At 31.8% G+C, this 133,620-nt stretch overlaps 3 protein-coding genes across 3 annotated transcripts in view; 2 read left to right on the top strand and 1 right to left on the bottom strand.

Moving 5' to 3' along the window:
* Nucleotides 1-12,778: 12,778 nt before the first annotated feature.
* Nucleotides 12,779-106,625, bottom strand: LOC106111926 (glutamate receptor 1-like). The gene is made up of 18 exons (XM_013294134.1): nt 106,386-106,625; nt 62,346-62,495; nt 47,454-47,581; nt 43,687-43,816; nt 23,455-23,708; nt 22,739-22,870; nt 21,780-21,980; nt 18,592-18,699; nt 17,966-18,179; nt 17,651-17,745; nt 16,551-16,715; nt 16,175-16,309; nt 15,982-16,070; nt 15,677-15,827; nt 14,868-15,088; nt 14,614-14,716; nt 14,128-14,394; nt 12,779-13,748 (listed from the first exon to the last, which is right to left on the bottom strand). The coding sequence occupies exons 1-18, from the start codon at nt 106,498-106,500 to the stop codon at nt 13,680-13,682; spliced, it is 2,727 nt and encodes a 908-aa protein (XP_013149588.1). The 5' UTR covers nt 106,501-106,625; the 3' UTR covers nt 12,779-13,679.
* LOC106111934 lies at nt 77,697-78,174 on the top strand. Its single transcript, XM_013294146.1, has 2 exons — nt 77,697-77,789; nt 77,944-78,174. Exons 1-2 carry the CDS (start codon nt 77,733-77,735, stop codon nt 78,172-78,174), a joined length of 288 nt encoding a protein of 95 aa, XP_013149600.1. The 5' UTR covers nt 77,697-77,732.
* Nucleotides 106,626-128,323: 21,698 nt separating the features above from the next.
* Nucleotides 128,324-133,620, top strand: part of LOC106111955 (glutamate receptor 1-like) — a 53,661-nt gene continuing 48,364 nt past the window's right edge. The window contains exon 1 of the mRNA XM_013294168.1: nt 128,324-128,551. Within this exon, the coding sequence (XP_013149622.1) occupies nt 128,452-128,551 (100 nt within the window). The 5' untranslated portion in view covers nt 128,324-128,451. The remainder of the gene's footprint in view (nt 128,552-133,620) is intronic.

Below are 133,620 nucleotides of genomic sequence, written 5' to 3'. Positions count from 1 at the left end.
CCGCGGACAAACCAATTATATGGTTTTTGCGGGGCCATATTTGTGCATATTTTTTAATTTGTGTCATGTAATGTTTTCAATAAATAAATAATAAATAAATAATCTTAAACGCAAATTAAAGCTGTAAGTAGTAGGGCTCTGTTGTTTGATCTTTTTTTTTAATTGTCACAAAAAGGCTGAAGTTTTCTATTGTATAGTAAAACTCTCACTCAATCAATGTAATGTTTAAGAGATTAACTTACCATACGATAACTATAGCTGAATTGTTACGTCAACTAGTCCAGTCCAAGTCAGACTAATCGTAGTCAAAGTTTTGAAACTTCAACGTCTGAAATCCTCACGACTGTCTCCTATATAGTAAAAGTAAATGGTAATATAGCTACCACTTAGAAACTATCTATTTGTAAAGCATAGTTCCCAAAGACAGCTGTTAACTTTAAACACATGAGAAACTAGACAGAGAACTGTCGAAGATAATCCAAATCGGCTAATGATGTTCGTATGTGTCTTGTACAGTCCCCTATTAGCACTGTACTGAATTATCTGTAAAATTTACAATTTGGTCTTAATTTCTCTCAACGTTTAATTGAATTATTTTTTATGTCGTCAAAGCGATTTTCGAATCGCAAATATAAATGACCTGTAAGTTACAGCATAAGCCATATTTATAAAGGCTCAAGCTGAGTTGGTTTAAAACTCTATTCTTACTTAAAACGCTAACTGCGTAACAGGCGGATTTAAGCCTGTCGTTGTACTTAAACGGCTGCGGACAAAAAAAACTATGTCCCACTCGCTAGTCCGAAACGATTATCTCCCGTGTATACATTACATTACATAAAATGTATACATTATGCTTCTGCAAAGTTAGCAATTTAATCTATCCTGGTGCTGGTAGGTCTAGAAAGACCTGCCACGCACTGCCGGAAATATCATTGGGGGCGCATTTTGGCCAGCCGCCGCGCCAGTACTTCATCTTCAATTCTTCAATTATGATTTTTCTTGCCGCAGTAAACGTGTTAACTGGAAAATGAAATACCAAAGCAAATACTCCCTATTGTTCTGAGGTTATTGACGTGTGCCTTTTTAAAGAATCGAATTCGTATATTTTAGACTTAAATTATTCTATTTCAGCGATGTTTTGAACACATCAATGGACGGTATCATGTTTTTTATTTGAAATCAAACGTCAAAGTTTTCACTTCAGAATTTTTCCCTCGAAAAGAGTATAGTTTTTTTCCAAGCTTTTGATATTGCACAGTTTTGATGTCAAAAGATTTAAATCGTTTTAAAAAAGGAATCGCACGTCGCTACCGATGAAAACGAGGGACTTTTTATATTTCCTCGGACGCGGAACGATTTATGTATGTGTGTAGAACTTTATGTTGCAGTGTCTCTTGTAATGATGAAAGTTGTTCGAACTTTATAATGAATAAAAATTTAAAGGAATATCAAATACATGCATGCATCTATGTGAAGTGTGAATCGTTTTAATTTTGTGTAATTTAACAAGATTGTAATTTTTTTCATATAATTGTATTTATAAAAATAATGATATTGAAATGTCTTTTATTAACTGTAGGCATATTTTCAAATAAACATAGCTTTACATTAAATGAGGAATTAAATTTTTCACGTTTTTATGTACTGAGCTCTATAAAAAATTTACCATGTTCTTGTTTTACTAGGTAGAAATATTAGTGTGTGGGCAGCCTAAAGTCTATCCGTGTCACCGGTTCCGCAAAAGTTATTAATTGAAATTTTAAGTCTCGCTGCGAACTATAACCTAAAATCCTCTTACAGATAAGCCTTGTCCATAACATATATTTATAATCCGACACTTCTTTTCGCATATAAAACTATATCTACCCCGTATAGTTAGAAAATATTTAAAAAAAATAATTTTAATATTCTCTCTCTCTCCGGATAGTTTCCTCATTCCTCAGGGTCGCGACCACGCTCCTTGATAATCTCTCGAAGGTTGTTTCTCCACTCTGTGCGATTCTCTGTGACAAAAAATTTAATATTAATCAAAGTAAATATCAAATAAAAAAAGAATAACAAGATGTTCTAAATATGGTAATGCTTATCATTAAGCGATACATTTTAATAACAAACAAGAAATCGGAAGCAATAAAGGCAAGTTTTGTTGAAAGTTTGTGGACTCTATCGCTAGAAACGTCACGCCAACTCCAATCGCTGCGCCCTAATAAAAGGCAGATGCGACTTGAAACTTTATACAAAGAAACTAACTACATCACAAACAATTGTTACATTTCAAAAGTTGCTCTCTGATGTTTACGGCCGAGGGGAAAATTTAATTTCAAAGCACCATCAAGCGACAAGCTACAAGTTCTGCCTTTTTTCTTCGTATATTTTATTTATAGTTCATAACAAATTTTCCGAGACAATTTCCACTGATTCATAAGAAAATTCAAACGAGTACGATTCTTTGTATGAACGCAAATATTTCGTAGAAAGATTTTTTATCTATCTAAGAAAGCATTTAAAAAAAAGGTTTGAAGAAAAACTGTTTAAATTATTATTATTCTAAAAATTTGCACATTATAATTTTAAAACAATGAATTATGATAATTAGTTTTAATAGATTCTACGTTAAAATACATTCATACGAATAACATTTAAAACAAAAAGCTAACAGAGAAGGAAAAATTGTAAGACCAATTCAATACGAGAACGCAAATCTCTAAAACGACATTTGAAGTAAATGTTTTATTCATGAACATTATAATAATTTAAAAAATCGCTCAAATCAACAGGTAGGGAACGAACTTTTCATAGGTTAATCAAAATGTAAAAAAAAATCATTATCATTCAATCAATTTGTAAATATAACACTTTAATCACTGCTTTGATTCAAATAAAATGTAATTAACTACTTTGAATTCTTTAAAAATGTAAACCATAATGATTTAAAATTTAAATATTTCATACAGGTTAGCAAACAACTATAGTAAACAGTTTTTTACTTGTTTTAATGCCTTTATTTGACTGCGTTTTGATCCTATTTTCCAATAACTCGGGACGAGCGGTAACGGTGAGAAAGCTTTTTTAACTGGTAATCCATTTTGCCGGCGAGATATATGTGGTTATTGGATCGTTTTATCTAGCAGAGACATTTGCGTAATTGTTTAACAAACGCAAATTGGTTTAATTGTAAAATTTACTTTTAAATTCTACCGAGCAAAAAATAAAAAATTACTACTGTACAGAAAAATTGTGGCTGATGACCAACCCATGGAACGTTATGCGTCACGTAATTTTTTTTACTGTAATAAATATGTACTGACATCGTTTGAAGATAGTTGGAATAAAAAAAAAACATACAGACGAATTGAGTATCTCCTTCTTTTGGTAAGTCGGTCAAAAAGCAAGCTATACCAACCTTATTGCTGCGACTTCCTTTGTTACAACATCGAAGGAATTTAATAAAGGTAGATGGAATTATTGATAACACAGATCAATGACTCTGTATTCAAATATGAAGAAAATTCACTGAGCATTTATTATTGCTGTGTCTTATGTTTGAGTTCTTATAAACTAACAAATCGTATAAGATCTAAGTCTGTTTATTTTACCATTGGACTGGAGTAATAATCAAATATTTCAGTTTTTTATTAACCGAAATTATTAGTTTTATTTTTGGAGTAAAACGAACGAAAAGCATCACCTTTACAATGTTAAATGAGTTTCATCATCATCACCAGCTCACTATACGTCCCCACCGAGGGGCTCGGAGCCTACCCTAATATGGAGTGACTAGGCCATAGCCAACCACGCTGGCCAAGTGCGGGTTGGTTGACTTCACACATATCTTTGAATTCCTTCGCCGATATGTGCAGGTTGCATCACGATGTTTTCCTTCACCGTAAGAACGCCGGGTAAATTATGTACGTATGAAAATTCGAAAAATCGAAAATCACCTGTAGATTACAAGTCAAGTGTTCAAACTAATGAGCCACCGACGCTCTCGAAATGAGTTTATGAAACTCTTAAAATTAATTAAAAACCAGAATAATAATCGTAAATCAATGTCAATCAACATTAGTAATCGATACATTTTGTAGCCATTAAGTTTTAAGTGTAAAGGACACACATGACTTAATTAATTTAAAACAAATAAATCCTCTCGTAAAATTGATTAGGGTTGGATAACAATTCTATCTGACGAGGCGGCGTGCTCTTAATAATTTGTTCCGACTACAAAGATATTAGATTGGTGAGAATAAATCGGGGCCATGTCCCGGTTAAGCTTCTTAATTTTTGACTTTTAAGAGACAGGACATGTCAAGCACCTGCATTACTCACGGTCGAATAGAAACGAATAATAAATACTTGAGTTCACGTTTTGTGCAAGTGAATAAGTTTTTAAAAATCAGCATACAGTCTTAAAGACTTTAAATTTTACTTATCAGCATTATATTCACATATGTATCTTTACTTCCCGCTACAAAGTGCAACGGTGGCTTTGTCTAGTCCGTTTCTCTATAGTCAAATTTCTTAACCTATTGCAGGAGTAGTAAACAATTATATATGAACGTGATTTTTTTTTAAATAAATATTAAGTGAGGTTATAGACATCGAGCACTTTTGACTTTGTAATTGTTGTGAACATTTCGTTGTACTCAAAATATTGTGTCCCAAAAAAGTATTGTGCACATGTACCAATGATTTACCATCTCTGACCTAATGTCTGAAGCGTGGTGCACTGTCGCTTGGTGATATGAAACTAGTTCATATTTCTGTGGTTAGATGCATTCATTCAATGTCATTCCATAGCAATCCCACTATTCACATAACAAAGTATTTTAGTTTAAGATTACTTTATAAAGTTTCGTGTTTAGTATTTTTATATAAAATTTAAAACTACGTATGTCGTTTCCAAACGCTTGGAGATTTGATGATTATGCATATAGGATTATTGCGTATTTTGACGCTTAATCGTTAGAATTTACTTTTATCTACCAGTTAAGTATTTATAACTGTATAATTCATTGGCGGGTGAAATTTGGCATTTGTTATATTGTTTTTGTTTTAACTGTTATCATGGAGATCAATGGACCTTGAAATGTATAACTATTGTATTACGTAGAACGTCATACGGTGATTGAATATCTGAATCCATCATCATCATCATCTCCCCTGCCTTATCCTACTCCCGTAGGGTCGGCGCACGGGGTTTTCGCCCTCCAAATAACTATCATTATAAATATTTGAATCCATCTTATTGATATTATAAATGCGAAAGTTTAGATGGATGGATGTTTGTTAGAGTTGGTAGCCTAATCGGCAGAACGGATTTCGATGAAATTTGGCACAGATGTAGAGAATAGTCTGGAAGAACATACATGCTACTTGCATTTGTTTTTTTTTTAATTCCGCGCGGACGAAGTTACGGGCGAAAGCTAGTTGCTTATAATCTAGAAACAAGCGGTACGATCTGTTCTCCGGTCACGAACGTTAATTCAAATGTAATTACTATTTGAAGGGCAAGTGTAACGAAGTTCGGATGAGACCGGCTAATGTAAATAAGCTTAGCGTGACGAGTAACTGAGCGATACCATATCACAACCCAATAGATGTTTCTAAAATTACACATTTTGAAATTAAGCACTGAAAGAGCTTCTCAGTAACATTGTTCAGTTTAGGGATGCTTCTAATATGAAGCTATAATAATGCTTACAACTATGGAATGAAACTATACGTATGCGCTGGTAATAAATATATTTTTAAAATCATTGTAATAAATAATTTCAGTATGCAAAGTAGCAGATTTTTTTAATACAATTTTGGTATTAATTTTTGTTTTGTAAGGATGATTTAAAAAAAATAATCAAAAATGAATAAGGAGGGATATGGTCCGAAGTTAGTGAAAAAATGTATTGATAGCTATATTAAAAAAAGAATGAAGTTAATGGTTTCAATTACAATTGTCCTTGTTTAATTAATATTTAATTGCTTGCGGAGCAAAATGAGTCTTTAATGCCTACGGGGAATCTCTACGAGTGAACTGCACATTAAACAGAAACAGGTCAAGATGGTTCACGAGAGAAAAATATAGCAAGCAATTAGCCTTCAGTATAATAAGGGAGACCATTCACTTAATTATATTCCATAGGAGTCAAACGAAGAAGTGATGAAACGAAACGCCATACATGGAACGTAGTTTGACATTCATATTACTCAGATATTTTATTAATATCATCAACATCATCATCAACTTCCCCTTATCCCTTATGGAGGGTCGGCACAGTATGTGCTACTCTTCCATACATCTCTATCAGCTGTCATATCTCAATCCACTCCTTTCTTAAGCATATCCTCTTTAACACAATCCATCCATACTTTCTTCGGTCTTCCTCTTCCTTTGTAGCCATCATTCTTAACACTTTCAGGTTTATGTCCCCATCGTCTCATCATATTAATCAAAAAATTAATAACAAAGTTAGTTATTGAGCTTCGATCAACATCCAAAGAATCTCTCGCTAGTTGGATTAAGGGCCCGATTTAATAGACAGTTGTTTTATAAACCGCACGCATAGCGAATCGCTCACTAATAAAAAAACATACATACTTGTGATTAAAGTAAAAGTGTGGATGTATAGATAAAGAGAAACAATAAAAAGTTTTTTACATTATCTTACAACACTCTATGGAAGAACACAAATCGATAAAAACTAATCAAGTAGATACTTAATTAAAAAGATAGTTATAATTTAGTTATAGAAAAAATCGAAAATCGCGAGGAGAGTACAGCAGTGGACCATCTTAGGCTCACAATTATGATGAAAGAAATAATTTGTGTAGAACATGTTTCTATTTGTTATTTAAATAAATTAGCAATTAAAATTTACAATTGATAAATTTAAGTTAGAGTGGTAGGAGTAAGCGTAGGGCGCGGCATCAGATTATATAAATCACGGCCGCAAATGACCCACCCTTATCTTCGGACTCATCAACGCCTAATGCTGCCTCCCTCATCCCAATTGACTTCCATATATTATCCATTACTATGATTGAACAAATCCCCTTTACGTAATACTGTATGTTACAGTAACAATAACTTAATTTAATTGGCTAATGCTAGGTTTCTGAAGTCTCCATTTATTTTATCATTACTTACAGATTCATTAGTGTTCGGTAGACCTAAGTTATAACGGAGTTAAACGCAAGTTACATAGTTTGAAAAAATATTCCATTAATTTATTGAACCAAAAACATTAACGAATGGTAAAACGATGCTAGGAAACCGGCCATAAGAACCAACTTTGAACAAATTTAATTAAGATTATGAAGTTTAAGTAATATTACGCAATAAACACTGGTTGGAAATTAAAAAAACTAGAAATATTTAAAAATGAACTTATCCTTTATTTAGTTAGTTCACTAACAGCCAAATATTGAAACGACATTCTTAATGTGTCGAAGCGTTTTAAATAATAGGGCCACGGTCAAACACCTTTTAAATGTATCGTCTGACGAATAGTAAGTGGCGCTTGTGAAGCGAAGAGTTAAAGATTCGGTTCAGAATTCCTCCGTAAATTTAATAGCTTTTTAATAGCTCTCAAAATTAATAAGATGGATGTCAAAACTTTGCAGTAATACGTCTTGTAGATATTAAATGACAATAAACACTAACATGATAAAAAACAATAACATGATTTCAAACAACCCGTTCTTCAAAGTTAAATTTCATTACGTAACTGTCAAAGAATTATTTAAGAGCATCCGATAAAATAACTATGGAAATAAATCTTTTAGTTTGTCGTCTAATTTATAATAACTGATAACACGGATACAAATGTATTGAAGTTTATTTTTAGGGATACAACACGTAATGATTTATCAACTTATAGCAGAAATAAATCTGATTATGCTACTATTTACAGAAAATCGCTATCTCTTCTATGTAGCAAAAGCTTCGAAAGTTGTAATATATTCGGAAACAAAGATTCTTAGAGTACCCTACCATTTCATTACAATCTGTCCAGTGGTTGAGAAATAAAAATACAAACTTAGTTTAGACTAGCTGTAGCTCGTGGCTTCGTCTGCGTATAATTTAAAATAATGACATGGCCATATTACTGACAACGTAGCTTTTTAATGGTGAAAGAAATTCAAATCGCTCCAATAGTTTTTGAGTTATTCCAATATATACAAAAACACAAATCTTTCCTCTTTATATTATTAGTATAGATATAAAAGATAGATAATAATAGAATGTTTTCTTTGTTTCTATCAGGCCAAGAGAAGTTAATACATGTTGCTTTTAATTATTTAAGGTTGATCCTTAAGTTTACTTTACGAATTCATATATAACACCGATTTCAGTAAATTGACAAATAACCGGGTCAGGAACACTTAACCTCAGTATACGCGTTACCTACATTAAAGTAATGCAAAAAAACAGAACCAGAACCACTACGTTATACGTGATATTACGTAAATCCCACGCCACGCATTATATCACCTGAACTATTACTTTCAAACCGACTCTTTTCAACTGTTTATTTTTTTTTTAATCTTTTCATCTAACTTTTTATTTCGTAGGAAAAACTATGTAGAAAATCTTTAGAATGTTCCTTTTTCTGATAATATTTTAAAATTATGACTCTATTTAATGTTTTCGCTTAACAACTGCACCTTCGATACGTCTATTTTGTATGTGATTAATGGTCGGTTTTCCAGCAACGTTTAACCATTCGTTGGTATTTTTGGTTCAATTAATTCATGATATGAGTTTCTGAACCACTTAACTTGAGTTTTACTCCGTTGAAACTTAAGTAAACATGAAACTAATGAATCACTAGGTATGAGAAAATAAGTGCAAACTTCAGAAACCAGCATAACAGTTAATAATTCTTTACCTATTTATTATTATAGCAACAAATAACAATATTCTTGAACAAGATGTTATTTTGTTATACAAGTAGGATATAAATTCCATTATACTTTAGAATAAAGGGGTTGAGTGGGATATCGGCGTTCAACAATAAGTGCAAATCCGACAAAATTGTCCTTGCATCGTAAATGCAGTTCTGAGCCATGCTTCGTGCTGTTTCATAAATGTATAAAAATATCGCTTCGAATTTTCATAATAATTGTAACTTCAAATTTTTTTATCGTTAGAAATATGTACTCCAAATTACTAAGTTCTCCATGAAAGTATCTTTTTTCTTATTAAGTTATCACTGACTAGTCGAGGTAGATAGTCGTGAAAGTTTGAAGCAAATAACATCTTACTTATTTTCGGAATGTGTTTTGAGTGGAGCACGGACTTTTTATTAAGAAATATTTCTCGGGCTCTTTGTCTCAAGTTCAGGTCACAAAGCGACTATCGATAGCAAAAATTGTAAAGAATTATTATTTGAAAAGCCCAAGAGTAAAGGCAATAATAATTCTTAGCTAGAAACATGGCAATAATTGTGTAGGTCAACACCATCTGCCGCCATCTGATTTATGACATCTTGGGAAAAAAATCCTCGCTGACACTCGGCGCGGTTCGCTCTCCGCCTTCCAACAAATGACGAAAAAAGATTTCAGCATATTTCTGTTACATTTGCCGAATGATCTCATTTATCTTTTTTTGGTGTTTTTGCAGTGGTGTTATTCGTATTTTTAGTTCAAATTAGTAATCATGTTAGTTTAAGGTTTCTGTTTTAGGCTTTTCAGGATATCGAATAATCTTATTTTTTGATTATTAAAATATAAACATCTCTACTCTTAACTGAGAAAGAATTTGTTTGATTGAATTTTTCGAAATAATATTACAAAAAATATTAATTAAAGCTTATTTAGGTTGAAAATCTCCGGGTGGTTTGTTAGAATATGTATTGGAAATATTAATAAAAAAAACTATATATAAGGCCTAAGACCAAAAGTTTTTATAGCTAAAACTATTCGTTGATATCATAGAGAGAATAAATAAAATATCTTTTTCGCTATCAGGAGCCAGCGCTTGAAAACAATCTCAGTTATTGTTAAAGCGCAATCGCTTAGTAAATACCGATTCACTATTTTACCGAAGAGTACTTTTATTGCTTGGAAGAACGCAGCTTTCTCAGTTTCTTACTACAACTTTAGAAAAAAGAAGAAAAAGTACTCGTTCGTCTGTGTGAATTGATATTAAGCAATGACTTATAGTCATACTAAGTAACCTTCCTCCTTCACCAATACCAACTCAGTGTATCGATAACCAGAAGATAATGTTTACCCTACTTTTTACTTAATAATTAAGTATATGGATGGATGTATAGGTCTTTGTTACCACGTAACTCCGGAACGAGTTAACGAATTTGTATGAAATTTGGAACGGAGATGATTACAGTCTGGTATAACGCGTAGATTTTTAAATCAATTTGTTGTATTTTATGAGGATTAAGCCGCGAGCGACAGCTTAGTTACATGATAACACGAGCTGTCGCTCGCAAATTACGTTAGCGCGAATTTGGACCACCCGTTACGACATTTTGACAGCGAGGGATTTAAAAAAAGTAGCCTATAATATGCCTATCCATGTCAGCTACCCTCTGTTGAAAGTCTCATCGAAATCGGCCCAGCCGTTACCCGGAACAAAAGCGGCTTACGGACAGACAGACAGACAGAAAGATTTGTTAGCAACACAATTGCATTGAAAAACAAAAGAAAAACACCAGAAATTCCAGAAATCGGGATTTTTTCTTTTGATATTACAAACAATGAAAACATGATTTATTAAATATCTACATTGTAATGTGAAATAAAACGCACGATTTACATTTTTTCATTTATTTAACAAACATTTACCTTGACATTGGGATACATTTATCTTAATTGGTAAATACATTTAATTAAACACATCTATTATGGAATGAAATTGTTTATACAAGCCTGATTCACGATTATGCTACGAACAATATTGAGTATTATGTTCTAGAGGGAAAAGACATAAAATCCATTGCAACGTGGAACAGACTTGCGTTATTTTTACTAATTAAAATCTACGTTTTTTTATTTGAATTATTAAATCTTACCTCGACTAAGTAGTTAACATATAAAATATACGATGTCTTACATTTAAATATTATACTCAACGAAACGATTGTGTAAATCAGTCATTTGAAGAATAACTTTAAACTTAATTATAAATAGGTATTTTAAATATCTATAGTTATAGTGAACACAAAAAAAAAATAACAGTTTGAATACAGGAGTGGTTAATAAGTATAGCAGAAGTATAATATATGACTAATGTCAAGCGTTTTCATATTTTTCCAATTGATTTGTTAAAAAAAACAAACAACAGTCGCAATTTTTCCCTCTTACAATAGGTTTTACTGCCTAAAGTAGCAGAAAAATATTTTTAATCTGTGTTTTTATTATAAATGAGTGGCATGACAGAATGGCAGACAGATTTTATAAATGTTGACAGTGGAAAGTCCACGGTTACATATATTATTTTTCGCGAGAATTTTTCGACGTGAGTGAAAATAATTTAAACATATTTTCGAAATTTTATCGATTTAGCTCATCGTTTTCTGAAATATCCGATTAAGAGATAAAACGGGTGGTATTATATATGCTGATTGAGTATACACAGAAGTGCTAACGTCCACATTTTGTTTTTGAAAATACGAAAGTGAATTCAGCCTTTCGTTGATGGACGGATTAAACCGTACATCATACAATTTTATATTCAAATTAATATTATTTTGATCGCAATCAAAACCACCCACGTATTTATTTATATAATTTTGGCACTTTATCTATTTTAGACCTTTAGTACTTTGAATGGTCAATACTCGTAAAGCTCCAGATTACGTCATGGATAAAATTAGAAGAAAATTGATTAATAAAATTAAAGTGATTAAAATCTGTCAAACGTAAACGCGGTTACACCAAAATAACAATAACAAATGAAATATGTATATTTTATTCTAATTTATTACAATAGAAAGCTTTATAGGACGGCAGCTCAATCAATTAACAAGCAGTTTAAAAGATAAAGAAACATAGTTTAATTCTAATCGTGAATTGAAAGTAAATTATGTTTTCTTTAGTTAAGTTATTAATTTTATTGATATGATTCACTTACATACTGCCTTTGGCATTATAGTCTTAGTAAAGAACAATACCACAATAATATATTATTAGGAAAACTTATTTCAATTAGGCTCATACGAATTTTTAAATTATACTGTTTATTTTCAATTGAATATTTTGTGTGCAGTTCCTTGTTTACAGCTGTAATGCTAAAGGTTTTAGGATTATAGTTGGTTATTCTCACAAATTTTATCAGTGTTTTTAAAATGTACATATTTTGAAAGAACACTTGGTTATTTTTAGGTTTCTAGAAACGTTAGTAGAATTAAGATATATTGCAAAATATAGAAACTTCATTAAATGCTATGGCGTGTTTAAAAAAGTATAAAACGGTGGCAATAACACAAATTTTTAGACATCCAATCTGCTTTAATCCTTTTTGTTAATGCACGCGTTTGAAAGCAATAAACAAATGGTTGTTGTAACTTAAAATAATTCCTGCTGCATAATTCAAAACGATTGCTGTGCAATCGAAGCTAAAACGTTTTTACAAAATTGTCATCGACACTAAAATATTGCAGTTGTCGGCTGAGTACTCGAAATTTATTTCAATTGGAAGTGAGAACAATATCAGTACGTGAATACTAGATGTGAATTAAACCGAGATAAGTAAAACAAAACGAATACGGGTTTAAAATGTTTGATAATTTATTCAATATTTTTTTTTGATGCACTGTGTTTCAACTAAAATTTGGAATAGAATCTGAACAGTAAGATTTCAGGAACAGCAAAACAAAGCTAAAAAAATTCGCTACGTTATAGTAATCATTTAGGGTCATCCAGATTTCAATTTTTTCCAGGTCTTAAGCTACCTACCGTGTATTTTTTTTATTTACGGAAATTTTATTTATTTAGTCTAATTGAAAAAAGTTTTTTTTTTCACTAAACTCGTTATATAATACACGACCCTGATATTTATCTACTATATTAAGATTTCGCATAATACAAAAGAAATTTGTCGAGAGATGTTTGGTAATGTGGTAATTATTATGAGTTAAAAGTCTGCCTGAAATCTAACATTATTAGTCACATATTATAAAGTTAATGAAAGGGTTTCGAAGATGTAAGAAATATACAATGATCCTACGAACGTTATAAGAAAAACAAACATGAAGTAACTATTTCGCAGCTTCTATAATGATTAATATCTTATCAAATAACATCAATTTGAAGTAGGTCGACGAAACCCAACTACGTACATAGTGAATATTAGTTAAACCGTTACAGATTGATAATATCGCATCGGCGAATCAATGATACGCAATTATTCTACATTAAATAATTTAATTATTCCATGACTATCTATAGAATATCATAAGGAATGTATCCTTAGCGCTTACGACAATTATCCGTTAAGAGTAGATATGAAATTGCCCGTACATCGATATATATTTGGCACGTATGGCATATTTCACTAACATTAAAACGGAATTGTCTTCAAGATTGTTAGCGCTTGTTATAGATGTTCGCTAACCGAGATGTACGCTCCAGTGAACTTACAGTTGGTAGAGTTCAAAGGAGTCAGACAACTGGCGAGCGTGGGACGCACGACGGACGGTGCCCGCGTCCCGGGTTGAGCATCAGACTTGTGCAAAACTGGCTCGCAGGGCGGTCTCCTCCTGGGCAATGTGGCTGGCCGGCGTGTAGTACTATACAAGACAAAAGAACCAATATAAACACCAACTAAGTATATCAAAATATAGTACTGAAATCAAGCACGAAGTTATCTTTTTAGTTTTCCCCGATAACTTGCCAGAACTCCTCATAGTAGAAAATCTCACGTTTTCGTAATTTTTGTACAAAAAATATTTTTATTAAATGAGGTTCTAACCAAGAACTAAAGTTACTTTACCCGATTAGATAAAAAATAAAAATTAAGTTGATTTATGTTTAAATTTAAAAATAAAGTATGCAGTTAAATCTGCACTGTTTGTACAATAGACCTTAAATTCTGAAAGTTAAATAATAAATTAATTTGATTCTAATTTTGGATAGTTTATAAAGTAATGTAGTATTAAAACAGCTTACACCAGAGTACGGTCCGCTATTCCAGTCGATGCGTTCTTGTTCACGTTGCGGGGCAGGTCGCTGGGTGGTTTTAATTTCGGGAAGGTTTGGCAATCTCGATTTGGCTTTAAATGCTGCACGCAGTGGTATGTTAGCCTTCGCAGCTTGGACCCGACCGTATTGGAAGAATTCAAATAGTGCAACAGCTAATGCCAGCAGCAAGCCACCCATCAAAATGTAAAATAAGCCGGCAACTTGTCCCAATGTAAGTTCAAGTCCATTAAAACTCTAAAATGTGAAGATTAATATCATTAATTGTTGTTATGTGTACTGTAAATAAACGATATTGAGTGAAAAATGAAAAGGGTCGTTCAAAGAGTGTTACAATTCGTAAGTATGTGATGAAGTGAATTTTTAATTCATGTAATGTTAAGGGATGAATTAAGATTTTTTATGGCTATTAAGGATTGAATTATTAAGAAATCTATTAAGCGTTAATGAACGTACCTGCTCATGCGCCTCACATTCAGTCTTAATGAACCATTTACGAAGCAGAATTTGTAAATCGCCATCTTTTCTCAGTTTTTGTAAAACGATATTGACACCATCCCTAAAAAGTACTTAACTGTTTCATTCGGTGTTAAAAATAACGCCTTTATTGAATTAGTTAAATCGCTTGGCATAACAACGCAATTGCAGTGCATTATAATTTTCGCTTAGTAATTCGCAAGGCGTATTCATTAGCAAAACTATATACAAACCTAAGTTCGGATCCCTTTGGAAAAGCCACGGCAAAGTCTATCAGTCCTGGTTTGGTTGTGGTAACCACCATCTCGCACGGTCTTTCTATAGTGTTTTTTTTCCAACTCAAAGATGAACGATCTAATAAGAAAAATAGCCAACCATGTTCATCGACAACTTCCGATGATTCTGTTGTTGGTGGTTCAATGAGTTCAGGTTGTTGTTGTCCGTACAAAAGGTCCTAAAATATTTCAAAATTGTATTTTAAACCGAAAGGAAAGAGGAGGGCCTTAATTCGTCGCTATATTTTTATTTATTACTAGCTGTTCCCGTGCGACTTCATCCGCATGAAATTATGAAAATTTTGTTTTATTGTTTATTAATTTAATTTAATTACATTTGTCAAATTATCAATTACAAATGTCAAAATGACATGACATGATAACAACCTTACGTCCTTGATGTCAGCAGCAACTTATGGTCTCTTTCCCACATTAGGGTTTTTATCCAAAATATTTAACCCCTAAGTTTAATGGCGTTAAAATATATAGCCTAAAGCGTGACGCAAGTGTAGGGCTTTTAATTAAAAAAAGAATTATTCAGAAATATGCAGTAATAGCTGACATCTTAGGCAACAAAAAAGTGTATATTTACGCTTTATTATAATAGTATAGATTTAATTGTATAAATTGTTACACCATAATCATACAAATCTAGTATTGTTATTTAATTTAATACAAACATTGTAAGTTACGAACGTAATGATGTAACGTTTTAAAATAATCACACAACAAAAGGCTACTAATTATTATACATTACTAATATTTACCTCAGGGCAAGACGTTACTTTAATGTATAGCTGTGTCGGATCAGATATACGAGCCAATGTTAAATACGACGCAAGATTAGCAGTGTACGAACATATCACAACCAAAGTAAAAAACCACCAAACCGCTCCAACTATGCGCCCAGATAGAGACCTGCAAATAATATTTTACACTAAAACTTTTATCTGATATTGAATTCGAAAATACAAAATATCGTACACATATTCCCTTCTATTTGACAAACAAACGAATAGTCAGTAAATAAAACTGTATGTTTGTAAAATAGTATATAAAATCATTTACTAACCTCGGAGAAATATCACTGCCTTGTTGCATAAAGGATCCGATCGAGAACCATATAGAATTCCAGAAACTGAATTCGTTTATAACCGTCGTCTAGAATCAATAAATGTAATATGTGTTGTGGGAAAAGGATTACCCAAAGTTATATTAGTCATATCATACGATGTAATATATAAATGTGATTTTATAATAAATACCTTGGTCGTAGCGACTTCATTGTGTTCGTTTGATTGTGATTCTGTAACAGATACGAGGCGCCACTCGGATGGAGAGAATCTCGATACAAAAAACAGTACGATGCTTACGGCGAACATACTGAATAATATGCAAAGCTGGAAAGAGAACAAACATTAATAATACAATAATGTTGTAATTTTACACAAGCTATTTAATTAATTAATTGATGGTACTTAATTTAATTAAATAATAAATTAATAACATGTCTTTGTTATACCAAACAATAACGTTATATTTTTTATTGTTATCGAAAGGTATATTTAATCAGATGTATTAAGTTAGTAATTATTACTGTTATATTCTTAGCATTGATTTGATGAAATTTTTGATATTTACCCATATCTCTTTCGACAGCGGATGAAGAAAAGTAAATACTGTGCTTGCGTTCTCGAAATCAGGTTTCTCTGGTTTTGCATCGAATGATAGAAATGGTTTACTGAAGTCAACCACCCCCTCTCTTTCAGGGGTAACCGTTAGTGGAGCAATCGCTAGATCTGCCTCCTGTATAAAATTTTTTAAAACATTTTTTTTTATTCAAGAAAATACTATAGCCGTTCTAACTGAATGTAATAAAGTTGAAGTAAGAAATAAAATAAAACTACGTGATAATTTTTTATGATCTTATCGTCCGAAATATAATACAAGTAGATATTTGCGATAAAGGCTCACAAGATTTATGACTTCTGACCTACTACGAAAAGGGAAATCGTTTACGTGGGGTACGGGATGACTTGGTATTTACTATATTTAACACCCTGAATTATTTTGTACGTACCATGTATTAACTAAATCGAAATGTTTTTACGCCTTTTTATGATATCTATAAAAAAAAAATTATTCGACAATGTTTTGACATCATTATAATATAGCTTTCGCTCGCAACTTCGTCCGCGTGGATTTAAAAAATAGTAAGTAGCCTATGTATTCTTCCAGACTATCCCCTACATCTGTACCAAATTTCATCTAAATCCGTCTAGCTCTTTAGGTTATAGACTCTAACAAACATCCATCCATCCATCCAACCATCCATATAAACTTTCTCATTTAAATTATTAGTGAGAAGTAACATAATGATGTTTTGTAACAATTCTTGTTAAAATAGAATTCAAACCGGATAAAATGTGTCTGCAATTTTTATTCGCTAACATTATTAAATGGGTTATGTGGTTATTAGGTAACCGCAACACATATCAATCACATTATTGGATTATTTTCAATCTATATGATTTAAGATGTAGCTAAAAAACTTAATCGTGCGAAGTATTCAATAGTTTTTGTAAGTACAAGTGAATAAAATTATGTTTTTTTTTGTATCCCAAAAGTCTATCTTTTCCGAACTTTCACTTACAAAAGAATTAGGTTAGGATATGTATAGAGCGTGTTGTGCTCCATTGAAAACACTCAACGAAATTAGATATATACGAGTGGGCACGTACCTTTCTTATAAGTTCTCCGACCATTCCGTCCCAACCACCGGCCCGTCTTGTATTCTCTTTGCCGTATTTACCATCTTTAACTGTACGCAGTTCATCTATGAAACATAATTTTTCTTAATACATTTATAACAGATAAAAAGTCAACTAGATGTGAACCTTCCAGTTGAAAAATGTATTCCTTGCATTGTAATGAGGAAAATGTAACATTTACTCTGAATTTTACATTTATTTCAATATATTTTACCCTATTAAAATATTTCACAGCAAATTAATATAGTATTATAATTTTGTTGTTATTATTTCAAAGTAACTTACAGTTAATTTCCATTTTTTGAAAGATCAAGAATGCTAGATCTACACAGAAGCCTCTAAATGGGTAAGTTACAGCTGGTTCTTGGTCACGAATCACATAGGGAGGTTCTTCAATTGTAGACACAATGTATGTCTTGTTACGATTGTATTTACCGACAGCGTATTTTGGTCTTTTGATTCTGGTGATCAAGCCTTTGTGGTCGTACCACGTGCCGATCTGTTAAGTAATTATGAATTAAAATTTGTTACAAACGATTTACTAATCGAAATTGTGAAAGCAGTTAACAAAGAATTGATTTTTAAAATGTACAATACTGTGTCTCAAATCGTCTACGTTGGTACTCAACAACGTCATAATCTTTTTTCTTTTGTATTGTTAAACCGTGCGGTATTTTTATTAAGATAAAGCCAGTAACCTTCTTTACATACGGTTTGTCGAAACACCGGTAGACTTGTTTATTGTTAAAGTTAGTGTTGTAAAACTTTAAAATGAGAAACTGGAATAGTTATAAAAAGTTTTCTATTCGTCGGTGTATAGGTAAAATTCTGAAAATTCTATTGTGGTGAAAACTTGTACGGTAAAATATAAAGCTTTTGTACATCGAATATATGTTAAATTTATTTCATACCTTCACCAAGTCCCTATTAACCGTCATTTCCACTACCTGTAGGCTAAAATTGCATCGAGTGCCTTTCTCGTCAAACCTGAGAGGGCCGGTCAAGCCTTCTAAGTCCGTCTGAAGCAAACAATATTATAATAATATATGGACGTTATATCGTCTCTTCTTTAATTACTTTTTCCATACAATAAATATACAGAATAATAAACAAATACAGAATATAAATAGTGAAAGTATGTAAACATTTAATACAATGAAAACTTGAAACAAAATAATTATTTTATAATAATAAAATCAAGATTTAGTTATATAAGGAACTCATTTTATATTCAGGAATAATACATCAATAAACCATAAAAAAAATTAAATAAGGTGCTTATGAAAAAATAACATTTTAAACATACATTTCAATACAACCTCAGGTAAAGATCAACTTGTAAATACGTATTAATTGGAGAGTTAGTTGATAAAGCGCAAATTGTGATAAATGAACTGAACACAAAGAGTAAACAGTTACATTCAGTTGTGTGTTATAAAAAGGATTTGCAGCTTTCCGCGAAACTGGCAATTAGTAGGTACATGGCTCATACTAATTAGGCGTCAGGTAGCGAAACCTCATTAATCGCCAGAGGTTCTGCCACGACGCGGCCGCCCGCTCAATATAAAGGAACGTCTCATATTCAGCACCTGTGTACTCTACAATTTCGTTTAATTTGAATCCGCTAACTTATACTGACTGCCGACTGCAAATTGATTTTAACAGAAATCTAATAACATTGATTTTAACGTGTAAATGTTTTGCAATGGCTCATATATATTTTTTAATTAAAATTTATGTTATTATTTTTTAATGAAGAAGGGGGCAAACGAGCAGCCTAGTGTTATTTGATCCGACATCCGTAATGATAAGGGAACCGCAGATGCATTGTCGGCCTTTAATGTTGGTCACTATGTTATGTACTTAATCCGTTTCTGAGTATATATTTACTGTCAAATACACAACTCTTAAAAGGTAGTCAATATCTTTTTGATATTTTGCATAAACAAATAATTTTGATTCTCGTTATGATTTTAAAATTAGTTTTTGAAAATGAAATAGGAGAGTAGAAGTCGGACGAGAATGTACTTTTTTTTAATTCAGCCAACAATGTCGCACAATGGAATTAATTAATTTAAAATCGTACGTTAGCACAAACTGGAGGTTGTTCATTATCTGTTAGTATGGCCGCCGGCGCGGCGTTTTATACAACACGGTTATTGTATGTTACGATGGAGCAGTATCCTTAACCAATTAACGTGATTACAGTTTCTTTGTAAATGTATGATTTTATGGGGCAAAGCTTTTTATATATGTACGTAATATATTATTTTAAACAATAAAAAAATATTTGCCACGGCTGTGGTTTTCTGGTGATAAGATGTGAATCCGTGTTACTGGCTACGCGGCGCAGTGATTACGTAGCAAGTGAGCTACGATTACGGCCGCGTAGCATGTGTCGGCTACATATGCTACGGTACCGTAATCAATGTAGCTCTCGCGCTGTCATAGTAACACTTGTAAAATATAATAATATATTTGAAAAGTACTATTAAAGTGTTATCCATAATATTTATTACTATGTTTATGTATGTTTAAAAGACCGTAACCGACCGTGTATGTAGTTTCTTCAATTGCAATGGCAGAGAAGTGTAAAGAATCTCTAATTTATAAGCCATTTGCATTTTATCATTTATAATAAAACATAAAAAAGTATTCACAAGTACAGCTAATAAACTTAGCATATGAAATATAGTAAAATTCTGTGTTTTTCGCGTTATTTGTTGACACCTTATTCCTGGGATAAATAACACTCTAAAAGTTTATTTTGTTTTGATAAAACTATCACCTTTCTTAGTCACGTTGGTACTAAACGTTGAAACTTGAACCATCCCTTTACAACGTTTGCTTGCTTACTCAAAGGGAGAGGACACTTCTCATATACAAGACAGACATTATTCTGCTCGGCTTTTTGGCTTTGCCGACGTCGCCTTACAATATTCACAACAGGCGCTATTTTTATTTTATGAACAGACGTAATCTTATTTAAACTCTTTCTGTATCGATGAAACACGAAGGGAATTTTAATTAAGCAGAACTATTTTTGTATTCAAATAATCTACTTAATTAATTATTGTTCATTAAAGTAGGTTTATATAAGTTATTTTAAAGGCTGGAGAAGAGCATAAGAAGACCAATGCTTTAAGTAATCAAAGGTCAATTTAGGCTTCAGAAGAAGAATTTGACTTTACGGAATCGTATAGTAAAGTATGGAACCTGTTTTACTCGTTAAAACTTTTTTCATTAGCCGATGGTTCACAGTTGTCTATATTCTAAGATCTATAAATATTCACGATATAAATCGAAAGGCTTTTGTTGCCGGCAGTATTTTAATGTAAGTTTACTGGCGAATTCTGCAAGATCGCAATTCTTAGTGGATAAACGAGCGCATAGCTCCTGCAGGCAAGTGACCACTGCACTGTCTTAGATAAATTTTGGTTTGATTTATTTGCAACATAATGTTCGATGAGATTATTTGATATAAATATTCTAACGTGGTTAATATAGAAAAGGGTTTGAATAGTAGAATACATTACTTTAATAATATATCCAAGATGGCTGCCAGTATAATATGGCCGAGAATATCTTTGGTGTCCCTTATTAATGTTGTGACGTAAATGTGCTTTTACAATTTCACAATCAAAATTTGCTTCCTGAAATGTTCGTCAGCTATGGCATATTAGAAAGTAGTATCTCTTCCAAAATGGACCTCTATAATACGGTCGATGTTTCGTCACAATCAGTGTCAGCACTCTCTTTGCACGTTGCATACTGAGAATAACGTTCAATCGCCCGCATATTTATTTGAATGTTCAACAATCGCTCGCATGTGCTACAGGGATTTTAAATTACAACAAAGAGTTCGTTAGCGTTCAATATACTGAGATAGTCTTTCGCATTTAATCAACCTGAAGAGTAGAGATCGAGGAATTTATTTTTAATCCACAGTTTATAGTCTGCCGTACACGGATAGCTACAAGAAGTCTATCATGGCCTTTTCACTCAGCCGTGTACGGCAACCGTAACTTTAACAAATTGTGACATTATGTTTTCCTTGATCAATACTTAAAATACGCAAGCTATGTCTCTTATAACTTACCTTTTTTATCAATCTTGAAATCTTGTCTCCTATCTCGTAAGTCCCGGTTCCAATCTTGGGGAAACAGTCCAGAGTTTTGTTGGAACTACTGCGTGCACTTCGTCGTGTCAGTCCTCTTAAAATATCTGGTTTCTTTCGCAGCAAACGAAAGATAGCATCAATAAGCACTTGGACTCCGTCGTACATCAAAGCAGCTTGCGCCTGTACAAATTTACACATATATCGAAACCGAATAATTAAAACAAACTAAATATTAATGCTTTCGGATATAGTCTTTAAAAATATAGCGTATTAGAACTGCTTCTTTGGTTAGCGAATCAATAGTATTGTGTTGTCTAAAATTTTATACCGTTAATAAAAAAAATGTTTATATAAAATATGCACATAATTTAAAGAAAGGCGTTAGGATATCTTTAAAATATTTCTATTTATCGTCAAATTCAAACAAGAAATATTTCATTGTTCTACTAATTTATATTCAACAAGAAACAAAACATTTGATGCAATATTACAACCAAACGTTTGTTTTTAAAGAAGACAATATAATCAGTTCGCCGACTGAATGCATAATTACAAATTCATAATCATTGTAGTACGTGCTCCTTCTAGGAATTATGCTTTTACCGTCGGTTTATATTACTATCACGTAAATTTGTAATGATCTACAAACCTACTTTTTCTTAGCGTTGAATATTACCCTTTTTTATCTATTTCAAGTGGTTAAACGAGCTTCTACAAATATGGTCTTAGCTTTATCGTAAGCATAAAATAAATAAAAAATATCGTAAGCATATTTAAATAATATTATCAATATCCGAATGGAATACAACAAATATTAGACAACATTGTTAATGAAACAATCGCCTATATTAATGGGAATATCACCATATTTTCTTATTTGTATTGCAAACCTAGTAATTGTCATTAATCTTTATCTAATATAATGTAAAATATCTTACCGAGATAGTTTCCCTTTTCCACATTTCAGAAAAATTTCGTACAAATCTTCGAGTAAAATCAACGATACGGAATCCTGTAATATTTATGGCACCGAATTCAGTGATTTTTTTCTCCCAACGATCATCCATAACCTGTTTAAAACATGTAATTAGTATTATTACTAAATAAAATTAATTGTATGGCATTTCGAAAAAACCTTTAAACCAATTTGATTAAACACTGCCTCGTAAATGATTGTTTGTATTGTATTTTGCATGTTGAGCAATTTACGATAAATTCTGTGCATTTAGTTATAATAACGTATTCAAAAATGGAAACTGTTTAATTATTACCGAATTATTTGTAAGTCAAGTATACATTAAACTAATTATTTTGTGAGTATTGTTACTTATAAATTATTTAAACATCATATAATTGTAATATATATTAATAGTAATTGTTTAAAAAACCACCAATATTTTTTTTTATACCAAGTTTAATAAAAAGAACGGAAACGTATCTACTTTGGTCCAACTCAATTTAAATTCAAGAAAACTATAAAAAACGATTTGAGTCGAGTAACCTGATTCGATTGTGAAAATTTATATCTTAATTCTTATAGAGATATATCTGTAATTGGCATGGACGAGACTATAAATATTTTACGATGCTAATTTAAATAGTAAACTAGACTTTCCACCGCATTCGATAGCTTAAATGGAATTTGGATACTCACCAGGCCACTTAAAAAGTAATGGTAGTTCCTACGGCCAAGTTGCACGCTACGTACGTGCAAAATCAGTGCTTCTTTCGCTATTTGTGTAGAGGAGTCGAGCACAACGTATTTGTTGGTCCAACGGTCGAGCTTCTCCAGTGCGCCAAGAAATTCTATAACATCTGTAGCATTGGAGATGCGTTTTACATTCGTAATGCGGAATGTTGCATTAGAGGGATGCAGGCTTTGGTACAGCTGTTGGAGACGAAGCAGACCTGAAAAAAAATGATTGGTGAGATTTATTTGTAACTAGCTGTTTCCCGCGAAGTCGTCCACGCAATATCAAGATAAAAAGTAGCCTATAATATGCCTGTCTATGTTAGCTAGCCTTCAGTTAAAGTCCGGTCGAAATCGGCCTAGCTGTTTCGAAGATTACCCGGAACAAACTCGGCTTGTGAACAGACAGACAGACACAAAAATTTTTTTTGATTCGATTTCAGTAATGCAAATACATCATCTTCCCGAAATCTGGAATTTTTCTTTTGATATTACAAATAGACACTCCAACTTTATTATATTTATAGATTATATAACTCAATATGCTTACATAAATAACTCGAATTTAAGTATTTAGTTTACGTAGATAAAGAATGTTGATAGGTTAACAAAGTTGTTCGGAAAACAAAATAATGTTTCCTTTCGGTTATGTTAGGAAATTAGTTTCTGCCTAACGAATTTATTTTTATTTTAATCTCGTTGTCTCTCTTGAAGATACGTGTAAAGAATATAGTAAGTACTCCTAAGAATTTAAAGCTTATCTGTTTCAGACCAACACATGAAAACTTCCCTATTGAGTCCTTAGCTGAATACAGCTTGGATAACAGGTATTCAGTTTAAAATACAGTTGCGAAATATACTGATTTCTACTCGAAGCAATCTATTTAATTACATTTCATTGAATCAATTAAAATATTTAAAATGAGTTGTTTTAGGTACGTTATTTGGTTATTGGATGTGATTATTAATAGTTTATGTTTATAACCTAAAAGTAACCTAAATACTATTTTGTTAAGTTAGGTTGTCGAGTCGTACATTCAGTGAAAATGCAATGAAATTAATAAATTTCAAATGTTAGTTAATCTAATACTGATTTATGTTTTTAATTATGATTTAAAATAAGTACCATCCATGGGAGCTCAAAAATGCGACGAAAACTCCCAGTGATTCATGAGTTTGGAGTATTAAGTTTTGGATTTTGAAAAGGATAAGTAGAAACAAACTCTAAGGAATGTTATAAACCAGTTAAGTGGATATAGCATCCTGTCTTGGGTAAATATTGAATGCGTCTTTTTGCAGTGAACAATCACCTTTTCCGTGTAAGCAACAAAGGAAATAACGAGAACTGAAGTAGGTACTTCACATGTTCTACGTACCTGTTATATTGCGAACGAAAAACCCTTTGCTCGACTACAAATTATTTACCCTCCTGTTTGTGTACTATCCTTGTTTATATCACACGGTGTGGAAGTATTCTTGCCATTGAAAATTTGACTCTGCTGTGGTTAATGTAAATTACATTTTTGTACTTATTTTTGCTTTATGGCAACTTTTTTTATAATATGATGTACAAGCTACCGAGCGATATTCCAGTATTATAATAAAATGCAGATTAGTTAGTAATGTTTAATAAAAGTATTTTATTTTTTTAATTTCATAAATCAGCGATGTATATTTTCATTTACACCATTGTTTGTCTCCTACGTAAACTTGTCCAAAAATTGGACGACTCGACCAAAACGACAAAAGATCTTTACAACGCAACGACAATACCAAACCAACAAACGCAATGACAATGACAACCACCAAAGACACCGGCGAACCGCAGGAAGTATATGTGTAGCGAGACATGAGACTAAACATCGCGATACAGTAAAATAATGTCTCGCTACAGCGCCATCTGTTAGGGTGTGGCAGAAACGGCGCAAACAACCATAATATTGTTAAAACAACGTTGTCCGAAAATGTTATATCATAAATCACATGATATAGAGCCAATTTCAAGGTAATGAGTAATTGCACTACGATCTTGATGAATTAATTAGCTGTGATTAGACAATTTGCGTAGATTTATGGCCAATTTGTCTTAATTCTCTTGTATAATTATTTGATCGGTACATAGCTGTTAACACGTTAACGATTCAATTCTATTCCGATCATGTCAAAGAGGAATCATCTTCAGTAAGAAAGTCAATTATTTATCAAACAACATTTAATAAAAACATAGTTTTACCTTTTAATCTTGACCAAAAAAACAACATTAATGGAAGTAGAAGTGCCTCATTTATCATAGAGATTCATTATGCAGACCTCGATCTAGCACTTTTGTCATAATTTCAGTGTAATATCCGCGAAAAGATTGAAGGGGTGACGAAGACGTGTCTGGAAGAGGGTCGACGTGTGGGTAATGAAGGCGTTATCGTATTATTTGTTGGGCCGCGGCCATTTCCCTACGGCCCGGGAGAAGCTATTATCACAACGTTGTGCCATTCTCTTCTAAAATCTAGAAAAATCTCAAGAACTACACAAAAAGTAACATATTTCCAGTATACCTTTTTATAAAGATACTTTATTAAATAAATTTGTACTGCTTATAGTAATATTATGTAGGTAGTTTATATTTTTTGGAATTATGGATTTCGACTCCAGGCTTATTTTATATGTTTAATCTTAAGTCGAGAGCGTAATTACTTTTCTATTGTAAATGCATGATGAATATGAAAGCAGAAATTATGATTTAGATAAGTTTTTTGTAAAGTAATCCGTTAATCGATTCAATGCAGAAAGGACAGGTCCCTGCTCCTTGTTATCCCAACTTCAAGAGCGAAACGTAAGCAAAAGTCAGTAGCTTTTTGTAAAGGAAATTATCTACAACGATAGTGACGGTGGCAGGTCCAACGGAATTCCGGCGTTGTGGCTCGTTGAACGTGATTCCTCTCCGACATGATTACGCCTTTTCTTATATTGTTCGAGATGAATAGCCACCCCTGGACAAGAAGTCAGCTGAATTCGTAACTCAAGAAAAGAAGTTGTCGATCCCTCGGACACTACTTGAGTGCATTTTAAATTTGATGCGTTGTTCACAGCTTGTCAGGCATAGTAGTATACTAAGTCAATTTATGAAGAAGAAGCAAGAAAAATGCTTGTATTTGTCCTTGAGTTTTTCGAAGTGCTAACAAAACAAAAATAAGAATCTTCATTTTGAATGGCGCTTAGGATAATTATAAATCTATTTTAAAACCGAAGCATTAGTAAAAATGGTACTCTACATCTCTTAAGAGTCGTAACAACCTCCATCCAGCGTTTTCATTCTCATGACAGTTAGCCATTTTATTTGTCCTCGGCTATTTGTAAATTATCAAAAGGTCGAATTAAGCGCTGTCTCGTCATTGCAATTGATAAAAATATCGTTTTTTTCAATTTTCATAATTATTCTAGTAAACTATATAAAAAACATATTGCTGAAAATCTTTGAGACGTAGGAAACTAAATGCAAAGTATGCGTAGTCATTAGCAAATTGCTTTATTTATTATCTCTAATGTTTCTCTTGCTCTTTAGATGAGATATTTAGGTTTAAATTATTTAAAATGCGTGAAAGTATTTCATATGTTGAAACTTAATATTATAAATAGTAAAATTTATATAACTGTACCGTAGTTAACGTGATAACTAGTCTGGATTGATGATGAAAAAAATCTAGAATGGGCTTTGGAAGGTAAGATAGTGAATTTTAAGGTTTGTTATCGGTTGTTTCATTTTAATAAAACGTTTCATAAACAGTTATAATTTGTTTCATTTCAAATTCAGTGAAGTGTTTTACATTTCATGCGAATTAATAATGTGAAAACATTTGAACATCGATTTGCGTCAAGCATTTTACGAGAGTTTGAAATGTAATTTTCGATGAAAAGTAATAAAAAAGGGGATACAAAAATTTCAATCACGTTTTGAGTTAGATAGCGTAAAAACCGTTAAATGCGCCGCGAGGCGGATACAATCGGCATCGAACGTAATCCTGTCCTCGCCTCAGGCGAGCGTAAGATAAACCTCCGACAAGAATAGATTATAAATCACGAAATATCTCAATATCATGCTTTATTTGCTGAATTTATATGTGGTAATTAAAATACCATCTATTTGCCTAAATCTGACCTGAAACAAAAACCTTCATGTTCATAGCGAAAAGCATGTGTCAGATTTAATGTAAAGTATTTAGAGTTTTATGGCGAAACGTAGAAACTAATGATTAACAAAAAATCTTATTTACAAGCCATTTGTGCGCCGTCCAAAATGAAAAGTTATAAGAACGTATTTCTTAAAAAAATAACATATTCTATGAATCAAATAACATTTTACACACAAATGGAGTTGTAAATAAAATAGTATTATTCTCACATTTGTTTTTGAATGTTTCCGAATACATTCGCAAAACCGGGAAACAAAACGTGAGCTGTGCAATCTGAAAACAAAAACAAAAAAAGACAGATTTTTCTAATCGTTTCAATTTAAAACGTACCATTTGAATGTTGAATATTGTTGAGCCATTTTAAACGCACTAGGCTTATTGGCGCCAAACGAATTCAACGTTTTAACAATTCTGAATTGAAAAGCATGAGTGCTAAATAATAATGAAATAGTTTAAGTGTGCTAGGCATGAGAGTATAGATAAATTTAATAAAGAACTGATATAACTTGTTTTGAAACTGTAGAGTTTATTTTTTCCTTATTAAGTAAGGTAAAGTAGAGACAATAAAACTACAAACACGCATTCAAATTGCTACAATTACCTCATTGTCTCAAGTATCTACAAGACGCACAAGATTGTAAACGTCTTCTTTTCTACACAACCATGAAGTTTCACGACATTTGCTAAATTCACATTGAAAAGTTTTCTTTATCTTTCAAAGTTCATTCACTAACGACTTGGAATCTAATTCACTGCAGAATAAACTTTGAGCTTTATCTAAAAACGTTCGTGAAGACCGTTACAGACTCCGATTTTTACAAATCATTCGGGGCTTTTGGTAAGAGTGCAATGGAATTCCAGTCGTTCCAACTTCTTCGCTGACCAGTCTTAGTTTGAGCAGACAGTTTTATTCTTAGAAAGAACAAAGTCTACTCGAAAATATGCTTAACAAACGATTCGAAAACGAAGATAAAAGCAATTTTTCGGTAAGATATGCGTTAAACAGCAAAGAGGAAAACAGAAGAGTTAACCAGTAAATACCTAAAAGTAAGGAAGACATTCTGATGCTGGTTAATTGTTAAATTAGAATAAATATTATCGTAAATCAGTTATCAATATGTCGCCTTTGTTTGCGTACCACAACTATGATATCGAAATTGGTTAAATTTAATTTTGCAATAATATTATATATTGTCAGAAACATCGTGTTTTAATTTAATTTTGTTCGAAATTATTCACCCGTTATTCAATGCTACCTATTTGTTCCCGCTTAATATAATATAAAGCACTTATTGTGTTCTGATATGAGTATAATGAAATTATATGTATCGATATCGAGTTTACGTATCTTTGTTATTCATTCTACTAAACTAATTGTTATTTTGTGTGAATTTATGAGTGAAACAGAATCATTTGTCTGATGTTAAGTATAGCAGACGTCTAATACTAATAAGTAACTAACTACTAAGTAACTACGTTGGTTAGTAGTCATTGAAATATTATGTTGCAGTTATGAACATAGAATATGCTAGATGTTTCGATACGTACAAAAGAATTATTTACATAAAGGAAAATACATTCTTCTTACTTAGTTATAAGAAATATTTAAGACGACAACTTCCAATACACTAAAAGACAGAAGAAAAATATTTTCACAAAGATATAAAACAATATGATACACTTAAGTATGATACTAACTTTGCAAACGAAAATACTCTAAAGTAGCATAAATAAACGATTTTCTACTGAAAGAAACTTCCATGGCACAGATAAGATACGTCGCATAATTCCGTTTTATATCTAACAAACGTAAGCCTTCGCGAGCATATTTTGTGAAAGAGTTGGGAAATCACATGACTTTTACGATAGAGATTCAACAATACGTTACATTCATAATAAAGGGGCGGTTTTAAATAAATGATATTATTTCTTACAGTTATTGAAATATAAGCTTTCTCGAAAAAGTTAAAGGGTAGACTGCCCTTTGGACTTTACAAGCTTTGGCGGCCGTAAATCGTATTATTACTAACCCGAATGTGTTTTGCGTGCAAGCGTTACGAATGAATTGAAAGGGGTTACTTCCTCCAAAGTGTTAAATAAGCATACGCGAAAACACATTTCTTTGGCTAAAATGGTGAAGTAACAAGTCTACTTCATAGTAAGTTATAACAGTTTACTTTGGAAAAATATATATATCGACTTATGTAAGAAAAAAATAAAAATGTTAAGTAGATGACGGGATTAAACCATGGGATAAGGATTGTGTATTGCGCAGACGTTAAGCGATGTGATGATGTACTTTCTCATGATTTGTACCTCTGATCTTATTGCACATAATTCACACATTAATAAAGAAAACTATTTTTAAATCTATATAATTATTTCAGTGTAATAAATGTCAAGATAACTAAATGAATAAACTACTGTGCATCATCGTAAATTGAAGAGTTAAGGAGACAAAAGTTGTTTTAAACATTGAAATTTTAAAACTTCGCAGCGCTTTTAGAAGTAACTTTATTTGTTACTTGCGAAACGACTATTTGTCATTTGTAGAGAGCGCCCGGCGCAGAACAGCAGCTTACGCAGTTAGGGAAGTCAGAAAACTGACTGTCAACGTTACTGGGTTCGTTAATTTCTGCAACTTTAATACTATAAAGATATAAACTGGTGTAACGCATATATTCCATATCTGTTTACATAAACGTAAATCATAGTATGATCTGCGATTGCACAGTTTATACACGTTTTTTTATTCTTCTTTGACCGTCTTTAAAGTGAAATTGTCGTGTACCAATGTTTTTTGACTTCCCTGAATATATAGATACGTACTTTTTGATATATTAAATTATTTATTGTGGAGAACAGTTGAATACTAGCTGAATACAGGCAAATTGTATAACATATTTAATGGACGTAACACTATGCGTAATTTGACAATGGATTACTACATTGCATTGTGTATGTTATTTATCAAATGCATTGTACACTAAGTAGTATTAATTTTGACACACCTATGTTTCGAAATACTGTGTGTTACAACTTTTGTAAAACATCTACCGTTCTACTCATTTCCATTGTACAAAACATTCATAAAAGCGCTTTTCAAAAAGTTCATTCGACATAAATTATTTAGTTGTTTTGCATTCGTATAATATTTGACGTATATTATAGGAATCCTAGTGATGTTAGGAACACCCCGTTGAAGGTGAATAGAATAAAATATAATTCCAATACTAATTATGTATCCCTTCATATATACGAGTAAGTATTCAAAAGTGGACATCGCGGATGGGATAGTTAGTAAAGGAAATTATCTTTTTCCTGACCATTCTCTCATTTGTATATTCTATTCAGTATTCTGTCAGAATGTATCTAGCAAGATTCATCTGATATATGAATTTATCTCAATTGAAAAGCGATCATTTGACATAGAAGTACCGCTGGCTATCTTATCCAATATTAAGATTGGAATCGAATATCTTAGTATTCAAATACTGGCATATAAGGCAAAAAGCGTTATCGCAACATGTGTACGATTCGTAGAACGAGCTCTAATGAAATTGTTAATAGGTAATTTATGTAATGGGTGTAGTGCTTATGCACAGCGTGAAAAAATCTACTTTTTAAATAATAGTTTTTATGTAAATGGTGATAATTTACACCAATATAGTTTACTTTATTACAAGGTTTAGGTCAAGATAATTAAATTTGCTAAATGACAAACCAACAAATTGTGAAATTTTACAGAGTCCAATTTAGTATTAATTCTTAAAGCAATTGGAATCTAGTACACCTTCCTTATTTCTAAAGAAAAACAATAGAAGGGAATGAAAAAGATCAAATAATTTGAAAATAATTTTACTTTAAGCAATATTCGATAGGCAGCAATAGACAATTTCTAGTACGACGCACAATTCACTGCCTGGTAAATGGTTTATAACAGTTGGATGCGCTGCTGACATATGAAAGAAAGGGCGATGTAATCGGCGTTGCACAGCCAGCCTCATCCGTCTGTCTAGTAATATTTTGATTTGATTCTTTCGTTAAAGAAGAATGTTGTAAAAATTTCGATGAAATAAATGCTATTTGAGGAACTATTTCTTAACTACAGTAATAATAAACTATTTTTGTGTTACAAAACAATAGCTTAAGTAAATTTTTGTTAAATGGAAACATTGTTGAATAAGTCGATCTGATCTAAAAATATTCATCTGTGTAAACAGCAAAATCGTCGAATTCTGCAAAATACCGATTTAATAAATCGTCGAACATGATTCATCTTTAGGATTATTGAAGCTCGTGTAATATTATGAGTGAGGCAATGTTACCGCTTGTCTACCGAGTCAATTGCTTTCTTTATATCTCTACGTAAAAAGTTCAAATATCTTGCTTCCAACGCAAATATAACTTTCACCTTTATTCAAGAATGTATTTGATATGATATAAAAATAGTGGTTTTAGTTCAAATATAAGGAACATTACTTTAATAAAAATATCTAGGTTATAATACAAAAAAATATATTTTAACATTTTCTAGTATACCCCGTAAAGATTTTATAAACAACTTTGAGTTTTTCTACTAATCAGGTGCATAACTGAAAATAGACATGTAGTCTATTATCTTAATTCTTTCTAATATTATAAATGCGAAATTTTAAATGTATGGATGTTTGTTAGAAGGTATCTCCGGAACAGCACCACTGTGCTAAGCCACTGCTCGCAATTAAAATTGGCACAATTATGGAACATAGTCACAAAAAAATACATTTGTTTTTTAAATTCCACACTCACGGAGACGCCGGCAAAAGCTAGATTAAATAATTAACTTACAAGTAAAAAAAAACTTTGACAGTTTTCTAATTACAGGAACTTAAAAATTCGCCAACACATTTAAGGTTTATACCTTTTATGTAAATCTAAATAAATATTACGATAATATGAACACTGTTGTGTGATCTATAGTCACGCTGCAACGCACGTTCTTACTTACAATAGTTAGAGAACATAGATTCTAATACAAAATTCAATGTAGCATTAGAGAAAACATTGAAGCGTACGTTGGAAATGCATGATTTGATTCCCTAGTCCTTTTGTCATCATCAGACGTGAAGGCACACGGCCATTGCCTTTCTTTTGTAATGGTCTCTACAGTGATTCGAGCGAAGCACTTTACTTTATCTTTTATTACGGCCAGTATGGAAGAGAATGATTTTTCCGTGTATTACTCTATTTGAATTTTCTTTTTCTAATAGTCGTTTTGCAGCACATAACCTTTTCGAATTAAATTTCTATTGAAATATCTTGCAAATGCGGTTTACAGTCACATTACAAAAGAAGTAGTAAATGTATAGAAGCGTGAAAAATAAATTCCAGCTATTAGGCTTTCCTTTTGTGAAGCATTTCGAATAACGCTTGAATATCGACTATTATCTTTTTAATGGCTCTTTTACTCTTCGTAACTCGTTATTTAATTAAGTCTATTATCTTTTAAAAGAACGTATATTGTGACAAAAGTGAATGGATTTTTACGAGTAATAGTGATATAAAAGAATTCAATCAAACAAATTAATTAATAAAATTCTTCATAAAACTTTTAACGTTTTGTTTTTTTTTTGTTAGGAACTTACAATAGCTACTAGCTAAGGGTAATGTTCTTCCCTTATGTTGCTACACTTAAAGAATGCCGCATCATGTTATTGAAACACCTAATCGTCTAACTCGATACAGGCAACAATGGGGATGTGATCCCACGCATTGTCGCTGCAGAATAGGAAGGATTTACTAAGACTTTGAATAAAACAAGCTACCGCCTCGACTCAGCCGGGTTAAAGCCTCCATAATCACATGGCACGGGTGCTCGCGAGAACGCGTGGCAACTTTTAGAATACACGTCTAGTGTTGACTTTAATCAACTTATTTGCAATTCATTGTTACTGTTATTGTATAATATTGTTCATAGCTATAAAGTTTTGCACATTTAGTTATCTATTATTGACTCTATATTAGGTTTGATGTTAAAAGGATTAGTGACCATATGCTAAGCAATAATTAATATCATACTGGCCGCCAACAAAGTGTTAGAAAAAAATTGTACTTAAAAATAAAAAGAACGAAATTTGAATGCGCAGAGAAAAATGTGACGCGAGCGATGTAACAACATTTTGTTTTTACAAATGCAGTTTTATCAATTTTCGTAAATGGTGTGATTTATCAGTAAATAAAGAAGAATTTTACATTAAAACATTGAACAGAAAATATTAACGAACCGCACTCGTTTGTAATGGGAAATAATTTTCACCTCGATACATCTATGTTTTTAATGTTTTAAACGACGTCAACAGGAGTATTTGTATTGTAAATAAAAGAATGTAATAATAAGTAATTATCATGGAAAGTTCGCCAATTACGGTGGTAAAGTTGAAAAGAAGTTAAGAACACAAACGTTTTGAAAATGAGAATTTAAATCAACCAATTGTTTGCAGATTCTTTGAAAGAAAGTTCGGCGTTAAACTTTTTTCTTTTTAGATCATCTGTAAACAGAGTACAAGAGTTGAAATATAATTTTAAAGTAACTGTAATACAAGCTGGGAATGTAGAAACAAATGCTACTAAAAACTCAATGGTCATATGAAAGCAATGGTTGCAAAAAAAAATAAACACAACTGAATAAAGTAAAAACATTTTTCCTAATTACAACTGTCTGCCGTAGTATTATTTAAGAACTAATGAGCACTTACGAGTACTTCACCTTGATATGAATAGAGAATACACTAATTAAATGTAATAACAAACGACGTACTTTCTGTATTTATTTAGCGGACCAAACAAACGTAGCCTTGCTTGTGTGCCGTTACTTAGTTCTATTTTTTTAATAATTCCGTTTTATTATTCATCAATAAAAATGTATGTGTTAGAAGATGGTGACGAAATCATTAGTAAAAAAGTTGGAAAGTCGAATTTCATTATAAACAAATGAAATTTATGAGAAATTAATGAGACGAAATGACACGTTCTAGTTTCGTACCGAAATTAATTATTATTAATTAAAAGAAACAGGGAAATGCTTTAACTTTGTACATTTTCTAAGTTCCTTGCACCTATAAACATTATTATACACACGAATAATAACTAAGGCAAAATCAAACTATAAACAAGTTGAAGTAATTGAGGCGATATCGCATTAAAATATATAATTGAATTTGTGTGAACTACGTTACAATTCATACGTCAAAAATTCTTCGTCAATTTAAAATTAAATTTTGCTGGGTGAAAATTTATCCAGTCTATTTTATAATAGGCGGTCACGGAGTGGACTTCGATAGGAAAGGTTTTATCGACTATCAATTTATTCAGCGAGTTTAATGTATAAAACCTCCGGATTTTCCGTTCCTATCCTAACCGCTTACTGAGCGGGATTCTTTGAGCTATAATGAATTTTATTGCTTCTGCATTACACTGACCGGAGAAAGTTAGATATCTGGTTATGCTCGCTCCATTTACCTTCATCCATATTTGATTTTAATACATTTCGTTATTTAGATTCATTACGGATTATGTTATCCACTGCTTACCCTTTCTAAATATGGATTTCAATAACATTTTAATAATTGACATAAGATATTTTTGTTGTCAAATGATTTATTTCATTATTTACCATTGATAGAAAAAAAAAATTCAGTTTAAAAAAATTCTATCGAATATTTATAAGGCATTTCCAACATTGATTGTACTAGTATTAAAGCATATATTACCATCATTAAAAAGAGCTGATAGCATGAGAATATTATAGTATCTAGTGTAAATCTCTGAAGATATATGAACATAAGTACCTAATGTTATGTCGAAATAATTCCGTACGAGGTAAAGTCTGGAAACGATACATCACAAAGTAGCTCTTGTGAACATTAGTTTATCCCGTGGGAGCGAACTTCTTTGAAATAAAACGACTTTGTAACCTAGACAACTTGCAGGCGAAATTTTCTTGTACGCCATCTTACATTACACAGGTACCATTTAAATCAATTATGAATTTTTTCGTTAAACTAGTTACTATTTCTGGGTTTCTGAAACCACTATTTATTTTATCATTACCGAGTTGATTTTAGTTTCGACGGAGTACAACACTTAATTTACTTACTTACGGAGGACAACGTTACTTAGTTCTGAATCGTATTTCATGAAGTTTTCGAACCTAAAACACTAACAAATGGTTAAACGTAGCTGGGAAATCGGTCATTAGTGCAATAAGAATTGACGTGGGCCTATTGCTTTATTAAATTTTTATTGTATTTTTTAAACAGAAGAAATTGGTATTTTTATTTAGGTAAGGTATAACGGATGTCAAGTATATTCTATCATAGGATATCATTTGGCAAAGTAGTGACTACAATTGTTTCCAATTGTCATAAGTGCAGTCAAGAAACTGATAATAACTATTTGCAGTTGACTAAAGAAAACATTAACATTAAAAGTAATTAGCATATTTAAACTAAATTTCAAACTTTGCTGTATCTATTACGTTAAAGCAGTGAACTGTAAATGGGCGCAAACTTTCCTATCTAGCGGCTGCTAGAAGTTCTTGTTCTGTGGTAACCAATGCTCGATATAATGGGGATACAATAAAGTATGAATGTAAGTTTAACAAAATAACGAGCGGTTTCATGGAATTTTCGGAACTCTTGGAGCATCTTTGTAACTACCGGCAGGAAGTTTACAATGAGACATGTAACATAAAATGTTGACTGGTAATTTCTAAAATTTATTATACACATGGTTTGCAAAAGTTTGTATTATATAAACTCACTAAAGACAACTAATGCTTCGATATAACTATATGTAATGTTTTTATAAGCCAATGCGTCTATTGCCGCACTTAAAGAGTTACATTAAGTAGATTTCTCGTACTAAACACAGTAAACGTTACCATTAGTAACCACTAAAAGTAAAACAGTAATGCTGTTGAGATTGCAATGTGTCTAAACAAAACAAACAACAGAAGTAGTGGAATAAAAATACCGCAATGTTTGATTGGACTCAATGAAAGTCAGTCCAAGCTTTTTTCCAGTGAAAATAAGAATAGGTACTATGTAGGCGCTATTACTGAGCGGGGGATGCAAAGAGTACGCGATAAATAGGCAAGAAGGCATTGAGGCTTCAGGGAAGAGCCGTTATTGCCTGCCGAGAGCATTGTTGCTAGCCGCTTGCTTTGCATTTGTTAACAACGACTACCTACATGAAATAAACATTCCATTTTAAATCTATTTACGTATATTTAACTTGATAAAGGTTTAAGATATGATTTTCTTGAGTTATGTGAATGAAAACATGAACAAATTAATATTTAATCTTACGGTTAGGCAATTACAATGAATATAAATGATAGACTATAAATTATGATTTATTATAATCGCAATTTGAAGTGTTAAAAAAAATTAAGACATTTAGGTGTAAGTTTTTGTTCCTAGCTTACCTAAAGTTATCCCTTTATTCCTACGTAGTTTTCCTTTTAATAATATCCCTTAGGAACAACTATGAAAAACATAAAAATGTATTTAGCTCAGCTTAATGTAATTAACAAATTAGTACATTGCTGTTTTTTTATGCTCTTTGATACATAAACAATTAATTGGGTTTCGAATAAACATCGAAATACATAGAATATAATTACGATTAAATAAATTTCTTTGAGGAACTAAATCCCTTTTTAATCGCCTCTGTGTTAGAAAAAAATTACAGGGATTAAATTTGTTTATCTTAGAATTAAGAATCAATATCTGCTTATCGGAGAATTCATAATCTTAAGATTTGTCTGTATAAAATTTAATCATTACCTTTTTGACCGACTTCCCAAAAGAAGGAGGTACTCAATTCGTCTGTATGTTTTTTTTTTATGTGCGTTACGGCATAACTCCGCCGCTAGTGGACCGATTTTGATAATTCATTTTTTATCCGAAAGGTAATGCTTGCAGGTGGGTCCCATTTTTTTGTTTGATTTTTGGAGTCAAAGACTACGACGTAGTTAAATAGTTTAGCTCAAAATCGCGCGACGAAATTTCGGGTCATTTTTGCTTTCTTTGCTTATTGTAAATTTTATACTTATGGATTAACTAGCTTTCGCCAGCGACTTCGTTCGTGGAATTAACAAAACAAAAATTTCATTGAAATCTGTTAAACCGTTTAGTCTACAAACTCTAATAAATATCCATACATCCGATTAACTTACGCATTTATGACATGTGGCTATGAAAGATTTTATTGATGTTCTTGTAAGCTTGTGAAGTTAAAAAGGTTATGACAAAAATACATATATTGTCCATCTAATTTTCTTTTTAAACGGAATTTGTTTAGTTCTACTTTAGTTTCGGCAGTGGAAACGCACGGTAAGAATTTCAATGAAATAAATACAATGTTTATTTAAAACAATGAAGTAGTATTACGTTACGGAAAAATACTATAGTATTATATTATCTGTGCTATTAATATTCAAATCATGTCCTTATAAAACTCATATAAATAGGCCTTTTTGTTTGAAAGTAGGAAAAAAGGGGTTTAAAGGGTAAGTTTTCTTATAAAAGTTCTTTTTCCTTTCAGCAGAAATAAACGCAATCAAATATTGCAAATGGTTTCTTGGATTTTCAATCCTAGTCACTTAAAAGATAACAATGGGATATATTTAGGTTAACGTCATTTTAATCATAAGATATGCTTGATGTAAAGTAAACAGCTAACACGTAATTATCTGGTGCCGGCGTCTAATTGCATTTAAATGAGTGTTAGCTGTTTATATTTAGTTTATACTAGCTTTCGCCCGCGACTTCATCCGCGTGGAATTAAAAAAATCTAAAGTGAGTAGCCTATGTGTTCTTCCAGACTATCCTCTACATCGATGCTAAATTTCATCGAGATCCGTTCAGCTGTTTAGGCAACAAACTCTAACAATCATCAATCCATCCATTTAAACTTTCACATTTATAATATTAGTTAGATAATAAGGGCCTGTCCCACCAAATTGTAAATTGACTGATAGCCCCAATAGAACGTGTAAAACATGTGATGGATATATCGGATTTTGGTCCCTTATCTGACAGTGAGGTGAATCCAGCCAGCCAGTGGTGGGACAGGCCCTAAGTATCTCACGAAAGTTGAGAATTTAATGATTGATGTAATCAAAATACTTATGATAGGTTTCTGAAGTTACCACTTATTTTTCTTATTAACTAGCGACTCAAAAGTATTAGGTTCACCCAAGTTTCAAATTAGTAAAACTCGAGTTATGTAGTCAGGTAACGCATTTAATGAAGTTATCAAACCAAAAACCTTAAAAAATGGTTATACATAGCTGGGAAACTGGCCTTAAATCAGATAAGGTATGTTAGAATCTCGAATGGGCAACGCTAATGAGTATAGGACTCGTGTTTACAAAAACTTCGGCGATATATCATTTGTCCGCTATCCGATATTTTGTTTCGTGTTTATAGTTGGGTAAAATGTTTATTATTTGTATAAAATATCGTTATTTATTGTTCTTATTATAACAGTTTATACGGTATTTTGATATAGAAAAATATATCATAAATCCTTTAAATTAGTACCACTTTTATACTAATCTATTTATGATATTCGAGATTTACCTTAAAATACCAGTCCTTTAAGAAAAAAATAGTATTTTTTTATTTGTTGCTAAAATATCTCTAATTGTACTTTTTTTATTTGGCATTTGGCATTATTCAATAAATTATGACTTCAAAAGTATACCTAAAATATGACTGTTAATAAAATATGGATGGATGTTTGTTAGTTTATATCCTAAGCTACTCGATAGGACTCGGATAAGTTTGGCCAGAACACAGGCTAATCGCTTTATTTTCACGCGGACGGAGTCGTGGGCGAAAGCTAGCATTACATAAATTAATAAAAGCCAGTCTGCCTAATTATGTAGGACGTTCTTGGATTTGGGACCTTTTTTAATGCCACACTTTCTTTTAATGTCCGTTGTAATAAAAGATCCAAATATCTTTTATATCTACCTCTACTCGACATCTGCATCATATCCGGCGCGGACGCCCCTCCGCCTGCTATGACATCCGCAGTTACATTTTATATCTTTTTCATTTTTATCCCCTTAGCCTCTGGATTATTGCTCATAATGTCAACTACTGCAGTACCATATAGAGGTGATTATTACTCGCAGATTGCTGTAATTGAATTTTAACTTAAATTACCACACAGTTGAGGAACTTAATTTCCTACCCATTTCGGTGTAATTTTTAGACTTGTCATACAAACTCACATACGTGTTAAATTACAGACTTTCTAAGAAACATCCATCCATCTAAAATTATGCATTAATAATATTACTACCAATACGTGTTTTAGTTTCCTTTACATATTTATAGCTATCTTTATTAAATAAACTAAGTGTTTATGTAACTTGTTGCACCAAATTATGGTTTATTTTAGATATTTACTTTATGAACTATTGACGTTTGAAAATGAAGACGGATACGGCGGCGAAGATATAAAATGGTAATGGAACTTTGGTATGTATTTTCTGGCAACTACATGCACACAAGAACCATGTTTTATATGTAAATGCGCTTTTCGTTTGCAAAGTGCTCTCTTGAAGGAGCTGATCCTGCAACTGTGACAGAGAATGAATTTTACTTTGAATAGTTTTCTTGAAATGAGAAAACTCAACACAAACAAATATAGTTTCATACTACTTTAAAATTTGACGATACTTACCGGTTTTAATAATTCAGAGTAGGAATGAAGTTACAATACAAGTTATAAGTATGATATTAAAATTTCCGCTTATGTTGGTATGTGCGTTTTGTTTATTTTACCTTCAAAAACACTCGTTAACCTTTCGAATGATTATAAAAAAATAAAGGCATCACGTACTTCTCGATATTAACTTTAACTGTGTAAAATTTCACTTTAATCCGTTCCCGATATCACCTTTAGAATGGATCCAAAGTTTTCTCTACACATAATTTATAGATATTGTAAAGCCGTAGTTAATTTACAAGAATTCAGAAGATTAGATTAGGTAAATAATGATAAGTGTCTTAAAAGTAAAGTGGGTTTCCACTGTTACAAAACATGTACAAAGACATGTCATCACTTTTTTCGCACCCTCTAATTATCTTTAAAACAAGTTAACATTTGAACAAATGTTTCGGCAATAGAAACTCACATTGTAGATTGTTTAAGATCACTTTTGTAAACGAGTTTACTACATAGTATATTGTTATTATTTTTTAAATAGATTAATAATACTTAGCAAAAGGTCCATCTTCAAAAGATTTCTTATCAAAAGGAATCACTAAACCGTATGTAACGAAGGTTTTCATATACGTATAATATAACTTATTCCCGATCGGATGAAACGTTTGTCAATGCTTGAACTTATTAATGTATTTATATTGCATATTATATATTAATCTCTAAATAAGTATATAAGTAAATAGGTATATAGCTAGAAAGCTAGTTAATATATGAAGGCTTATCGCTTTGCGCCATATGTTCCTAGCAATTTGCCATTACTTCGAGTTCTTGGGAGAAGTTTTGCTTGAAGAAAATATCTTAAAAGTTGTAAGTAGCGATTGAATAATGTTTTAAGCAATATATTCACTAAAGTCATCTTTATGTAGTTGTAAAAATCTAACTAAAGTATAATTACACATCTGTATTTAATATAAAGAGGAAAGATTTGTATTATTGTTTATATTGAAATAACATAAAAACTACTGAGCCGAGTTTAATTCTTTCACCGTTAGAAAGGTAATTTATCTGTGAGTAACATAGGCTATATTTTACGCGGGCGAAGTCGCGAGCAACAGCTAGTAGCTAATAGAAAGAACAACCTTTGAAACGACTGTATAAAATATTTGATCACACTCTAAACTATAGATTATACCTATGGCTAGCTGTGCGATTTTTAGATCGGTTAAATATAACCAAATGCATTAAAAATTTTTATTAAAAATATATTGATATTTGTGTGTAATTTTATCGAAGAAATAAAGTTGCTCCATTTTACTTAAGACTCCCACTTTTAGGGGATGAAATTCATAACGTCCTAATTCAGTCTTCGGCTAAGTAGTAAGTGACCCACTATACAAAATTCCAAGGCTCATAACCCAGGAGTTTTGGCTGTTCGTTAATTGTTGTCGGTTTATTCATTTACATATAGTTAGGTTACCTATAATCATGTGGACAAGTCACTTTATGAAGCTGTGTAATTAAAATTTGAACATGAGCATGAGATATTACAAGCATTATTAAATTAATTCCAGCCGTCAATTAAATAGTTGGATGATTGTGTAGTGGATAATATTCTACCGTCCAACTGATAGGGTGTCGTGAGCAGCGTATCATTGCTGAGTTAATTAATAGGAATCATTTCGATTATTAATCACTACTATTGAGAACGCCGAAGTCGTAATCGATCACTATTGTTTTTCCTCATTAGTGTATAACAGAATTAATGTTTTGGCTTATTCAATATAATATAATCTTATACAATATGTTCATTGTATATCAATCATTATTATTAATATTGTAAACCTATATAAAACAATAGAAGTCTTAAGTGTGTTAGGACATTATCCCATCATCATACTTCTCCTTATTCTATTCCCGTAAGGTCGGCGCGACAGGTTTTCGTCCTCCACATAACTCTATCATACGTCATCTCAGTCATCACTCCTTTTTGATCATGTCCCCTTGCACACAATCCATTCAACTCTTTCTAGATCAATCTTTACTGTTATGAAATTATCTATGAAATGAAATGTTTCCCGCTGACACCTAATATTACTCGAGTATTGATAGAAGATTGGTCGGAATTTGCTTCAATTACTGATATAAATTCAGCACATTATATGTGTAGAAGGTATTTTTTAAGAAGCGAAAATAGTTTAATGTTTAAGAATATTAGTACCGATCTAGTCATGGCTTCGAATTCCGCTATTCGACTGTTATCGTAAACCATATCTTAACACAATTGAGTTTTTTACCTACGCAAAGTCGGCGACAGCATTTAAAGCTTTGTTTGCACTTTTTACATCGACTTTGTGTGAACAATAGATAGGTAGAGGTAATCAGATAACCTTTATAACTCATTAGTACGGGGTTCAATCGGCTCTGCGTGACGGGACTGCGAAACGGTATCGTGTTGTAAATACGGTGCAGTCATTACTCGGCGAGCGAGAGAGCTGAAAATATTTTGCCCGTCTCACAGAATTAGCATTCCGGACACGACTACTTTAAAGAATTTGCCTTCTTTCCTTCAGAAATAAAGGCGTAACATTTTAATACCTATCACGCTTAGGAATATTAATGGCGGCATTAATATCTCAAGGAATACCTACGCTGATAATATTCAAATGGAATTATTTTCTTTGAATTTATTAAAACAAATATTTAAAATTCACAAATACGTAATACTGTGTTTATATTACTTTAACTAACTTTCAATTACTGCACAAAATTAACATTGAGATTTGATTAATAATTTCAATTTATTTAACCATACCATAGAATGTGAACAGATTAAAATGAATATTTTATTGACGAAGGAGTTTTATAATTACCGTAAAATAAATCATAGCATAATTTTTAATATCAAAAGTCTTTTACGCAATTTGCGAAATAAGCAGAAAACATAAATCGAGGAAAATACACCTGGCTAGGAAAAAATGTTGATATTTACGTAATCGCTGACAACGTGACACTTGATACATCTCTTCCTACTTCCTTCGAGTATTACCTTAATCTACTGCCATATAGCTGTAACTTTGTATCGTTCAAAATAATGTACATAGTCGGTACTTAATTAAAAAAAAATCTAACTGATGGACAGACTGACCGACCGATAAACTCAGTGATTCATTGACTAAGTGACTTCTAAATAAGATTAAATCTGAAATAGTTCATTTCAACAAAAGGGTATTTGAAATCCGATCGAATCTGTTGAAATATTAAAAGCATTAAAGTAACTCACCATCATGCGAATCGTAGATGAAAATGACATTCTTCCATCCGTAGTAAGTGATTGTATCTATCACAGCTTGATGATAATCCGGACGCATGCTCACTGCGTAGTCCTTCAGGCCGGACGATGGCGGTATCACCTGCAAATTTATATTTCATTTGTAACTGAAAACATATTTTCACAATACACTACCGAAGTTTTCGATGGAAAACAAAGTATAGAATCCTTTGAAAAAATTAATTAAAATTCTTTTCACTATACATTTTTAGGATTATTACCAACCGTCAACCTGGTCTGTCTCCACGTGGGAATGAATAGTTTCATCTGTCCCACCTTTTAGTCCCATTATCACCAATACGGTGATAGATGGCGCCGTTATAAATAAAATAAACAAGCGTCCCCTAGTCCCAAAAGGTGGGATGGATAAAACTGTTTTATTATCATCTGTTTCTACGTGGGGACAGGGCGGGGTGACGGTTGGGAATAACCCCATTTCCAACGGTAATTTTTGTCTATTAAATTGAACTTAAAATTTAAATAAATAAAACGACCAGCAATGTGTGCAAACACACGAACATGTGTTGATGACACAGATTGTAGAAAGCTGAAAGTAAACTACATAAAATATAACATTGATATTTTCAAAACAATACAGTAGAAACTAGAAAGGCCGTAATTACACGTAATGATTTTATAGCAACGCCGCAAAGTGACAATTTACCAGATGAGACTTGTCGTTCACTGGAAAGTTTATTCTTTGTTCTACGTAGAGCTAATGCTCGAAGGATTTTGAATTAAGGAGCGAGATGTGGGTTTCGCTTTAGATAAAACTCATAACCGTGAACTGTTTTGTTGACTCCAGAAAACAAAAGAAAGACTTCTTTTATTGTTTGTTCAGGCTACGGGTGGTTGAATTGCGCACTTACTTCCGGTAATGTAGTTACATTGTTTTTGGCTTTTTTATCATCGGTGAAAATACTCCGAATAATTTAATTAAATACTCTAGTAATTCTAATAACATTTTCCAATATTTGCTATTCACGACCAACCAATATTTGCCTTTTATTTAGTATTGATAAAACAAAAGTGACTTGTAAAAACAGTGAGGTTCATTTTGCGGCACTTCGCAATAATTGTCGACTATTTCGGAACATTTATAGTACATTTGAGCTATTTCGTTGGAGGAAACGTTTGCGGTCAACTCAGCGCGGAAATCGCACACTGTGTAGGAAAGTAGTATTTCAAAGCTGAAAGCAATGACGTGCACTGGCTTTGTATTGCGCAAAATGCATAGAGATACAATGAATGAAAGTAAAGAGACAAAGAATATTTTGACTTATTCAACGAAAATAGTTACATCTCTAAAGATATCGCAAACATTCTTATTATCTAGGTATGGATTATTAATAGATTAAGGTTGCGTCCAAATCCAAGATTTAAATTAAAACTAATAATAACTATTACGATTTTTAATAATTCACATATTTATAACATAGTTATTGAAAAGAATAGATTAAACATGTGTTTTAAGCATATTAACCACTGAAAATGTAGTAAAAAGCGTGCAAATCGAAAACATGGACAAATTTGGTTGCCTTTTGCAATAAAAACTACAAACGGCTATGCAAACGACAACGTGTTCTCGAAATAAGTGTTTGTTCTGTTGGCAAACATTTCCGCAATTGTTGAGGGGATGTCCTTGTTTAATTTTAAAATTACGTGGAAAAATATTTTTAAAACATTTAAAACAACATTTTTATAAAGAAAGCGCCATCAAAATATTTTATACCTTATTAATAAGAACTTAAACTATTGTATCTATTTTCATGATGTTAATAAACATTCTGTTAACGCTTTTACACCGCTTTTTTTTCATACCGTTGGTAGTAGAAAATATTAGTAACAAATTCGACCAAGTACACACACAAGTATTCACAGAAGGTTCATTTGTTAAAATAGATTCAGTTCTAATGACAGGAGTTTGAGTATCTTTTGTTTGCTTTCCAATTCAATTTAGAGTGTAGTAACGTGAAGTAATATTATCACAAACGCTACTGGAGACGGTAAACACCTGATGTCAGAACTCATACAACTTTATGTGCGAACTGTATGTAGTCGTGAGAAGTGATCGTGGATCCAATAACATTGAGAGCACAAAGCACAAAGTTATATAACAACGGTGCAAACGCAATTTGATTTTATTCTCCATTTGAAATTCAAGACGGGGAAAAAAATTTAGACGTTTGCTTAATGGCATTTTTATGTAAAAATTCGCATGACAGTAATGTAGCTGCCTTTTAGCTTGATTATGGTTATATTCTTTTATATTTTGAGTTATGTTACATCCATTTAAAAAGCTATCCGTTATATGACTCCTGCCAACGCATTGCCAAACACATAATACTCGTACTTATTACGCCTTCTGTCTCTTAGGCCCTTCGTACACGAAGCTGCGTAAATCTTCGAAACTAATAATATATTCCATTATTGCGTCACGAGTATTTACACCCACAAGAAGTTAACTTTACAAATAACATAAATATGTAAAATCAATTTTCTTATTTTCATCTATATAGTAAATAAAATTGAAATGTCTGTATGTGATATAAAATTAAATTCACATTTCGCGAACATTATTTAATTGCGTTGCTGATGACGTCAATCCAATTAAAAGAAATTTGTCTGTCTGTCCGCAAGTTGCTTTGTTTTGGGCAATTTTCGAAATGGCTGGACCTACTTTGACGAGAACGTAGCTGAACTAATAATGCACACAGGAATATTACAGACGAGGATTTCTTTAAATCGTGCGAGATCAAAGTCGCAGGCGACCACAAGTAAAAACCATTTGGTTTATTTCTCTGTCCCTACTATTCTATATATTAAATATATATTTTTTATCTCTGTGTAGTAACGCAGATTCTACTCGTAAGTTAATTGGACTTAATAGCTCCATCACTGCTATAGGGTTTGAACTAATCAAACGAGGTCAAAAGCGTTAAATAAAGTGCAATGTAGTGTACATTTCTAGCTTTGCATCGACCACGACGTCTATTGCTGAAACATCTATACAAAATCATGTTATTTAATTTATTTTACATATTATGATAGATATGATTATTATTTATTTTTTGCAAGGCGATGAAAGCTACAATCCCACTAATATTAAAACTGCGAAAGATTCTAAAAGAATAAATAGACTACGTGATTTTATTTTAATTGCACGCGGAGGAAATCGCGGGCGTTAGCTAGTACGTATAAAGAGAGACTCGTGAACGATGGACTATCCCAGGGTACATTACTGTGAAACGATGAACCTGATGCAAACATTAGAAACGTGTACACAGATCAACTTGATTCAAAATCAAACTCTGTCGAGATCGTAAACTAAACAGTGGCTTAGTTAACAGTAAACAGTTTACATTTGATAATAGAATCACGGAGTATTTACGGAAGTTTAAAACATCATTGAGGGGTTTAATTTTTCAAGTAATACATTTATTTCAGTTAAGAATACACAGCATAAAATGTACTCAAGTTAGAAAGAAACGACTATTTAATTATTTTTCTGTTGTCTTATATGTTAGGATTATCAACAACGAAACTCTCACAACGCCGTATATTTTTTAAACTTCTAGATTCTTAAATTTCATCCATCTTTCGTTTGATTTGCTTTTCCATAACTAAATTATTGTTAAAAGTCGTAATTTTATTTTATTATTCATAAAGCCATGTTCAAAATGGCCGTATAAATGATAACCTGTAGTATTTGTATTTACCTTTTCTGGGAACCATGGAGTCATGAAAGGCAGCTGGAAGGTGTTTGTGTACGAGTGAAGGGTATCAAATGAGTCGGCCATCACTGCACCCAGCATGGATATCACATTCCGATTGAACTGGTTACAAACTGAAACAAAAGAATTAGCTATAATATAGCATACTATCTCTTTCCGTGCGGATTCGTCCGCATAAAATTCCTAAACCTTATTTTATATTTTCAGATTTGTGAAAATTATTCATCTAGAGAGTAGATTTTTGTTAAATTACTAACATTGTCATTTACCTTTGCAACTAAGCTCTAGGCTTGTGCTAGGATATGGTTCACGACAATAGTCAAATGGCGGGATTCGAACCCTCGACCTCAAGTTCGGTAGTCTGTACCCCAAACCATTAGGCTACTGGCGCTTATGGTCTCTTTCCTATATGTAATTATTTTTCCAAATACATTTACCCCTTAAGTTTAATAGCGTGCAAATATAAAGCCTAAAGCGGGTCGTGGTGTAGAGCTTTATATTGAAGAAATAGTTATTAAAAATATGCCGTTATTGCTGACATCCTATGCCACGAAGTAGTGTCTGTTTAAGATTTATTAAATTAGTATACAAGAAAATATTATATTTTTACGAATTTTGTTACGTGTAACTTTGCTACTGCAATATGTATTGTTTTGTCAATTACATAATGACTAGGAAAATCACCTTTGTAAAATTCTCATTTATTTTTGTTATCATTAGTAATGTTTATTTATCTAGATTATGAAACATAGTCTAACGTAGGTTGTTTGTTTTTTACAGACCGCGGGAACCCGGCAACTCTGAAAGATCGAATATCCTGGTTAAGAGAAATATGGCTGATATCTGCAAAACAACGCTATTACAATTTATTAACAGTAGTACTACAAGGTTAAAATGTTATTGACTCGAGATTTCCTTAAACGATTTAAAACGCCACTGTATTGTTTAATTATAAACCGTGCAATTGGACAGTGGAAAAGGACGTTAAATAAATGATACTTGTATAGATATAACATTACTAAAATTTCGTAGGCGATAAACAAAGCTTCTTCATTTAAATCCAGTTGTTTATATAGAATTCGAAACGAATTGTTATCCACCTAATTGACCGGCGTTTACAATTTCACCCTTCACAATCCTGTACTGACAAGGGGATACTTGTCATTGCTTTCAAATAGTTTACAACTTAATCAACGGGTACCCTTATTTTGTGGAGCTGACTCTAATTGCCCTCGTTTCTACAGAAGGCTGGCTCTGTTTTTATTCTCCCCTAGCTATGTGGTACAATCAAATGCCTACAATACACTTTTCTCTCTATACATTTTTCCGTTACTCTGCTTGTAACGTTTGTGGCTAAACCTATTTCAAATAGATCTTTACACGATTGCTTGTTTTAAAATATGTTAACCTAAAGCATTAGTTTTATTTACGTCGAAAATTTTTACTTCTACACTGCAAGTATTTTTTACATTACAATAGTGATTAATTTGACTAATTATAATCGTTGTTCGAAGTAATAAATTAAAAAATCGAGGTTTAATAGAGAAACAAAAGTTTATACAATTGATAAAATATTTCCGAAATGTTTAGAGACTTATCCTAAAATTGTTTGTAAAAGAAGCCTTTGTGTCCGTTTTTTCCCAATGAATGCTTCTCCAATCTTCTTCTGACAATGAAATATTTCTAATCGGTCATCCTGTTATCGAGAAAGTCATTGTTTCACATTTTCGTTCACACATTTCTGAGACAGATTATCTAATTGCGTCTTTAGTGGGATTTATTTTAACAAGAAATGCGGGGGAATATTAATGTGACAATGTAAGACTTGAATATTTGATATTACTCAAGCACTAAGTTTGCAGTTATAACGTAGGTAGTTGGGAGATAAACTCAGTCAATAGTTACTCCAAGTTCGTATTCCAGTAGTAAGTACAACTTGATTTATATACCTTAATTTATGTTTAATGTTACACTGTTACTCTATTACTTGGGGAATATTATCTACAAATTTATCTATATGAGAAATGTAAGGGAGAAATATAGTAGGTGTATTTAATAAATTAACAAATGTGTATTAACACCTGTAGCTTAGAGTTTCTAGAAAATTATATTTGAGATGTTGTCATTTGCTTTAGCAACGCTCTATCACTTTTTATGTGTCTTCTTTAACCTCTTTTTTTCCACATTTAGGAAAGAATTACATTACAATTATAAATCAAGAAACCGGAGTGTATTACTATATGATTAGTTCTAAGTCTACGAAACGCCAATAAACTTACAATTTATTACAAGAAAAAAAAACTCACAGAATAAACAGTTCTTTATTGCAACGGACCTTAATTTCCGGCAGCGCAAGGAAACTGGAGAGATTTAATTTTGAAATCCTTTCTTCTAAAATCTTATACATATAGCGAAGCGTAATCGGAACGGCCGTATGTTTTTTTTAAACGATTTTTATTTCATTAATGCTTAGAACTAAATGGAAACTCAGCATATTTAAAAAAGAAAATAAAGTGATAATTAAATTGACTTAATATTACATATTATATTGTACTTAGATTATCTAAACATCTATCTTTGTATCTAAATAACAATTATTACTAAGTTCCACCTTTAGGTTCAGCATTAAATTACCTCAATTAAAACATGTTACTTTTATAAAGTTGCGAACTTTATTCCTCTTAACAATTCAATTGCGTTTTTTTTTGTATCTCGCTGGGAATATTGAAAAGGGGTCTTTGAATCATCTTTCCCGCCACGCACGCATTAGTGCTCTCACTACTTCCAAATATTGTTGAGGGTATTCCTGTTGAAATATGGATGCGGTAATAAAAAAAAGCAAATATCGTCGGTGTGGCCGCAGGGGATACGAGCATGCGGGTCACGTTTCCTAGCATCACAGACGCCTTACCCTCAGATACTCGCCTCTAAACTGTTAGTCCTTATAACGTTACTTCGTAACCGGTATTCTCTCCATTTAACTTTAGATAGCTTTTGTCTAAATTGCGTTTGTATTATAATTAAATATTTGAAACGTAATTGGTTTTAAAATAAATCTTGCTACTAGTAAATTAGTTACTACTGTTGCTACCATCTGGACTAAGATTTGTCTAAAAAAGCGCCATGAAATTAAAGAACAGAAGTTCGGTTGGATAAGCTATTTTCAGTTTGGCGAAAGATTCAAAATCGCTTGAATTGTATTTGCCGTTATCCGAAACGAATACTTGAATAAGAATTTAGAATGACAATAACATAGAATTACATTTGAAATTTACAATTACATAAAAATTATACGTTATTTTTATGGGCGAAGAAGAAGTAATAAACATTACTACATATTACCTAAATAGAAAAATATATACGACAAATGCTGATGCTTTTTATAAATACCTTATTGTAAACGCAAAACGTACGTAAACAAAATAACGCACATGTACTTAAAACGTAGACAAAATTAATCGATATCAATTGTATTAAATTCCAACTTAAGTACAGTCCTTCCGTAAAGTGACTCTTAAGTAATGGAACAGTTTTTGTTTGTGTAGGGACGCACTATTCGGTGGCTTTTTCCTCTAAGCTCAGCGGTAAATGTGTCGCAAAGATATAAAGTAACTTCTCAAATTCCATCAAGTTTAGTAAGAACTTCATGTTAGTTTCTCTCTTTCTTTTCACTACAGTAATGGTAACTTTACTTTACTTAAATGTCTGCATTATATCTTTTAAAAACGATTAAATTCGTATTTTCCATAAGCAGGTAAGTACTGTCAATAAGCTTAAACCGACTTATGTTATGTTCCTCAAGTTGTCATTTATTTGATAACGAGCTGTCACCCGCGACTTCATCCGCATGGCATTAGAAAACATACGAACTATATAAAATACAAAAAGCTACGTATCCCTCGGGAACCGGACACTTATCGGGGATGAAGCTTATCCCATGTGTACTCCAGACTTTGTTTTATATTTGTGCCAAATTTCAATAAGATATGTTGAACCGTTGCAGAACGATCGAGTAAACATTAAAAAACTAAATTAATGAATCTCACGGGAACCGCAACTATTCCCGGGATAAAATGTAGCCTATGTGTTCTTCCAGACTATGCTCTAAACCTGTACCAAATTTCATGGAGATCCGTTCAGCCGTTTAGGCTACAAACGCTAACAAACATTCATCCATCTATCCATCCATCCATCCATCCATCTAAACTTTCGCATTTATAATATTAGTTAGATTAGATTACCTAGCGACTAATTGAAATATGTATCAACGCAGTAAAACTTAAGTTACGTAATTCAGAAACGCATTCCATTTATCGAACCAACAACACTAACGAATATTTAAAAGTAGCTAGTAAACCGGCTATTAGTTGAATATCGATACATAGTTTTTTAAGGCTTAATTTTGGTTGGTCGAGGACATTAATTTTCTATCTTAATCGAAGTAAATTGTAGCACACAATGAAATTAAAAAACATGACAAAGCAAGAAAATGTTCATGTGTGCTAAATTATAACTCTTTTGGTGGCAGTACGATTTTCGATAATTGGAAAGCGAAATTATCTCTTCTACTACATCCATTGCTGGTTTTGTATAAAGTGTAAAATTCGCAGTAGTGTTATAATGCAAAATGGTGTATCCAGCTTCATATAGATCCTTAATGCTTCCGCTCCGCGGGCAACCGTCGAGCAATATTCGCCGCTCCACAATAAAGCTCCGGTGGCTTGCTCGTGTTCTGTCATAATTTTCATGCAAATTATCTTTTTAAAGTGAACTACAGCCTGTTTTATTTTCATATCAACTCGCGTCCTTTACCTTCTTATATTATAATGGACTACCTTATTCATTTTTATCTCAAAGTCATTAAACCCCCGCATGTTTATACACGAGTTACTTTCTACAGTACATATTTTTTTAACTTTTGCACCTTTTAATAAATATTTTCGAAAAAAGTATATAGCTGTAATTTGTAATACAAATAGAGAATTCTTTAATTTTATTTCTAAGACATCTAACTTTTTTTTTGCCTGTAAGGATATATTATTTATTTATTTGTAATGATATTATAAACGTTATTTGGTTATTAAAATATCGACTTTACCATTTTGGCTGGAGAAATAAAAAAAAAGTTCTATGTTTTTCACCACAAGAATATCGAGTCAATAGTCTTTTAGCTCAGAATCGATAAAGGATTTATGTTTACATCTGAACATTTATTTAAAACATTACAATGCTGTTTCAGTTATTTGCCTTTTAGTGCTTATGTAAGTTGGTGGATTAAATTTCTTTATAGATGTACGTTAAAATTCAGCAGTATCTTGTATTTGAATAGAACAGCGACTGGGCATGCAAATTACACTAAGCGCAAAGTATCTGTGATGTAGTCGGTGTGCATTGCAGTGCATAGGGATGGCTTATTATTCTTAAACTTAAAATCGATTTATTTCCAAATACATTCTATTCCACGGCATATTGTTTTTATTGGACGAATCATTGATTCATCAATTACTATAATCCACTAAAAGTTTAAAGCACAACTAGTTTAAATATTTAATTTAAGAATTGTATCTATCGACTACATGATGTGTGATTTTTTATTGTTTGCGGATTCTTAAATGTGATCATAAAATAGATGCTCTAGATTGATTATTACAATTATTGTATTAGTTGTAGTTTATAATAACGTATATAGTAATGTAATATTTAGACATGATTCTTAGCAATATGACTATCATATTGTTTATGTGTTAAGTTGGTAATTGCCTAACCATTTATTTTACCTAAAAAATAAGATATAACAATGAGAAGTGTATATGTAGGCATCAAGAATAAGTTGTTCATACGTTAGAAGCGTTTTCTTGAAAAATATAACATGTTAATAACGAGGAAAATGTTCGTTGGACGATTGCTCGTTCCGTGAAGCAAGATCCACTTCGAATCGTTCACAAGTGAAGTACTTAAGCCTCTTAATTTATGAAGAAAAAACGTATTAAAACATTTCGATGTTTTTTTTTCTTACAATAATCCCTTCCACGAGCCAATTATGATTTTATTAAGTAGGCTAAAATTGTTTGTTACGAATTATGTTAAATTTGCCCTGTTTATGAGTTAACATTTTTTTAATTTGTCTAATAAAATCTAATAAAATAAACACCATTCAAAATTAAATTTTGGCTTTAATTTTGACTTAAACACGTACAATAACTGGAATTTATTCGTCAAAATTATTAACATTTTGTAACTTACAAACTGTGTGATCGATACTTTACGAGATATCGATCGCTACACACATACATAAAATTATCGTTTCCTTTTTCCTAAATTTAAAGTGATATTTAACTAGACACTACTATGTTCCACGTCTCTGTCAAATAACAGAAGAGGTTGTTAAATTCCCATCCCGTATCTTAGACTGCAAAGGCTTAAACTACATTTTAATATACAGTAATCCATATTTAGTTAAGACCATGTTTACTCAGTTAACGCCTGAAGGAACCGTTTTCATCCTAAATGGGGTGCTTTGCTACTCATATCTCTTCCTTGCTAAATTTTGCCTTGGCGTGGCAATAACACACTCGGGTTCTCATGATTGGGATGAGCTGTTTATTCACGTTTAATGATGTTGGCGAATTCGACTCTAGGATTAGTACTTGCAAATTCAAATGCTAGCATGATTTTTTTATAGATCTATAGTTAAATAGAGGACATTCTGAATTCAACTTTTTTCTCTTTATTTTAAAAAATAGCTTTCGCCCGCGACTCCGTCCGCGTGGAATAGAAAAAACAAACAAAACTAGGTAGCCTATGTGTTCTTCCAGATTATCCTCTACATCTATGCCGAATTTTATAAAGATCCGTTCAGCGGTTTAGGATACAAAGTCTAAAAACATCCATCCATCCATTTATAATATTAGTAAGATAGTAAAATGTCACCTCATTTTAAATTCTTTAACTTTTTCTCCTTTATTTAAAAATTTATACTACAAATAAAAACAATGTATGTCTTGGTTTACAAAAAAATTCTTGGTATCTCCGAACAAACTGTGCAAAGAAAATTAATTATTTAACCCGTATATGGTACAAAATAAATCCTACAAAGAATATTTCGTTTGTTTTTTTCAAGATAAATGTAAACATAGAAAACAATACGCATATTCCACCATCCTGGTTTCACGGCGTCCCATCCGCATGCCTTTTAAAATTCTCCAAGACCCAAATACCTCCACGGTCGAGCAGCACCTCTTTCCCAATAACTATGCATTGTTATGTGAATACCTATCCACAGGAGATCGTGACCGCGCTACTTTTGTCCAGGTTCTATCTTTAAATAAATTAAATACTAAAATATAGTATTAAATATTTTTAATGCTTATGAAAGATATGTCGATATTAATATACATTTTTTAGTTAAGTTTAAAAATGTCGAAATTATTTCTTAAGCTCCTTTGATATCATATTTTTATTGCATTTGCAATTGTTAAATCGGTTCATTTAAATACAAATTAAACACATTAATTAAAAAAAAAACAGCGGCTAAGAAATAAATTTAATATAAAATGTTTTTACTTAATACATTTTAAAATCAATGTAATTTCACTTTTAAAACTTTAAGGACAATAAAGGCCTTATCCAAATCTATTAAAGCAGACGGTACCTAGAAGGTTTTAATGTTGTGAGTAGTGACCCAAAACCGGCTATCGTGGCCTGAAAAGATTTAATAAAAAAGTTTTTGCCCAAAAAACATTTTCTTTCTAGTTTCCTTAAATAAACTAAGTGCCATTGGATTTTTGGACTGTTTGGATTACTCTACACAGTTGTTGATTAAAACAGTTTTTTTTTTAATAAAATGTAAAATTAGGTATGTATTCCATTTAACATAACCTATTACTTCTTTGTTAGAATAGGAACAAAGAGATTTAAAAGATTGATTGTTGAACCCTTATTTTAGATTACATCGTAAAATCGCGCTGTTACAAGATCTGACTAATGCTGCCTTCCTGTAAAGTATTCATTACTCAAATTTGACAGTTTATGGACTGAGTTCACTTTTAAACTTCGTAAGTCCGTAAATTGATTTAACTTTTGAAAATTAATGAAATTTCTCACTAAGCACCCACGTCCTTCGACTACAGGGTAAGGTGAAGATTGTGAATTAACAATTTAGTAGGGTCACCTCTGTTTCTGTTTCTGTGAGAAATTAATGTCTATAATTATTTTAAATACCAATTCTCTAATAATAAATATTAAAATATTATTCTTTTACTGTCACTATTCATCATCACATCATCAGATTACTAAACGTCCCCACCGAGCGGCTTAGATTCTACTCTAAGTTAGGGTGACTAGGCCATCGACCTCGCCCAAGTATGGATTGGTTATCTCACACACTTCTTTGAATTTCTTCGCCGATATGTGCAGATTGAGTCATGATGTTTTCCTTCACCGTAAGAGCGTTAGGTAAATTATGTACATATTAAAATTCGAAAAATCGAAAATCACATTGGTACATGGCGGGATTTGAACCCAAGACTGAGCCTCTGACGCTCTAACATTGCTTTTATTTAATTAAACTCCATGGATTATTCGTTCATATGTATTAAGTTACTAAAAAAGCGGAAAGTAGAATAGAGTATATTTTTATTGTAATATCAGATTTTTGTTAGTTTGTTTGATATAAATCCGATATGATTTACTTTTTGTTGCCAAAATCCCTTCTGGGATAAGAGGTTTAATATGCTAGAGATTGAAAGTACTTTCATTTCAAATGTTACATATATTCGTAATATTAAGCTTATTACATTTTAATCTATGTCGTCTGAGTTCGAGTTTATTATCAGCACTGTAGTTATGATTTTTTTTCATAAAAGATTACATTTTTAATATTATGTTCTATTTCTATTATTATTCATTTTTTATATGTATTTTTAAAATAATTACACAATCAACTTTAATGTCTATCTTTTAGTCTGGTTCTTGAAAAAACTATAATAATTTTCTGAGTAATTATTTTTTTTTAAAATGAAACCGTTTCTTAATTGCCATTATTTCATAATAGCAGTTGTGAACGGGTACTAAAAAGCGTGCATAATAAATACGGTAGCTATAACGATCGAGTCACTCAAGCTCTAGACTGTAATTTATTTACCACAAGCGACATCTGTTTCGTGTCACGAGAGCCTAAATGATAGTTTGAAGTTGTCAAATTATTGCGTACTTCCCTACCAAGATTGGAAGTGTGTCGACGTTGAAGTTTAGAGCAAATTAGTATCTGTGACTCTGTTTCGAGTTAGCGTAAACACCACATGTAATAGTACTGTAGTAGATTTCAGATGCTAGACTTTCCAATTGATTTGTCAAGTCGCATTTTCAAGAGCGAATAATGCATACATTAGAAAAAGAAAATTAAAGTTTTATGTGGCTTATTTTGTATATATTAAATATATGTAATAAAAATGATATATAGGTGTAATAATAGATTTACAAGTTACCCTAATGTTGAGATTTCCATTTAAGAATTCTATAGCTACTATGATAGGAAGTCCCGCCTTTTCGTGTAACATATTATTACTAACTATAAATAACTCTAATTAGAAAACGTACGTATTGTTATAGTAATAGTAGTTTTATGCACGCCATCTCCTCCTTAATTCGGTCAAATACGCTTACACGTTCGCTCAAATTCCTTCATAAGATGTACACAATTCTTCCTTCATGTATTAACATAATGATAATTTTCACACAACATATATTGAGTATTGTGTGAGTGACGTCCTAAACCATGTGACTTATTAGTTTCCTCTGACTTGGCAAGATTATTGCCGAGAATAATGTTTGCAAACGTACCGACCTGGCCTCCAATGATACCGAAACACTAAGTTTGTTAAGTACAGGTACTCACCGGAAACTCTGTTTAACTGGATTAAGTGAAGGTAAGCATTTATCTATGAAGTGCACATTTGTAAGACTACATTAAGTAGTTTGTTGTTATTATTTACTAACTTAATAGTTATTTATTAGTATTTAAATATTTACGATACGCTTGATCAATTAAAGTAGAACTTTCATTTTGTCTTTTTAAAATCATAATAAGCAATTTCATAACTTTAGAGTGTATGTATGTTATTTTAAAATCACATTAATATTATAAATGAAAAAGTTTATATATATAGGTGGATGTTTGTTAAAGTTTTTAGACAAAACGGTTGAACGGATTTCGATGCAATTTGGTGTAGATGTAGAGGATAGTCTGGAAGAACACATAGGCTCTTCACTTTTGTTTTTTTTTAATTCGACTCGGACGGAGTCGCGGGCGAAAGATAGTAGATAATAAACACGAATTTGACATCATGATGAAAACCGCATTTAAGATCAAAGCATGCGCAGTAATCTTTCATGATATTTGTTTAGATCGGTGAGCGGTACCCGGCAGCAATGCACACGAATCGAGAAAACGTGGCAAAATTGACCACAATGCGCACTACAAAGATTAAATTGAATCTGGCAAGTTGCCAGATACACCGGTACCGAAATTAGAAAATATTATATGCTGATTTTATACCTTGAGTAAATGCCTGCTTATGCTCTTTTCAAGGCAACCTTAAATAGCTCGCTTCGTATTTTGAAATAAGAACATCCAATTACATTTCCACAGAATTTCTAGTATCATTTCCTAACCAATTAGTTAAAGCATTTTTAGTTACTAGCATTTTGTTAACCAACTTGTACTTTCTTGTTCAAACCCGCAGTTAGGTTGTAGAATAAAAATGTTCAAAAAAAAACAATTTTACTTAAATGCGAAAGTTTAGATGGATGGTTGGATGTTGGTTAAAGTTTTGTAGCCTAAACGGCTGAACAGATTTCGATTAAATATGGTTTAGATATGGAGGGTAGTCTGGAAGAATACCTAGGCTGCTCACTATTGTTTTTTTTTAATCCCACGCGAACATTTCCGCGGGCGAAAGCTGGTTATTTTTATAAAAAAATATAGACCCCGCTAGTCTAGTCGCAACTTACTAAGAATGTGTCGCTCGAGGGAAGAAATTTAATGGATATCTTCGAACAAACAGTGGGGCCCAAGTAGAGGAATCCCCCATAAAAATTCGCGAAGCCGTCATTAGTCTCCGACGTGTTTTGATCAGGAAGTCGCGCTCTACGAACGCGCTCAGTCCCTTTTTATCTTCGAGTCGCTGTTTTAAATGAGGCCCCGTGAAAAAATCCCACTAAGACGACTCGATTTTTAAATCCCTAAGCTATAAAGGGTAGCTTAACGTGTCGGTTAATGACTTGACATCGATATTTAAGACGAGTCTTTAATATCGTTCCATTTTTTAATCTTTTACAGATTTTGAGTTATTCATAAAAAGGGTTTAAAAACCTGTAAATCCGGAATTTTTAGTCTCCCCCAATCTTTACTTAGCGTTTACCCTGTTTACTGTATGTGTAATACTTAGCATTAATTAATTTCAATATTACTTACATCTGAAAACTTAGTCGTATAAGATTAACTAAATATTTATTATTGACTTAGAGTACAAATAAAAAAATTAGGTATAAAAAATAATGTGAATTTATAGATTTATTATAATATATAAAATATAAAAAGAAATGTATATATTAGCGAGTATGTACATCTATATATACGTAAAACAACTGTAATACATACAAGCATTTTATCTCAACCTCGTTTTGCACTGCGGGCAACTGACGCATATTCAGACCCAGCGTAACGTATTCCGCACAAAATTAAACGTATCTTGCACAGAATCTAATCGAAATAATATATAAAAATGCGTCGTAAGTTATTAATCCAATCATGTTTATTTCAAGACAACATATTAGAACGCAATACTTGCACGTAGATAGTGCAGTCATCGTTTGTAATTGATTACATAATACTTTCACTAAATCGAAATTGTATAAAAGTGAACGGTTCAGCGTCGGATCATCGGACAATCTTAGTTAAGCAATAGTTGTTTGAAATATCTTTATAAGTATAATCTATACTAGTATCTATATCTATATTAAAAAATTAAACAAAAAAATGGGACCCACCTGCAAGCATTACCTTTCGGATAAAAAAAGAATTATCCAAATCGGTCCACTAGCGGCGGAGTTATGCCGTAACACACATAAAAAAAAAAAAAAGACATACCGTCGAATTGAATACCTCCTTCTTTTGGGAAGTCGGTCAAAAATCATAAAAAGGAAAGATTTGTATTTATGTATGTATTGAAATAACTCATAAACTACTTGGCCGATATCAAAGATTCATTCACCATTAGAAAGCTACATTGTCTAGCTAGAGTTCACGTGAACGAAGTCGGGAGCAACAACTAGTAACTCGTATGATCAAAGATGTTTTTTTATTATTTAATTTAAAATTTCATTACATTACTTTCCGACCTTTATTTGTAATACAAATTCAATAGGCTACTAAAGGAATGTTGAAATGAATGCTAAATTGACTGGCATTATACAGTCTGGCAAAACACATAGTACAGCGAACTAGGGACAGCCTAAACAAGCGGACGTGAACGTTGCTTTGCCTAAGCTATTCACGGACGAATTGAAAATAGTTTGAAAAAGCTGAATTGCATAATCGTCGAGAATGGTAGCAGAGAGGACGAACATGCTTTATTTCACGTCGCGTGTGCATATATGCAAAAATTTGTCAAACCTTACAATAGAGTTTGAAATTGTGAGGTTTGACTCTTTGACTCAGCTGTTGGCGGCCTGTAAACAACCTTTTAATAATCTACTTTGGTAAATATCTTTATTATAATAATATGAACAATATGAAACAAAGACGTGTAATACCATAATTTGTAAATACGTATATACATTTTTTCAATCATCAATCGTTTAAAAAAAAAACTGACAGTTTTTAACTAAGCAATCTAAAATGTTATGTACACACAAACTTTTGTTATCAATCTCAAAATTAGAAATGGTAATGCAAGGTGAAACAAAACGCTAACAAAATCAAGTTTTTGTCACTAGTAAACAGTTCTCATTTACAAATGTTATTTTCTACAAATAATTTAGTTCGTACTTTCAAATCGACTTTAATAATAGACGCTCTTCGGAAGTTGTTCAAGACTAATTTTGGATTACATATAACTCTGGATCAAACGTTGTTAATCCGGCTTTAGGCAAAATGGCTGAGGTAGGAAACATTGAAATATCAACCTTAATAATGACAGCTGAAAGCATTTGCTATTATTTTGAGATATGTCTAGTGTTAAACGAACCAATATAAAGTATTATACGTAGGTAAATAGTCATTTATTTTTTATTTACTTAAAAGCTAATTTCCTAAAGGTTATTAGCGGTTCTTTGTTAACGTAAGAAAATTTTCACTTTAATAAAAACACTCGGTAAAAGTACAGCAAAGAAAATGTTAAGTTTCATTTTTATGACTTAATTGTTTTTTAAACCTATTTCATTTCCTGAATTACTAATGTTCATGAAGTGGAAACTTTAGCTTTTAATTAACTTGTAGCTTTTTAAAATTAATTAGTCATTTTGTCTGTTCCTTCGTTCGCCTTCCGATCGTGTTATTCGCTGTACAATTTCAAATATTGCTGCTGCAATTGCTGACTTATAAAAGTAAATTAAAACTATTAAATCAAGCGATGTGGCATCTATTGCATATTTGCTAAAAATGTTTTTTTTTTAATTTCTTTAAGCGGGGACACACCTTTGACTAAACTATCATACAACGGTTGTGCGATTATCAATTGTTTCGCAGCCCATTCAACTGTGTACTTGCACTAGTAAAAATCGAGTAGTGTGCGCACTTCCATAAGTTCATAGGAATCAAAACGCGACTAAACAATTGTGCGATACTTTAGTAAAAGGTGTGCCTGCGCTCTTAATGTTCTTAATTACTTGGTATTTAATTTATGATTTCAACAATTAGTTATTTGCATGAAATATAGTGTAAATATTTTTTTAAATAATTGAATGTAAATTGTGCAAAATGTCAAAGAGACGACATAATGTTTCGGCACTCAAAACCGACAGATGTGAGTTGATAGTTTAGCCAATGACAAGTCTTATATTAATCTTAAGTTAGATTTCAAACAAGTGAAATCTAAGTTAAGTTGCAAATTTTTCGAATAACAAATCTTATTTTTTTTTAAAAGGGAATGAAAATAAACATTTTTAGTAGTTTCCAATAATAAGTTAGTACCCCTTGGGTAAATAATGATTACAATCGCAGCATGCCTCTGGAGTACAGCTATTGTCCTATTCAATTCAATATTGTTAACAGTATACGCAAAGCAATTCTATAGATCCTTCGTTAATACTTTAGCGAGAGTAATACATTGTATATTGCTATTAATCTAATTAAGAGTATTTCAAAAGTCTTTAGTAAGAAAAACGTTAAGTAACAAGCTTAGATAAATTTAGAAGAAAAAGTTAGTTTTGAGTAATTATTCAAATCGTTATCATGTACTACTTTAAATTAGGCCTCAAGGGACTTACTGTCTATTATCTATGTCTAAAGGGACCGGTACAAATACCATAAACAGGTAAACAATTTCTGAAATCGATATAAAAAGATCTGAAACCCCCCACTAGACCGATATAGATTCGAATCCGATACAAGCTATTTTTACCCAGTGTTCTTACGGTAAATTAAAACGTCGTGATGACACCTCCACATATCGGCAAATAAATTCAAAGATATGTGTGATGTCAACCAACTCGCAATGGGCCAGCGTGGTTGACTATGATCTAGTTACCCTAAGTTCGGGTAGGCTCCGAGCTCCTCGTCGGGGACATATTATAGTGAGCTGGTGATGATGATGATGACATTGTGATACATTATTTATCAATGTGTTTATGATATTGATTATATTACAGTGTACTTACTGAGTCGTGATAACTTGAAGGCGTCTGCTGTGTTTATAACATCAACAAAGAGTTGAAACTCCCAGCGTGTTCTGTTCGCATTTGAGAACTGTATTACAGCGAGCTTGAACGCTTCTTGTATCTCGTCCGTGGTTTTATCGAAGACCGCGCCTGTGAACATAAAAAACAACATTTATTAGAGAATATAACAAAAACTGTGTCGAAAAACCAGTAAACAGTTTTATGACGACAAAACCAAGAAATAATTTATGAAATTCACCACTCAATTTTACAACCTATTTCAAGTCGATAAAAGGGATGCTCGTAAACATTTAGATATAAGAACGAAAGGTTCGGCCCTATAAACAACTTATCGTACACGCACAAAAATAGTTTAAAGTAACCGCCTCATATAGTCATACCATTTCATTTCTGCAAATAACCCAAATACTCCGATGTTCGCATGTTTTCATTTAATTTGTCTTATTAATCTTAGGTTCGAAATTATGAAAAATCCACTTTGGTAAACGTGTGTGTCCACTGCCGAAATACACGTAAAAATTGTTAAGTTTTTTTTTAGCACAACGTGATTGTTGATGTTCTAACATAGCTTTGAATACTGCCAGAAATAGATTATAGATTTACCAGTGGAGATCAGCCAGTTACATCTTTATTGATTTAATAATATCCAACTCAGCTTAAAAGGTAACACACTACATTTTATGTTACGCTAAAATTGTAGCTAATTATAAATAGTCTAACTAGTTTTTATGTTTTCAATGAATATTGGCTGGCCATAGCTTTGTGAATTTGAGAAGGGCGTGCGTGAGGCACATAGAATTTATTATTTTGCGAGCATACGCGCTGCTCGTATTCCGGTATGGAATTTATAGCTTTAGTCTGGTTGGAGAAAAATATAGATTTATTGCTTCGGTTTTGCAACAAATCGCTATTGCTTTTAGAGTACACAATAGTGTTTAGTGATTTTATATCTAGTGGTTTTTTTTTTAATAACTTGAACATTTTTAATCTATAGTTCTTTAGAATTTACCGTATGTTCGATGTTGAGCGAATTTAGCTTTTTGTATTACTGAATATTTAAAACTAAATACTTGGTCGCAAAAAAAAATATTTTTTGTATGGCAGTGATTTTGACTATTGATATTGTGTACAATAAAATATTCTACGGAACTCTGAATAAGTAAAGACAGTAACGCTTTTGATACGAAACAGATTTTTTTCGGTATTTGCTTGAGAAAGCCCGAATGTCTAGTGGCATTTATTTCGACTTTTATTTGAAGCTGAAAATGGCGCCGTGAAAAAAATATGCCTCGGCTTATTCTTATTGTAACAGAAGCGTGAGGACGAGGAAAGATTTTTTTACTGGATTTATAAATAACAACGGTAATAGGACATGTAGTTTGGTCACTTAATTTGTGTGCTATTACAGCTTGAAGTAAAGAACACTTAATTATGAGATGAAAAAAAAATAACTTAAGTGATATTAATGTCACTTATATTTTAATCAAAACTTTAGTTCTAAATTAACTGTACATTTATAAAAGAATCGTAAACTAAATGACGAATAAACCAAGTCAATATGAATTTATAGAAAAAAAATTGTTAAACGGAGAAACAACTTATAAATAACTTGTGTAATTTCAATACAACTTAATAATTTGGTTTGTTACATTACAGATTGATGAGGTTTCCGTGTAATTTGTATTGCTATTGGTTACAGTACAGTAAATCAAACATGTAGTAATTGATGTCCCGCATACCAGAGTTGACACTACACCTTGTAGTGCACATCTTGAATCAAGTTTGACCGCAGCGTTACTAATAGAGTACACACTCAACACGTCTATCTGATCCACTCGCGTAATACAGCATACTGCAGATATCACTTATGCTATATTGCTAGGATGATTTACTAATTCTATTACTGTAAACCTTAATAAATACAAATTGTTATTCTAAATTTAATTAATTAAAACTAAAAAATCCGTAATACCTAATCTAATCGATGACGATATAAATGAAAAAAAGTTTTGGCAAGTGGGATTTAAACTCGGTTCTTTATTTTTTTTTTAGAATTTCAATTCTTATTTTCACTATAGGGGAGTAATGAAGTTATATACACTATGACAAAGAAGACGGATATAATGACATTTTTTCAAAATCGATTCAGTTTGGGTTATAAGCCATCACAATGGTATTTAACCGTCACAATAAAATAACAAACTTACAGAAAGTTTTTAAAACAAATATTGGTAACACAGCACATTCACATGCTACATTATTTCTATATGATGATCAGATCAATGACAATTTACTATTATTTATTAAAATAATGTTTTAATCACGATTATTAATAAAAAAATAATCAAAAAATATATCTAACACCATAGTAACGATGATTTAAACAAATGTTTGGCATAGTAAATTTATCAGTTAATTTGTTTTATTGCGCTAGTGAACCACAAAATAATAATAGCATATAATAAATCGTTATTAATAAGGGTAACTAAGATAAACTGTTGCCCCGACAGGCGTTAATATCAATAGAATTATTGGTATCGTTTTGTTAAGTCCAATATTAAATGGCAGTATTTCGTTCCGTAGCCCGAATCCTTTCTCCCTTAATATCACATTTGTTTTGTCTGAACCATGAGATTGTGGATTTTCTTAAACGTATATCTATCTTACTTGTTAGTAATATTAAAGTTTAGATGGATGGGTGCTAACATCCATTATAACTTCATACTTAGCTTTTGACTTACTTTTGACTTCGACTTTTTCAGATAGTTAACATAAAGCTATTACGAAAATAGAGTTACATGCGACTTAATATGACTTCACAAAAATTCAAAATTGTTTGAGGTTAAATGAAGCACTCTATAGAAAGCGTGTTGTGTACTTCGTTGGTAATGGATTTTACATGTCTTCGATTTTTCGCCTTTTTTCTTTAGATTCTATTCAACGTGCCTTTGGCGACTAGAAAAGAAGAGTTTAAAATTCGAGTTAGAAGTCTTACAAGTATGAACAGAAAAAATATATTGCACAATTAGATTTATATTTGTTTGAATTCTAGACGATATCTAGGGAACAAGTGAAATAATTGTTACATTATTTGTTATTTCGATTCCGAGCTCTATGGAAGGCTACAAAAGCTGCGATAACAATATTGGCGATAGTTTAAATAATCCTCTCATACATAAATTGAACGGCCGTTGCAGTGAAAATACCTTATTAATTCAATTATGGTCGAGTACAATAATTTCAGAAATGATGCCTTATTTTACCTTAAATGTTGATAGTGCTTGTATTATTTGTATTGACTATTATGTTACTAATAAAATTTAATACAAAATAATAATGTTTGTCACCATCAATAACTAACAATACTTGAATTTTTACGAAGAACATGGGATTAATTATGTACAAATGAAAATCAAAAAATCAAGAATGCATGTACATGGGGATTTAAACCCAGGACCTGTAGATTAGAAGTCAAGTGCTTGAACCTCTGAGCCACCGACGCTCATAATAATATGCTTCATAATAACCAGGAAAGTCATAACGCTTGTGTTAGTTGAGAGTTTGCGTTTTGCTTCTAAAAAGGCCCTTGATTGTGGGCCTTGGAGATTATTTAGTATTGTATACGAAATGTCACATCTACTCCATATTATAAAACGGAATACAATATTAGAATACAGAAATAGCTACAAACATAAATATATGTTAGAAAATATTACAAAAATCTATAACACTGAGTTGAATTTAGTTATTTCAAAATAACAAAACTAAACTGAACTACTTTTAGGTCAATGTAAATTTTACGGCTGGCTTCAATAATGATGATAAATTTGTAGTTGTTTGAGAAAGGTTTCTGCTCAGATCAAACTCTAAGAAAAACAAAAACTTCAGTAGTCGTTGTCAAGGGCGCCTCAATCGTTTATAGAATTTATGAGATAAAAATTAGAATTTATTTAAGTGACAATTTAGTTAATCATTCATAGTTTAACTCGGATAGATATTTGAAAAATAAATATATTTTATTAATTTATTTGTTGCGAATAGCACTTTCTGAAGGGGACGGAATTTTCAAGTTTGTTTTAATCATTTTATAATGAACAAAAAAATATAAGATAATTTTAGTACTGTTTTTAATTTAGTTCATGTAATGACATAAATTTTCGTCGAAATCAAACAGATAAGAGAAGCTTCTGTTTGCAAGGTGTTTAATATACTCTCGAGATTGTCGAAAAACTCCCTATAACAGTGAGGCTTCCTAAATTACACTTGACATTTCTCTTGAGTGCGACCAAGATGGGTCGTGACTAGTTCCTGAGACGGCCGCCGTCTCGTCGCCGCCTCGACGCCGCTTCCTAGCTGACATACGCCCCACATTTATTTACCCGACGCAGATTAATACCGCGTCATCCCGCACATATCCACTCTGTGGCTGCGCCATTCTCGATCATATCACGTGAAGTAACAATGACGAATATGCTCTTAAGAGAGCGTCTCTAATGATCTCTAATAACGAGCCTCTTCATAAAATCGTCTGTTTAGTGGCTGGATATTAGAAAACCAACACATCGTAATATCAAATACTCTCATTTAGAAATTAGTGATTAGAAAATTGAGATACATTTGTAAGGACTTTCCTACTATACTTTATTTTTTTCTTCTATAGTGTTCATATATCTGTAGAAAGTAGAATGATAGCGATAGTATAGTAGAATCTGCAAACATAGAAGTAGATTGCTATTGTCCACGTAATGTTAGCGAGTGTACGCTCGAGTGCTTGCACGTGACACAGCCGTTAATGTTTACGGCATATAATCATCACGCCGCTACTGCCGCAACTGTACAATCAGCTGCAAATACATGTACATTTAGAAAACATTAAAAACTTCTATAACCGAAGGGGTTAAAAAAAAGTATGTACTTATCCGTCAACGTTTTGGTAAATGTGTACATATTTATGCAGATGACTGTACACTGCATCATGTATCTTTATCCGACTAGAAATTGCGATTTATACAAAAGAATAAAGTAAAGGGCCTACAATAACTGCTGTGATGTATTTTATAACGACTTCGGTGACCTTGGCCTAAGTTTTTCCCTTACTTGCTGGAAGATGATTATTCACGGTGCTTAAGTTTATAGGTTTTTTAGTTTACTAAAAGATAATTTAAATTTTGATGCCTATTTTTTTTTTTTCAAATTATAGCAAATTTTGAATAACTATTTCGTTATTACAGTTGTTTTTTTTCACACTAGAGGGCGTTGAAACCGCACCAGAATTAAAGTGTATTATTTTGTTGAGGTTAATTATGTTAGCAACATTCATCATACAGTAAGAGACTCGGCAAGCGCTGTGTAATTACAAATTCATAAATTATGGCTATAAATTGACTAAAGCAAGATTAACCCTTGCACGCTACCACCTACTGGGCAATATCTGCCAGAACGCGTGACTTGTTAGAATACTGACCATATTAATTGCAATAATACTATAAGTTTAAGAAAAAACCTTTTTAAATATAGAACGCCAGATCAATTGTTATGTTTTTAAGTTCAAATGTCCATCTGAACATAATATAACAATAATTCTTATAACAGAAAAAACAATGTTGAAATAAATCTCATTACATTAGTAAGTGCATACGAACTTCGCTCAATCATTAATTAATTGGAATTTTCACATGTTGAATTATTAACGTAACGTGATGACAATTTTAATGAATACACAGACATAAATAATTTGTATTTATTAAACGTGAATTTTTCTTTTAGGTTTTTCACATTGAATTTAGCTGTGTCAAACTTTGTGGTTACTAATATAATATTATGTTTATTCCTTAAGCCTGTTACACTCGGAAAGTTTAGACGCGTTAGATTTATCTGAACGTTCCGACTGTGCAGATAAAACTGTCAGAAAAAAGTCTCAGGTTTCAAAGACAGGAAAGAGAACAACTAATAACTAAATACAAAATATTCTTTGAGTATTAGATGGTACTGTACTTTGTTAATTTTTAAGTTATAAATAAACATACTAGAAGGTTATCATCTTACATAAAGTTAATCGGACTGTCGACAGTAAATGAGGGCGAGTCTGAATGGAAACGATTAATCCATTAAGATTTTACTGCTAACCCCATTATGGTTGAGTTTGTACAATGTTAAAAATTAACGATCTCCTACGTAATTTGATATCATAAGTACTTTTTTGTAAGTACATTAATAATTAAGAAATTGTTTCGATGTAAGAATACCAGAGGGCATAAGTAAACTAATTTGTAATAAATAATAATAGATTCCTTGTTTTAATTAATAACAGATCTATATTCCTGAAATTTTAAAAAGTATATTTTGTTGATAAATTTTTAAAATTTAAGTGGTTCATGCAAACTAAAAAGTTTTTCGGTTACATATTCCGTTTATTAGAGTGCCTTTTGATACCGTAATATTTTTGGCATTTCCATCTGGTGCGTACAGGAATAAGTGAAATGGTTGCCTGATAAAAACCACATATAGTCGACCATTTTCCAGATTACGAGAAAAGGTGATTTTTTCAATTTTAATTTAGTAACATAAAAGGTAAAATAAGTTTCATCAGAATTATATTCAGCATTAACCAAACTCGAATGTTCGAATAAATGAAAACAAAAATTTTCAATTCTATTTGGTTAAATGGAAATTAAATTTGACGAATGATTTATTAATTATATGATACTTTTTGTATCAAACGTGGAGATAGAATGTGATATGAGATAAGTAGTGATTTAACTTTTGTTGTGCTGTTCTAAAGTCTCATCTCGCCAAGTATAGACTATTAGTCTGGTTTTAGTCTCTTATCCTTTCCACCTTTTTCCTAAGAAGTAAGGATGGGCAGGACATACGGATCTGACAGTGGAGGAGGTGCACATGAAGAGAAAATATCTTGTTTATGTGCATCTCCTCTTATGTCAATTAAGTCTAGGCAACGTATCTGCAATTATGGGCAGCGGTCGCTTCGCCATGTCTGCGGATTCAGATGTCCGCTTGCTTGTTTGTCACCTTATGTTATAAAAAAAGTACAGAGTCATAGTAAAAGGATGTATATCAAATAAATAAAAGAACACAATAAAATAACATTTTGTCTCCGTAAGTATATGTAATAGTGTAGTGTAGACAATGTATTGCGTAATTGTTCCTTTATATCAAATTATATCAATCTACAATCTAATCAAATAAATTGTCTTCCTTAAAGTTTATTTTACCTTTGAAAGGTGGAAAGCTAAATCTTAAGTACAGTTTAGGTGAATTTTGTATTTGGTCCTTTGAGCCGGATATCAGTTTCTGGGCGAATTTAGAGAGATGGAGAAGTTGTATACGCTGTCAGCAATTGAAATGTTTAAGTGCATGCCTCGAGTTCTATGTATGGTTAGTGGAATAGTCGAATAACACATTAGACTTGGCATACAATAACGTCTTCAATACCCTAGGGCATTTCGACTAAGTAATCAGTATTAAGCGGTATTGGTTCCAGAGAGCGTACGACTTTAGTCACCGTAATAAACCTGTTTTGCAACCCCTATTTATGTCTAATACAAGTTCTGTTAAATTAGTTCTAACTTTAATATGAATACCTTGTTATCTAAGTGCATTAACCTTTGTGCTTTTCACGTTATCAATACAAATGCTCGCGATATTTTGACTATTAGATTTCTAATGGTTTTATTTAATTGTATGAAATGGTAACTAAGGGTCTTAATTTGTGCATATTTTATCATTAATTAATACAGTTACTAAGTAAATTTAATTTCATCATGTGATTAAAATTTTAAATACAAATGTGATTGAAAATCAAAAGTATCATATGTTTATAGCACAATGGCCATGCACTTTTTTACTCTAGAATATGGCTCTCGTTTACTCAGGTGAATGAAAATGTGCGCTGCGATATTATTACAAGCTTTTTTTCTGTTATTGAAATGGTTCATATGTAGTTCAGTGAAAGCAACTCGTAACTTCAATTCCGGTGAATATTAAAATTAACAAACAACTATACGAATTCCCGTGTATTTTGGACATTTTTTTTTTACTTTTTCATCTTATCTATATATAAATATAATAAATTCGAAGTGTCTGTTTGTAATATGAAAAGAAAAATTCCCGATTTCATAAAGATGATGTATTTGTGCTTCCGATAAGGAAAATTAATTTTTTACGGATAATCTCCGAAACAGCTAGACCGATTTCGACGGGACTTTTTGCATGTGAGCTGACATGGATGGGCATATTATAGGTCACATTTTTAAAATTCAGCGCTGTCAAAATAGCGTAACGTAACGTAATGGTAAAATTTGCGCTAACGAAGTTTGGGGGCGACAGCTCGTGCGTAAATAATTTTTGACTTAGGATAGATATCATCAATTCTTTCTAATATAAATTGTCTAAAGACTTGCCTTAAAACAGTCTCTTTAGCAAATAAGATATTTACATATGAATGTGAACTGGCAAGGCAAGTCGCTAGCATTGAAAGTAGTAAAATATTATTAGAACGTAATTACAATGTATGTTATATAATCTTCATTTGTGTATTTGGTACAACTAATATATCCACAAGATTGATCATAGATCGGTAGTCGTAGTATTATCGATGTTCAAACTACAGTACGGCGTACTATGTACCTCCTGCGGTTACATTCCATTTAACTTTAGGGCGCGATCCCGCGAATGCCACCCCACATCTTTATGCCTTAACGAGGGTGCTTATGAATTTAATTAATCCGGCTTACGATGATTTTAGTACAAGTAAAATTGTGTCTTTATTGCATTTTCGGTACGGTTATTAAATTTCAAGAGAACACAAAGGTATTGAAACAAAAATACTGAGGCATTATATTTTAAACTAGGTGTTGCCCGCCATTTCGTCCACGCAATATTAAGATAAAAGAAGTAGCCTATAATATGCCTGTCTATGTCAGCTACCCTTTAGGGAAAATCTCGAAAGTTGCCCAGCCTTTTCGGATATTACCCGGAATAAACGCAGACAGACTTTAATTTAATGTATTTGCTGATGATAACACCAAAGTAATGTTGAAAGAAAAAAAAATACCTAAGCACTTCCTACGTCATATAATTTAAAAGAAATACACTTTAATTATCCTTAGTTAGGTTATATTTCTCAGCTAGCTTTCGCCCGCAACTGCGTCCGCATGGAATTAGAAAAAAAAAATAGACTATGTATTCTTCCTGAATCTCCACTACATCTACGCTAAATATCATTGAGATCCATTCAATTTGGTGGCAATCTCTAACAAATATCCAACCATCGACCTAAAATTTTGCATTTATAATACAAGTCATATTGCTACGTTGTAACGTTTAAATTATAATTTGATTATTACTGCTAATCATAAAAACAATTGGGTGCTATAAATTTATATTTGTTTTAATATAATAAAATATATTAGCCGCTACGGTCTTTTGCTACCCATTAAAGTCTTATTATATTGTAGGAGTGGTTTATCGTATTGTACAGTCGAGGAAATCCGCGGTGTTTTACTTCAGAAAAAATTAAAATGTTCATTGCACAAAGAAACTCCGCCTCTACCTACAAATAACTAATTAAATAGCAATGAGTCGTGCATACGAAAGGATAATAATAAAAAGAAACTAGTCTATCACAATTCGACTTTTTTATACAGACAAATTTATAAGTCGCGTTGCATTGATGTTTGCACTGCGTCTGGTTTTAATGTGGAAAGCCGCCAGTTTCCCCGATAGTACCCGTCGTAACACGTATCGAATGTATGCAGGAATTTGATATGCCTAACTAGATGTCATACATGCTCGAAATACCATTACGTTCACCTATGTATTAATATATACGTTACATTCTGAAGCTTAAATCCCGGTAGCGATGTAATATTTCAACGTCGGTGGTTTTGCCAAGTTCCTAAACATCTATATCTGTTTAAACAGTTATGGATTTTTTAATGTTCATCAAGTAAAAATTATGCATTGCTCTGTTCAGATGTAACATGACATATGGTGTTATGTTCCCAAGGGAGCACGTGTCGAGGCGTAGTGACCGCTGTCATCTGGCAGCGACCGGCTTCTAACCTCACATAACTTATAAGCACGTGGCGGCACGTGGACACATTTATCACCTTTAATAATAATACCTTATGATATTTGTCTATATTCCATAATTAAAAATTTTAGACCATCATTATCTATGGATTATGAAAGCTATAGCCCCTGATAATGTGAAATTATTCTTACAAGAATCTTGTCCGATTGTAGAATATCATGTTGTTATGCGCAACAATTTTACATCTATAGACTGACAAGTTCATTGACCCGGTTGTATAAATTAAACTAAATTACGATATCCCACTAACTTGTACCTACAAATACTGCATTTGTGATTTTTTTCTAACATGTGTTGTGTAAATCATTAAAATGTACGATGGTCGTATATGAAAACTATAAAAAAGTTCGAACTCAATTTTCGTTGTAAATGTTTGTCGTAAATATGGCGACTATTCATATTTTCTCAGTGTTTTTGATATACAATATTTCCGAAAAATGTTTTTAAACAAAGAGGAAAGTGGGTGTTCATTTTATTTTTATTAAACATATTTTTAAGTGTTGCAGAAAATATTGAATAACGTGACCCTAAATTTTCTTTGTGAATCAAATTGTCACTGCACTTTAACCTTATTTTTTTATTCGTAGAGTAAGTAAATAATACTTATTTTCTTTGCAAGTAACATATTGTTACATAAATTAGATAGCATCTACTCTTAATTGATATTTCAAAGAATACATCATTAGATTCAAAACTTCTTTCCTCGATGGGATTGGTGATAAATAGGAAAAATTCTGCGTTTTGATTATCTACCAAATTCTTCTATTTAATAAATAAGCAACGTAAATGCAACACATAAGATTATTAGTAGACACTAACAGACTAAATGCATATTTCACATTTTCTTCCAAAAATACACAAAATACTGGCTTTCGCCCACGACTCCGAGCAGCCTACATCCAGACAATCCTCTTTATTCATACCAAATTTCATTAAAATCCGTTCAGCCGTTTAGGCTACAAACTCTAACAAACATCCATCTAAACTTTCGAATTTATAATATTAGTATGATCTAAATTTTCCACAGCAAATATTTACATCAGTATGTACACAAATCACGTTACACAACGTGTTACATTTCGTTTTCCGCTCAAGATATGATGCAATTGTCACACAAATCCAATTTATGCCACATGTACGAGTACCGGGACCGATTTAGTAACATTTCACACTGATTTTACAGCTGCATAACTTACGAGCTCACTAATCTACTTTGAGAAACTAAGCTCTATTAAATAACGATGAATCCAATTTCAAACCGAACTTCAAATTAATACGTACGTTATTGTTTTTCAGAACCTCTGACATAAATTACTACAGTTTCCTAATATTTCACATTGCATTTGACAACAGACAAAATAATTCCAGAAATTACCTTTATAAAGCAACTGTAATATTACTTTTAGTTGTAAATATAATTAATAAACAAACTCTACTTTTATTTTAATTCTAAAGTTTATATTCAATCACATAATATTATATACAGGTTAGTTAATTGACAAAATTTATTAAAAGGCTATTTACTATGAAAAATTGAAATATTCTGTGCTATTAACACGTTTGTACATTGCAATTGAAATAGTATGGTATTGACAGCTGCCAAATCATACCAAGGGCTCTTAAACGACTTATTTATTTATTGAACGCAAGTGACTTTTACGTTTAATTTGAAGGTTTCGAAAAATTTTTATTCAAGTGAATATTTCGGTTAAATACAGTCTGAACGAAATTACGAGAGCAATTTCACAAAATTAGTTTGGCTACTTTAGTTTCTGAAAAGTTATAGTTTATGTCAAATTTAATGAAAAACAAATAAAAAGGTCTTATTGATGTATATGAGGTTACTATTATTAGAATAATACGAATAAGTTAGGTATGGTTTTCCTGCAAATTGAATTTATTACAAGGTGTTGGCGAGACGAGAATAAACTCAACACAGCATGATGCTCGGATGTAAAGTGAATAAAGTACTGAGAATATTTAAAACATAAAAGTGACTTTAAATTTTTTTATTAAGCTGTATAAAAGTCTAATCTTCTTTATACTAGTGGACATTGTTTTCATGTAAGACTTGTGCAACTTTCTATCAAATAATCCGTTATACAAAAATACATTTAAATTGCAAAGCAGGGGTATGTGGAGCGCGCTTTCGAGTTAAACTCGTAATTTATTTTGCTTTGTGATTTTTCATTGCTTGTCTCGGCCGTACCATTTGTAGAGCCACAATTCATCTGACGGCGACGTTACTTTTCATCCGAGTTCACGCGATGGTGTCGCACTTCCATTTCCCCACTTATGCCAGTTTTACACGAGGGCAGAATAGTGAGGCAGAACAGCAGGCAGTGCAGTACTATCGTTGTTTGAGCGTACACTTGTTGTAAAAAGAGCACAGATTTGTCACAGCGGAGTTCTGCTCCATTTCTAAATCTAGTTCAACGTTAGTGTGAAATTAGCGCTACGTCGTAAATAGTAGGGGTGTGGGCTAGCTGGGGGACAAAGCCAAGCACCCCTCAGTACGCTTATCTACACCATTATTCGTTCATTCGACCTCCGCCCGCATCACATCCATGCGATGAGCCACAAACAGGTTAAACCTAAAATTTGTCAATCCGTAATGTGGATTTTATCAGCGTATATTTTGTATAAACACTTCACTCCTGCTTAATATGGCCCTGAAATATCGTCGACGATAGTTTAATTTAAATACAAAAGAGACACTGTGAATTCAAATGACTTTTTTATTCGAAACAAACTAGTACATTTGGACAGGGCATGAAATCAATCAATAATTCCGACCAATCTATTTACGACTTAAAATTCTTTACACAAAGGATAAAGTATTATTTTTTCATCAATTCCTATCCATGCGTTTGTTTTGAAAGCATGAAAAGTATTAATCGTTTTCCTTTAGTTAACCAGGAACAAAAGACTCGTATGATCTCCATTATTTGTGATAATTTATTTCTTTAACAAGGATTGTTTAGAACTTCGTCAAGTAGATTTTCTGGAAACTGAGGTACAGGAGTATTAAATGTAGGCGGCCATTTTGATTGAATTATTCTCTTCCCTTCTCAATTTCCTGAGAAACGAAAATCTTAATGGATGTTTAATTAAAGTGACACGGTTTGAGATGTTAAAGGAATTCTTGCGCGAATCTCTCACAACTATCAGATAGATGAGGTTAAAGTATATTTTAAGTTGACACAATTTTTATAAGATAAAATAAGTGCAACAACTTCTTAACGACTTTGTCATTTATAACGTTAGTCTAGTTGGAACGCCGCTTCATCACTTTCCCATCGTAGACTAAACAAACAAGAACGTCGAAATGCAACAACTCTCAGGCGTGTATAGGTTATCGACTTAGAAATTGAACTTCGAAAAGCTATAAACTTATAGTAACATCTGTACTCAATTGTTATAAATAACTCATTCATGAAATAATTTAAGCTATTCAAACGATTTCATAATAGTATATTTTGGAACAACAATAATCTGTTTGAGTTGTTAACAGTAGACTAAATATTCATTAACGAACTTTGAAAGTTTCGAATTCAAAAAGCAATTAGCACGGTAGAGCAAAATTACAAATAATAACTACGGTAGAAACATTTACAAATCCGAACTGTACTTACTTTGACGTAAAAAAGTATAACATACAACGTCGTTACAATTTTTGGCATTTACTTTAATTTAACGAAATCGAAGTAACATAATCATACGAGTATTACGTTAACGCCAATAGCATAATGATTTCGGGTATGGACTACCGACCTTGCGGTCAAGGGTTCGAATCCCGCCATTGGCCTATTGTCGTGAACCATATCCTATAGCACAAGCCTAGGGCTTAGTTGTAAAGAAAATATTAGCAAAATAACAAAAATCTACTATTAAAAAACTATCATAGATATACATTTTATTCTTCTTCTAATCAATAATTTTTTTATTCGATATATGGAAAAATGCTTCATTATTTTTAGTTTGCTGGCCTTTAATACTTGTTTTCTTCCAATAAGAGTTTGATTTGAATTAATTTTAAGATAAATGCTTTTAATTTAGTTTTTAACGCAGGAAAACTTAATGCTTAGTCTCAACACTTTCAAAGTATTATTACCGTTAGTCGTAGCATACTGAAAATTGATTCATACAAAACAGAATATCGCAAAATTAATAAATGTAATTTTCTTCGACGATCTCAAAGACATCTCTAAAACCTGTCCATTCAGCGATAGGATTTTTTTTCAAAAGAAAATCGCTAAGAACTTTGTGCATAAATAAAAAGACATGAAAATTGCTCAGTAGATTAAAGTGACACTTTATCAAAGGGAACCGAAGCGGAAAAGATTGAAATGGACCAATAGAAATTGTGTTATTTTGATTAGATAGATATTTTATTTACTTCCTTCAGACTGGAATTGTGTCACTTTTTATTTTAAGAGTCAACGAATATGTCTAATAGTGTTTCGTTCATTGTTAAATTGAGTGTCAACTTTCATTTATTTTTATACGCTTCTACTAAATAATGAACTGCGGAGGAGCGCACCTTCTACACTTACTTACACTTCTTAGAACATTTAATTTACACGACCAAATTTAGATCATTATCAGATCTTGTATGTGAAAGTTTATTATCATATACATTTATACGATCAAGGTAAAATTCGAAGAAAAAATAACACGATAACTAAAAGTAAATCAATAAAATGTCATAATTGAATAAAATTAAAGCGTTAACTTACTGATCAGCGAATTAAAATAATCCTCTAAAATCTCACACGTTTTCTTTTTGTGTATATTTAAAAATGAACTTCACTAACAAAATACTTATAAAAAAAACCACGAATTCGGAACTATTTAATTGGGAGTGTTGACTACAAAACGTTGTTTTGACGACAAATTGGCAAACTCAATGTATTGTCCGACGCACATATAAAAATCCACAACAAAAGCGTCACTCGACGAACTACAAACATAACTGTTTGAGATACACAAACATGTTTCGCAGTATTCCAGAGTAGTATATACTAGCCACGAGGCGTTCGTATATTTATTGTTAAGTACATTGTTCTCTATACCATGAAATACGCGTTGTTTATAAGTTACAGAGTTAAGAATCAACATCTGAACGAGATGAGCATGATTGACGTAAAAGGATGTTTATTTAATTCCTAATAAAGCTTCAGGGATCCCTTTTAAGACAGCATTACTTTGTGAGCGGTTGTGGCATTAAGACTTAAGAAAAGTGTTAAAAAATGGCAAATAAAATATTTATTGTACTAATTATTTCTAGTGTTCTAAAACTTTATCTGGTACGTACATAACATTATTCAATTTAGTATAAATGCAATAAATCAAATCTGAAGTATTAGAAGCCATTTAATTGTTAGTTTATTTTTTATAACAAAAAAAATTATGGTCACTTTGTAACATTTTTTAAATTATTTTTTTGTTATCTGTTTACAGATTAATGCAGAAACGTACAGCAGAAAGGCTTTAGAGGCTATGATTTTACAAACACTATGGGACCGCGTCTATTCGAAACAAGAAGAATCAGTTAAACAAGAAGCTATTAAGAAATTGAAAGAAACTGGTCACTATGACAGCCTCATTGATCATCTTACGACCACTGACAAGAATAAAGTCCATAAGATATTAGAATTAACAGCTGAAATTATGATTGCCTATATGGAATAAGGTAATTTTAAAAACTATACTAATATAAAGAGAAAAACTTTGTATATTTGTATGAAATTAAATAACTCAAACTTTTGGGGGGATTTCAAAAATTCTTTCACCATTAATAAGCTACGTTGTCAGAGAGTGACAAACGCTATATATTTAATTATATTTTAAATTTCACGCGGGTGAAGTCGAGGCCAACAGCTAGTTAAAAATGAAATTAATGAGCGTCATTCTATATTAAAAAAGTAGCATTATATGTATTTAGTCAGTTATTCAAATATTTTTTTTCTTCATCAAACAAGTTAAGTTTCTTCTATTACTACATATATAGGACGGTATGTGTTATTACATAATTACCTATTTCGAAATATTTGCTAAAAGTGGTCACAATTAAATAAAAATGAGCTTTTATCATTTTAATGACATTTCCTTTGAAAGCTTAATGACCAACATGAAAATTTCACTTTTAAGCTTTATCAATTTTTATACTCACAATATACTTTACAATCACATTTACGTATAAAATAATTTAATGTATTTTGTTACAGATTATAATATATTCCCGAATTAGTCTAAAACCTTTACAAGAATTTGTTGAAAAAAAATGGGATCTTGATTTTATATTCCTTTTAATCTCAGTAAACATTTAATGATTATAATTAACTAAATATATGTTTTAAATTATTAAAATAAAACAGTTTTTTTTATTACAAGTTGTATGGTGACCCTTTTTATTTTTCACAACTGGCACAAGAGTCCCATCATATACGCAAATTTAATTACGTTTCTTTTATAAGAATAGTTGTGTCTCCTTATGCATAAATTAAGTTCTATGTGATATTATTGCTAGAAAAAAAACAATAAATAAAAAAATCTAGTAAATTTTAGTAATTGTAAGTATTTTTAAAACACGGCACGTACGCTTTCTTGGTTAACATTTTATATAATTAGTAACCATACCGATATAAAATATTTTATAGAATTATCTTTAGTTATATCGTAAAATAAAAATCCAGCGTTGGAACTTCATACGTTATATTCAGCATGAAATATGTTCCTTCCTCTAACCCGAAATCTCTCCGGTACATTATTTTATCTAGACCCAACTCGAAGTCCGTAGCCATAAAGATATTTCTACGGAAACGTTCATTCGTATAACGTTCTCTAATACCAGTTGATATTATCGACGAATTATTAAATCAATAGTTCATTTTCTTTTATCTTGAAAACTGTAGAACTACGAAAATTTCTTTAATATTATTATCTTAATTACTTTAAAATAAGAAAAACCTAAGCTACTAAACAATGTCAACTAATATTTTACTCTTATGAAATAACAGCAGTGCTGCGCAAACCCTTTGAGTGATACGATCACGCGTGGAATCCCTTTGCCGTCATAACAGCGAGGCAAGCTATACTTAACCCCATATTAACATTTTAACAAAAGAGCTATCTGGCATGGTTCCGATAGAGTAAATGCACCTAATGTTTTCACTAGTCCTTCAAAATCCCAGCCATATTATGTTGCATAATTATCTTTTAGCGTCATTAATCAAAAACGTATTCTTTAACTGTCTGTTGGGTATTATAGGGCATTCTTCTTGGAGTTAAAGTTCTTTTTTAGTGTAAATTTACTAATATTTTCTTTAACCACTGCAACTAAGCTCTAGGCTTGATCTAGGATATGGTTCAAGACGATAGTCGTATGGCGGGATTCAAACCCTCGACCGCAATATCGGTAGTCCGTACCCCAAACCATTACGCTATTGGCGCTTGCAAGTTAATCGTCCTTTATTAAAATTCGAAACAGCTTTACATTGGCAAAGATTAATTAAACTCTGATAAGAATTCTCCTATCAATAGTGTTGTAATTACGCGTATGTTAAATGGAGTTCGAATACTGTGTACTTGATTGAATACTATTTACTTGGCTTAAGCGAACACCTGGTCCAATGAATGAATGAATAGGACATTTCGCGTATGTATCCGATAAACATTTTTTGTTCTCGTTGACATATTGAAGGTATATTTATTGCGCCATTGTCATCGACCTGGATGAATACAGCAGGTTTAAATGTATCGCACTCGAGGCAACAGTTTGATAAATGCCCGAAATTAAATTCGCTATCGGGCACCAAGCTCCGTAAAAATTTACGATTTAAAATTTAAATAAAGGTAAAAATATAAAATATACAACTTTACAAAGGTAACATAAGGTATTTCACTTAGATTTATACACTGTTAGATATAAAAATTGTTTATTGAACAAAAGGTTTTTAATCAAAGGTAAATAAAGATGATTTTTTATTTAAAAGACTATGTGGTACCGTTTATACATTTGTTAAAATTTTGCCTATTTTTTTGTACAAATTTTTTGTGTCGCTGTCTCAGGAATTTAAGCGCTTGACTTGTAAATAAGTAGCCTATGTGTTCTTCCAGACTACGCTCTAAACCTGTGCCAAATTTCATAGAGATCCGTTCAGCCGTTTAGGCTACAAACACTAACAAACATCCATCCATTCATCGTAACTTTCGCATTTATAATTTTTAATGTATATTGTATGATAATATGTTTATGACAGTTAATAGAATAGTTAGTTAGATTTAAAGTTTTTTTAGCATTTCAGGTTTTTTAGCATTTCAGTCTAGACGGTGTGTGACGATGAATGAGGTCATTAGTTCAGTGTTCGTGTTAAAATGAATCCCTTAAAAGTATTCTCTTTATGATAATAAACCTGCCCTTTTTATATTTCAGTCACAAGCTGTGTATGAGCCGATAACGTATGTAATTTCTATATTTATGTTGGATTAGAATACGTGCGATGTATATTATTCTATTTATTTCTGCGACCGTATTATATCATTTGTTTGTTAAGTTCGTAGAAAAAAATATAGAAATCATTTTGTGAATTAAAGTCATAGAGAATATCAAGGAGTTTATAACATAGGAATATTTAAAACAATTTGCTTATAAAAATTTCGATCACCTTCTCTTATAAGGATCAAGCATATTTTAAATGTTAACTTTTAAATCTGCCGTACAATATTTATTTTTCACAATTCAATATTCAAATATTTTATTCCTTTCAATAATACACAATTTCGCCAGGGTTTCGTATCCCGGAAAGCAATAATGTATTTATAAATAGCTGACCAACCCTTATTATTATTAACTTGCCAACCAATCTACCTAAGATTACAAATTCGGCAATTGTAAAGAATCAAGATATGCCAATATTGTTCATTGTAACTGTAACTCTAACCTGTTGTGCTACAAAAGAGAATATTAAATACAGCCAATGTATTTAACCACATTCACGACTGGACTGGACCAAAAAGTCTATTTCAAAGTGTAGTAAGTTTGGTGTCGACGAGTGTACGCGATTGAGATCATAGTCACAGTCATACCAATCAGGCAAGTTATAGCGTAGCGTTGAGCGAACATTGAGGCATAGCATAAATTGTGTTTGCACAAGCGTGAAGCGCTTTGCAGTACGCCAGAGTGCTGCCTTCTAGCGGCAGTACATCAAACAGCAGCCTCGCTCTTCCATAAGCTTGCTTTACTCCCAGACTTGTTTAATTTATGGTGGAAAATATAATTTAATAAGAATATTCAACACTTTTGGTTAATTAATATTGTGCTTTACTCGCTTTAAGTTACTCTATTTGAACTTTAACGAAGGTAATAAATACAATTCAGTTTGAACTTGATGCGTTCGTAATCAATTGTTCAGATTGAAGAGTTGTAAGTGTTATAAAATGTTTATTTCTATATTACGCATTCTATTATTAAAATCATAAAAGCAAGAACAATATTAACAAAATATACTTTTATTTAACTGGGTTTTTGCTAGTTAGCTCCAACTGTACTTAATTAAGCTACTTCTCTGTATGTTTTTAAAATTTAAACGTTGGTCAAATAATAACTCTTCGCGGAAGAGAAATTGGTTGCACAAGTTACTGGCAACATTTTTACGTTTTACAGAAATTGTACAATTTACCAGTGAATTTTCCTTTTGAACGTAAATGAGCTCTTTACAAAGGTGAAAGTAAACTAGTGTTAGTTCATAGATCAAGTGGAATTAGTTACGACTAGGGATAACAGAAACGAACTGCTAAATTCTTGCGCTCGTTATAATGAGAAATTATATGATCTAGTTATGCTTGTTATACGAAGTAGGTTTACAAAATTTGGGGATTGGTGTAGTATATGTGGTACATATCCTTTGCCATCAAATCGCATTGATTTCGTACTTTGCCTGAATTGTATCGAATGTAATGTATCGTCACATGTTAATTACATATTTTTGTTAACCACGAAATAGACAATGTTTTTATGTTATCACGTGGTGATATAGTCGATTATATTTAGGGATTTTCGAAGATTATATTTAGTCATATTTAGACGATGCCAACTGTGAAGACGTATGATATAACCTAACTTCAAACAATATATAAACGGTCTATTATTCACATATGTAAACAACCTGAATATATCGCCATAGACTAAACCACCCTCAGGGGTACCGTCATTTGTGTTATATGGGATCAACCAAAGCAGATCACTTGGAAAACGTAGCTTGAAATGTCAGAGTATATGAATTTTCATATGTTTGTATTAGGCTAAGATCCAAAGCGTTTTTTCTACCCTCATCAGATTTCTTGATAAAACCTACTACATGACATGAAAGAAGACTTTTTTTAAACATTTTTTTAAAGTTTGGCAACCCCACAGTAGTCATGTTTACGTTACGGACTATCGATTGGTGACAAAATTTTACGGAAACTCGATGAGGGGTTTTTCCACCAAAAATTGACCACTTCAGAGATCAATTAAACATATTCTTGGCAAGCTAGGATTAGGCAACCCGGTTACAACATGTTTAAAAAAAATGTCCTCTTTAATGTCATGTAGGTTTCATCAGGAAAGCTGATGAGGGAAGGTCATCATTAATGTTGTATCCCGAACTATATAGAAACTTGTAAGAGAATAAACCTACAAATGTTTTTAATCAGTTCTCAGAATTGGGCTCTCTAACGACAAATATCCTAATTGTAAGAACACACTTCCTCTGTCGATCTTTCATAATAATGTATTTTTTTTTTATAACATTAGGTGGCAAACGATCAAGCGACCACCTGAAACCGCCAAAATGGCGAAGCGACCGCTGCCCATAGACATCCGCAATTGCAGATGCATTGCCTACCCTTATACGACGGAGGAGGAGACGCACATAAAGAGGATATTTCTCCTTCCTATGCATCTCCTCCACCGTCAAATCCACTTCCTCTTCCCAGTCTCTCCTTATAAGAATAGGGTGGTAAAGAGAAAGGGACTTAAATTAGGCCTCCGGCACCACACTCATCAGACGAAACACGGAATTGCTTCCATTTCACGTCTGTCTTCTGTGTGGTCGTGGTATTTCACCGGTCGTACCGGCCCATTCGTGCTAAGATGTTAAAGCGGGCACTACCACTGTTAAATACCACTGTTAATGTATTGGGGCAATGATCGAGAAATATAAGTATTACAATTTTTTTTTCGTTATATGAGTGTTTATATTGACTTGCAGATACTTAAAATTAAGTAACATCTTACATATCTACTCATTTATAGGAATTATGAGTATAGTTGAGCAAAATTTGATATCTCAAAGCCTAAGCGAGTAGCTTCAAAGCAATAATTATGCATTATGTTTGGTATGTATCCTCAGGGGATGTCTGCGTTATGGAGATATATTGTAATTCCACCAACTCATTATACACCGACTACCGGCGCAGTGCAAGTTTCATTGTAAATTATGCTGTTAACAAAATTGTTTTTAACGACTTTCAACTATTATAAATCATATTTTACATTATGTTCACGTAAAATAATCTTAAATAGCCACTTACATTTTAAAAAGGAAACAAAAAGGAGTAGATATAGATTCTTATGGATATACAAATCTTGATTTATTCTAATATTTAAAGATAAAAGATTAGGATTTTTGGATTTTTGTATGTATTGAAATAACTCAGAAAGTACTGGACGGATTTCAAAAATTCTTGCACCATTAAAAAGCTACAGAAAGTAGGATATGTTTTTTGTATTTTATTAATGTTCCGCAGTCGAAGTCGCGAGCAAAAGCTAGTTTAATAATATACTAAAAGCATTGAGGAGATGCACATATTTACATTTAATATATTGCAAGTGTTCGGCATTGCAAACGTGTATGTGCGAAAAATATTAAAACGCTGTTACGTTGTATGTTTTCAATTTATGTGTCACTCCTTTACTTAATACGAGAAAATCCATTTTGCCTCCAACAATGACAGTCAGTGTAAACATTGTGCTTAGATGTAAGTGTACAAAAATGTACAGTTACATGTTAAGTATAAATATGAAGTCATTCGACTAACATCAGGTATTTAAGACATTTTTTGTAGGCGTGGTACTCGGGTATTTTAACAAGATAGTTTAAGACCGATTCGATACGTTTTGATCAATTGAATTGTCGTTCTCCGAGCACGTGGACGCGTGCGCACCCCATCGCGACTCAAATCGAACTGACAGATTTACAAGATGGCTGCCTTACCGGTGATCGGTGTTCGTCATAGGCATAGAGTAAACACAAGTACTTTAGATATGTTTATGGCTTACAGAAGAAACAAAAATTGTATGAATCCAATATTACAATAGCAGAATATTTTTCTCATTATAAAGTACCTATGTTAATTGCAATATTATAATTCTTGATGCCTCAAATTTACAAAAACTAACTCTTGTGGTGACACACAATGACTTATTATACGGTTAATTACTTTCCATGTGGTTCTCACGTCAGAAAGTAGTCCTTATTAATAATATAGTTATTATTTTTTTAAATATTTTTTGTGAGCCAATTTACAGATGTTATATTATGTGAAGGTGTTTATGAATTGTTTTCGATTGACCGATAACCTGCGTCGAAAAGGGAACTAAAGTATGGCAATATTTTAAATCAATTTACGCCAATGGCACGGCCGGGCTTGTCAATGGGCGCCATTACATTGACTTTTACGGTTTCGGCAGCATGGCACAGAAGGGTCCGAGTCAGCAAACTACATTGTTACTGTCTGCCTTAAGATTTATTGATATGGTCCCCATTTTTATCACATTGCTCAGTGTTTACAAGTCCCTTTCATACTTAAATATAGCTCAGGGACGTTCTTTTGCTTAACCGATTTTATTCACATTCAATTGTTATTTAACTTAAAGGAAATTTGTAAAAACTGCCTCATCTCAATGGCAAGTACATAAGCGTCAACTTTTTACATGGTTTTATCGATGACTAGCTTTCACCCGCGACTCTATCCGTGTGGGATTTAAAAAAGTAATAGCATATATGTTCTTCCAGGCCATTCTCTACATCTATGCCATTCAACGAGATCCAGTCAATCGTTTAGGCTATAAACTATAACAAACATCCATCCACCCGTACTTTCAAATGTATATATAATGTTAGTAAGATTATTTTCAACACACATAAATAACAGAGCAAAGCGCGATATTCGTTATCAGCAACGCAAGTACATCTTTCGGAAATCTGTAAGTTTTATTTTGATATTACAAACAGACATTCCAATTTTATTATATGTATAGATATAGATACCTATAGGTAATTTTACAAAAGTGTTAAACAACTTATATTTACAAATATTTTGCGCTACAAATCGATTTATACTACGTCAATATGTTATTATGTTTATGAGCGGAAGATATTGACTACATAAAGTGTAATATCGTAAATGTTTTCGCCGACACCTTTCCTTGTCCTTGTACGTATTTTGTTCACACGGTATATTTATGAGAAAGGTAAGTAATGAACCATATAAATGCAAGGCACATTTTTAAACTATTAAGATTCTCGTTTATAATAAACTAACTAAAAAAAAACGAATGACCAATTTACTGATCTGGATTTATTCAAAGATAATGTTTCGATTTTAATAACACTTTAAAAACAGATAACACCGGCGGATAAATTTGGCTACAATTTTTTCCTTCTAACCTGACCGAGCGAACCGGGACAAGAAACCTAGTAATGTATTTAAAATAATTTACATTTATTTCCTCTCAAGTTGCAAGCACACCGGATATTATAGCTATAAAACAGAAAGAGAAAAGTGTAAATCAGGCTTTATAGGTCCACGAAACCTTATGCAGAAAAGATATTAAAACATCTACCTTCATTTTTTAATAACCGGCGACCTGGTCTAAATTTATTATTTCAGATCTTTAGTCTATTTAGTCTTAGGGGACAATAGTTTGGATCCATCTTGTGATATCAAAACTATGTTTATTTGTATTAAATTGTATTCTAATGCAATGTGAAATTTAAAATAATTATAGAGTACTGTTGTGCTGAGTGTCGATAGATTTAAAACGTAATCACGGTCCATTAGTTCCACGCTATTGGAGCGTAGACCACACTATCGATTGCCGCTAATGTTCACCAGCTTTTACTCTATCAGATCTCATTTACCATAAAGACATACGGCGGTGATGTTTCTAATTGCTCTGGCTCTTACTTAAACATTTGACTCAATACACATTATACTTTTTACTAATATGATAAATGTGAAAGTTTAGATGGATTGATGTTTGTTAGAGTTTGTACCCTAAACGGCTGCACGGATTTCGATGAAATTTTGTTTTGGATGTAGAGGATAGTCTCGAAGAAAACATAGGCTACTCACATTTGTTTTTTTTTTAATTTCACTCGGACGGAGTCGCGGGCCAAAGCTAGTTTACTTATAAAATAATAATACTCTTTAACATTCAAAGAGTTAAATTCGATTCCCACTTTTAATCTATTATCGTATACAAACTGATATCACAAGAAGTATAATTAACCAATATTGCGAATTAAATTCACTGAAATTACTATAAAATAAATGTCAGTGACAGTACTCAGTATACGCTACAAAAAATATACAATTATATAATCGAAAACTATTTAAACATTGCAAAAAATTAAAATACGACATACAGTAATGAGGTAAAACTATTAATTGTAAGTTGGTGAGGACAATTATTTCTGTTGGATTGTTCAGCTGGCTGGCACTGGGATCGGTATTGTGCGGCAACGCATCGCATCCGTACTGATAAATCTAAAAGATTTATGTCTGAAGGCTGAACTAGGCCTGCATGTGTGAGAGTACTGACGATTCATCCCCCGGCTCTGATAAATCCAAATGACAGTTCTGCACGATTTTGTGACAGCATATTCGTCTGGAAGCTTTTATGCGGCAGCGAACTTTAATGGAATGATTTATCAAGTAGCTCTTTCTACCTTTTATTAAAATTAAAGCTCAAATTTTCTGCAGTGGACGCCTGTAAATAATGTTGTCAATAGAGAAATGAAAATACATGTCTGTGTCCTTTTTACAATTACTGAATCGCGTTCTATGTCTATGTAATTTGAATATTAATTTATTTACCGTAATTGCATTGAGATTCCAGAATTAATAGGATGTAGACTATGAATATAATAATCAGTCTGATTAGGTACCAGATTCGGATTACTAGATGAGATTCTAGATAGCGCTAAATGCTTCCACGCTCCTACAGCAAGAGTCAATAGGTTACGTTAATTATTAGGCAACATGTTCAAAGGATATGGGAACATAAAGGAGGTATTAAGAGCAGCCGTAATCGAAGTGCTTGCATGCGTAGATGAACGAAAGGACGAGATAGGGGTGCCAGGAACCTGCCAAGTGGAAATCGGTAGTCTGTCTATGCCTTTGTGTCTTGTATATTGTTATAAATTTAACTAAAATTGTATGTTTAAAACCAAAATAAATACATTCGGAAATAACCTTATTCTGCGACATTAATATTTTAAGATCAAATGTGGAATTTATGATAAGCAATAATGAAATTACAAAATGTATTTGTACGTTTTTTTTTAACATTTCGTAGAGCTTCAATGGGTAATTTAAATATTTTGATTCTAATTAGTATACATTTTTCTCAGGCGCATTTATATTTTCCCCTCGATCAACATTAACTGTTAACGGTAAAAGTCCAAGAGTTTTTCGAGATGTTTATTTTGGTCTCGTTCTCGTTACTGATTAACATATTTTTCGAAGGAATTCTCTTAATTTTTTTGCGGCTGTATTAAACGAAAGCGTAACATTTTCGTTTGATACCAAACGATTTTTTAAATCAATTATTGTGTTCGTGATATCGATAAAATGGATGATTAAATCTTTTTAAAATATTTATTTACAAATTCTTTTGATTAGACTTATACCTTCCATGATATGTAGATTTCTTTTTCTCTATTATAAAATATTCATTAAAATGCCAATTTGCTGTAAATTGGCAAATATTTTGCTCCTTCGCAGTCTAATAATTGTTTAAAATAATACTGATATAAATTTGAAACCATATAAAACTAATTCAATTAGATAAATCTTAATAACTTAAGGTTTATTTTTTGTCAAAAAAGTTTTAATAAGTTACTCGGATTACTCAGATTTACTTCAAAACTCTAAAATAATCCTAACATTTTGTTTTAGGAAGTAAAACCAAAATCTATAGCGCTTGCGAAATTCTTGTGAAATCTACATTTTTATAGGTCGTTTATAAACCACAGTCTTCCGACCAAATTATAGAGAGAGGGCGTGAGAAAATTCATTCCGAAGCCAAAACGTTTCTTTAATTAAGCTCGATGGTTTTTTGCGGTTAAGCGGTGTAAAGTGTCGGTAGTGGAAGAAACTGCTTGATATCAATTTCCCTCAAATTTATATCACGCATGTATTTTGATAGAAAACTTAGGTATAGTCTAAATAGATTGTTTAATAACTTGTCTCTAGACCTGGCGCGATTTTCAACAAATCGTAGCCTAGCAATATGCGATCTTACTAATCTATTTAAACCCGCTACACACGCTCAGTTATATCTGAATAAAATGTAGCGTGTGTTGCGGGCTTTATACCGAAGATCTTAGTAATGTATTTACTCGTATACCGAAAGTTATGGTAATACAAATTTGTGGTGAAAAATACAACCACTTTGCTGTCCATAACAACAATCAGCGGCGGTCAGTCGGAGTTGTAAGATGTGTTTAACTAAACTATGGCTAACTATACTTGTTAGGGTAACTCTTTTATTATCTTTGTGAAAGTTACAAAACTCTTCAATATAGTAATGAAACTAGAATTCTGTGGAATAGAGTTCAAAAACGTACAATGGTAATCGTAAACAAGTATACATGTTTTAAGTTACAAAATATCAAGATAAAATTTAAAACAAAACTTCGAGAATTTTAAAAGGCTTACTAAATGTGTCTTAATTAATTTTCTCAGAGCATTAATTACAAAGTAAGTTAGTGACTTAAGAAGTTTACGCTAAGATGGTATTTAAATTTAAACACTTATACATTTGAAATTTTTGTACTGTTATTTTAATGTAATATGAATAATAATATGTCATACAGTATTACTAAGTTTCGTTCCTAGTATATCGGAATCCGATTTCAGTGAATTTTACAATTATGTAGCAGTTTGGCATGAAATTGTAAAAAGACGCGCCGATAAAACCAGTCAAGTGTAAAGACTAGGAGAAGCAATATTTTATATTATAAATATGACATCTATATATACTCCATATCCAGGTGGATCGACGACTTTGTGTGCTTGGCGGAAAGTTGTTGGATGTGGAAGGACTGAGTACAGTCGAAGGCATTTGGAGAATTCCTGTACCAAGTAGTATGCTGATGATGATAATCTAAACGTCACTGACATTTATCTAAATGTTTTATATAGAACTAACATTTTTAACGCTTAAGTAAAAATAAATAATAAAATAAAATAAATAACTGAGTGTCCTAACTGTTTACAAAAGAGTTTTTTATTAAGTTAGAATTAGTTTTGGTAATTTTATTTACGTTAATAAGCCACGTATATCGAGTAATTTAAAGTATTTCAGGTGTATGGGAAGTTAATAATCTAGATATATTGTTGAAGCTGAAATTTTAATACGACTTTTGTATTAGTTGTTCCTGGCGTTGTGCCCACCTCTATATTTATTGTGCGTCGTTTATCAATTTATAGCGAAATGTGGATATTCTAGAAACTGCAACACACCAAGTGAATAAATCTAACAAAATATTCCAAGCAATTTGGTGTTTAAAGTGTATGGTTATAACTAATAGAGATATGTGTTGGTCATCTTTTATTTATGAATCTAAATATTAAAACGAGAAAATATCAATATACAAGTTATTTTAAAGTTTCAGTACAACGGTAGTTGAATTCGTTTTATTGATGTTGTTTGGACGTGTTTTAATAAGTTGCCGTTTTGTAGGAAAAATGGAATGGATTTATCTTTTGAGTAGCAAAGTATATTTTTCTCGTACCTAGGATAATAAGATTTTCGACTACTTCCTGTAAGACCGTTCCCTGTCTCGCTTCAAGTATCTTCATAGTCAGTAAATTAGATTTCAGTAAAAAGCGAAGAGGGCTACATATATTTTGATAAATCGGCTTTGTAGTCCCCCTTGAAATTTAAGGTGGAATTTTACCAGGAATATTATGTATGTAAATTTCATTATTTCAATTATTTTTTTAGGTATTTGATTGTTTTAGTCAATGGCGACTTTATCCACGTGAAATATGTCCAAGAAACCTGAAACAGATTCCCTAATTTTTTTTATTGTGAATCGTTCTTGTAGTTCGTATAAAATTATCATGCTTAGATACCATTAAATTAATTGTGACAGTAAGGACCTGTCTATCCAAATTATAAATTGTCTGATAGCAATACAACGTGTAAAATATGTGATGGAAATGTCGGATTTTGTTACCTTATATGACAGTGACGTCTTTTTTAAGCTATCTGGGCTTCTGTCAGCCAGTGGTGGGACAGGTCCTTAGCTTTTATTAACCCGCCATTAATCCGTTTAATTATATTCGATTATTTATCAACTACGTTTATTATTATTTGATCGCGTTGCGGTTCAATGTAATTGGCTGTCATACTTTGTGTGGTAAACATTTATAAATGTTATGTAAAACTACGTTTTTAAAATGTTCCGTAGTGCCAATTAAAGCAAGATCTTTGCTGTGACGATAAATTCGTATATTTTTTCTTATGAGAAATAGAAACAGAAGCTTAGTGCGATAAAATTTCATTAGTTTATATTACTAAGACAAGACCTTTTACCACCAGTCTGTTTCAAATTACCTATTTAATATATGTTCGAAATAAAATTTTAGATTTTGTTTAATTAACGTTTGTTGAACAGAAAGTTATGTGTTAAATTCTTATTAGATATTTGTCGTATAAAATTGTAACTAGTTTTTTTTTTCTTTTTATAAAAAATAACGGAATAAATATAGAATTTGAGTAACTACTGAAAACTTAATACTTTTGTTGGATAGATGGCGAAGTTTATTTTTCAAGCTTGTAAAAACATATTGTGTAACTAGTTCTGTAATTTTTTCACGTTCCTTTGCACTACAATTTTACTAAATAATTGACACAAATATATTTATGTAGGTATTACTTGAATATTCTACGGGCAAATGTGACAAGGTATAATTTTCAATGGCGTATAGTACTGTGACTACTTGAACTCTTTCGTCAGGCAGTTTACAAACACATATTCCGCGAATTTTTAAAGCGGAAATGTATTTTATTTTAAAGTGTACACGAATGTGATATTTCATTCAATAGTTTAATTTTCGGTTATGAAAAATAAACAATATTCAATTATAGATATTTCTTAGGTTCTACTCGTAAATATTTGTCTTCCCCCTTTTTTAAAACCCATTCTTGTTTCCTCTATAGAAAACTAGCTTTGGCTCGCAACTCCATTCGATAGGAATTAAGAAGAAAGTGAGTAGCCGATGTATTCTTAGACAACAAATTATAACAAACATCCATCCATCGAAACTTTCGAATTGATCAGTAAGATGTAACGAAAATGTTGTCAAATTAAAATATTGAATCTTATTTTTTCTAGTGTGCAATACCATACAATGCTTTCTTTACGATTTTTGTCCTAGCATAAATAAAATAATCAGAGCCAAATGAGAAACGTATGACATTCAACAAAGATTGCACATCGTATGAGAGTGTAATGCTAGACATCAAGTTCACGTAAACTGACATTTCTCATTTTAAATCTAATTCCGAGATCAGAAAACATATTATAAAATACAATGCATGTTCTATTACAGAACCTACTGTCCGTTCTTGATTTGTTTTATTTCATTATTGTAAGAACTATTTTTGTTTATACTAACACAAATCCCAGAGAAACCAACAAGAAAATTTATATACTCATAGTTTATACAGAAATTAGATATAGACCCAAACATAAGGTCTTTATTATTTGATGTATTCATCTCCACAGAAACAGTGACATTTTTTTATGAAATATTAGATTTTTGTTAATTTACTAATATTTCCTTTAATCATTCCAACTAAGCTCTAGGCTTGTGCTAGGATATGGTTCACGACAATTGTCGAATGGCGGGATTTGAACCCTCGACCGCAAGATCGGTAGTTCGTACCCCAAACCATTAGGCTACTGGCGCTTAATATTAAAAAAAAATACTTTTTTATATTAGCTATTTAAATAGTTTACTTTGAATTTGTTTTATAGATTACAATTTAGTTTATGCTAAATAAGATAGACATGTTATTTATCGTCCGCAGTGGAGCTGTAATAGCCTGTTATTGATGCTATGTGGTCCATAAAGTGCCGAAGAAGTATTTGTGTTGGGTGAGGAGCGCTTGTATGTAGTTTGCTCTAGTAAAACTGGCAAGGCTCCTTGCCAACACGGACGGAGATAAAATATGATACCAGCTCAACCTTTGATATCCTCCGATCGCCCTTACTTGAATTAAATAGAAGTTTCAGAGATAAAAAATGTACTGAAAAATAATGTAATTTAATTGTCAAGTACTGTGTACAAGTACAGTGATTTAAGTTCTATTTTTGCAATGTAAAAATAAATTTTGTGAACGATTTATTTTAAATAATTGCATTGATATTTTTTTAGATTAATAACATGTTTATACAAATATACCTACATACATTTAACACTTAAGCAACAAATATTGACATCGTTTGGCATAATATTTGCAATGGTATGATTATCTATATCAACACTTTCTTAATAATTCCTTAACTGCTTTTCGTAGCGAAATATGTTAGATGATTTCCATCAACTGTCTCAAAAGGTACAAGGGTTCCTTGTGAGATCCTATCACAACTGCAACTCTTAATTTAGTTTGCATATTGCTATAAGTTTCGCTCTTTGTTACGAGCGCCTTATGAATGTTAATAGACTCAAACTTTGCTACAGATTGTTTGCTTTGATTAAAAATGACATGCTAACTGAGAAATTTCCGCTTGTGTAATAATCAGTTTAAACAGATGAAATCCATAAAATGAAATTCCATTAAAGTATGCGCATACCTTTGACCAAACTATCGCACAATTGTTTAGTCTCGCTTTGATTCTTGTGAGCTTTTTGGAGGTGCGCACACTGCTCTTTTTAATTGTGCAACTAAACAGTTGAATCGACTGCGAAACAATCGACAATCACACAATAGTTGTGCGATAATTTAGTCAAACTATGGTATTTACTATCAAACTCTTAAAAATATTACATTATTTTTGAATTGTCAAGTTACGAAAGAAGGTAGTTAAATTTTAAAAAATTTCAACATTTCATTTTAGATTTTTAGCACTTGAAAATTTCTTGTGAATTCGTTGAACAAAATTATGGTTAAAAACTTTTAACGGGAAATACTGTCTGTTGACTTGAAGACTTCGAAATAAACTTTAAGTTTTCTCAGCAACAACATATTTCCTCATCTACACGTCTACGTAAACTGGAACTAGCGTCTTGAATTCTATCTGAATGACAATGCTGTGGTGTTCGCAGGTACTTTACAAACTAACTTTTAACTACGAATCTTAAAAAATCTTGCATCGTTATCTTAAAAAAATAATATGTCGTGTACAAAGTTTTAACGAGACAGATTTATTGCCAACAGATACTCTTAGAGCCCTTCAACGACTACCTAAATACAGAAATCTGCCCTTAGTACAGATTTCTGACACTAATGTAAGGGTTAAATCGATTAGATGTAATTAAAAACATTATTAACATAATACTTTGTTTATCTTTTCTTTTATAAATGTAACATATTGATACTCTTAATCGGAAATGTCTTATGCCTCTTTTTGTTTAAAGTCCTCATTAAATCACGCTCTATATCACTCTAATCTCACGCCAATCTATGCCACACTTTAACGGGCTTAAAGGCTTGTGACGTAATCTTCCTGAAACTCCATATAAGTTATAAGAAAATTTACCATCTGACTAATTTCTTAAATTAAAAATATCGATGTACTGCTGAACAAAGGGTACTCTCTACGTCGTTAAATATTAACGACTCCGATGCATAAATATTCATTCCCACGAGTGAAATAAAGAAAATATTCCAATGTTAATGTTAATTTTTGGTATGTTTCCGAGAGCTTAATGATTAACATCCAGGGTATAACAATAATTGCAGTCATTCCGTGATATTGATGCTGGAAATACAATCTTGTATGATTTTTACGTACGAGATTGTATTGGATATTAAAATAAAACTCGAAAAATGAATGAGTCCCGGCTGTTTTGAGAAGAGAATTGTAGTTTTATAGCTATGTGTTGTTTGCGTTTCTCCCTTGATTGATTACAGCTGGCCATAGACGTGAAATGTGCATTTTTCACCCAGTAGCTTCACGATTATTTCCGTTGTTTTTAAAATCGATGCTTACCGAGATTGTTTATTTTAATCTTTACGTAATTGTTATCTGCGCCTTATGAAAAATAGCATAAAAATTGTGCTATGAAATATTTTTTTACTAATTTTTAAATATAAACTCCCCTACCTTATCCTACTCCAGTAGGATCGGCGCACCGGGTTTTCGTTCTCCAAATAACTCTATCATCCGTCATCTCAGTCATCACTCCTTTCTTGATCATGTCTCCTTTCACGCAATCCATCCATTTTTCATTCTTCAACATTAACTAAATACTTTTATTCTTGTTGAGGAAGGTAAACATTTTATAATCATTAAAATACAAGTAGAATCGCAATGAAAATAATTGTATACTATTTTTTTTTAATAATTTAGTAATGTAAGTTTTAATAACTAAACTAAGCAATAAATCAGACCGAAAATCTTTTAAAATAACAAAGATCTTATGAATAAAAGAATCGTTTTGATATAAACCTATGAAAATTATTTTTCGATATAGACTTAATAAAATCACGCACGTAACGTCTCCGAAATTTCGGGCCACTATTTACAAGATGTCAACAATTTAATCCTGTACGTGATGAAATCGCAAAACACAGTATAATATTGGAGAATCTTCAAAGCCAACATAAGCTTTCTTCTCAGATAATTTATTTTTCCTTCGTTTAAAATGCTTCCAGCCTTAATATCTCACGGAAAGTGAAGTGTCACGCCAGAGCCGAAATGAGGACATAGAGAAACTGTTATATTTTGTATTTTTTTTTATGGAAATGTAGTACTGATAGAAAGACTGTTGGTTTAATATTTTGCATGTTTTTTTTTTAAATGCTACTCATCTTTACAATTCTTCGACGATTTTAGATATTACTTTTAGTTAAGAAATAATAATTAATAAGCTAATAAAACATTCCTTATTAATTCAAATTAATTTTGTTGCAAGGCACAGTATTATTTATATTTGTATTTTTATTTAACTTTTAATAAAAGTAACAACAATTTTTTTTCATGGTAGACAGTATCATTTTCATGACATTTATTAATATTCATTTGTTATTTTTAAACAAATATGTTAGGTAGTATACTACCTTTCACCCGCGACATCATTGGCGTGAAATTAAAAAAAAATGTAAATATGCCTATGTATTCTCTCAGACTAACTAAAAACTCTACCAAACATCTAACATAAAATCTAACCATAAACTTTCGTTTTTATTAATATTAGTAAGATAATACGAAATCTTGCAATATGTTATGACCAAGCTCCTTTGATATTGATTGGCTTCATTTGAATACACTGAAAGTTCTTTATGCGGTCACACGTAATATGCTGGAATATTCCAAAGTCTCTCAAACAAAATGTCATTTGCTTTGTATGATACATATCTAATTAATAAAATCTCAAACAAAACTCTGTATTAATGAAATGTTTTACAAGCTTCTCTGAGATTATTTTAGACGAGTAAATTATTATATAGCTAGATAAAATGTTATTAACATGTAAATAAGTATCAAACAAGAGTTAGTTTAAACTACTTTTTAAGCCAAAGCCCCAAGTCATAAGGTTCTTTTTTAATTTCGTTACAATTGTAATCCTTTGCCACGTACATCAGAAACAAAGGAATCGTGTTGTATTTGATAAAAATTGTATTTCTTTGTTATGATAGTAATCGGATCGGTTTTCTATATACGATAGCGACCGGCCAATATTACCGGCTGAGACACGGTGAGATCGTAAATAATAACTTCATGCATAAACAATGAAAGCTATCCTGACACGGCAACGCTTCCCACCGACGGTATCCATTCATAATTTTCATGAAACGCGAAGTGAGTGCAAAAGTGATATGTTACGGTGTTTTTTTCACGGCTCATCCATCTTCATTCTACTTTCCTTAAGTGTTCATTTGCGCTTGTTTTTCATTTTTCCGTTGTTATGCTACATTTACAAATTAAATATATTACTTGGTCGTTACCTTAAGGTGATCAAGAAAGTATTTTTATTTAAAGTACATAATGATAAACTTATCTTCGTTATTTGTTCAGTGACAAATAATTAGAAAAATTAACAAGCTATAAACTAACGTTTTGGAGAAAAGTACAATTCTTTTTTCCCTCTCTTTAATCAGACGAGACGGTCTCAATTGGACAGTTGTATGTACACTTAGATATGTACATATTACCTATCCTTTATCTATATTGAAAAAAGAGGAAACATTTGTATTTGTGCATATATTGAAATAATACAAAAACTATAGGACCTATTAAAAAATCACCATTAAAGAGCCACGTCATCCCTGCGTAACATAGATTATATTTTTTACAATTCTTAATTTTGCGTGGACGGAGTCACGAGCAACAGGTAGTTGATTAATAAGAAAAACAAGTATATCCTGTTTCCGTACTTGTATAAAGAAAATTATTGAAATGTTATACCTTATGATTGAAACAAAGGTGTCTGGACGCACTTCTGGCCTTTCACAATGTACGAATAACAAATGGCGGTTTCACTCTGATTGAGATCTAATTTATCGGTCCACATTCAAAGTACAGCCACATTCTAAATCACAATAATGGCATAGGGGCCACGTTCGAATTCCGGCCGACGTATGGGCGCTTCTCTCTCCTTATTTAGTATACCAGATTAAGTATCCACGATCATTCAAATTTGATGTCATCCAGAATTTTATATATATATTTTAAAATAATACTATCCGAGATAGTTTCATACAATGATTTTATACGATGTTTTTGTACAGGTAATTGAAAATTTGAAGAAGAAAAAAACAAACGAAAAAATCAATGACTTTTTCCGAAAAATATTGCTGCGGTTAATGAAACAATAGCGAAAAGAGATCATTGGTCGACAAAATGTGATGTATTTTTTAAACATTATTTGTAGTAGGTGTTAACATTTGTTAAATCAACGATAATAAAATAATTTCATATGTTATATTAATGCGAAAGGATTAATTTTCACGTATGTCAGCAAATTATGTCCAGTACCATGTTTTTAAAGGATAGCTTTTATCCAATTAACAAAGCTGATTAAGTATACCTAAAATAAACTTTATTTTATTTAATGACTAGCTTTCGCCCGCGACTCCGTCCGCTTGGAGTTTAAAAAAACATTAGTGGGTAGCCTATATGATCTTCTAGACTATCCTCTGCATCCATACCACATTTCAACAAAATCCATTCAGTCGTTTAGGCTACAAACTTTTACAACATCCATCCATCTAAACTTTTGCATTTATAATATTAGCATGATTACAAAATTCAAGAGTGTGAAAATATGCGATATGAATACACTGTGAAGTGTATACATAAATATTTTTTACGTTATTAGTAGAATAGTAGCTCTGTCTACTAAAAGATGATAAATATTCTAATGTCGAAGAACAGCGTATGCGTCGTGTCAATTTAATTATCATAGTGTGGGTTTCTACTGTTAATTCTTTTTTATAATATAAGGTGGCAAACGAGCAAACGGCCACCACCACCGAAATGGAATGCGACCGCTGCCCATAAACATCCGCAATTACAGATGCGTTGCCTTCCCTTAATTGACGAAGGAGGAGCCGCACATAAAGAGGACATTTCCCCTTCCTATACGTTTCCTCCGCCGTCAAATCCACTTTTCCTTCCCATTCTTTCTTCTTAAGAAAAGGGTGGAAAATGGAAAGTGTGTAAAATTAGGCCTCCGGCACCACTCATCAGACGAAACGCGGAATTGCTTCCACTTCACGCTTGTTTTCTGTGTGGTCGTGGTTTTTCACCGGGGGAGCTGGCCCATTCGTGCGAAGATATTAAAGTCGGCACTACCACTGTTATAATGAATCAAATCCTCGTTTAAAACTAAAATACCTTTAACATACCTACCTAGTAACGTACCTAGTTTCTACCATAAGATACATTTATCTTTCACTAATCTAGGATGATAATGTCTTCTATAGGCGTGTCGGTAGGAACTAGGTACGACTTTTTTGTTAATTCCCTGATATTTCTGGTACAATTACAATTAAGTTTAGGCTTGTTTCTGGGATATAGTTTACGACAATAATAGAATAGCGGATGTCAAACCCTCGATTAATTTCCAGCTTTGAATTTTATAATAAATACTCAAAATTTACCATTACCATGATAAATGTGTGGCAAATAAGAATAGCAGAAAGTCAGTCAAAGTAATTTATGTGTGTAAGGCATCAGCGAAAGTTCAAACACTGGGAAAAAGGGCAGGAACTACTCCCTTGGGGTCGTATCTACTACAGAAGGATATTTTTTGTTACGATTTATTCAATAATTTACAGAACACGCCGTGGCCTAGTTTTCTCATGACTATATTAAATAGCAATGGATTAGATTCAATATCCGATTTTATCAAAGAGGAAAGGTGGTTGAAATAAATTGTGAATATTTTATTTTTTGTAGACTTCAGAAAAGTATATTAATAGTAACACAACGATTATACAATCTCTACTTAAATACAGATTGAAATTTTATGAAATTAGAATTTATAATAGTACAAGTTAAGGATTTAAACTTATGTATTAACAAAGATCATATCGAACATCGGGGCATCAATTTTTCGATAACAATTCAAGCGAATAATCCAACAATAGAAACATGCAAAGTTGAAACTGTAAGTTTACGATAACAGCTTATTATTTCACAAACGAGGTAGATCGTTAGCATATTGACGTATTCAGTTATGTATCAAAAAATATCAAGCAATATGTTGTGCGGATTTAAAAAAGAAATGCTTTGATACTATTCAAGGGGGATTTGGAGTCACGAACACAGATTTATTTCAACACAGCGTCACTTTATTGACATGGCTTTTATAACCTAACATCGATATGTTAAAGATTTTTTTATCATGTATAAAAAAGCGCTTGACCACGATCCCACCTAGACTAAAGAGAAGATGTGGTCGAAGGATGGTACACGCTTGTTCAGTGAGCAATAATTCACACTGCTCTTGAAGGCACCCACGTTATAACTAGACGGGAACACCGACACTGGCAACTTATTTCATTCCTTTGCTGAGCGCACGAGAAACGATGTCTCAAATCACTTCGTTACTCGTCGAATTACTTTATTTGCTACAACTTTGTCATTAAAACACAATTATTAAAATAATCAATACAATATAATATGAATTCACTGTTACTAACCTTTATTAAATTATGAACAATATTAACTTGAAATGTAATGGTAAGGAATTAAAATGTGATATTATTTCCGATTTCGTTTACAAGCGTATCATTCACATTACCACAATGTAGATGGCTAGGTATTATTTGACATTATGCTTGGCAGTTGTGGGTTTTTATTTCTTTAGTAACTGCTTAAACCTGTATTTTTGTTGCAAAATTATCTTTATCTCCTTCCAAACAACCATTTTTGTAAAGCCATTATTAGAGGGATTATCTTCATTTGTTCAAAATGGAAAATTTGAGGTGATTTCCGAAAGAGGACGGAAAAGGACTGGTCACTCCACATTTATTACTAGCGAAGTTAGCCGCACAGAAAATATGGTTGGTGTTAGCAGCGTAGTAAATTGGAGCGCATATTGCAATGACAACTGACTGGGGGAAAAACTTGCCCAAAGCGACTGTTATGATTTGCTCACAGTTTCTCCTATAGGATTACATTTTGATGTCAACATTAAAATAACGATGTATAGTGTGGTATGGTGATAAGAAAAACCAATGTAAATATCTTTCTAATATTGTAAATACGAAAGGATGGATGGATGGACGTTTGTTAAAGTTTGTAGTCTAAAAGGCTGAACGGATCTAGATGAAATTTGATATAGATGATAAGTCCGGCAAAACATATAGGTTCTTTTGTCTTTTTTTCAATTACACGCGGACGGAGTCGCGGGCGAAAGCTAGTAAGAATTTTTTTCGGTATGATGGTCGTTGTTAGAGTACGTCTCTATTTTTTTGTAACACTTAAACACAAATTTCAAGCCAATAATCTAATGTTGAATCAGAAATGTACACTTTTGTGTTGCAAGTTGGTATATCAAAATATTGTTTAAAGATCTGAGTACACAGTTTCGACTGTGCTCATACCAGTTGTGGCGTAACGACGATTGTTAGTTTTGATAATATTTGGATTTACGACCTAAATTCATAACCTAATGTTTCCCAGACGCCTCTAACCATTAAGCGTGTACATACTACAGTGCGGTCGTCTTGCTATTCATTTGCTTTATGCCTGCACATCTACTCTTTATCATTTTAAAAGTTTCTCTACAGTAAATTTAAAATACTTTTAAAAGTTAATAAAAATACATTAGTTAATTATTTAAGTTATGCTATAACTTGCTACAATTATCTTAACAATTTTCCGTTGTTTAATAACATTAAAGTGTTATTTAGGTAGATGTATAAGAGCGTTTAATTACGATACGCTGTAACCATTGTTTGTAATTTCTACAACTGCATTTGTTAAGTACTTTCCACTCTAGTCCACCACGATTTCTCTCTGTGGCTATCAAACCAAAAGTATGGTTCCCATTTCACCGAAGCCATTTAAGTTTTTGAACTAAAGTGTTCCATTTAATGCGTAAACCTTTTATTGCATACTATCTTTTGCTCGCTACTTCGTCGGCGTGGAATTAAAAAAATAGTAGCCCGTGTGTTCTTCCAGACTACCCTCTTCATTCATGCCAAATTTCATCGAGATCCATTCAGTAGTTTAGGCTACAAACTCTAACAAACATCCATCCATCTAAACTTTCGCATTTATCATATCTTTATAATTTTACAAGATAATAGCTCAATCTAGATGGCTGCAATTTGAATTTAGTCAGATGATTGAGATCGTCATTATCTCGCCTTCTCTAAAAGACTCAAACCTACTTTAATAAGTGATTTCGTGATAGATACATATGTTCTGTTTGAAAGTCATCGACTAATCACTGCGCCCACTGAAATCGGCTCAAATATTAAAAATATTTTCATAATCTGCCTTTGCTGAGTTACGTTTCTAATTTAAATTCTGTTGCACTTTAAAGTTTACTGTCGAGTCTCGTGTATTCGATGCCTCCTGGTTAAATCCCGATATGCTAGAGACATACGAGATTTATTTGAAATAGTTTTTTTCCTTACTTAAACTGAGGAGGAAAGCTTTTTCCCTTTTTACTAGTAAAAGTTATTCCAGAGATGTCAATTGCCCTGCATCAAAGAACCCGTCAGGCTTATGTCCTCTTAGAATTATATCGAAACTAAAACCCTTATTCAAACATATTTTTACCCTTGTACAATTTATTGGATATTGCAATTTTTTATTTAACAAAGTTGACAATCGCTTTAAATTTAATTGAAATAATTAAACCGATATTTCTCTTATATCAAGTACTTAAAATTCTTTTTGTCATAGTTTCATTTTTTACGTTTTATTGCATTTAAAATTGGTATCATGTAGAACTGGGACGTTACAATATCGAATACAGGGTAATATTTTCCCACATAGAGCATGCAGTAAAAAACAGATTCGGATTAAATCGGAACTAACAAATACACATCCTGCTGGTCGTTAGCGATTGTTTCCCAACGATTGTGCAGTTTTAAAGTACTTTAAATGAGTTTGTTTTTCAAAGCTCTGTGATTACGTAAAGAAAAGCCGAGTTGGTCTTGGCTGTTTGTAAGATTCCAGTTTTAATTCAGGTATACTAAAATTTTGTTTCATTCGAATAAATTTGAAGGAGTACTAAGAATATTTATGAGGAACTCGAATCCACAGATTAGTTAATTCAGAGGAACCATATTACTTTAATTTTCCATTTTACTGCAACTTCGTTTATAAGGATTATGTTCATGGCATGGCATAAGTAACCTATTTTCTTATTTTTACTTACGACACTTACTCGCTGTTTATAAAAAAAGTAATAAACCGAAAATATCTGGTATATGTTACCAAATATACTTTTCTAAAAAAATAACTTCTTACAACTCGATATTTCAATTCACTTTTATATAAAAAAGTGGTCATAAATGTGTGTTTTCTGTTCAGAGTAGCTCTCGGAGCAAGCAAAGTATCGAGAACTTTTCCGCGTCATTAATCTCTCCTTTCATTTATCGTGAGTGTCACATTTAGTAATAATCTTGGGACAATAATAAGTTTACCGAAGCATTCGAATAACGATACAAAATAATTGACTTTTGTTCAAACATTGATACGAAATAATTAGTTTCTTTGATTAAGCGTAACTACTGTTAAGACGCTAGAACTAGTCATAAGTAATTTAGACCCATAATACTACATTTCTTATTACAGACAAAAATATAAATACAACCGGATGAATTATATTTTTTTACTAAAATTAGAAAATTCATTATATAATACTGCCACTAAATTTTTTTTTATCATAAGAGTGTTAATAACATATCGATTATCGCAAAGCTGTGTCTAAGCGTTAGTTCTATTAAGATTTTATGAAATAAATTTTCTGCGCAGGAGTATAATAGGGATAGTTAGTGAGGCTAACTTCTAAGTGAGACTGATTCTTGCAATGTCATTAAACAGCACAGGGAATATCTCTTTATGAAATGAAATCCATTGATTTTGGAAAAAAGAAGAATCATTTTGTAATAAAAAAAGTCATAAATATAAATCTATGAAACGAATAAAATTGCGTGAAGCTTTAAAGGCGTTCTATTTATGGCAGCTAATAACTCATCGTGTAAGTACTTATCGTAGCGTGTATTACGGATTAAACACATTGTTTGGCAACTCTTTTTGAAATTCGTATACAACAGTTTTATCACAGTAACATCCATAATCTTTCTTTTTATAGGATGAGAAAAATACCAAGCTGTTACAGCTGGTACTACAAAAGGCAAAAAAATATACGTCTTTTAGGTTTAAAAAGGCAAATACAAATACCGAAGATAGGTTAATTATACAATATCGTCTGATTTAAGTCGACGGGGAAGGTGGAGTTTTAGTGATCTTTAAAACCAGTTCAGGTGAAACATTAAATTCAAGATTTTAATAAGTGAAATAATTAACTAAAATTCACCCCACGTGCGGACAAACCAATGATATGATTTTTGAGCTATATTTGTATTTTGTCTAAAATTTTATAAATAAATAAAAAAATATATTATTTCAAATCCATAAAAAATATACCAACGTTTTAAGTAATTAAAACTCGATTGAAACAGTATGAAACTTCTCTAAACACTGAAAGTCTTGATCCTTTTACTAAGATTTACTAACTATCGTTATCTGACAGCGAAGAGCATAACATCGATAAGTTATAAATTTCATTAAACATTTCAGCACCAGCTGTTTGGAATTTATTATTTATTAAATAGTTAATTTAAAAATCAGAAAACAGGGCTTAGAATAGTATTTCCAAAGAATTTATGCTCGATAAATTATACAGATAAAAAATATTGGTACAGATAATAAACTTGGGTTAATGTTAAAGATGAAAATACATTTTAACATTAGAATATAATAAGCAAGAAAAGCAAAGAAAACCCCAATTTTTGTTACGCGATTTTGAGCCAAACTATTTAACTACGCTGTAGTTTTGACTCCAAAAATTAAACAAAGAAATGATACCAATCTGCAAGCACAACCTTTCAGATAAAAAAAAGAATTTTCAAAATCTTTCTACCATGGCCGGAGTTATGCCGTAACACACATTAAAAAAGCATACAGACAAATTGAATACCTCCTTCTTTTGGGACATAGTTAAAAAGCTAAGATTATAATAATCTGGTCTGTGATTTGTTTTATTTCAAATAAAAATACTGCAGTTGTGTTCACGCGGCATAAATATCAACCAAAAAAGTAATGAATGTATGTAGGTTAATGTTAATGTTTTAACTTTTGTATTACGTTCCACTTAAATTCCACATCAGAAATTCATAAATTATTATAACGTGTGTTCATTTCTGGTACAAACACAATAATTGTATTTATTAACACAACGTACTAGCTTTCACCCGCGACTCCGGGCGCGTGGAATTTAAAAAAAAAAAACAAAAGTAATTAAGTATGCAGATTACCATCTATGCCAAATTTCATAGGCCTCCGGTACCACACTCACCAGACGAAACGCGGAATTACTTCCACTTCACTGTCTTCTGTGTGGTCGTGGTATTGCACCGGGCCAGCCGGCCCATTGTGCGAAGATGTTAAAGTGGGCTCTACCACTATTTCAAAATGTAAACTGTATTTTCTAGTGACTAAAATTATTTCGCCAATCTTGAAGTTAATCTTTAAAATTTGCATCCTTAGTTATTTTTCATCCTTTGTTTTTTTTTTCAAAATATAGTCAGATTAAAGAGAAAAGTCTGTGATTAATGAATAGATAACATGATACTGCCACAGCATTTTAATTAAAAGTAATATGGCATCGGACTGGCTAAAAGCAGAAAATCCCGTAGCAATGTGGACAGGAAAAAAACCGACGGCCGTATCACCGAATATTGGAGCTTTGTAAACAGCTAATGGAGTCCGTACCCACTATGTTAGGATCAAGCGTATTACGAAAGAGGTTTTTTCAGTAAGGTTTCGGACATTGCCAAATTTCAACGGCCAGCAGTATAAGTCAAAATTACATTAAAAAAAACAAATGTAAAATACACATCTTACTTAGAACATAGACGTGTGGGATATACGCTTCAAGAACATATATGTAATGTAAGAATACAACAATAAAAAAATTAAATAAATCTTCATTGACGCAAAATCAGAACTAAAAAAAAAGCGAAGTAGAAGCAATAAAATAAAAAGCACATATTGATATCAATAATTTTTTTAACTCTAACATCACTTTGAAAATTCTTTAGCTGTCTGTACCTTGGGAGTGAAATAGCGTGCGCTGATTTTACAATTACAAAATTGTAACCAGTTGTTGGTAAAATGAACGTAATGAAAATAATTTGTGGCTCAAATAAAATTACCAGGAACGATGGAGCCATCTTCAAAATTTTATCAGTATAATTCGATTGCCCCATCGACAGTTACTCTGTGCCATTTTTTACAACAGTTCATTTGGAATTTAATAGAAAAAAAATTATTAAAACACATCTTACATATCACGAATTTAAAGCGAGTATTCATTAAAAAAATTCCAATCATTTTGATAAAAATAATAAATTACCTGAAAAAATATTATCCTAATAATAACTAAATGCATGTAATTTAAAAAAAAAGTTACCAGACGTCAAAATTATAATGCACTTTTTGAAAGTTCTCATGTTTTAATGTAGAAAATACAATATACACCAAAAATTAAGATTTATAAATTTTCCCTTTTCAGGTAATTTTTTTTTAAATAACTCGCGTCTACATTTTGTATCTTAATTGCTTAAATTTATAACATAAATTGTCAAACATATTTGGTAAAAAATTAAAAATCATTTCTTTCGTAAATTTATTACTTACCAATAGAAACCACATCACTTCGCACATGACCTTTGGTAACTCCGTCAAAGTACATCATAAAAAGTAAAGTCAACACAGTTTTAATAATCATTTTGAATAATTTGAATTGCGCCATTTTTAAAATTCTTTAGTCCGTTAATTTTTATGGAAAAGTTATTTCAACATTTTGCGCTGCACATTACTTTCGCGCTCACTAGCAAGTCGGGTCCCGAAAGTTTAAGTTGGGTTCCCGCGCGTGAGTCCGATTACTCCCGCTGTCGAATACCGACTGCACTGAGCCAAGCCACCCGGTATCCGCCCGCCCTCGTCACCCCCAGGATCCCTCCCTCCCTATACGAAACGCACGACTTGTTTTATTGCTTTTATTTTTCTTTAATAATCTTGTTTAATGGTCTATTTCGTTCCCAATGAAACTTCTTAATTTTTTTTCCATCGATTATTCCCACCTATGGTACATTGTTTTAATAGAAATGTTAATTGAGAACTTAACAATTACGAATTAAAAAAAAACCGTACCGACTTTTTTTGCACAATCTAGATAATATAATAAAGTCGATTGAATGCCATCATTTGATTTAGTTCTTCAAAATGTTAACAAATTGATACGAATCTGTGTGAAAATGATTCGATCATATAAGGGCTTTTTGGAATGCTGCTAATTCCTAATATTGTTTAAGAATAAATAGTTTATGACACATAATTGCGTGTGATATTTATCATTTAGCTACCAATATTCATTTAATTAAAAAAAATGTTTTTTCTAAATCTTCCGTGCGTAGAAGACAGGAGGACTTTCGATGGAAACATTTCCCGTACGGTAACTGGTTTTTGTTTAGATTTTGTCTCGGCCACTGAAGTTTGATTACGCGCTTAAACTTCGTATTGTTTTTAAATTGCAGCACGGGGCACACTCGGTAAACTGAAATGCGATAAAAATTTCCGTGTCCAGTCTATCCCCAGAACAAATAGTTTTAATTATGGAACTTTCTGTTATGTATGTACTTGTATGTATTCTATCGCAAAATATTATATATGACGATGTAATAAAATAATGCAAATTAAGTGTTCTTCTGGACTATGCTTCACATCTATATAAAATTTAATCAAAATACGTTCAGCATTTTAGGCTTAAAACGCTAACAAACATCCATCCTTCTAAACTTCGCATTTATAATTTTAATATAAAGTATGGTAGGTAGCTACAGCTTACATAGAAGCTTTTTTTTTTCTTTATAATTTTTTCTTCATTTGTGTCTTTTACATTTTGAATAAAGTATTTTTTTCTGTTTATTTATTTTATCGGTCATTATCAACAGCATCTAAAGGAATTCCAAATCATTCTGCCTTTTCAACATTTATCTTCGGACAATTTGGGAAGGCGAATTTAAGGACAGACCCAGAAACGTTTAACAGAAAATTACACAAACGCTACAAAAGGAATTGCGCCAAATTTTCTTTCAGATACAATACGTGATAAAGCCTTCTGGAAATAACTTTCGTTAATTTTTTTAAAGTTTATTTTTTACTAGCTGTTGCTCGCGACTTCGCTTGCGTGAAATTAATCAATATGAAAAAAAATGGCGCTTTTTAATGGGCAAACAATTTTTGAAAACATCCCAGTAGTCTTTGAGTTATTCTAATACATACAAAAATACACATATTTCTTTATAATTTTAGTATAGATTTAAAACAACATAAACATACGGGTCCATGGGTCCAAGCGTAGTAAGTAATAAAGGATAGTTAATAACCTGTTATTTATTAATCTTTAATATTATTTCTTAAAAAAAAAAACGTTATTTACTACCATAACTCAGGGGTGTCAATTCAAACATCGGTCGCATCGACTTAAACGATGCATCCACTCACCAGAATTATCACGCTTTTCCCAACTCCGTTGCTTGCCAAATATCTATTCATAAATTATTGTTGTTTGACGCATTATGGCAAAATCTATTACAACGAACGATCCACCCATTATTATTATATATAGGAGAATTTTCATAACATCTATCGACTAATATTCTTTGCGTTCGTGATATACTAAAATCTACATTGTTCGTACAGTTGGTTTTGTTTGCTATCACAATTTAAAACTATACTTTAGATTCCTGGGCAATGGAATTCGTTTTTTATATGCGTTTATTTCATTGAAATATAAACATATTTTACAAGTTTAAAATTTAGATCAATTGGGATTTTCTTGACTTAGTTAAAGATAAAAACATAGATATCTTAAGTGATTCTAAAAGGTTCTTCTATTGGTTTTTATGACATCGAGATTATCATTAGACTTGCTTACTTTGTGTTCTAGAATAGTTGCTTCATCATAATAATAGTTTGGTTGAGATATAATTTTTTGTATTGATTTGAAGTTTCTGTCAAAAAACGTATTTTTCGAGGTAAACAAAACACCATAGCCAAATTAATTATATTAAATTAATGTAATTAATCAGACTCAATCATTAAAAGTGGTCAGTAGCTTCAGTCATTTTTAATTGTTCATTGGTTTGCACAATTTGTACAGTCCGTTATGTGGTTTGCAATATGAGCAACTGATGTTTGATTTTTAAATAAAGTTTCGCTTATACACAATTATTATATTGACGATTGTTTAATATAAACTGAATAACTGAACCGAATGTTTCTTAAAAGCTTGAAAATACTCTTGTACTTTATTTCATCTAACTTTTTATTATGCAAACAATATGTCCGCTTTTATAAAGACGACCACATCTAGAAACGTTTAATTAATTTAGACTTGTATGACATTTGTGTACGAACGTTATTCATGCTACGATAGTCGTAGCAGATAATTAAAATACTTTTCATTTATCTTTCGACTTTTGTACACCCGCACGGCGTCCGTAAGTTCCCAGCGCACTCCCGATTTAAGCACAACGTAAACATATCTTGCAAAGTTTTAAATTGAAATTACGATCACATTTGCCGACGAACGTAGCCCGATCCCTGCCGGGGATAGGTGTAATAAAATTAATTTGTTGTACGTGCGAATAATTCTATATATGATATGGGTCGATGGAATAATTATAAGGATTATTGTGTACACATTTGATTGGATGAAAATATATTTCAAGGTAATAAATAAAAAAATTAAGTAAAAATTATCAGGAGAGATCGTGGTCAAGCGCTAACTTAATTAACAAAAAAATGTAAAGATTGACAGTAAAAAAGGATCTATAAAAAATAAATCTTTAAATGAAAACGGTATGTGCGTTTCTACTGCCAGAACATCTTTATAAAAACCCATTGATGTACGGATAAAATAACTGTTCGTTGTTGTCAAGTTCAATGATAGGTTATGACATAAAGCTTAGTCCACGAATAAAAGCTCTCAAACATCAGCATTTGAATAAACATCCAAGTATAAGCCAGTGCGGGAAATTACAGTTGCTTTAAGACGTTAGGTTTAAGCAGCATTATTCTCGAAGGCTGAAATGTTTCCGTGATCACACTTTATACAGTCTACTTTCTTCTTTAGTTTGATTGTGCTAGCCTGCGTTGTTTCACCCTACTTCAGCATTAAGCCTTTTATCAAGTAGGTTAATTGTTAGGAAATGAAACTATATTGCAATAAAAGTAGAAGATTAAAATGAAGGGAAATATTAATTTTAATTTAAAAATCCATAAATGCAAATCTTTCTTCTTTATAATATCAGCATTGATATGTAATATGAAAAAAGATTTGTATTTTCGTATGTTTTTAATAAATGGAATGAAAAATATCGGTTTTAAAAATCCCTTCATCATTAAAATGTAAATAATCTCTGAGTTACCTATGCTGTACTTTTATATCAGGTAGCAAACGAGCAAGCGGCCAACTGAATTCGAGGAAACAGAAGCTACCGCTGCTTTTAATATCATTATAAAATAAAAGTCCATCCATGCGAAGCTTGGTCGGGTTTATAGAATTCTATATTACTAGCTTTTGTCTACGACTTTGTCTTGAATATAAGCAATACCAACAAAGTAGCCTATGTATTATTTTAGACTATTTTCTGTAACAGATAAAATCGAGATACATAGTAACAAAACTCTATCATTCTCTTTGCATTTGTCATATTAATGTTAGTAAGTACTTATTTAATTTTTATATATCTAAGATAGCAAAGGAGCAAGCGGTAACTAGAATTCGCCGAAATGGCGAAGCGACCGCTGCTCGTAGACATTCGCACGATGGAAGAGGGAACGCACAAAAACAGGATATTTCCCTTCCCATGCGTCTCCACCGCCGTCAAATCCACTTTTCCTTTTTAAGAAAGGAGTGGAAAGTAAAAGGGACTAGAACAAGGCGCCCGTCACCACACTCATCAGACGGAACGCAGAATTGCTTCCACTTCGCGTATAGACGTGTAGAAGATAGCTTCTGTGTGGTCGTGGTTTTGCTGGGGGCGAGCTAGCCCATTCGTACGATGATGTTAAAGTGGGCTCTACCACTTTAAAGTGTGTAAAACTTATATATCTAGTAATCTTAGTATGGTTATTTTAAAGTCAAATGTTAATATTGAAGTAAATATAAACATATATACAACATGTCGGGTTCAAAGGAAACGTAACCGTAACGTACTCACGAAGTATCTTTACTAAAGTTGAACATACTTCCTCCTCGCCATAGAGCTCGTTTGTGGGTACTTCTTAATGGCTCCTTAATTTTGTTTAATAGTAAATTGTAGCGTTCATTAGTCGCGGCCACGATTCCTTCCCATTATGTACCTTCCTATTTACAAAGGAATTTAAAGTGGCACAGTTCGGGGAGTGCGGAGTAAGAAAAGAACCTACTTGTTTAAATCCTTTTATTTATTACCAACAGTATTTGTTGCTGGTTTTCGATTCTTTTTGGTTCTTATTATAAAACAAGTATACTAATGAACATGAAAGATATATTTTAATGCCGCATTTCTTATTAATTTTTACTACCAAATACTAAAACGAATCCTAAATGATCTGCTTCATATGCGTCGCTTAATATCCTATAGGCATAAAAATTTGAAGATTAATCTTGGCTTCATCGTTTAATGTTCGGTTTCCCAGCTACGTTTAACCATTCGTTACTGTTTTTGGCTCGATTACTTCATGAAATGCGTTACTTAACTTGAGTTTTACTCAGTTGAAAGATAGGTCGACTTAACACTAATGAACCGCTAGGCAATGAGGAATCAAATAGAAACTTAAAGAACCCAGAATAAGACTTTGTTACATATTTACATGACGTTTCAGTATTCGGCCGTTAGTAAACAAATGTTTATCTCTCAATCAAATCACGTAGGCACAGATGCATTCGTACGGTAAAGCGGGATCAGGTTACGACCCAATTAAATTGCAACTGTATGTACGTTATTTGCAAAACCGTTGTAAATTAGCCGAATTGTATTTGGCATGCGATTTTTGTTTGAATCACGCTTGGTATTGTTTTCATCGATGTTCCCCATAATAGATGGATGTCTAGGTAATTTATTAGACAAGTTGTTGGTGCATGAATGTGTTGTTTGCTCTTCAATGCGTACTATTTGTATTTAAAGTCTGTCACAGATAATCTTGTAGCACACTCCCGCGAAAGCGAACATGAACTGAAGCGGAATAAAAGATATGAAAACATAGTGAAAATAGAACGCAGAGTTTGTACGTTAGATTTTGTTTCCTTATGAAAGCCTGGATAGTAAAACATTCGATAGAATTCAAATTAACACAACAGGTTCTCATTAAAATTGGCGTAGCTCGTATGTTTATCGTTAAAGATAAATATCTATGAAGAACATTAAAATTATAAGCTGACATAAGCAGTTGTAATTAGAAGGTAATTCACTAAGCAATATACGGACGCATAGATATCCTTTATACAAAACTATACGCTAATGCAATATTGAAGAAATTGAAAACAGGCAATTATTCATTTTAATTCAACATCTACTTAAAAGTTTGATAATTTCTTATTATTAAAGTTACCAGTAATTTAGTTGAAATGAACGATTTCAAAAGAAAAGAAGCAATCTCGAGTCACCGCTACGAGTCCTAACGCAGCAGCTGCGTCCCTCTTGAAATTTGATTTCAATTAAGGAAACAAAAGCCAGAACTTTTATTAAAAGAGAATTTCTCAGATGCGGTTACCCACGACGTTTTATATTTAAGAATACATCCCAAAGTCCTAAGATAAATTGAATTTTACATTTTCGTGTCGGACATATTCAGATTGGCTGATTTAGGGACACTTTACCATACTGACTTGTAAAAAACAAAGATTTTTGCGCAGTATATAGCAAACGAGAAATGTAAAAGTTCTTTATTTGTTTACCCTTTACTTTACAGAGTTCATAATTTATATCCGATTCCAATTAACATGTTTAAAGAGTTAATTAAAATTTTATCATTATTACCCACACCTTTTCGTTTATTATTAAGGTTCAATGAAATATATTTTATTTTTCCGTTCAACCCTGTCTTTAATTATATTCAGAAGTTCTCTTCATTTATAATATTAATTAAATCGTACAAGTTATTGTAATAGTGCATGTATAATTTATTTCGGTTAAATTAATCTGAGAATTATAATTAGTGTTTTCTACCCTCTTTAGCTATCAAAGAAACCTTGTCTTTTTAAATATATACCTAAATTTTTAAACTAATGTATACCTACGAATATATAAACACTAGTAAGATAACTAATATATGCTTTATCTAAATATCGACATAGAGTATGTGAGTTGCTAATGATCTGTCGCTGCATTGAACAGAACGCAAACAACGTGCTTGCTCAAACTAAGTCTAACTCCGGCAAAGAGTAAATTTACAATCGTCTTCACAAACACACTGTCAAAGTGGACATCTAATATGCTTGTAGTAAAGGACGACGTTCGCTATCAGTGTGGATTTGGATTCTCCTTTGAGAACGTCGAATGTAACGATTTACCGGTAAAGCTAAATACATTACAAATGTACGGTTTAATACTATTTAACGGGCACATAACCAGTTTTATATCCATTCCATATATCCATTTTAACATTTTAGTAGTTACGACTACGAGTACTTTATAGATAATTGACACTTGGAAACTAAACGAGTTATTTCTTTTAGATATATGTTTGAAACATACTGATGTTGACAAGTTCTCAACAGTTTGAATAAATCTATCTTCTATCTAATAAAAATGGAGTATTTGTCATATTAAAAGAAATATTCCAGATTTCGGGATATGATGTATTTGCTTTACTGATAACGAAAATTGCATTTAAAAATATTTTGTCTGTTTGTCTGTCTGTCTCCATGCCGCGTTTGTTCCGGGTAATCTCCGAAACGGCTATGCCAATTTCGACCGGATTTTCACTGGTGAGGTAGCTGACATAGGCGGTCATAATACTACTACTATAGACTACTTTTTTAATTCTGACAAGCTGTCAAAATAGCGTAACGGGTGGTCCAAATTTGCGCCAACGTAGTTTGCGGACGACAGCTCGTCGATACTACAATCAGTAATCGACCTTATTACAGATAATTATTTATAATATCGCGTAACAAATGTGACATGATTTAGATTACGTCTCGAACGCGTATTGTTATGTCTGCCAGTAAGTTCCTATCTGTGTATTAATTAATACATGAATTGAAGCTTTGATAGTAGTAACAATTCAATTTAATCTTATCAAATATAATATCTGTCATGTGATTTAAATCAATATGAAGATTTATCTCATAACTATAGCGTAGATCTATAGCTCTTTATTTTAATGATGTTAGTAGTAGAAGAAAAAATGAACACTACATGCAAAATACAACTTCATAAAAAACTTTACGACGAAAACAAGAGTTTCTAAGTCTAGTACTTTACATTATTAAGTAAAATTTAAGATGTCCACACACCTTAGTGTAAACTATCGTACAACTATTTAGTCGGTTTGATTCCTATGAGGTTAGGAGGTGCGCATTACTCGATTTACTTGTGCAAAATAAACAGTTGAATTGGCTGCGAAACAATCGACAATCGCAAAACAATTGTGCGATCGTTTAGTCAAAGTGCGCCGCTCTATAGACAACTAACAACTGACAAAAGACTGCACTGATTCAAATAATTGTCAAAATTTACTAATTATTATTTTTACTAAACATATTGTTAAAGTATTTATATATTTAACAGTGGTAGTGCCCGCTTTAACATCCTTGCACGAATGGGTCGGCACGCCCGGTGTAATACCACGACCACACAGAAGACAGGCGTGAAATGGAAGCAATTCCGTGTTTCGTCTGATGAGTGTGGTACCGGAGGCCTAATTTAAGTCCCTTTCTCTTTGCCACCCTTTTCTTAAAGGAGAGGATGGCAAAGGTACGTGGATTTGGCGGTGGAGGAGATGCATAAGAGGGGGAAATATCTTCTTTATGTGCATCTCCTCCTCCGTCGGATAAGGATAGGCAACGCATCTGCAATTGCGAATGTCTATGGGCAGCGGTCGCCTCGCCAAGGAAACTTACAAAGGTATAAATAATTCTAAGTAAGACGAAAGAAAGTAAAAATATACATACAACGGACTTCCAGTTACTGCTAATGAGGACGGATTCGTATTTCTAAGAACGGGGCACGTGAGACAACTTATTTCTAAATATAATATAAAAATACTGACATGAAAAACTGATTCTTAGTTATTCGATATGTTATAGGACATGTGTAATCGTGAGTTTATAATGTCACTGGTGATATTGTAAAATCTGTAACATATCCTACGATAGCAACCACTTATGTGAAGACCAGACTCATTTGGGATCACTTAAAGAATCCAATGTAGGCAATTTGATTTAGAAAATTACATATTTAGTATTAAAACAACATTATTTCAGGAATTGAATTTGGGTACCTACGTATATATTGGTATAGGAACGACCATAACGCACCAATGTATTATACTTTTTTTATCTTCTATTTCTTTACTAATATCTTAAATTTGAAGGATTTGTATTTTTGTATGCATTAAAACAACACAAAAACTAGTGAGCCGATTTAAAAATTACTACATCATTAAAAGCTACGTTATCTGTAAGTAACATATTTCTTATAATTTTCAATTTCCAACGAAGTCACCAGCAATAGCTACATATAAACACTCTAATTTTAACATACTCGTTAGAATGGACATGTTCAAGCAACATGTATAGACAAGTTATAGTTCGAACGCTGCATTACAAAGGTTTGCTTTTTTGATATAAAGATTAAGAGCAATTTATAATTACACACGCGTCAAGAATCTCTGTGTTTAAATGTGATAACGAAGTGACGAAATACAAGGAACGAGGTTTTGGTGAGCCCGGGGCATGACGTTGAATAAGTAATGAATCTCCGTACCCCCTACTGCGGCTGAGTTTTAAGGAAACAAACTGAGTGATGTTAACTATGTGCCGTGTAAATGAAGGCACAAATTATACTCGCATACATACTTGTTTTAAAACTGTAATTCAACTAACGAACTAAACTGTTTGAAGCGCCAATGCCTACGGTTGAGGTTACGGATTTCCGAACGAGGTCGACAGTTCGAATCCCGCATATGGGCAATGGTCATAAACCATATCCTAGCACAAGCGTAGGAATTAGTGAGAATGGTACAATAAAAATTAGTAATTTAACAAATAAAGTAATATTAAAAATCTATTTCAAATCTTATTATACAAGCTACGTTGTGGTTAAGTATGTACATACTTCTTGGTTTTTCTTCGATTTTATTAATCTTTTAAAAAAACATTTTATCTTAAAAATCCTTCAACCACATCTTCACTTTGGTCTAGATGGAACGTTGTCAAGCGATGGATTATAAATGATAAAAAAATCATAATCTGATATTTGAATATTAACATTTAGAGAAATGATGTTTAATTAATATAGTAAACTACATTCAATAATGCTAGTACGGCGGTAGTGCAACGTAGAATTATGTCAGATTCAGTAGCCGACAATTAACGGGAACTTATCGAATACGACTTAGAAATGTATGTGCATTTACTTATGTTTATTCAAAACTCATTAATTTAGACGTAAAGTTATGCATTTATAATAATAAAAACTAATATTTTACTATTTAATTAAAACTAGTTACGCGTTTTACTGTTATTTTGATTTTAAAATTGAACAAAATAAGGAAGACTTGTACTTACAAAGTTTTGTAATGTCTTAAAGTAAGTTTACTCGTGGGATGTGCCACTTTACACCGCAATTTTCTTAGAGCGTGACTGCTTTTGTAAGAATTCTTTTGTCGTTCATATTTTAGAGATCACCTTCACAGATAAAGGTATAAAAGTGTAGGCAAATATTGCTTTCAATCAAATACCTATTTTATGCTGCGATGTTTCCATTTATTTTATCATTACCTAGTGATTAGTTATAGTTTCAAAGGAGTGAAGCTCAAGTTACGTACTTCAGGAAAGAATTAAAAAAGATATCTAACCAAAAACACTAACGAACTGTTAAACGTAGCTGGAAAACTGGTCATTAACCTATACATGTAATAAAATTGGAGTGTCTGCTTGTAATATCAAAAGATTTCGGGAAGATGATGTATTTGCGTTTCTGATAACGAGAATCGCATTTAATTTTTTTTTCTGTCTGTCTGTAAGCCGTGTTTATTTCAGGTAATCTACGAAACAGCTGGGCCAATTCCGACCGGACTTTCACTGAAGGGTATCTGACATAGCCGGGCGAAGTCACAGGCAACAACTAGTGTATTATACATTAATAGCTTTAATTTTATAGCTCGATGATTACATAAACAACTAACCTTTGCTGTAGCAATGGATTATTTAACTTAATAGCTTCACTCTGAACTGAATGCTAATTCTCTTTGTTGTGAAATTTTCCATTAAAATCGTAAACGGTTCAATTCTATAACAACGTTAATTTGTATTAATGCACTAACCGGCTTTGAACGTACATAATCCGGAAGGTTAAATGTAAAATGATTTTGGTTGAAATATTATTAGAATCTAAAATACGGTAACGTACGAAATAATGTAAATGCTTTTGTGTGTTAAAGGATTTGAACGCTTTTAGTTAAAATTGTTGAAATCATTTCTATTTATGTTAACATTGCCCATTGAATTACTTTAGCAAACAGTGATATCAATTTAAGTTATTTCATTCTCATTCTATTATTTTTGTAAATAGAAATTGACTATTTTAAAAGAATCTTATACTAATATCATTCGGATCGCCGTTTCTCAAATAAATTCTTTGCTCACCATTACAACAGATCCCACCGGAGTCGGTAACTTACCCAAAAATCCGATGAGATTTAATGTGCCGTAGAAAGCAAAGGAATCGTTACCGCCTTTGAGATCAAAACGACACTCGTGAGATTTTCCTCCTTAATATACCATTGAATGCGATTTCCGAATTAGATTAGGGCAAAAAAGAAAAGTATAACGCTCTTTTACAATAACATATAATAGTTCATGTTAAGGAAATTCAAATAAATGATAGTAACGGAAAATTATTTGCCTATCGCATGAGTTTATTTAAAAAAATCAATGCTCTAGCCACTTCTCGATTCGTATTTTTAGATATTTTAACGTCATAGCGAAAGTCCCTTGAAAATTATGACCGTAAGGCTTTTTAGGCGAGATTAGGTCTCCGATCTAAAGGCCGATAAGTGTCGGTAAAAATAATTCAAAGATAATGTGGGACGGATACAGAATACTTTTCACCGTGGAAACGAAAGGATTATGGATTTGGAATGAAAATGGCAATTTAACCTCAGCCCTTTTTGCTAGAGTGTGCTTCTCTGGATAATGTGAAATTTTAACTTATGAAGAACAATGTTTTGTTACATGAATAGAGTCGCTCTTTATAACATTTTTTTCACACGCGTAAAAGCTTTTCAATGTATGAGAACAGTTTTTTAATTTAAATAAAAGTAATAATAAATTTCATTTAAAATATCTCCATAACACTCGTTTACAAACATTTAAGAGGCGAAGAACTTCAATTTAATTTTTATATTTTTATAGCGTTACATCCTTCACATTTTTCAAAGTGGACACTTTTAACTGTGGAAGAGCACGGCGTGGCTGTAAAGTTTCCGTCTAGTCTCTTTACAGCCGCTTGTGTCGTAACGCGATGATTGTGCTCTGAGCTCTCCACAGTGAAACGCAATAAGTTAAAAAGGTACAAACGTGTCGAGAATGTATTAGTGTTTTGAAATGGCAAACTCATTGATACAACTGTCGATGTCGCACGACGTGAATAAGATATGAATTATAGTGCTACAGTTAAAGTTCTATTTGTCCTATTAATGTCGCTGACGTACTGTCTTACAATATATAGCTAAACGACAATAATAATAAAATTGATTAACCACAATGTTTAATTTGTTATTTGAAGAGGAGAGTTGGCTTCTTATAGTAAATCTAGCTGTTCCCGTGCGACTTTATCCGCATTAAATAATGAAAATTTTATTTTGTTGTTTACATGCGTCAAATTATCAATTGCAAATGTCAAAATGACATGACATTATAAGAAACCATGGCACCTTGCTTCCTTGATGTTGGCAGCAACTTATCGTCTCTTTCCCACATCAGGGTTTTTATCCAAAATATTTACCCCCTAAGTTTAATGGCGTGAAATATATAGCCTAAAGCGTGACTTAAGTGTAGGGCTTTTTATTTAAAAAAGAATTATTCAAAAATATGCTGTAGTTGCTGGCATCTTAGGCAACAAAGAATTGTGTGTTTACGCTTTATTATAATAGTATAGATTATAAATGCAAAAGTTTAAATGGATGAAGGGCTGGATGGATGTTTGTTAGAGTTTGTAGACTAAACAGCTGAACGGATCTCGATTAAATTTGGCATAGATGTAGAGCAGAGTCTGGAAGAATACATAGGCTGTTTACTTTTTTTCTAATTTCACGCGGAAGAAGTTGTGGGCGAAAGCTAGTACTTACTAAGCTTTTACCAGACATATCCTAAACGACTTCTGCATACACTACGATTATTTTGATATCCAATTTATCGATAAAAAATAGAACTATAATTGGAACACAGCGATTAAAAATAGTTATAAATGTATCTGGAAATTTTTTCTGATGTGATTAAAATACTAAGCAAATACACTTGGCAAATAGAAGTTTAAAAACCTTCCTGTTAATTACATGGCTGTATTGTTGGCTTAAAGCCAGAGGGTTTAGATAAAGTTAAACGAATAATTTCCTTAATAATAAAGTCTTTTGTCTGGTCTAAGTTAAAATAAGAAAAAACTTAGAATGCTGAATTAACATTCTAAGAACACAGATGGATTATCAAGAAAAAATATATGTAAATAATGAATTTAAATTATGTTTTGTTTTTTTTGGGTTAAATGTGTTACATTATTTTATACTTGCATCGACATTCATTACATATTTTAGAATAATTTTTGGAAAATAATTTAATATAAAAATGGTGATTATTGAGGTAGCATCGTAATTATTTTATTAGTGAATAGTTTGTTGTATCGAGGTCGGCTTTTCGGAATACCTGGCTTAACAGAAACAAGATGGTGAACTCGATAAGTTAGTTAACTGAAGTGCCAACGAGCTAATCAAATCGGTTTCGAGCCCTTTGACCAATCGAATAATTGAAATCTAGAATCGAAACCCTGTAAACAGAAACAGTTAATTCTTAAAACAATAAAAATTGAATTTACATCTGAAATGAAAATTATAATAATTTTGCCGTTAGATAAATACGGCAATAGTTTCTATTGTTATTAACATTTGTTCTCGTTTGCTAATCTGATCAGATTATATACTTATTTCAATTAAGAAAAGTTAAAAAAATAACCCTATAAAACACCACAATATTGTCTGGCATAAATTTATTCTTACAATACTGTCTACTTCGTCATCGCTTAAGGGGAGAGGCCTTGCTCATACGTGGGAGTCCACAGTTATTCCCGGCCCATTGACCCTCCGTCGCAGGAAAAGAACAAACAATCCTTTACCTCCAATTAAGCAATTTGTGTGAAAATAAATTAAAGCAGTATATGGCTCGCCGTCGCCTCCACGAAATTATTTCATGGAATTAAATATAATATTGTTTTAGTCGCGCCAGAATAAATCTTCAAGCTTTTAATTTCGTTTGTTAAAAAAATTAAAATGTACCTCAACAAAGCTTTAGGCAAATGAATAAAACAAAATTAAATTGAAAATTATAGTTTTTTACGTACAAATGTACATTTTTAGCTTTTATTTATTGTGTTACAATATTTTCTATATTAAATTAATTACTATATTTACGAAATCCATGCAACATAGTCATAACTATTTTGTCAAAGTAGTTCAATAAGAAGAAATTTTCTTTATTGAGCTAGACATCGTTGATATTATTAGAAAAATTGTGATTTTATATGAGACAAAATATTACCGAAATACAAAATTGACGTTTGAGATTTATCTAACAAAAACTTCTATACACATTGTAATACAAATTCCATCTTACTTCTTATTATAATTGCGAATGTTTAGATGAATGGATGGATGTTTGTTAGAGTTTGTAGTCTATATATGATGTAGAGGATAATCTGGAAAACACATAGGATACTTCCTGTTTTTATTCCACGCGGACGGAGTCGAAGGCGAAGGTTAGTATTTTATATTACAAGACTTTCTTAATTCACATTAAGGCTTTAAATTTTCTATCTTAAACCATATTTCGCTTGCGTTTTAATAAGACCAAGTTAGGTGTTTCATTAAACGCCTCGTCTTTCATTACGTACGGCTCCAGTCCAACCCGATCCCACAAATGAGGCTGAGAGGTCAGTACTCAACGACCGTCGGCTATATTTTAAGTCGACTTTTATCCAAAAGAGTAGGCAATATTCGCTTAGCTAGCGTTTAATTAAAACAGTCGCATTTGTAGTTGATAGTAGTGTCGTCTTATTTATTTTATTAATTATTTAATTACTATTATGCTACGTAGAAGATACGACGGGTGTCAAGACGTCTGATTTAGCTTAATTAAACAGTTTTAATCAGCTTAAAGAAATAAGGAATACAGTTTTTGAAATTACAAAGAATTAATTAAATTTAAAACAAGAATCAGTCAAAAACATTTTACTTATTTGCATAAGTATAAACGTAGTACATACTTAACTTACAACGTAATAAAAAAAAGAATCAATTTTGTTGAATTGAAATACAATTATTTTTCAATTAGCTGTTTGTAACGTTTTAAATGTACAAGATATGGTTTTGGTCAATTCATGACGCTTAACAACCCAGTAACAACGTACGATAGTTTGTTCTATGATTGATAACCATGACACCGTGCAGTACACTATAGTAGTTTGAAATTCTAATAATAATTTTTTTAAAGCCATCTTTATATTACGATTGACATAAATGATCATAGTCATTCACATAACCTACTAAAGGCTTTGAATGCACATCCACTCGTATTACATTAAAAATGTTCGAATTTAAATAAAATAAAATGAAATCGGATATATAAGACTACGTAAGAAATAAAGTGAAACAAATCCAGTCACAACTTATATGAACTGGCTAAATGTACGAGGAAATTCTTAAACTTCAACTTACCCTGGAGTAACAGTACCGAACAAATAATGGAATCTGAAATCTCAATGTCTAATGAAGTACCGCATCTCTTTTGAAATAATTCGAGTGCGCCCCTGTCGGGGGCGGCTTCTTCTGTGCAATTAAGTGTTTCGGCTTTCATTGCGAGAAATTTGAAATCACTCCTACAGAATACGATTCAAATTTTGCATGTCAGCGTTAAAACTGACACAGTTATCTGGCGATTCAATTTGGTAATACTTTCATACTGTGTTTTAGATTTTCTTATAAATATAGCAACATTCATTTTATGCAATCTGTATTAGTATTTATATAGTAATTCAAGAAGCGAGCCTAAAATTTCCTCAAAAGCCGACAACGCATCTGTAGTTCCTGTGGTGTTGCGATTGTCCATGGGCGTCGTTGACCACCTCTGTGTTCCCGCCGCGCGTTTGCCACCTTCTATTATAAAAAAATAAAAGTTTGTTTAAATAGCACGTATTTTAGTTTCATTTTGTTTGGCTTACTATTATTTTACTAATAATTTCGTAGAATTAAATCAAAATTTATAAATATCTAACGTTAAAAGACAGTCAAGTACAAAACAATTTTTGAAATATACTTAGCTTACAGCAATTTACAAAGCACATATTAGAGGAGCATTTCGAAAACTTTTAACTCAAGGCTTGTCCTCAACACAACTCTTACAGGAAATTAATAGGGCTTGTGAACTAGACAGCCGGACATGTTACATTGCGCAACTTACAACTGATAATTTAATTGCTTCATATTTACTACAAATTCTTCTAATTCATTCCGTAAAAAGAAATAAATAAACTGAAGTGTACTATGCATCAATGCTTTGAATTTATAATGCAACTTTGAATTTAGAATGACATGAAGCAAACAAAAATCTTTGACACTATAGGAGACAGGGAAGCATTCTCTTTTAAGCATTTTAACATTTGAAATAAAATTGGATTTTATTAACGAAATTAAAGTTTTATATTAACAAGAAATAAATTGTCAAATACGGATATCAATTTTATATACATTTGTAGATAGCAAATAAAAATAAAACTCTGATTAAATCGAGCGAATACCAACAGCACACCGTAAGAAACTTTCCAATGCCGGTGGCTTGTTTGCATTCTACTTTGCAGTATCACAGCGGAAAATGGCCTGTCCGACTTGTAAATTTTCCGACGACGATAACAATTCGATTTATGATTTAATTAACTTGTCTTTCGCTGGCAATTTAGCTGAACTGGTTTTGTAAATATTACCGTTCGTAAATTTCTGTAACGTATCCACAACAAAGAAGCCGGAATAAAAATATATTACATTCGTTGATTTAATGTATTGCAATGTGTCTATAAAAGTAACGCCAGTGGAAACTTACGGTTAATGTACATAGTCGTTGGCTACATATAAATAATAGACATGTATATTTATAAATTACAAAAAAGTGCAATAAATAGGGAACCTCTATAATAACTACAATGTAATTCTTTCAAACATGAAAAAAAATATGTTAAGCTTTAGCAAAACGCTGCGGGTACTAAATAGTAGTTGCTTAAGGAAGCTGGACAGGTAAAGTCGATATAATCCAAGCTACAAAACAATATTATAGAAAAACGCTGAATAGCCACTTGGTCTCAGAGGCCGTCTCTCCAGAAGTAGCGGTCCGCAAACTTTTATGTTGTGAAACTTAGCTGTTTGTGCCTGACATTTATTGCTTTCATATTTTACGATCCTTAGGGAGAGGAATTGCTAAATGTTATTCTACTTATAATCCAGTCTGAAGGTAAGTTTGTACTGCAACGATTGTACGAGTATGCATTATGGTGTTATTGAATGTGAATAAGGTAAAAACAAAGTAAGTTAACAAATTAGAATAATAATTTGAAACCAATTAAGTCAATAAAAAAAAAAACATAAAATACAAAATTTTATGACTATATTTTTAATAGTTTTTTTTAATGGCAAATGAGCAAGCAGCCTCTTTATGTCATCGAAATAGCGAACCGACCGCTGCTCATATACATAGACAAAAACAGATGAGTTACCTTTCTCTAATCGATGGACGTGAGGACTCACAGTAAGAGTTTCAACCTTCGTCAAATTTTTCCTTAAAAGAAAATGGTGAAGTAAACGAGGACTAAAAACTAGGCTTCAATTACGCGCACTCGTGAGACGAAAAGCGGATTTTTTTTTTCACTTCCAGCCTGTCCTCTGTGTGGTTATGGTTTTATTATGGGGAGCCGTCCGTCAAACACGGTCTTATCGCTGCCATCTACCACTGTTAATTTCAATTATTATTTGCTAAAAAAAAATACATCCGAAAAAAAAGATCTAAAATCTTAAAGAATTTAAACTTCAATAGATAAAGTTAAGGTTAACGATATTCATAATCATATTTTAAACTATGTAATATACAAAATATTATGCTGACGTTAAATATCTTGTTTAAATATGTCTTCCTTTTAAACGATACGCCGTCTACAATAGAGGAATTCTCTTTGTAAATGTCAGAGGAGGAATACACAAAGCGCGACAGATTTAACTTTGAGGTAACCGACATTTTTGCATACTCTTTGCGATTAATAGTTATAAAATATTGGATAGAATCTTTTCATCATTTTGTATTACTTGTTCCGTGTTCATCATTATTTGATAATATCGTGAAATCTGTTTGTAAAGATACATGAATGTGGAAGAGGAAAGATTGTAAATGTTTGTGTTATTGTATACAATAAATAATTAAGCAAATAATTATTGTGCGTCCAAAAAAAGATGTATAATAACAATATTTTCTGGGCCTTTTGGTACCATGTAAGATATTAATATTACATTACAAGGATGGAAGTATTCATAAATTGATAAGTATTACGTGCCAATTTATTACGACAAGAAAGTATTATTTTCATCTCCCTGAGACATCTTTTTAAAATCTCTAAAAGAATGCTCGGCTCGTAATTAAATTGAGTTTGTTTTCATCTCACGACGTTTTAATAACACTTCTTTGTGAAGTTCTTTTCCCTCGTCGTCTGCTTGAGTTTTAGCCAGTTATGGCTTCATTGTAAAACGACAATTTTCTCAGAAGGTGATAATACCGTTTTCATTTAGAATTTATCTCCAAGAAAAAATATTAAAAGTTTTATTGTACAGTAAAAACTAATGTTAGCTACAATTTATACATTTACTAATTATTGAATATTATAAATATTAACAACATTTTTCATTAAAAATGTAAATATTAACGTACGAATAATTATTGAATATTTAAATATGTGCTTAAAATAATACTACAGTTTAAGTAATAATATATAAAAAATAGAAATTGAAGTTATGAAAGGAAATTGTTAAAATAAGTAGATACCCTAGACATAATTTTATGCAAGAAATATGCATGCAAAATATTGCAAAATGTATAGAACCACTTCTTGTGAAACAGTCCGCTTAAAAGCAAGTAACAAGCCACAACTTGGAGACTGCTAAAATACCAACTTAAAATATTTGGTGCAAACTTAAAACAATGTTATTGTCATTTCCTAACTACTATATTATTATTTCTTACTATCTCTGATGTTTATTTTTCACTTAAAATTAGTATAAAAATATTTCGGTTCGTAAAAGAATTAGAAATATGCAAGAAAAAATTTACGCGTCAAATTTTATAGACTCTTTCATACCAATACAGAAACCGAGCAAACACCAATAAAATAAACATAAAGTCTTACACATTTTCCAACAGATTTAATGTTTCGCTTCTGAAAGAAGCTAAACTTCCGTTGGAAAGATTGTGAATTTGCAATTCATGGCCTTAATAATTTGTAAATGAAACTTGAGCGACTTGTATCATTTTATTCGTATTATTTATTATATCATATCGATAGTACTTAATTTAAAGGAACGTGTAGTATTTAATCTAAATAAAGTTGATTATTTTAAAGTCTCAAATAAATAAATCACTTGTGTTTGAAATAAGTGTCTTCTAGCTTGGCTTAATTTTCTTCTAAAAATACTCAAAATTTGCATTTTACGTACTTCAAACTAGGTTCGAGGCCAACCTTGTTCCTCGTCTTTTACCCAAAGTAGCGATCAAAATCAAACCAAATTTGCAATGGAAATATCTTTTTATTTCCCCTTTGAGCTTTCAAAGGGACTCCGGTTCGTCAATTCCTTAAAGATATTAAACTTCCTACTCGTTTCGTTTTAGAAGACATTTTAAAGAAACCCAGAGTTTACTTGGGTAATGTAGAACGCGGTCGTATCTTAAACAATATTTAGAACTATCTAAATCAATTTGGTTCTCAAATATCATAGGAATTAAAATGAATTATCCTCTTTGTCTATTGTTGCAATCTTGGTCGAATCATTCACTCGTTTGCTAAGCCTATCTACGAACTGAAATGCTGCGTCAAAAAATTACACATAATATTTACTACATTAATCATGGGAACAATATACATAACATAATATAACATAAAACAATATACATAACGTAATTTCTAAATACTACATTGTAATAACTCCGGTCGACCGTTAATGTACACAGCTACATTTTTCCAATGGCACTGTTCTTAAGTACTTTCATTGGACGTTAATAAATGGATTTTGGCCATTAATAAAAGTGTTCTGAAAGGGTAAAATATAAGTAATGCGTCCAAAATATTAAATGTAAAATTCCAGTATGTATCTAGAATTTAATATGCTACGAAGTAAAGTTTTAAGTACATCGCTAGCAGTCTTTATTTATTGCCATTTTGCTAGTATTGCGATTTAACGTAAATTGGTATTCTTATAATAAGGGCATTTTTATGTATGCTAACAGAGTAAAAGGAAAATTTAGCTTGTTTTCTAAATTAGATTAGTCCTAAAATATTTTATGACAATTAAAAATAATTTAAAAAATCTTTCACCGTTAGAAAGGTAATTTATCTGTGAATAACATAGGACAACTTTTATTATTAATTTTTATAGTTTCACGTGGACTAAGTAGGGAGCAACAGCTAGTATGAGATGAATTCTTACATATATTTTAAGCGACATGAATACACTTTTCGAATTTAATAAATGTATGACACAAAAAAATTATCAAATTTCAGTCGACCTTTACTTTTTAATTTACAATCTTTAAAGTAGCTTTTCTATGAAAAATGAACAAACTTAAAACTTAATTTCCTGCGACTTTATAAACTGAGAAAGCGATTCTCGGAATCTAAAAGCTGGAGAAATAAGTTGGCATGTCTTTGCGTCTCACCTTTACTATTCAATAAATGTACTTTAAAACTTAGTTTGCAAACACGAATCATTGACGATAATATAACATTTTGTATATCAATATTCAAAAGTAAGAATTAAAGCTTATCGTTATTTTATTATTTATTAAAGCTTTTTTTTGTGACATCTATAGACTTAAATGTAATAAATGGGTTCCAAAATTCAGTCTTAATTATATGTTTGGCACAAGTAGAGTACTTTACAAATTTAATAACAATTAAAATTACGCACTAAGACGACAATATTTCAATTAAAATGTCTCTTTGTAATACTCCTTCATATGTGCCGACGAAAATCGAATATTTAGTTTGACGTTAATTTCTTACGATAGAACAAGAGAAAGTGCTCTCGTGGCAAGGGTGTTACTTAAATTTAGGGGATTAGAAATTACATGAATTATTTAATTAAATTTGTATTGTGGAAAATTTGGTACAAATTGTTTTGGGTACGTAATGTTGTTAATTTTTTCCTATAAAAACTATAAACAATTATACATAATGTTTTATATACGTTTTTGGGAGCATTCGCTTTTTCATAAATAAGGTAGCTTTTTAAACTCATTTCTTTATTTATAGTGTTTATACAGTAAAAGTATTGTGCTTTGCTAATCTTTGTCAAAAACCATATTATTTTTTCTACTGTGATGTATGTATTTCATTTGGGATGTGTTATTTCTACATTTTTTTTTATAAATTCCTTAGAATCTTACTATCGATTTAACATATTTAACACAAACGAAATAGGCAGGATCAGCGGTTTCGCTGAGAATTTTGGCTAATGTGTGAAGGAGAAAGGGCCGGAGGGGAAATGGGTGGGTGAAAGGAACCTTTCGGCTAAGGAGCCTCCAATATAACTATATATGATGAATTTTCATACCTAATATTGTATATTACTATAAAACATAAATTGTGTTAATCCTGAAAGTTTTTTAAAGATTATTTTATATGGAAGGTAGCAAAAACGGGATGGATTAATATAAATTTGGCATTATTGTTGCGGGGTGGAATAAGCCAGTGAGCGGGAACTGGCAGAGGTGGGGTGGGTCACCCCTCCCCCCGCGCCCCATGCCCCCGCACCGCCTCGCACCAGTCGCTAAGTCTCAGGTTTGCGCGCAACATCCCGTCACTTAATCGTTCACGTTTTTCATAGTTATTGCTAAATTTACTTTGATTACGATGATCCTATCATCTAATTGAAATTATAAATATATATTGTATACGAACGGGTGTGATCAGACAAGATGAACAGTAAAAATATAACCCTTTTAGTTATCGCCGGCTTCTTATTGTTTTACGTCGGCGTGTCGGCACAGCCTTTTTCTGCAGAGAAGATCGTCGTCGGTAAGTCACTTCATTCAATTCTTGTAATAAAATTTTATTTAACTTCTCAGGATAAATATTTTTTTACATGCCATTTTCTTGCTTTAAACGTTTAGATAAATATTCTTATAAATTCAATTTAAGTTTTTTATTTTAATATTTTGCCATAATATAACATAGCGATATTCAAATATAGTAAAAATTGTCGTTTGCATGTTTTGTTGTGTACTCCCTTTAACTGGTTATCCTCTCGCTCGGACAGAATGTGCTATATCGATTTTCTCTTTCTTCCCCAATGCGTTCGTCTCACTTACACCCACCCGCTACGAGATTAGCTACGACGCTACGCGGGCATTAATGCGTGCTACAAAAAGTAGTAGGTTACAATGTGTAACTAATTTTAATGGATTATGAACAACGCTTAAGCCACATCATTAGGAAAATGAATAAAATATTATAACACACTATCTAACTAAATATATAACTTAGTGTTAACATCAAGTTAGTCGCATACAAAGTATCTAATACCCGGTTTCCCATCTATATTTAACCGTTCGTTAGTTTTTCGGTTTGATAACTTCGTGAAATGTGTTTCTGAAGTATGTTAATATGAAATGAATGGATATTTCAGCAATTTAGCATAATTCAATCCTAGACATCGGATTCGATTTCGGATTTTCAACATTTAACATCGACATACATCGTGATATGTGACGAGAATTTCTTATACTTGTACATCTACAATAATGATACAAGTTTAAATTCCAAAGATATTGTTTTCAAAATGTGTAAATATTTATTAACAATCTCTAAACAAGCTTTAGGTAACGGTAAGGAAGAAATTTTAAATCAAAAGTAATGATATTTTAACTGGAAAAGATTAATTCTGAATAATTTGGAAAGTTTGGAAGTCACAATCCGATCATCGGCTTTGTCTCGAATGGCAAGGTTTTGTTTACAATTATGCTCGTAGATATTCAAATCATAAATGCGAAGCTTTAAATGGATGGATGTTTGTTACTATGTATCTTAAATAGCTGAACATAGCCTAGAAGAATGTGTAGGTTCTTTCATACAAAGATTTTTTTTTCAATTTAGCGCGACATCACGGGCTAATACTAGTGTTTGAATGAAGACAACCATTCACTTATCTAGGTACCTTTATAATAAAATAAAAAATTCGGCCAACAATATTACTAACTCAGTATTTAACTTCGCAATGATAAAACTACTTAAAACAATAATCATAATCGTAATATTAAAAATGCGAATGTTTAGATGGATTGATTGTTAGAGTTTGTAGCCCAAACGGCTAAACGGGTTTAGATGAAATTTTGTATAGATGTAGAGGACAGTCTGGAAGTACACTTACAAGAACACATTCTCTTTTGTTTTTTTTTTAATCTCACGGTGACGGAGTTGCGGGCGACAGCTAGTCGAATATAAAACCAATTATAAATAATGCTCGAAGTTACATAGTTTTGTACTAGTTTATTTGTTTAATATTTTGTAGCTAGGCATATTCTGAAAATGGTTACCGTAAAAATTGAGATGAAATTCGGTATTAACAATTTAATAGTTGGTCAATACCAACTAGATCAATAAAATAAACACTCGATACATATTCTGTGGCCGTCTATGGGTATCGGCTTCGCAATAAAAAGACAATATAAAAGAATAGATTATTTTCTTAACAAAATGTTTACTGTACCTATGTTTTTCTATATAAAATCGGTCCATCTAATACGTATTTCCGCAATCAAGATACTTCGTAATTAAGGCTTTGCGTTCGAAGTGCCATCCCTAATTAAAGACGAGTGAGAGAAAAAGAAAAGAATTCTCTCAGGAATTCGACAACTAGACTTAATCCTATAGTATCAGTGGTCATTTTGTGCCAACCTACATGTATACTACTGAAAATGAAATATACAAAAAACCTTGTACTATTAGAGCGCACACCTTTGACAAAACTATCGCACAATAGTTGTCAGATTGTCGACTGTCGATTGTTTTGCAGCACAGTTTAGTACGGCAACTAAAAATCGAGTAATGTGCGCACCTCCATATAAGCAATTAGAAATCTGAGCGCAACTAAACAGTTGTGCGATAGTTTGGTTAAAGTGTGCGCGCTCTTAATTGCTCAGTAAAACCGTTTATATTCTTAATAAATTAAATCATCAAATTTAATTGTTAATGTACATAAAATATTGTCCAGTTTAATCTATAATATTATAATAAATCATAAACATACACTTCTTTGTTGCCTAAGATGTCAGCAATTACAGCACATTTTTGAATAGTTCTTTTTTTAATAAAAAGTCCTACACTACCGTCACGCTTTAGGCTATATATTTAAACGTCATTAAACATAGGGGGTAAATATTTTGGATAAAAAGCCTAATGTGGGAAAGAGACCATAAGTTGCTGCCAACATCAAGGAAGCAAGGTTGTCATCATGTCAAGTCATTTTGACATTTGTAATCAATAATTTGACAAATGTAAACAATGAAAAAAAAATTTTATAATTTCATGCGGATGAAGTCGCACGGGAACAGCTAGTCTTAAAATAAAAAGCGAATTAAACATTCTCGTATCTAACAAATAATTTGAAATTTCGACGAAAAGCGAAAGCTCTGAACGAATTTATGCAACGAGCGTCAAAAATATTATTTTAAATATAAAACATTTTGGAAATGAAACTAGCTTAAACAATGATACATTCAAAGCTTTGTTCACATAAATGACTCGAAATACAATTTTAACGAAAAATATTTGATGCAAAAAAGTTTTGTAACACATTTTAGCGATTCACCTAAAATTTCTAGCCTGATAGTGCAAACAATTTAAGTTATTTTTTTATTTCATAGAAACTGCAAACAGTCCGTATAGTAACCTAGTAAAAGCGAATTCACTTGAATTTCATACATATGAAAAAAAAGTTTTAAAACCAAGAACATATTAACAAGTAAAAATAAAAAAAAACCTTTCCTGTAACGGATATTGAATATATTTCGTTATTGGTATTTACGAAAATGTTTCGTGTAGAGTATATTTGAGTTATAAATTGAATTGACTTTTTTTACAGTATTATTTACTTAATGGTAAAAATATCTTATATTCAGTTGTCAATAGATGGCGTTGTCTTCAATTTTAAACCAAATCTCGATAAGGATTATAATAGTCAATTGAAAACTATGGTATATAATACTTATTTTAGAAGAAATATGTAATTTTAATCCGGGCCCCTGGAGCTTACCTACAATGGCCTACTGAGGGTTGATGACTTCACAGAATGTGCAGGTTGCATTACAATGATTTCCTTCACCGTAGGAACAAGTAAATATAATATAGGCGAGTTAATATCATTTTAGACAAATGGGAAACATCAAGTGATATAATGTAGCCCTTAAGCAAGAGCGTTTTCTCAATGTCTTTCGCATTGCGCTTTGCCAAGTGATTAGGAGGCGGAGGCCATTTAGCTCACTTTAGAGTAGCTTGGCCTTATTTTTCGTGGTACGTGAGAAACTTATGTTCAATTCCTAACTGTTAAATGTAATTTTAAAATTTATTTACTATTGCAAGTCACGTTAGATACGAGTTAAACGGTATACTGCTAATTTTCTTGGCTCAATTTTATTACGCCGCGTTTTTATTTAAATGCATTCAAAGTTAAGATTAACATAAGTAGTTATTATTGAGTTGTTCGAGTTTTATACTGGGTTGCTGAAGTATACATTTATTTTGAAATTGATATTGATTCACAAGTTACGTAGTTCGGAAACGCATTTTATTTATTTCCACCACTAACGAATGGTTGAATGTAGCTGAGAAACCAGCTGTTACAGACGTCGCTTCCTATTCATCACCACTAGTTCACTATACATTCCCAACGAGGAGCTTGGAGTCTACCCTATTAAAGGGTGGCTAGGCCATAGTCAACCACGCTGGCCCACTGCGGGTTGGTTGACTTCATACATATCTTTGAATTTCTTTGCTGTGCTGTGCAGGTTGCATCACGATGTTTTCCGTCACCGTAAGGATGTCGGGTAAATTATGTATGAAATTCGAAAATACAAAAATTACATTAGTACATGGTTGGATTCTAACCCAAGACCTGTAGATTACAAGTGCTTAAATTCTGAGCCACTGACGTACTTTCTATTAACTATACCTAAATAATTTCTAGATAAATTAGATACATAGCATGTTTGTATCAGGCAGACGATGTAATGTTACGAATTTTCCAAGCATATTGAGTTTTCTCGAAACAACAACAGCGAGAAAAGTTTTAACAATATCTGAATAAAGTTCTTAACATTACCAGCTAGGGAAGTTATCTTACCAGTTACCCTCTGGTTCTGACGTATATTGCTGAAAGTGTAGCGATCAACTTTTACTAACCCTGAGGATCTTACACTAGTATAGATATCTCCTTCTATCTATATCTATATAGTCTCCTTCTATTTCATCATTACTATATGATTTATTAGGTTATCCTAAGTTTCAACGCAACAAAACTCAAGTTACTTCGTTCAGAAACGTGAAGTTCTTGTACCAAAAAAATTAACGAATTGTTAAATGTAGGTAACCGGCCATAAGTCTTGGTGATTAAAAAGGGGAGCTCATTAAAAAGAGGCACATTTAAGAAATATTCATCAAACTTTTGATAATATTTGGTATTCAACAAAATCCTTATACAATTTATATCATTGTTCTTTTGATTGTTAAACATTGATTTTGAGTATGGTTTATTTTTCTATATGTTCTACGAGTACTTAATAACATCAAGTAAATGAAATATTTAGCTTTTTAATTCAACACTTATTTGTATGACATAAAATGTAATTAGGTGAAGAATTCCTGTGAAAATATCTGGCTGGTAGCCAGTTTCTACTACACCATTAAGAAGAAAGTAGTGCCTTATAAAACCATATTTGTGCAAAAAATTAGGTTTTATATGAAACTACCTTCGCCCGCGACTTAGATCGGAATTTGTTCTTGTGATTTTTTCCCGACTATGCTCTACATTTATGGCAAATTTCAACAACATCTGTTCAGCAGTTTAAGCCTCAAACTTTAATAAACATCCC

This window comes from Papilio polytes, unplaced genomic scaffold (genome assembly GCF_000836215.1).
Source record: "Papilio polytes unplaced genomic scaffold, Ppol_1.0 DF824381.1, whole genome shotgun sequence".
NCBI classification, from domain to species: domain Eukaryota; kingdom Metazoa; phylum Arthropoda; class Insecta; order Lepidoptera; family Papilionidae; genus Papilio; species Papilio polytes.
Note: the sequence above shows the minus strand (reverse complement) of the source record. Positions and strands in the feature narration are given on the sequence as shown.

Bases quoted from the DNA above. Each gene is read 5' to 3' on its own strand.
- LOC106111934 (XM_013294146.1), top strand. From the start codon at position 77,733: ATGGCAAATAAAATATTTATTGTACTAATTATTTCTAGTGTTCTAAAA. The intron at 77,790-77,943 runs GTACGTACATAA...ATCTGTTTACAG, and splicing joins GTGTTCTAAAACTTTATCTG to ATTAATGCAGAAACGTACAG.
- LOC106111926 (XM_013294134.1), bottom strand. From the start codon at position 106,500: ATGGCGCAATTCAAATTATTCAAAATGATTATTAAAACTGTGTTGACT. The intron at 17,746-17,965 runs GTAAGTTACTTT...TATGTTTCATAG, and splicing joins TCAAAAAATGGAAATTAACT to ATGAACTGCGTACAGTTAAA. The intron at 15,089-15,676 runs GTAAATATTAGT...GAAATATTTTAG, and splicing joins AAGTAACGTCTTGCCCTGAG to GACCTTTTGTACGGACAACA.